Source organism: Barbus barbus, assembly GCF_936440315.1.
Source record: "Barbus barbus genome assembly, chromosome: 35".
NCBI classification, from domain to species: domain Eukaryota; kingdom Metazoa; phylum Chordata; class Actinopteri; order Cypriniformes; family Cyprinidae; genus Barbus; species Barbus barbus.
In genome coordinates, this window is record NC_136763.1 from 28,056,314 (window position 1) to 28,191,313 (window position 135,000).

At 38.0% G+C, this 135,000-nt stretch overlaps 4 protein-coding genes and 1 pseudogene across 6 annotated transcripts; 4 read left to right on the forward strand and 1 right to left on the reverse strand.

Moving 5' to 3' along the window:
• Positions 1-2,308: 2,308 nt before the first annotated feature.
• LOC306855386 (CCHC-type zinc finger nucleic acid binding protein-like) lies at positions 2,309-6,109 on the forward strand. Its single transcript, XM_079394061.1, has 5 exons — positions 2,309-2,427; positions 3,652-3,763; positions 3,841-3,906; positions 4,796-4,994; positions 5,064-6,109. Exons 2-5 carry the CDS (start codon positions 3,661-3,663, stop codon positions 5,179-5,181), a joined length of 486 nt encoding a protein of 161 aa, XP_079250187.1. The 5' UTR covers positions 2,309-2,427; positions 3,652-3,660; the 3' UTR covers positions 5,182-6,109.
• A 3,155-nt stretch (positions 6,110-9,264) lies between these two features.
• LOC306855384 (uncharacterized protein) lies at positions 9,265-12,903 on the forward strand. 2 transcript variants are annotated; one of them, XM_079394059.1, is made up of 3 exons: positions 9,265-10,996; positions 11,051-11,844; positions 12,711-12,901. In XM_079394059.1, the coding sequence occupies exons 1-3, from the start codon at positions 10,903-10,905 to the stop codon at positions 12,792-12,794; spliced, it is 972 nt and encodes a 323-aa protein (XP_079250185.1). In that variant the 5' UTR covers positions 9,265-10,902; the 3' UTR covers positions 12,795-12,901. The 2 variants fall into 2 exon arrangements, with proteins under 2 accessions (XP_079250185.1, XP_079250184.1); XM_079394058.1 differs by having other exon boundaries at positions 10,757-11,844; positions 12,711-12,903.
• Positions 12,904-14,041: 1,138 nt separating this feature from the next.
• On the forward strand, positions 14,042-21,527 carry LOC306855387 (pre-mRNA-splicing factor ISY1 homolog). The gene is made up of 11 exons (XM_079394062.1): positions 14,042-14,124; positions 14,862-14,884; positions 14,966-15,017; positions 15,084-15,149; positions 15,230-15,272; positions 15,343-15,455; positions 17,667-17,784; positions 17,938-18,060; positions 19,687-19,805; positions 19,896-19,982; positions 21,128-21,527. The coding sequence occupies exons 1-11, from the start codon at positions 14,122-14,124 to the stop codon at positions 21,233-21,235; spliced, it is 855 nt and encodes a 284-aa protein (XP_079250188.1). The 5' UTR covers positions 14,042-14,121; the 3' UTR covers positions 21,236-21,527.
• Positions 21,528-23,617: 2,090 nt separating this feature from the next.
• On the forward strand, positions 23,618-70,925 carry LOC306855295 (kinetochore protein Nuf2-like). Its single transcript, XM_079393873.1, has 18 exons — positions 23,618-23,683; positions 29,380-29,583; positions 30,384-30,496; positions 30,836-30,929; positions 31,545-31,578; positions 48,776-48,903; positions 49,006-49,080; positions 49,165-49,241; positions 49,332-49,393; positions 49,661-49,758; positions 49,982-50,055; positions 50,142-50,235; positions 50,438-50,500; positions 51,753-51,890; positions 54,427-54,567; positions 54,703-54,878; positions 70,350-70,485; positions 70,691-70,925. The coding sequence occupies exons 1-18, from the start codon at positions 23,633-23,635 to the stop codon at positions 70,796-70,798; spliced, it is 1,866 nt and encodes a 621-aa protein (XP_079249999.1). The 5' UTR covers positions 23,618-23,632; the 3' UTR covers positions 70,799-70,925.
• On the reverse strand, positions 41,433-47,379 carry LOC306854744 (ras-related protein Rab-43-like; annotated as a pseudogene). The gene is made up of 3 exons: positions 47,210-47,379; positions 41,929-42,112; positions 41,433-41,575 (listed from the first exon to the last, which is right to left on the reverse strand). The product of its transcript is annotated as a ras-related protein Rab-43-like (transcript).
• Positions 70,926-135,000: the final 64,075 nt, after the last annotated feature.

Genomic DNA, 135,000 nt, shown 5'->3' on the forward strand with positions numbered 1-135,000 from the left:
ACCCACTCATTGGACCTATTATAAAGGCTTGGAATGCAGGCAGTGTTTTACGTTCTTCAGAGTTGACTGGTAGGGCTCGAGCTGTAAAAGGAGCTGGCTAGGCAGTGGGATCGATTGCGTGAAAAGGATGGGTGTCTTTATCGTTTATCGTATACACCTGATGGTCATCGAGAGGTCGATCACTTACTGTTACCTCAAGAACTTCAAGGGGAGGTGTTTCACAGTTTGCATGACAGTCATGGACATCAAGGTAAAGATCGAATGGCAGAATTAGTGAAGCGTCGCTGTTATTGGCCAGGGATGATGAGAGATGTGGAACGGTGGTGTAGGGAATGTCAGTGTTGTATTCTCGCTAAAGCAGTCCAACCGAAGGTGAGGTCTTTTATGGGGATGTTACAAGCATGAGATTTTGGCCATTGATTTTACCTTGTTAGAGCCGGCAAGTGATGGGAGGGAGAATGTTTTGGTGCTTACTGATGTCTTTTCGGGATCAGCGAGCAAGTACTGTGGCGGAGGTTTTGGTTCGGCATTGGTTCCATTTGTTTGGGATTCCATGTCGTCTGCATTCAGACCAAGGGCGAAATTTTTAAAGTAACCTTATTGGTCAGTTATGTAAGGTTTATGGTGTACAGAAGAGTCGCACTACTCCATACCATCCACAGGGTAATGGGCAGTACGAACGTTTTAATCGGACTCTACATGATCTGTTGCGGACTTTGCCCCCAGAGAAAAAGAAGCGGTGGCCTCAACATCTGCCACAGCTTGTTTACGCTTATAATACCACCGTGCATTGTTCTACTGTATGAGCCCATATTATTTACTGTTTGGATGTGAACTCAAATTGCCGGTTGACTTTTTGTTAAACAATCAGTTGGAAGAGACTGTAGAGACCCCTGAACAGTGGATTGTTGAACATCAAGGTAGGCTTCAGGTAGCATATGGTGAGGTACAGGAGAGGTTGAGAGAAAAGGTTGTTCCTCGTAATAGAAGCTACCAGTGTAGAATAAATGATCAGGGTTTTAGGAAGGGTGAGTTGGTCTACCTCAAAAACCATCATCGTGGACGAAATAAAATTCAGGATGTGTATGATTCTTGCTTGTATAAGGTGGTGCGTGAACCAGGAGAACAGGGTGCTGTGTATTCCGTCGCTCCTGTGTCTCAGGCAGGGTCTGTGAAGCAGGTCCATCGGATGGAAATGCGTAAGGTATTGATTGACCCTGTCTTAAGTGAGGTGGATCCTACTGTGTCTGGTGAAGCAGTTAGTTCCAGTAGTGGGTCTACTACTGATTCAGATAGTGATTCGGCCTCATGGGTATTATTGCCAGGGGATTGTGATGTGTCATCCCCTACGATAGCTGAGGATCGTGCGTTGGAGAGTTCCGCTGTGTTAGTGGCTCAACCCTTAGGGCTGAGGCGTTCTAGGAGAACTACAGCGGGTCCATAGCACAAATCCATATAGACTGCCCAGGCCGGTAGTTGCACCAGTAGAGAAGTTGTAGACCTGCAGATAGATTTGATGTGCTGTTCTTGGGTGATTTAATTTGTGTGTGTATGTTTGTGCATCGGCGGGTCGCTGATTAATCTCTGGGGGGAAGAATGTAGCCAGGGAGGTGAGTAGTAAGGGGCGTGGCCAATCAGGTAGTTTGAGCTTTTAAGCAGGCACCTGAAAGGATGCCTGAAGATGGGGTCTGATCTTTTTGTGTGGGAGCGCCTGTCAGGTAGCACTTCCCTGTTCGTTGGTGCATGGACATGGTCTGGGTGAGCAGACAAACATTGTGCTGTCCTTTTGTACGTGTAGAGTACTTCTGTGTTTGATTGTGCACATGGTCCAGGCGAGCAGGTGTAAGCATCGTGGATTTGTTTGTTGATGGTCACGCTCCTTATTCTTTGATCTGGAAAACCTTTTGGAAAGAGGGTGTTTATGTAATTTCTTTATTTTTTTGGATTATTTTTGGGTGGAGAAGTGTGGATTGTGTTGGGGTTTATGGAGGGTTGGCTGGCTATTAATATCCTTTTTTGAGGGGAAATGAATGTCTGTTACAAGATGTATTTTGTTTGTATTTATTTTGTTATATTGGTTTATTTGTATTAATAAACTTATTTTTGTGATAAGTCTATGACTATTAGCTTTTTTTGTGGTCGCCCCTGCTTGAAGGGAGAGTTATCTATCTATCTATCTATCTATCTATCTATCTATCTATCTATCTATCTATCTATCTATCTATCTATCTATCTATCTATCTATCTATCTATCAGGAGCGTCATCACGCAGCTGTCGGTGGTGAGCACGCTCTGTTGTCACGTGTTTGCGGATGAGGGTCGTGTGCAGAGCGCGGTGGGCGGGGCGGAGGAGTCGCGTGTCGTGTGCAGAGCGCGTGTGGCGCAGCGCAGAGGAGGAATATAAACAGCTACAGTCACGTCGCCGAGGTGAGTTCCCTTAACGGACGAAAAAACGACATTTGCTCGACGCACACGGTGTGTTGTTGTCGTCACGGTCTCTTTGAGCGTCTCCGCTGTCTCGGGATGCCAGAGCTGTGTTTGTAAGGCGAGGTTTTCTGACGGCGCACTCTGGCCTACTGCGACACGATCATAACTCGCGACAGAGACAGCGCTTATAAGCGCTCATAGCTGTAGGATAGATGTAATGTCGTCGCGGGACGGGCTTCAGCTCCTCATGTGTCTGGTCTGTGTTTACACCGACTGTCCTCGGTAACGTTAGGCGCGTTCTGATTCGGATTCGTATTGTTTTGGCATCGTTGGCGCGTTCCCGAGCTCTCCAGTCGAATCCGGGTTTAATCGTTCACAGCAACGATACACACAAATGCTGTCCGGTTCTGTGGGTTTTCTCATGTGTAATTAGTTCACAGCACGTGTTTTAACGGGAGTTGTGTTAATTGACAGTCCAATTCGCGAACGATTCGTTTGAGTCGAATCTTTCCAATGAATCGGTTGAATCGGCTCATCCAGGAGAGAACCGACTCTCTCAAAAGTTACTAGCCGCAATGTTAACAAATAAAACTAGTTTAAGACTTATATCAACATAGCTGTACCATGACACGAGTCATCTTGGAAATGACATTTTATTGAAAACCGCAAAAACTTTATCAATGCAAATTAATTTCAGTGCCATTTAAAGCAAATGCAAATTATATTCACTTAAACTGGTTTACCAAGTTGTTTTACAGTGTCTTTTAGCTCATACAAGACATACACATGGATATTTATTAATAAAACTAAAATGACTATGAAGCATATTTTATTAGATTGTACTGTTTTTAATGTAAATACAGCAGTTTTATTCAGAGATGTGTTTAAAAATGTATCGTATTTTATAATGTGTGTCTAGTGTAGATCTTTTTGTTAACTGTGTACCTTGTGTACTTTATTCTGAGATCGCATGAATATAGCCTTGATGTTAAAAAGCGAATAAATAAATAACTGGTTTATAACTGTTGAGTAAAACGTGCTCGGCTAGTTGTGCACGGTTTTCTTTAATGACTTTACTTGCTAGTTGTTTTTATATTTTTGAGCAGCACCTGCTGGGCTTGTGTTCAGTGAATATCTGACGTAACTCAGGACTGACTGCAGCTTGATTCAGATCATGCACCTGTGTATTAGCATGACGTGTAATACCTGGCCCTTCTCTCTCAGTCAGAGGCTATGAGCAGCAACGAGTGCTTCGGTTGCGGCCGCACGGGCCACTGGATCAAGAACTGTCCGAACGCCGGCCGCGGCCGTGGAAAGGGTCGTGGCCGAGGGAAAGGTAGGAGCCCGCTGTGCTGTTGAAGCAGCTGTTAGCTGAGCCGATGGATGAATAATGTGCTTCTCTGCTCACGCTAGATCTCTTCTGCTATCGCTGTGGAGAGCCGGGCCACGTGGCGAGGGACTGTGAGAGGACCGAGGATGGTGAGGACATGAAATCTGTGCTGTGATTGTAAACATTTCTCATATCAGAGAGTCTGTCCGTCACTGAGGACGCTCAGAAAAATTGGTATTAAAACAGCTTTCAGTCAACTTCACAATTACAGTTCACACATTGATTTAAACGAACACTATTTGGCTCATTTTAAATGGTTCAACGGTGTGAAAAAAATTACTTTGTCAGCAATTCATAGTAAATTTCACAAAGCACAAAGATATGGCAAGTAACACATTGAATTAAACATTCAGTAGAAATACTGAAATGGTATTTTCTCATGAAATGTGCTCCAATGTTCAGTTTTATTTAAAGTTTGAACGCTGACAAAAGAGTAAAATTCATTTTGTGATATGTAAGGTACAGTATTCACATCCATTTAGTAAAAAACATTATTATGCTGTAAAAAGATGTTTCAAAGTAAAGTAGATTAGTGTGGTGTAATCCTAGAAAATACCATTTTAGTCTCTTTTACTTCAAAATTTCGTTTTGAATTCAATATGCTACTCGTTGATTGTAATTTGTGCGGTTTTTATGAACAATTTCTAACAAAAAATTAGTGTATACACTATTTTTTCCCACATGAAAAAGTTTGCACTGTTAAACTACTTCAGAACTTCCCATTTAATTCAAGATTACTAGCCATTTCTCGTGAACTCTTAGAGAAATTTCTGAAGCAAAACTTTCCACCATTTTTATTATTTTTTAAATTATGGGTAAAAACAGGAAAGAATACTTTTTTCTGAAAAACCGTATTCCCTGAATTATCATCATTGATGTTATCACAATAAATACCAGAGATATATTTGTGCTATATGTTTAAGCCCACATCACTCATCCCTAGTGTGTGTGTGTGTGTGTGTGTGTGTGGTTTTGCAGCGTGCTACAACTGTGGCAGAGGCGGCCACATCTCCAGGGACTGCAAGGAGCCCAAGAAGGAGCGTGAGCAGGTCTGCTATAACTGTGGCAAAGCTGGCCACATGGCCCGCGACTGTGACCACGCTAACGAGCAGAAGTGCTACTCCTGCGGCGGCTTCGGACACATCCAGAAGGGCTGCGAGAAGGTCAAGTGCTACAGGTGAGGCCCGATCCTCAACGCTTCAGGTGCTGATGAGCTGCGGCTGACCTGTGCTTCTGCTCCTCTCAGGTGCGGAGAGATCGGCCATGTCGCCGTTCAGTGCAGCAAGGCCAGCGAGGTCAACTGCTACAACTGCGGCAAGTCCGGCCACGTGGCCAAAGAGTGCACCATCGAGGCCACCGCTTAGTCCCGGCTCTCCATCGCCCCTCCTTTTTCTGATTGATGGTTGTATTATTTTCTCTGAATCCTCTTCACTGGCCAACGGTTGGCTGATAGAGGCTATTCCCAGGCCAGTGAGCTCTTGACATGTAAAAGGAGGAAAGGGGTGGAAAAAAACTTTCCACTTTCTGCATTTAATACAAAAAATGTTTGTTTAGTTTGGTAGAGGTGTTATGTATAATGCTTTGTTAAAGAACCCCCTTTCCATGCCACTGGTGAACAGGGATGTGTGAGATAGGCCTCTGGAGGCTCGTGGACCACGGCCTCGGAGAGATCAGGAAAAAAACATGGTAAAAACAAACCATACCGAGATCAGGGAAGCGCTCGCTTCTGAACGATTAGCATTTTTTGTTTTATGGATGAGACTGAGGTAGCCTACGAGCGATTGACCTGGAAAAGCAGCACAGGACACATACGGTCGGGTCTATCCGGGCCAAACCAGCAGTACGCAGCTATGTGGAGAAAACAACGACAAAATACAAATAAAAATCAGACGTAACGTGTAATATAAAGCAAGCAACTTTCTAGCTTATTCTGGAACGCTTGTGTAATAACGGTTTCAGAACATGAAATCCTTTGTAAACATGGGCAGTTTGGTCAGCCGTGATCCCAGGCGATACCGCACGGATGGAGTTCAGGTCGCTCTATCCACGGTGAAAACTTCAATAAAAGAAGGAAAAACAGATTTGGAGTTACAGAAGAAAGGTGAATGTTTTCACACAAATCAAAATGTTATTTTTGTACAATATCACTTAGACTACTCTAATGATAATTAAAAAAAAAGAAGAAAACTTTAATTTGCTTGTACTCAGTTTTAAAGTCGGAAGGTGAATGCAACTGAAGTTCTAGGACATAGAAATGTAATTTTAAACTATCAATAAATCTGGAGGAAGGGGTGTGAAGACGAGTTTCTTTTCTGAGTGGTCTCTTCATTACAGGAATATGCACATTTTTCATTGTTTTGGTTTAGAGATTGCATGTTTGATTTTTCACCATCTGTTGCCTCTTGTAAGAGAAGTGTCTGCACATTTTGGCCATATATTGTCTTTTTGACAATGAAAATATAGTCAATTCATGAATAGGATTTATGAGTAGCAGAAAAGAAAGTGAAAGACTTAGCAGAAGGGTTTAATAAACGGCAACGAGGATGAGGTTACACATTGCTGAAGTTTGTCAGAACACAAAGCTTGAGAGTGATTCCTTTGGTCCAGATCTATCTAGGATATACGACATTACAGAATTCATATCTGCACCCAATACTATTTCAAAATCTCAAAACTTCAAGAGATAGGTTGACAAAACAGAAAAAAGGAGTACAAGGGCATAAACTGAGAGAAATACAATATTCCTATTCTCCACTATTGTTTTTATGTGTTATTCTACCATTTGTATCACAACCTTTCTCTAAAATAGTAATATTTAAAGTCTTCCGCACCAATATTAGGACACCCTTGGTTTTAGTATCCGAAGATGAGTGAGATACCACTTCATAAAACTTATTATTACACCTGCGTATATCCTCCTCTTTCAAGATTCTTGAAAGATTCTTAAACTAACACTATATCAATCTTTCTTCTTCGCAAAAAATCCAGAAAACCTGTACATTTGTGAGGGCCATTTAGCCCATTAATATTACAACTCAGAATATTAAGGTCAGTCATAGGTATCAAACAGAAGTACTGCATAATAAGACAAAATACAAGTTTGAGAATAAAACCAGTTGAGTCTATCATTAAACCACCCTCCCCATCACTATTCAAAAAAACATAAACACATTCTCCTGAACTATAGCAGATCAAACCAAGAACAAACCTTGATCTGCCAGCACCCCTTAATATGGTCCGTGGCGTCAACAAAACCCTGCACATTACTGTAGCACCAACATTGACCCATAGTCACATACTGACTAGGTAGTATGTCTATTTAAAAAATAAAAAACGAGAAGAGAGATAAAGAATACAACTAAAACAAATAAAATATAATCAGTAAGCGATACTGTATGCACAATGAACTATGAATTAAGAAATGAATATTAAAGTGAACAGTGAAAGACATTTAGAGCATCTCTTCTCTGATTAGACAGCAAATGTCCAGCTGGAGTTCACTGAGAGTTGGTGGATGAATGGGATCTGAGAAAAACTCTTGCTTCTTCTGGGGAGTGTAGCATTTTAGGTTCACCTTGATTGAGAATGGCCTTCAGCGTTGCAGGATAAAGGAGAAAATTCTGGATGCCAGTGTCTCTCATCTCCTTCCTAATTGGCACAAATGCACTTCTTTTTGCGGTGACCGGAGAAAAAGACAGCATTGCTCCGTCGGATGTTTTCACTGGGGCATGAAGTCTGGCGGCTCGCAGAATGAGCTCCCTGTCCGTGTACCGCAGCAGTTTAAAGATGAAAACCCGTGGTTTAGCGCGATCTGAGGAGAGCCTTGTGTACACGCGATGCGCTCGCTCCACTTCAATCTCTTTGCCCGCCAGAGACGGGAGCCACGTCGGTAGCGATCTTTTAAAAAAGCCTATAGGGTCATCCTTTTCAGAACCTTCAGTCAATCCGACCAGACGCAGTAATATTGTGCCTATTGTGATCCTGTCAGTCCACAATCTGTTGCTCGAGTGCGGCAATGCATCTATCGTGATCTGCGACGACTTTCTTTTGTTCTCTCATCTCCCCTGTAAGAAGATCCAGTTTAGAGCATAGCGACTGAACAACTGACATGTGAGAAGCGAACTCGTTCCGCATCGCCGTCACCTCGGTTATTAGACTGTCCTCAAAGTGTGGAACAGTGCCATCTTGTCCATCATATCGCTTGAGTTCGGTGACTTGGATTTCTTTGTAATCTGATAAGCCGACGGAGACAACTCCTGCTGTTTACGACTGCATGCCATAAGGGAAAGCACCACCAATGAATAAAACTTAAAACAAAACGAAAAAATCAGCAAAAAGAGGCCAAATGTACGGCGCTCTACTCGACTGCCTCTCCACTCTTCCTCCAGACTCTGGGACCTTGATTTCCAAATGAAATGCAAAATTTACTTTCATCTGAAAAGAGGACTTTGGAGCATTGAGCAACAGTCCAGTTCTTTTTCTCCACAGCCCAGGTAAGACGCTTCTGACGTTGTCTCTGGTTCAGAAGTGGCTTGGTAGCTCTTTTCCTGAAGACGTCTGAGCGTGGAGACTCTTGATGCACTGACTCCAGCTTCAGTCCACTCCTTGTGAAGCTCTCACAAGTGTTTGAATCAGCTTTGCTTGACAGTATTCTCAAGCTTGCGGTCATCCCTGTTGCTTGTGCCCCTTTTCCTACCCAAATTCTTCCTTGCAGTCAACTTTGCATTTAATATGCTTTGATACAGCACTCTGTGAACAGCCACAGCTTTCAGTAATGACCCTCTGTGACTTACCCTCTTTGTGGAGGGCGTCAATGTTCATCTTCTGGATCATTGCCAAGTCAGCAGTCTTCTCCATTATTGTGTTTCAAAGAACAAGAGATACTCTGAATTTATACTGTAGAGATGGTCATTAATTGAAACTCAAATGTAAATATTCTAATATTTTGAGATACTGATTTTTTACTTTCATGAGCTGTAAGCTCTAATCATCAAAATTAAAACAAAAAAACTTTTGAAATGTTTTACTTTACATGTAATGAATCAAAAATTGAATCAAAAATCTCTTCTTTGTTTTCCAGCCCAAATGTTTGATGGTTGGTGTGAGCATCTCTGTTTTTCTGTCGACACTGTTCTGCTCTGTTAGTTTACTGCCTGCTGTTCAGAGCCGAAGCGTGAGGAGAGTAAGTTATAGCTCACGCAGCAGCTTAAGGAATGAAAGGAGGGTCTGAATGAATCCCATCGGTAAATTATTCATCAACACACTGTAAACAGCAGAGTTTACTATATGGCCTGAACATAAACACTAATGGATGCAGTTACAGAAAGAAATGCAATGAAAGCGAAGCAGGACTGAAGTGTGCCGCTGATGTCATGAGACTAGTACAGTTTATAGAGGCTTTATTTTTAGGTGTGTTGAAGCCCAATGAGATGTCCGGGGTGTGAGGAGCTCTCGGGTTACTGTGGATCAATAAGAGCTGAGTATAGCTGCAGTGCAACTGGAGACCGAGAGAGCTAAGCGTCTCGGGATGATTCAGGCCTGAAGGATGCATCAGGCACAGCATCACACTCCTGCTGGCAGATCTCTCTTACATGTTCATGAGGACAGTTGAAAGGATTCCAGCAGAAGCATACTGAAGGGTTAGGGATAGAGGGGGCTACTGTACTCCCTCCATTCATCGATTGATTGACTGATTGACTGAAGACTGGACCTCACTCCTCACCGCCTCAAGCTCTTCTGCAGAAGAATTAGGGGTGTGTGATATGACGATTTTTGATCGTGGATGATAAAAATGTCTCCACGATCTGCTTTTGAGTAAATATGGTAGTATCGTGCTGCAGCACACATTATATCAAATACAGTTCTGGTCTCCTTCTCTATATACTGTACAACACCACATACAGCAGTAGAGTTACTCAGACAGGACACTGCACTTATTCGCGATCGCAAAAGTACATTATTTGCACACAAGCCTTGCTGGTTAAATGTTTAATTCGCGCGCTGGTCTGACGTGCGCTTGTTCTGAGCGCATACACCTGAAGCACGCGCACTAAAAAGCCTGTCTAACAGCGCCTGATTACTCAACTAACTTATCTTTTGCGCTAATACTGTCAAAACACACAAGGTTTACATACAGACTGAGTTGGTTATCTCTAAACTGAAAGTAAATAGTTAAGAGAGAAACAGATGCGTGCCTGTATATTAGATGTGTGCAGCTCTTAAAGGGACAGGACACTAAACATGCTGTCGACTGCCATTAAAGGGATAGTTCACCCTAAAATAACATTTCTGTCATTATTTACTCACTCACATGTTGTCCCAACCCTCTATTCATTTCTTGTGCTGAACCCAAAAGAAGATATTTTGAAGAATGAGGGTAACCAACATTGACTTTGATAGCAGGAAAGAAAAATCCTGTGGAAGTCACTGAGGACCAGCAACTGATTGGTTTTCCTCCTTCTTCAAAATAGCATTTATGTTCAGCAGAAGAAAGAAACTCAGTCAGGTTTAAAACAACTTTTGAGTAAATGATGGTATAAAAATAAAACATTATGACAGAATTGACAGACAGATGACAGAATATTAATTTGTGGGGGAACTATTCATTTAACGTTAACAAAACAACAAACGCAAAGAGAAAAATCACTCACTATTCTTGACTGAAAAACTTTAATACAGGTGCTTTAGGAATCAGTCTATCTAGTGTTTTATTTTTATATTTGTTCATTCAATTTCATTGAATGCTCTGCTAAATACTCCTATTGTACCTGAAAATAAAGCACTGTTTGTTTTATTTGTATATTATGTGTATTTGTAATGTGTATCTTTGTTCTTATTTTTTAATAAGAAAGATAGAATGATGACACAGATTTTCATCTTCGCCCACTTTGGCCTAAATATCTGCCATGTCTTTTTTGTTTGTTTGTGTTACCTTGAAAGGCTTTGTGTTTCTAGTTTGGCTGTAATGCTCAGACAACTTCAAACCAACATGACAAAGAATCGTGATAAAACCGTGAATCGTGATATTCCTAAAAAACATCATGATATGATATTTGTCCCATACCGCCCACCCCTAAGAAGAAGTGATGAAGAGTTCCGGTCCAGAAGAAGCGATGAAGAGTTCCGGTCCAGAAGAAGTGATGAAGGGTTCCGGTCCAGAAGAAGTGATGAAGGGTTCCGGTCCAGAAGAAGTGATGAAGGGTTCCGGTCCAGAAGAAGTGATGAAGAGTTCAGGTCCAGAAGAAGTGATGAAGAGTTCCGGTCCAGAAGAAGTGATGAAGGGTTCCGGTCCAGAAGAAGCGATGAAGGGTTCCGGTCCAGAAGAAGCGATGAAGAGTTCCGGTCCAGAAGAAGTGATGAAGAGTTCCGGTCCAGAAGAAGCGATGAAGGGTTCCGGTCCAGAAGAAGGGATGAAGAGTTCCGGTCCAGAAGAAGTGATGAAGGGTTCCGGTCCAGAAGAAGTGATGAAGAGTTCCGGTCCAGAAGAAGTGATGAAGAGTTCCGGTCCAGAAGAAGTGATGAAGAGTTCCGGTCCAGAAGAAGTGATGAAGAGTTCCGGTCCAGAAGAAGTGATGAAGGGTTCCGGTCCAGAAGAAGGGATGAAGAGTTCCGGTCCAGAAGAAGTGATGAAGGGTTCCGGTCCAGAAGAAGTGATGAAGGGTTCCGGTCCAGAAGAAGTGATGAAGGGTTCCGGTCCAGAAGAAGTGATGAAGAGTTCCGGTCCAGAAGAAGTGATGAAGAGTTCCGGTCCAGAAGAAGTGATGAAGAGTTCCGGTCCAGAAGAAGTGATGAAGAGTTCCGGTCCAGAAGAAGTGATGAAGAGTTCCGGTCCAGAAGAAGTGATGAAGGGTTCCGGTCCAGAAGAAGGGATGAAGAGTTCCGGTCCAGAAGAAGTGATGAAGGGTTCCGGTCCAGAAGAAGCGATGAAGGGTTCCGGTCCAGAAGAAGTGATGAAGGGTTCCGGTCCAGAAGAAGCGATGAAGGGTTCCGGTCCAGAAGAAGCGATGAAGGGTTCCGGTCCAGAAGAAGTGATGAAGGGTTCCAGTCCAGAAGAAGTGATGAAGGGTAAGAAGCGATGAAGAGTTCCGGTCCAGAAGAAGTGATGAAGAGTTCAGGTCCAGAAGAAGCGATGAAGAGTTCCGGTCCAGAAGAAGTGATGAAGAGTTCCGGTCCAGAAGAAGCGATGAAGGGTTCCGGTCCAGAAGAAGGGATGAAGAGTTCCGGTCCAGAAGAAGTGATGAAGGGTTCCGGTCCAGAAGAAGTGATGAAGGGTTCCGGTCCAGAAGAAGTGATGAAGGGTTCCGGTCCAGAAGAAGCGATGAAGGGTTCCGGTCCAGAAGAAGCGATGAAGGGTTCCGGTCCAGAAGAAGTGATGAAGGGTTCCGGTCCAGAAGAAGTGATGAAGAGTTCAGGTCCAGAAGAAGCGATGAAGAGTTCCGGTCCAGAAGAAGCGATGAAGGGTTCCGGTCCAGAAGAAGGGATGAAGAGTTCCGGTCCAGAAGAAGCGATGAAGGGTTCCGGTCCAGAAGAAGCGATGAAGGGTTCCGGTCCAGAAGAAGTGATGAAGGGTAAGAAGCGATGAAGAGTTCCGGTCCAGAAGAAGTGATGAAGAGTTCAGGTCCAGAAGAAGCGATGAAGAGTTCCGGTCCAGAAGAAGTGATGAAGAGTTCCGGTCCAGAAGAAGTGATGAAGGGTTCCGGTCCAGAAGAAGTGATGAAGGGTTCCGGTCCAGAAGAAGCGATGAAGAGTTCCGGTCCAGAAGAAGCGATGAAGAGTTCAGGTCCTTAAGAAGTGATGAAGAGTTCCGGTCCAGAAGAAGTGATGAAGAGTTCAGGTCCTTAAGAAGTGATGAAGAGTTCCGGTCCAGAAGAAGTGATGAAGAGTTCCGGTCCAGAAGAAGAGTAAATCAGTGTTTGACAGCTGTACTGGGATACAAGAGCAAGATATTCTGACATCGGGTTGTTTCTTGTTCTCTTAAATGATTCAGGTTTTCACTCATAAAGTGTTTTATTTACTCATAAGATACTCGAGCAGCAGCTGGATCGCATTTTACACCCAAAAGACAAATTCTGACCTCAATATTACATAAAAGAAAAATGAAAAATGAACACTAGAGCACATACTAGTTCACTGAAACAAATCAAAGACATGTTTTATAGATAACGGTGTGTGGGCTCGATGATCTCGTTTACTCTAGATCTCTCGATCCTTCAGTATATTACCAGCGGCCTGTACCATGATGATGGATGAACAAACTCAGGGTTACAGGATTAGTTTTGAGTTGACAAAACCAAACCAGTTCAATCCGGCTTTGTTGGTACCATGAAGCTGATCATCAACTTTCTCTGTCAACTCAGGCTTGATCCTGAGTTAATGGAGCTCGTGCACATGAAAGTGTGACATCAGTAATGAGCAGCCAATCACATGCCTTGAAACTGGGATTCACTTCTCGTGAGAGAGTCAGTGCGATTCACTACCAAAGATTAAATGATTGAACAATATGAAGAATTTAAACACATTTACACAGCAAAATTAAACAATCGATCCATTAAAGAGGAAAACTTATCTTACCATATAAGTGCAAGTAAAATTTGTAAAGTTTATAATATTTATAGATATAACAACACTTAAAAATTGAAACTCATATGTAGTCATGTTTACAGCTATTGATTCTAAAACGTATTTATATTGCATATTATCTATGTTTATATTAATTTAAAATAAAATCTTAATAATTACTATTAAATTAAGCTGTCTTGTGTAATGGATTAAGGGTATACTAATTATATAAATAATAAAAAAATAATCATGTCTAAAAATCAGATGATTTTATCTTTAAAAATGTTTTATTATGTAGCGTCCTTTAATTTGGAGTAAGAGAAACTGGAGGAGTGGCTTTATTGCGTCAGAGATGTGTCACTTTGCTTGAAGCTGATTGGTCAAATTTCAGATTGAGATCTCTAATCCAGAACATAACCTGCCCCGGAGCAGGTTAGCCGTGCAGCGTAAGATACCATGGCAACGAACACCGATTAAAGCCGAGCTACTTTCATAGTACCTAAAACCCAGGGTTGGCGGAAACTAAGCTGAAACATAGCTGGCTAGCCACCTAATCCGGCTTCATGGTACAGGCCCCAGTTAGTACCACGAGTATAAATAAATAAACAAACAAACCCAGGCCCAGCGCTTGTTTGGCGTGTCATCGCCTGGCGCCGGAAGTGGTCCGGTTTAGCGACACGTCATCTTCATGCGTCGTGCGCGCGCAGCGTAGAGTTCACGCAGGATTAAACATCTGAGCCACAAACATGGTAAAAATTAATATTCTTCTTAAGATAATGCTTTTCAAATGATCGTACATGTGTTATTATAGATTTATAAAAGTAGTTGGATGACTTTTTGTCTGAAATGAATAGATCTCGCTCAGAAGCGAAGCCATTTCTCTCAGAAGTTTATCAAATAATCATATTTAATAATCAGACTCCAGAGATCAGACGATTCTAGAGTTATCAAGGACAGTGTGTTATATCTGTCTCAGATGTGTGTATATGATAGTATTTGTGTCCCTGGAGCAATAAACCAGAGATTTCTGCATCATCTGAATAATTAATCTTTCCATTGATGTATGGTTTGTTAGGATAGGACAATATTTGTCTGAGATACAACTATTAGAAAATCTGGAATCTGAGGGAGCAAAAAAATCTAAATATTGAGAAAATCTCCTTTAAAGTTGTTCAAATGAAGTTCTTAGCAATGCATATTACTAATCAAAAATTAAGTTTTGATATATTTACGGTAGGAAATTTACTAAATATCTTCATGGAACATGATCTTAATATCCTAATGATTTTTGGCATAAAAGAGAAATGTATAATTTTGATCCATACAATGTATTGTAGGCTATTGCTACAAATATACCTGTGTTACTCATGACTGCTTTTGTGCTGCAGGGACACAAATATATATATATATAATTACGTGTTAAACAGAAACTATGAGCAATTAAACACATCCTGCTTTAATGAACTACTGCTGTTTTCATTTGTAGGCCCGAAACGCAGAAAAGGCCATGTAAGAGTCTTCTCTCGTCTTCATGAATGTTAAGCGTTTGAGAGCAGAGTGTTGTATTAAAGCTGTGCTTGTGCTCCGCAGGACGGCCCTGGCCAGGTTTCGTCAAGCCCAGCTCGAGGAGGGAAGGGTTAAGGTGAGATTATGATCTGAATACTGAGGCATCTATATCATATCTGATGTGATCACATGACATCCACAGGAGAGAAGACCTTTTCTAGCGTCGGAGTGTAATGAGTTACCCAAAGCAGAGAAGTGGAGGAGACAGGTCAGAAATCACATCTCTCAAAGCCATGCTGATATAGCCCACGGATATGTGCTTTAACCACTGCGTTCTTCCACTTCTAGATTATCAGTGAGATTTCCAAGAAAGTGGCCCAGATTCAGAACGGTGAGAAAAAAGAGACGATGAAAGTGTACCTGTGTCATTCACGGTCTGAACTCTTGCCTGTGCTCCTCAGCTGGTCTGGGTGAGTTTAAGATTCGGGATTTAAACGATGAAATCAACAAACTGCTCCGAGAGAAAGGACACTGGGAAGTCCGGATCAAGGAGCTGGGAGGACCGGACTATAGGGTGAGAGTTGTACCGTTTTATATAACTGTATTTCTAACTTACTTTTCTTAGCATGAGCTCTGACAATCTGACACCACCAACACTTCAGTTTAGCGTTGATATATTTGATTAGCATAATAAACTGATCTGAGAACATTTCACTGTTAAAGCAGCAGACATGAACAGAAGTAAACTAAGCTGTGAGCGTTGTTCAACTCAAGCGCTGGCGTCTCTGCTGCATGTGAGAAACATCCCAGCTTCTCCCGGCTTGAGCTGCGTTTCTAACACACTTATCCCAGCTCAGAGCCGCTTTACTCGGAGCCAGAGCTGTTACGGCACAGCGCTTCAGCATTGCTGCGAGAGAAGTCTGATAGAAACAGATCAAACGCTGCTGACGCACAAAACCAGAAGCAGGAACGCTGGCTAATAACTATAACCATGGTGTCGGATGTTATTACTTTATTCAGAGAAATTCAAGCACTATTCAAGCTTTCACAAGTATTTCCAGCACTTTAAACCTCTAAAATGATCCAATTTTAATGCTATTTTTAATGGGATCACCAAAATACGCTTTGTGATAAACAAACACTTATGTAACAATAAACAATATCTCAAATAACTAGGGATGCATGATGTTCGGTTTCTGCCAATATGCTGATATTTTTCATCTGATTTTGGCCGATACTGATATAGATGTATATTTCCTTTTGTTTGGAAACAACACCCAGTCTGTCCTGTGCGGAAATGATAAACAAATGATTTTTCGTTTTGGTTAGTTTGGAATAAACACTTATTTGTTAGCAGTAATACATTATTAACAACTGCTGTTTATTTTCTCTGTCAGACAGATGCAGCTGAATCTTAACATTTTATTTGTGGATTTAACATTAATAGATGAATCTTTTAGAGCACCTGGTATTTAAGTTTTCATAATCCATTTAAAACACATATTACTGAATAAATGATTTAGTGCGCAAGTGTCGTCATGTTTGTGATGAAGACGTATATTAAACGCAGTGAGAGGAATCATCATTGGTCCAGGGAGGCACACTTCATCTTATCCACAGGACATATCAGCATCATGCTCACATCCCATGATGCTCTGATTATATCATGCATCTCTACTAATCACCCAATACCAGAGGACCAATTATTGGCTTATTAGTTATTCATTTCTACTTTTTTATTATATTTTGATTGTTAAGAGCTGATAAAATGTAAACTTGATTGCAATGTAAGTCGCTTGGGATAAAATCGTCTGCTAAAGGCATATATGTAAATGTAAATCACTATTATAAAATGTCAAATCATCAAGAAATCAGATTTTTTCAGAGTTTTGCACTTTTTTGTGTATGAAGTGAGAAAAGTCACAAAGTGCCTTAAACGTACTTTTATTAACAACAGTAACGTGCTAAATCTATTTATCTTTATATTTATATATATATATATATATATATATATATATATATATATATATATATATAAGATAAATAGATTTAGCACATGTTACTGTTGCTAATAAAAGTAAGTTTTAAGTCGTCAGCTTTATCTATATAGCTCTTTTAACAATACAGATTGTGTCAAAGCTCTTAACAGTATCAAACTGGAGGATAGAGTGTCAGTAATGTATAATAATAAGATTAAACACTCAATTTTCAGTTAAAGGCATTTCATTATTGAGTTCAGTGATGTCATTGTCTAGATCAGTTTAGTTTAAATAGTATCTGTGAAATCAAATTGATGATAATCACTAGAAATGAAGTGTCCCCAACTGAGCAAGCGTCAGCGGCAAGCAACCAGAACCCCCTCTGAGACAGAATGGAGAAAACCCTTGGGAGAAACCAGACTCAGTCGGGGCAGGTCTCAGTTTTAGTGTTATTGTATTGAAGTCGAGGCTTTGTCTGCTTCCCAACTCAAGCTTGGAGCTTTACTGTCAAATCTGTACAAACAAGAAGTGAACATGAAATATTATTAGTAACTGCACTCATTAATGCAAAACAGTCGTAATTTTATGATTATATTTTTAATTCCCGATCTGCTCCATCTGCAGAACATAGTGGCGCTCGTGCAGTGTCTCAAAATAGTTCATGAATGCCTTAAAATATGAATTATATCTGAAATATCTCTTTCTTTATTTGAAGTTTGGTTTATTTCCTTATTTAAATCCCAGTTTCTGAATGTGGTGTCAGTGTTTTAAACTGCGCTGTATTATGTGTCTGTTTGTGTTTCTAGAGAGTGGGGCCGAAGATGTTGGACCACGAGGGCAAAGAGGTTCCAGGAAACAGAGGATACAAGTATTTTGGTGCAGCGAAAGACTTACCAGGAGTCCGAGAGCTGTTCGAGAGAGAGCGTAATTCATCTAATAACTGCTGGTTTCCGTTAATATTAGAACTGTTGCAGGGGTTAATGAGATTTCTGCTTTAATAAAGATGCTGTGATTTATTGGGGATTATTGCAGTCAGTATGTTTGGATGACCTGTTTTCTTTGTGTTCTCCATTGCAGCTGTACCAGCTCCCAGGAAAACACGAGCTGAGCTGATGAAGGACATCGATGCTGACTACTACGGGTACAGAGATGAAGATGATGGCGTTCTGGTTCCGTTGGAGCAGGAATATGAGAAACAAGGTGGGCAAATTCTACCAGACATCAGCGGCACTACGGTTCTGTTTTGGGTTTAACGCTGGTAATGTTCTCTCGTTTAAACAAGTCCTTCAGCCTAACGATGAGAACTCATCGTATACTCAGTATATATTTCTTCATTCAGCAGACTATCTTATCCAAAGAAATTTAGCAGGAAAAGCCAACAATACGTAACGTTTCAAGGGTCAGGTAGATTAGTTATGCACTTCACTTAAAGTAATGACATGCAGGATATGCAATTTGGAGTTATTTTTAAGTATTAAGTCAAATGAAAATGCTAAAGAACAAAATGTGAAAAACAGGGTGGCAGAATATGCAATAAACACATTACCTGTGAAAAGTTTTGAATAAGTGTTTATTTGTTTTGAAAGAAGTCTCTTCTGCTGAATAAGACTGCATATATTTGATCAAAAATACTGTAAAAACAGTGAAATATTATTCTACTGTAAATCAGCTGTTTTCTGTGTGAATATGTGTTATACTGTAATTTATTTCTGTGATCTGCAGCTGTATTTTCAGCATCATTACTCCAGTCTTCAGTGTCACATGATCTTCAGAAATCATAATAATATACTGATTTACTGCTCAACAAACATTTAGAAAAAAGAGAATTCTTCTTAATTGTATTCCAAGCGAATGACTGGTTTGTGTCTCAGTGCTGTCAAAGTTAACATGTTAACACGTGCAGTTATGTGATTCAATAGACTATAATCATTGTGACAGAACCGATTCATTCTGTTTTCTGATTTTTATTAGATTTGTTAGCAAGCTGTAGTGTTTCTCTCACATACAGAAATCACCACAGATCAGGAAATGGAAAAGGTTGATTATGAGATGCTGATGTAGAAATCAAACACAAATGATGCATGTAACCACAGTAAGATCATTTCATTTAGCGATCCATAGAAATATTAATGTGAACGCCAGAGGACTGCATCTTTACTAATGTAAACATGTCAATAAATTGAGAGTGAAGTTGTTTTATTATTAATATAATTTGTGTTGATTGTGCAGTTTATTATAAATAATTGCACATCTGTTGGAGTCAGGAGTAAATCAACCGCATCGATCGCTTGCTGTACTTGAGTTAGTTACTGAAGACTCTTAAACTAGACTCACGCGCTGGCATCAGTGTGTGTGTGTGTGCGCGTGTGTGTGTGTGTGTGTGTGTGTGTGTGTGTGTGTGTGTGTGGTTGCGTGCGTGTGTGTGTGTGTGTGTGTGTGTGTGTGTGGTTGCGTGCGTGTGTGTGTGTGTGTGCACATGTGTGTGTGTGTGTGTGTGTGTGTGTGTGTGTGCACGTGTGTGTGTGTGTGCGCGCGCGCGCATGTGTGTGTGCTACAGTTGTGCCATTGTGTGCTGATAGCATCTGCTGACATGTTTCTCATTTGTTTGTTAAAGCCAGTGTGAGAATGAGAAGCATCACTGTGCAGCTGACCGTCCACATGATGACCGCTGCCCTCCACATGTCATTCACTGAACCCTTTAAACTCGTTCTACGCTCTAGATTTACTGTGTATCAGGAGTGTTGTGTGTGGGGCATATTGTAGATTTAAGTCGTATAAGGCTTTCCTCCGAGCTGCATGTAATGAATGCTGATGTGTTTCTGACAGTCATCGCAGAGGCTGTGGAGAAGTGGAAGACAGACCGAGAGGCTCGATTAGCCGTCGGTGGAGGCGTGAAAGACACCGAAGAGGAGGAGGAATATATTTACGCTGTCAGAGACGAAGAGGTAAACATTTCAATGCGTGCCGCTCTGTTTATTTGATTTCTAGCCTGATATTCCTGTCATCTGTCTGATCTGGTGATGTGTTCTGAGCAGTCTGATGATGAAGCAGGAGAACAGATGGAGGGAGAAGAGGGTTCACAGTCCTTCATCTCTCATGTTCCTGTTCCCTCGCAGAAGGAGGTTTGTGCAGATCACGTTAAACACACACACACTCACACACACACACTCACACACACACAGACACACACACAGACACACACACACTCACACACACACTCACATACTCACTCACTCACACACACACACTCACACATTCACACACACACACACACACACTCACACACACACACACACACACACATGTTGGTTTTGCTATATTTGAGAGGACTCTCCATAGGCGTAATGGTTTTTATACTGAACAAACTGTATGTGCTATTGCCCTACACCTACCCTACACCTAAACTTAGCCCTCACAGGAGACTTTTTGCATTTTTACATTTTAAGATAAACTTCATTTAGTATTTTTAATAATTTATTTCCCTTGTGAGGACCGGCCAAATGTCCTCACAAAGTCAAAAATCTCAGGCTTTACTATCCTTGTGGGGACATCTGGTCCTCACAAGTATAGCTAAACACGTACACTCACACACTCACACTCACACACTCACACACACATACTCACACACACACACACACACACACACACACACACACACACTCACACTCACACACACACTCACACTCACACACACTCACACATAAATAAATAATAATAATAACAATCACTTTTTGGTTAAGGGAGCCTAAAGAGAAAAAATCATCATCCAGAGATTAGGGGTGTGCACAAATAGTCAAATAATGAATTTTACTACACGTTGCTTGAGACATAGGCTTGCTGTAAGTTTAAGAACACTTTAGGATATAACAGAACATTATTGTGTATATATATAATGCCTCATCTGAAGCTTGAAATGACAAACTTGATTATTAAAAAATAACATCTTTCTTGTTAAACGTCATTTAAATAAATTAATATTTGTTCTGAGCCAAATGTTATAAAACAATATGAGATGAAAGTAGCGTTATTTACCCTCATGTCCTTCCGAAGCTGTATGATTTCTGTGAATAACTGAAGACTCCATCTTTACAACAGCACAGTGTATAACAGCATCATGAAAATAGTCCATATGATTTCTGCACATTTCTAAAAGAATAATTGATGATATAACTTGAGTAACCTTTTGACTGCAGCTGTGTGAGTAAGAGCTGCTTGAACACTTCACAAATCTCCTGCTGTGTTGAAACTAGATGTTGTTGTGTGTCAGATCGAGGAGGCGCTGGTGAGACGGAAGAAGATGGAGCTGCTGCAGAAGTACGCCAGTGAGAGTCTGATGGCCCAGAGCGAGGAGGCCAAGGCTCTGCTGGGGTTATAGTGCACTAACAGCCAGCAATCTTCATGAACCTCCAGGCCAGAGCTGCTGAGCATTATTTGATCACATGGCTGGATAAGAAACAGATTGGATGTGGTTGAAGATGCAGATATATGCACACAAAAGCTGAACATATGTGTCCAGCTTAACTTGATGCTTATTATCTGTACGGTTAACATTTCATTGTTAAGCTGTCTTTTTTGGAAATTGGTTTCTGAAAATGGGAAATGTGACTCTGTAAATATTTAGTATACTATGTTCCCTTCTTGGACAAATAAAGTGTTTTTTTATGAAAGTCTTGTATATTAATATGCTGTTGTTGTCAGTGAGGTCTGATCATGTGATCATCTGAATCTAATATCCTCCTCAGCGGCGTAACTTTGCTTTGAAAAGTGGTGGGGACACCGCACAACTCGTTTTGCTATTTGTTTATTTAATAACCGAATTTACTTGGGGACTGAGTTCAGAGTTGGAAATGCACTTCATTTTCACTTTGATGTACACATGCATCACATTCACAAATATGTCTATAAACATCCGAATAAGCAAAACGAATGTTACGTTTTGCTTATCACAACACATCCAGGGTAGCTAATATCAATCAAAATACGCAAGATAAATATGGTGAACTTGCCATTTCATGGTCAGCTCAGCTGCAGCGTATTCATTAATTGCACAATTATGTGCGTGTATTACGATTCATTCTACTTTGAATTACTTGCATATTTTCTAATAAACATTACGTCAAGAGTCAAGACAAGCCCACAAAATTTTCCTCATCCAATCAAATAATTTAACCAATCCTGAACTACGCAAAACCTTGTTTAAAACATGAGTGAGAGTTTATTTGTGTTTAAAATGGTTAAACTACCTTTATTAATTAAATAATTAAATAAATGAAATTGTTTTAACGAATCTTTTTTTTTTAATTTTTTTATTACGTTTTTATAAAAGCTCTATTTTTTCCTCCCCCACCCCGCATGTAAAGGCTAGTTAACGGTAAATGTTGCTACCTATAGCATAAATGTTAAAACATCAACAAAATGTCCAAAAGAAAGTGTGGAAGTGATATAAGAAGCTTTTTAGTGAAGCAGCCACGCACAGTAAGTTACTTTGCTTAACACGAAAACATATTATATTTAATTTACGTGAATACTGTCGCTAATCATGTTTTCTGGCGGCCACTGGAGCGCGCTGTGATTTAATACAAAACTGAATTAAAGGACTATGAACTAAAGACTTGTATACTTTGTTTTAATTGTGAAAATCCCAGTCATAACATAGAATTGTCCTGTTGTCTAAAAGTGCTTTAACTATTATTCAGCCTTCAATGATGGACAAATGCCAATATATTGCTTATGATTGCAAATGTAAACATTTAGATCCCAAAATGAATTATTTACTTCTTACATAACTTAATTTTTCCTATAACACTTAATCATGACTTGTAATAATAACCGTGACTTGTGAGTTTTTAACAATGCCTCAAGTGAACTCACCTCGCTGCGTGGTTGAAGAAGAACCGTGGTCCACCTTCTAGTCATCACTTGATGACTACAGTGAGTGATGATTTGACTTGTGGACCAGAGATATTGTCCAATTAATCTTCTCAAAAATCTCAAATAAAATATTTCAACCTTGAAACAGTATCCAAACAATACGAACATCGTAAAAAGAAAGGTACAGGATCTGTAGACTAATTATAGGGAAAGGAAACTACATATCCCATGACGCATATCGCGTATCTCGCGATAGTTTCACAACGAGACTTAATATTCATCTTTGAGGACGTTGAAAAGCGTCTGACCGGCGGAAAAATGTGTTAAATGAATGAATTAATTATGAAGAGTGACGATTTGTAGATGGTGCTTTTCCTTTAATATATACCTTACGCAATCTATTTTTCAGTTACTTTTTAAAAGTGGTGGGGACAATATCGAGCCTGGTAAAAAGTGGTGGGGACATGTCCCACCCGTCCCACCCGTAAATTACGCCTATGATCCTCCTCCACCCTTGCTCTGCAATACAGTCAGATCATATCAACTGCTACATATTGATCCATTTATTAATGCACTGCTTTTTGCTTGGATTTAAAGGCTCTTCTGTGTTTAGGACTTCATATGGCACCTGTAGTCTATATAAAGTTATAAGTCAGTAGTAGAGGTGCTGGTAGTTTGTGTAAATTAGCAAATAAATACAGAATGCACATTTAAAGCAAAAGCAAGACTATACTTATTTATTTTCTGTTGAGATGGCCTTCTTTATTCTGGAAGCAGTAGTCTTCCTCTTCCTCGTGTTTCCGGTGTGCGGTGACGTCACATTCCCTCAGATGTGTGCTTCCGGATCTCTGACGTCACATCGCGCCGCTGATGGAGATCTGGGACGCGGGCGAGAGCGGAGATGTTCAGAGACGCGCTGCTGAGGACGACGCGACGCGGGCTGTGTGGTCAGGTAACGCTACACAGATGTTTACTCCACCGCTGGATCCTCTGTCTGCTCGGAAGCACTCGTTCATATATTTACTGTGTTTGTGTTATAATGAATGACAGATTACTAAAATACTAATCATATTCATGATCTAAATGGTAGTAATAATAGCCTAATCGTTAATAGGTTATGTCATGATATTTGATCAAGCTGTTTTGTGACTCTCATGTGAATGAATGGCTGCTATAATCAGAATATAATCAGAATAATTAGTCAAACAACATGAAATGAGTTTTCTTGTGAATATGATGTTGTGTTCTTCTCTAGAGAGCCAGCAGCAACATTTAACTGCAAACAATGCTTTTCTTGCGTAGATCTGGCCTGTTTCCAGCCAAAATATAGAACAATTCTTAAATCAGGAAGGATTTTCTAGACAACTAAAAACTGAGTGAGTTTTTGCTTGAAACGAGCAAAAATAATCTTGTTTTCTGTTTGAAATACAATAATTGTTCTTACCCCACTGGCAGATCATTTTCAGTCAATATTTGTATCTATATTTGCAGTGCATGATAGTTTAGGGTTATGTTATGTTTATGTTTATTTCATTCATGGATATTTTTTTCCCACAAAACTTACTTCATCATCCTCATACATATAATTTATAAAACCATGATGAAAAGGAGGCAGGATGAAGAATATCTTATATTTCCTGCCCCCTAGGGTAACGTTTAACATTGCTTGAAGTATACAGTACAGATGTTGGTATTGCGGAGTGAAGTCAGGCTTTCAGTCTGAAGCAGTCTGTGTCTCAGCGGTTAGTTTATATCTGAGCACACACACAGTGAAACTGGAGATGAGGAAACACGTCTGGAACCGCATCAGCTAATACATATCTCGCAGGTTCTGTGGTCTTGCTTTTAGAGATCTAGTCTTCTGTCAAACACAAGAGCTGAGAGAACATCACAGGAGCTCTCTGCAGCTGTTTTATTTACATTTAGTCATTTGGCAGATGCTTTTATCCAAAGCGACTTACAATTGGGGAATAACAGTCTTTGTAATGTGCTCTTTGAAGGTCAGCTGGTCATCAAAGATTACACCAAGATTTCTGACCGAAGTTGATGGGGTAATCATTGATGAGGCTAACTGAATCGTGAAGTCATGCCATAGAGTCGGAGTGGCAGGGAAGACCAGAAGCTCTGTCTTTGCCAGGTTGAGCTGTAGGTGATGTTCTTTCATCCATGCCGAGATGTCCTCCAGGCAGCCTGAGATCCGTGCAGCTACCGTTGGGTCATCTGGGTGAAAAGAGAGATAGAGCTGTGTGTCATCGGCGTAGCAGTGATAGGAGAAGCCATGTGCATGTATGATGGGACCCAGCGATGTAGTGTATGTGGAGAAGAGGAGGGGTCCAAGAACCGATCCCTGAGGAATTCCAGTGACCAGTTGATGTGGTTTGGATACCTCCCCTCCCCAGGTCACCCTGAAGGATCTACCGGTGAGATAGGATTCAAACCAGCGAAGTGGAATTCCAGTGATGCCCAGTGATGAGAGTGTAGACAGGAGAATCTGATGATTGACAGTGTCAAAAGCAGCAGAGAGATCCAGCAGAATGAGGACTGATGATTTGGAATCAGCCTTTGCAGTTCGCAGGGCTTCAGTGACTGAGAGTAGCGCAGTCTCTGTTGAATGGCCACTCCTGAAACCTGACTGTTTAGCATCCAGTTTGTTGTACTGTGAAAGAAACCGTGAGAGCTGGTTGAAGACAGCTCGTTCGAGTGTTTTCCCTATGAATGGAAGGAGAGAGACAGGTCTGTAGTTATCTAAAAGAGAAGCATTTCATGTAGGTTTTTTGATCAGTGGGGTTACCCGAGCCTGCTTGAATGCTGTGGGGAAGATGCCTGTGAGGAGAGATGTGTTGATAATGTGTGTGAGTGCCGGTAAGAGTGTGGGAGAGATTGTTTGGAGAAGGTGTGAGAGGACATGTTGTAGGATGGCTGAAGAGGAGAAGTTTGGATACTTCTGCCTCGGTGAGGGGACAGAAGGAGAAGATGGGAGCTGGAGCGGTGGATGTGGTTGATCGGAGGTCCTGTGGAGTTGAGAACTGGTTGCTGATTGTTCTAGTTTTGTCTGTGAAAAAAGAGGCAAAGTCATCAGCGGTTATCAAAGTGGTGGGAGGTGGAGGAGGGGGACAGAGGAGAGAATTAAATGTTCTGAAGAGATTACGCATGTCTGGAGCGCTGGTGATCTTGTTGTGGAAATGTGAGGATTTGGCAGTGTGGACTTCAGTAGAGAAAGATGAAAGCAAAGACTGATACCTACTCAGGTCCGACGGATCGTTTGATTTGCGCCATTTTCTCTCTGCCACTCTGAGTTTGGTCCGATTCTCACGAAGAACAACGGATAACCAGGGGTTAGAAGGGGCAGCCCGTGCTGGCCTGTAGGAGAGAGGACAGATCTCGTCTAGACAAGAGGTTAAGGTAGAGCATAAAGTGTCAGTGGCTGTATTTACATCCAGAGAAGAGAAATGGGTAGGCGAGGGAAGAGAGGAGGATACTACGGAGGAAAGAAGGGAGGGGGAAAGGGAGCGTAGGTTGCGTCTGAAAGTAACCGGTAAGGGAGATGGTGGCACCTGGGTAGCAAAATGTAACGTAAATGTAATGAAGAAATGGTCAGAGATATGTAGTGGTTGTACCAGAATGTTATCTGTAGTACAATTGCGTGTGTAAATTAAGTCAAGTTGGTTACCTGATTTGTGCGTGCTAGTAGTGGTGAGGCGTTTGAGATCAAATGAAGCTAGGAGTGACTGGAAGTCTGTAGCATAAGGCCTGTCTAGGTGAATGTTGAAATCGCCGAAGACTAAGAGTGGAGTGCCATCCTCCATGAAAGACGACAGCAGTCCGTCCAGCTCGTCTAGGAAGGTTGGTGGTATTTGGCCCGGCGGACGATAGATTACCACAATCTGGAGTCTTATAGGAGCTGTTACATTAACGGCATGAGATTCAAATGAGTTGAGATTGCCTAGGGGAGAGTGGGTAGAGTATTTCCAATTGTTAGAAATGAGCAAGCCAGTGCCCCCACCCCGGCCAACTTGCCTAGGGGTGTGAGAGAAAGAGAAATTGTGAGAGAGAGCAGCTGGGGTTGCCGTGTCTTCTGGACGAATCCAGGTCTCAGTCAAGCCCAGGATGCTGAGTGTGGAATGCAAGGAAAAAGCAGAAATGAAGTCGGCTTTGTTGACAGCTGACTGGCAATTCCAAAGACCTACAGAGAAAGAGAGAGGTGCAGTGGAAGATGTAGAGATAGTGCGCAGGTTAGCAGGGTTACGTAGCCTTCTGCGTGTGTTTTTAGAGCGAGGTTGAGAGAGAACCGGAATGGTTTGGAAACACATGATAGAGGTGGAAGGATAGAGGATAGGAAAGTGTGAGGGAAGATAAAAACGATACTTAAGTGTGTGCTCGGTGTCGTTGCTCTTCACACGAGGAGGCTGAGCACGACGGCTGAACACTTCCTCGTCAGCGGAATTTTTGGCATTGTGGCATTTCGGTGGGGTTGAGTGTTTGTCCTGTAATTATTCCGCATATTTGAGCAGATTGACCTGAAGAGGCCGAAATCCTCGACAGAAAACATCTTACCACAAAACCAGGGACTGATGTCCAGCAGGGGTCAAGTGTGACGCAGCATGGTCTTCTCTGTGTGTAATCGTGTCCATCTAATCTGCCTCGGGAAGGAAAAACCTTGGAAAGAGGTTATGCAGTGTGTGGTTGACTTGGTACTTTATACAATTGTATTATATCTTTATCTTTATGCATAATTCTATGCTGTAAGTACATGTTGGTAATTAATTATATGTAAAAATATTATGTTATAATATTGATTTTTACTTATTTGTGTAATAACACTGTATCAAGGACATCTTAAATTAAACTGACCAGACATTGTTAACTTACCTTCACAGATGTACCCAAACCTGTCGTGAAATCTTTCATTCTCAAAGAAATCCCTGATCGTGTGCATTCCTGATGAAATCAGTGGAGTTTTTAAGTGTGACCTTGTGACACCTGTCAAGATTAGCACCCCAAAGTCAAAGAAGTATTCATTAAAAAATAAAAAATTATAATTTACCTGGTTTAGGGTCATGAAGATTTTTGGCATTGTGACATTTCGGTGGGGTTGAGTGTTTGTCCTGTAATTATTACAGTAATATATAAATATATATATATATGGGCCATTCTACAGAATTGGTCCAAAGTCAGAGTTGGAAACATCTTTTCTAAAAAATTAGTATGTATGCAAATGATATAATATCCAATAATTGTGCAGTTAATTGTCATATTGTATTTTATTTGTCCTCTCCCCACATTTGTCTCCACCGAAACACAGTAGGAATAATTTAATTAGAAGGGTTATATTGACCTATTGAGATTCTACATCTAGATTGTAAATATATTTTTTTGCTATTACAATTGTTCAGAGGTAAATCACACTTTTTAACAAGATTTCAACTGCAATTTATGAGATTTGTTGTATTTTGAATCCAAGTTTTCTTTGTTAAAGGCAAAGAGTTAATCATACTGGTTTCAAAGTGAAGGATCCATTAAACCAAAAACCATCATATCATCTCAGTTGATAATTCAGTATACTTCTTTCAGACAAAACATCCCATGTTTCGGTAATGACACAAATGCTTTGGTAGCGACCACATCACATTACTTTAACTCACATACTAAAACAATACTAACCCTAGTAAAAAAGTTATATATTTAAAATACATGTATTTCATACGAAGTATAGTTCAAATCTAGTAACAGATTTACTGACAGATAACTTACTGATATAGAAATGATAATTCAACTTTATTTGGAGTACTGCTTGAGCACAATGCACCTTTCTTATTAATCTTGAAATGTGTTTTAATGTCACTACTGATGAGGATTGTATGATCTCTGTAATATTGTTTATTAAATGTGAGTTGTTTAAAGTGTACCTGAAGTATACTTGCAATATTTCCACTTTAGCACAATCAAATATACTAAGTATATCTTTAGTTGGACTTCAGCACTACTTCCACACAATTAAAGTGCATTAAGCACAAAATGAGTTGTTCCAGTTCAGCATACTTTAAGTATACCAGTTGCAGGGCATTTTAAGTACATAAATATGAAAATGTATTTGTAGTATACTTAGCATCAAATAAATGTATTTCAAATACATTTAAGTATATTTATTTTTCACTAGGGAAAACATACTAAAATACAAATATTTTTCATCACTTTGAATTCAAAATGTAATTATTATGGGTTTATTGTGTTTACGCTTCTTCCATGCAGGTTTATTATTATTAACAGAAACTAAAAACATAGCTAAAACTGAAATAAAATAATCAAAACTACGTAAACATATTTGAAAAACCTTTAAAATTCAAATAAAAAATAAAAACTGTAATATTAACTGTTTCTGTGTTTTCCACACATTTCATAAAAACAATCACCGAGCTCAGAGATACGAGTTTCCCCGGTGCACTTGAGGGCAGCATGATGTATTTTATATAAATATGTATATATGATGTGTTGTATGTTTAAACTGGGCTGTAGCGTTGCACCAAAGCGGCCTCGGTGTTCAGCTGGTGTTGAGCAGAGCGTCTGTGTTCAGGTGTCTGTAGTATACTCTGAGTAACTACAGTCCTGTGTGCTTGATCTCTTGTGCTTCATGCTGTATGTGTTGATCAGGCCGAGCCGAGCTTTGGGCTGCTGTTTGACATCGATGGCGTTCTGGTGCGAGGAAGGACTCCCATCCCAGCAGCCAAGAGAGCTTTCCAGAAGCTGCTGGACGCTCAGGGACAGTTCCTGGTCCCGGTGGTCTTTGTCACAAACGCTGGCAACTGCTTACGACAGAAGAAGGCAGATCAGCTGTCTCACATACTGGCTGTTCCTGTGAGTCCTGACTTCTCTTCACTGAAAGCACATTAAAGCGGTCAAATCATGACAGAGCAACCTTGAGTGTGTTTGCCCCGGTCCAAAAGATGACGTAGCTGTCCACACTCCAGGGTTCAGAAACCTGGTCTGAATATCACTCGTCCACACCAGCAGAAGTTTGTCGAAGCTTGTGTTGTTTCTGGCTGTGTGTAGCAGCTGTCACACAACCTAAAAAACCAGCAGCTAAAATATCCTTTCCATCTCAGTTGAACATGTTTCAGCGCTGATTGTTTTATCAGTCTGTAACAGTGTGATGCAGCTTTCTAGAGAGAATGCTATTGAAGGATTGAAAGAAACATAACCGTAATATTGTGAAATATGGTTTCCTATATTTGAATATACTGTGATGCAAAGCTGCATTTCAGCGTTTTGTTGTAAACTGTTGTGCTGCTTCATATTTCTTTGGAACCTGTCAAACTATTTTCAGGATTCTTTGATAAATAAAAAGTTAAAAAGAACAGCATTTATTCAAATAGAAATCTTTTAGAAAATAGAAATCTGTCACTTTTTGATCTATTTCACACCATCCTTGCTGAATAGAAATATAATAAAAATAAAATACTGACCCCAGATTTCTGAACAGTAGTGTACCTTGTTAGAAAAGATTTCTATTTTAAGAAACTTGTTATTCATCAGTGAAAAATGAAAATGCAGTTATATTATGAGCATAAGAAACTTCTTTAAAAAACATGAAAAATGAATGGAAACTCTGGGTAATGTTATTTTAAAAGTGATAATAATCTCTGCTTGATTTGTAGATATCGCCAGACCAAGTCATGATGTCTCACAGCCCTCTGCGAATGTTCAAGAAGCATCATGACAAGCACGTGCTGGTGTCTGGACAAGGCCCCGTGCTCGACATCGCCAAAAAGTATCCTTCATGTCTTCAGGTTCTTCTCTGTAGATCAGACGGCCTGTAGTTTGTAAAAAGGATCACAGTGAGATTACTTTGAACAGAGCCACATGATCGAGGACGGTTCATGGCAGCTCGTACATACTAAAACTGGGATGCTTTTTACAGAAATCATCAAAGATTGTCTCTCTCTGGCTTCCTCTGATCATGAGATGTGACCGCATTATAATGTGACAGTATTTACAGGCTTACCACGAGGAATAGGATTGTCGTAATCCCCCAAATCTCTTGTGTTTGTTTGTGATTTTAATCAATGCTAATCCATGAGTCAGATGGATTCTTGACTCTCTGAATCAGTGTGGGCTTCACAAACGTGGTCAGCATCGACATGCTGCGTGAGTCCTTCCCTCTGCTGGACATGGTGGATCACAACAGACGGCCCAAGCTGCCGGTAAACACAACAAACATCTGCTTTCTTTTCATTATTATTTACTACTGAATTCTGTTAAAGTTTGATTTAACTACTTGGTGCAAGTAACAGTACAAAACAGATGCACACTACAGGTTAAAGACCAGGGTACATTCCTAAAGAAATTAATACTTTTATTCATCAGGGATGTGCAAAATTGATCAAAAGCGACATTTTCCATGTTAGAAAAGATTTCTATTTCAGATTAATGCTGTTCTTTTGAATTGTAAATGCACTGATAATATTTCACAATATGTTTTTACTGTATTTTTGATCAATTAAATGCAGCCTTAGTGAGCAAAAGATTCTTAAAATGTTAAAAAATCATACCAACCCCCAATTTGTGATCGGCGGTCTATCATCGCAAACACTGGATTGCATTAAACTAACCCTTTTTGTAAACTGGAAAAAGATAGCAGATTACATCCTGTTTTTCATGCATGTGAATACAAGTTTTAATAATTTAAAATGGTTTGTATATAGTCTGGTAGTTCTTCTAAATCCTCAAACCTGTGGTTCTGTGAGGAATCAGTTGCTGGACAGATGTCATATAATAGCAGATATGAGAGAAACCAGATACTTTCCCTGTTGTTTCAGTCTGCTCCTGTGGTGAAGCTCCCCAGAGTTGAAGGTAAGGTATTTCTGAAGATATTTGTGGGATTTGCTGCTTCACATGGCTGTACTGTAACCATATATTCATCTTCACCATCACATCTAATCATGCAATATTGCTGTGTTTTTTGATGAATTATCAATCCGTGCACATTGCACTGTATTTTACAGTATGTGTACTTACATGTGCTTGCAGGGTACCTACCTAAGAAAGTTTGGTTAAACTACATGGGTTAGGTTAGGCTTAGTTAGGGGTAAGTTCAAGGTTAGTACCTAGTTATTGTCATTACTATAGTATGTACATGAGGAACAGGACTGTCAAATAAAGTGCTACCAAAATTGACACATTTTTTAAACAAGCGCATTAATATCTCTGGCAGTGACACTAACATGAGATCACAGCAATGATTGAATCAGTCCAGTCAAAGACCATGTTTTCTTCATTCAAGAAGCTCTTTCTCTCAAGATGTACATGACAATAGTGAAGAAGAGATGATTGCATTTCCTAAACAATGCTTCATCTTTAAGTCATTCTTCACTCTGTGCAGATGGGAATTTATGAGTGCAGGAATGTTCATCAACAATATTTTCTGTGAATATTTTTCTTGAAACTGGTCTGAATGATTCACTAAACTTACATGCTTTTAATTCTCTTCTGTTCTCCTGTGCCTCCAGCTGTAGTTCTGTTTGGGGAGCCCATTCGATGGGAAACGAACTTACAGCTCATCACTGATGTTCTTCTCACCAACGGCAATCTGAGCAATGCCTACGAATCCACGCACTCCGCTCATCTGCCGCTCTTGGCCTGCAACATGGATCTCATGTGGATGGCAGAGGCACATTCACCAAGGTGAAGGACTATTAGACGAGACCAGGGCTAGTTGTCACTCTTCACATCAGTGAATATTTCTAAGCACAGGGTTAAGTGAGGTTCCTCTATAAATACAAACGTCTCTGCAACAAAAAAAACCTGTCTAACACAGATCCTCTCAGATTGAAGTTTTGTGACAGTATTGTGCTTGCTTGCTACATCATATCCATAAAGGACACACAATCTTTTGTACGTTCTTAAAAAATAAGTGTTCTTTATTGGCATTGATGGTTGCACGAAGAACCTTTAACATCCATGGAACCTTTTACATTACATTTAGTCATTGAGCAGATGCTTTTATCCAAAGCGACTTACAAATGAGGACAACAGAAGCAATCAAAACCAACAAAAGAGCAATGATACACACATGCTATAACAAGTCTCAGTTAGCTTAATGCAGAACATGTAGCAAGGTTTTTTAAAATTATATAACATAGAAAAAGAAAACAGATAGAATAGAAAAAGAATAGAGCAAGCTAGGGTTAGAGGCTTTTTTTGCTTTTGTTAATTGTATTATAAATAAAGAGAAAACAAATAGAATACAAAAAAGATTAGAGAAGTTAGTTTTTTTTTTTTAAGAAAACAAGCAGTTTGTAAATGAATAGAGAATTAGAATAGAGAGTGCTAGAGTTAGAGGGTCAAATAAAGATGGAAGAGATGTGTTTTCAGCCGATTCTTGAAGATGGATAAGGACTCAGCTGCTGGGATTGAGTCATGTAGGAGGGAACAGTTCATGTAAAAGTCTGTGAAAGTGATTTTGTGTCTCTTTGGGATGAACAATAAAGCGACGTTCACTTGCAGAACACAAGCTTCCAGAGGCACACCAGTCTGAAGAACTGAATTTAGGTAAAGGGGTCAGAGCCAGAGGTGGTTCTGTAGGCAAACAGTGCAGACATACATAAAATTAAGGTAATAAAACACTAATATTAGAGAGAAAAGACAATAAATTATAAATAACAATAGTATTAAAAAATACACAGGAAAAGGAAAATGTCCATAGACAGAACTGTGAATGTGCATGTGTCCTATGTACGGATGAGGGTTTGATGAGTTATTTACAGATGTACAGTACCGGGGTGTGTTATGTGTTGTTCAGGTGGGATACGGCCTGGGGGAAAAAACTGTTCTGGCTGTTCTGGTGCTCAGTGATCTGTAGCGCCGGCCAGAGGGCAACAGTACAAAGAGAGAGTGAGCTGGGTGTGAGGGGTCCAGAGTGACTTTCTTAGCCCTTTTCCTCACTCTGGAGATATAAAGGTCTTGGAGATGGGTAGAGGGGCACGATAATCCTCTCAGCAGTCCTAACTGCAGGGGGTGAAGGTGAATGTGTGCAGTGCAGATCAGAGCGGGTGCTGGGTGTCAGTCTGGCCTTTTCAAATCTGCAGTAAAACACATTCAGATCGTCAGCCAGTTGTTGATTCTCCACAGACGGTGGGGGTGGTGTCTTGTACATGGTGATGTTCTTCAGATCAGTCCATACTTACGCCGGGTCGTTTGCTGAAAGCTCTTTTCTCAACTTCTCAGCGTAGTCCTTTTTAACCACTCTAATCTCCTTTGTTAGTCTGTTCCTGGCCTGGTTATACAAGATTTTATCCCCACTTCTGTAAGCATCCTCTTTGGCCTGACGAAGCTGTTTGAGTTTCCCTGTAAACCATGGTTTATCGTTATTGAATGATAAGAATGTCCTGCACATATCCTCACAGAAACTAATTCATAAAGTCATGGCATTAAATGTTGCATACATTGCAAAAAATTAATATCTTCCTCAGTATTTTTGTTTTCCAATTCAAATATCTAAACATCAAAACATTACATCAATAAACAATTACTGCAAAGGTAAACTGAACAAAATAAAATGATCCCATGCTGAAATCAAGAACAAACATCTGTCAATGGGTTGGAAAACTTGTTTTCCCTTGGAATTAAGTTGATTTTCTAAGCCCATTGTCAGATATTTGTTCCTGTTTTAATCATGAACTCAGTTAATTTTGAGCAATTTAACTTCTGAATTAAATGTATCATGATTTACGAATCTTCAGACATTTGCACTAGAAAAGACAAATGCTGCAGAGTGATCAGATGGCATATTAAAAGTTATTTTCATATTCTAGTGGTTGGAACTCATTGTCTGCTCCCTAGACATTTACATTTAGAGAACATATTGACATCATTTGTGTTCCCTTCAGTTTATTATTTCAATTTTCTTTGCTTGATCTTAAAAAGTCATATTTCCCTTCATCAAACCAGTTAAAACCCTTGTTTTAGAATCTGAAATGTCTGATTCAGATTTGCTTGTTTTGGGATTAGTTGATAACCAGGGACTGTTTCACCAAACAAGCCGGGTCTATTTCAGCTAGTCTTTTAGTGGAAAAAAGGTTCTTTAGATTATTAAAATGTTCTTTACACTAAGAAAGTAATGGCTCTTTTTAAGAACCGTTCACTGAAAGATTCTTTGAGGAACCAAAAAGGGTTCTTCTATTGCATCACTGTGAAACCCCACTATTGGAGCTTTTATTATTAAAAGGGTATAAGAGATATTAAGTCCTTTATGAGTATGATGGACCACAAAACATCCGTACATATGTACTTCAGACAGTGTCAGTATGATGAAATGTTGTAGTACATTGAGCAAAGCCACCTCCAAAGATCTGAGACTGGCCAATTGATGAATAATAAATGTCCCATCCACAGGTTCGGTCACGGCACTTTTATGGTGTGTTTGGAGAGCATCTATAAGAAGATCACTGGAAAAGAGCTGAAGTACGAGGCGCTCATGGGGAAGCCCAGTGAACTGACCTACCATTTCGCTGAGTTCCTCATCAGAGAACAAGCTGCTGCAAGAGGCTGGAGGGCACCGATCAGATCCCTGTATGCTATCGGGTGAGACACGGTTCCTCGTGGATGTGAGAGCACTTCAGACAAACACTAAATTATCATATCCAGTTTCCACAGCATAATATATACAGTAGTACAGATGTAGATGAGTGTGTTTCTTCATCAGGTTTGTAGAAATGTGTCTCTGCATCAGTGTCTCAGCAATGGATGCTCTGCAGTGAATGGGTGCCGTCAGAATGAGAGTCCAAACAGCTGATAAAAACATCACAATAATCCACACCACTCCAGTCCATCAGTTAACATCTGGAGAAGACCAAAGCTGTGTTTATGAAAAACAAATCCGTCATTAAATAATTTTAACATCTACATTTATTCATTTAGCAGACATTTTATCCAAAGCGACTTACAGTTGAGGAATACAATAAGAGATTCATCATAAAGAGGTAAATAAACACAGGAAGTGCTTGCAATACAAAGTTTCAGGCATTGAGAGGTTAAGGAAAGAGAATGCAAAGTTTTTTTTTCTTAAGATGAAATCAAATGGTGACGAAAGAGATGAGTTTTCAGTTGCTGCTTGAAGATTGCCAGGGATCCAGCGTTCCGGATAGGGGTGGGAAGATTATTCCAGCAGCCAGGAATGGTGAACGAGAATGCTCTGGAGAGTGATTTTGAGCCTCTCTATGATGGTACCACAAGGCGTCGCTCACTAGCAGATCTCAGACTTCTGGAGGGGATGTAGATTCGTAATAGTGAGTGGAAGTAGGAGGGTGCTGAGCCTGTGGTAGATCTGTACGCAAGCATCAGTGTCTTGAACTGGATGCGAGCTGCCACTGGTAGCCAGTGCAAGGAGATGAAGAGAGGTGTAACTGTAACATGCGCTCTTTTGGGCTCGTTGAAGATCAGTCGTGCCGCTGAATCATTTATAGAGGTTTGATTGTGTTTTTCATTTCCAGCGATATCATCGACCTGATTGCACAGACACTATTTAAACTGAACTGAGCTGGATGATGACATCACTGAATTTAGTAATGAAATGCCTTTAACTGAAAATCTTTTTTTTAATCTTTTAATTTTACATTATTGGCACACTATTTTCCTTTTTTGATATTGTGCAGTTGCTTTGACACAATTTACATTGTTAAAAGCGCTATATAAATAAAGGTGACTTGACTTGATGGAAGTCCAGCCAGAAGAGCATTGCAGTAGTCCAGCTTAGAAATGACAAGGGCCTGGACAAGAAGTTGCGCAGCATGCTCCATTAGGAAGGGCCTGATCTTTCTGATGTTGTGCAATGCAAACCTGCAGGATCGAGCAGTCTTTGTAATGTGGTCTTTGAAGATCAGCTGGTCATCAAAGATTACACCAAAATTTCTGACCGAAGTTGATGGGGTAATCATTGATGAGCCGAACTGAATCGTGAAGTCATGCCGTAGAGTCGGAGTGGCAGGGAAGACCAGAAGTTCCGTCTTTGCCAGGTTGAGCTGTAGGTGATGTTCTTTCATCCATGCCGAGATGTCCGCCAGGCAGCCTGAGATCCGTGCAGCTACCGTTGGGTCATCTGGTTGAAAAGAGAGATAGAGCTGCGTGTCATCGGCGTAGCAGTGATAGGAGAAGCCATGTGCATGTATGATGGGACCCAGCGATGTAGTGTACGTGGAGAAGAGGAGGGGTCCAAGAACCGATCCCTGAGGAACTCCAGTGACCAGTTGATGTGGTTTGGATACCTCCCCTCCCCAGGCCACCCTGAAGGATCTACCGGTGAGATAGGATTCAAACCAGCGAAGTGGAATTCCAGTGATGCCCAGTGATGAGAGTGTAGACAGGAGAATCTGATGATTGACAGTGTCAAAAGCAGCAGAAAGATCCAGCAGAATGAGGACTGATGATTTGGAATCAGCCTTTGCAGTTCGCAGGGCTTCAGTGACTGAGAGTAGCGCAGTCTCTGTTGAATGGCCACTCCTGAAACCTGACTGGTTAGTTTTGTGAGAGAAATAATGTTAATTGGTTGAAAACAACTCATTTGAGAGTTTTCGCTATGAATGAAAGGAGAGAGACAGGTCTAGCTATCTGTAAGTGAAGTGTTTAATGTGGGTTTTTGGAGCAGTGGGGTTACCCGAGCCTGCTTGTACGGAGGGATGTGTTGATGATGTGTGTGAGTGCTGGTAAGATTGTAGGAGAGATTGCTTGGAGAAGGTGTGAGGGGATTGGGTTTAATTTTAAAAAAATTGCTTCTGGCCAAATATGTGTCCATAATCCATAATAACGCTTCCTCCAGTGAAAAGTGCATCTCCTGTTGTCTCTCACATCAAAATCCTGCCACATATTTGTTCAGAGCTGTTTTGTCTTGTAAACACTGCTTGATCTGTGCAGATTTCTCTCCTGATTCAGACCAGAACACTTTTTTACTGGAGGAAGCGTTATTATCAATTATGTACTTGTATTTTCGCCAGAAGCTAAAAATGTCTTAATGGTAAATTTATGACAAACACACAGCTTTTGTCTTCTCCAGATGTTAACTGATGAACTGGAGTGGTGTGGATTACTTGTCAAGTCAAGTCACCTTTATTTATAGAGCGCTTTTAACAATACAAATTGTGTCAAAGCAACTGCACAATATCAAAATAAGAAATTAGTGTGTCAATAATGTAAAATGACAAGATTAAACACTCAGTTTTTAGTTAAAGGCATTTCATTATTGTGGATTATTGTGATGTTTTTATCAGCTGTTTGGACTCTCATTCTGACGGCACCCATTCACTGCAGAGCATCCATTGCTGAGACACTGATGCAGAGACACATTTCTACAAACCCGATGAAGAAACAAACTCATCCTGATCTTGGATGACCTGAGGGTGGCGACATTTTCAGCAAATCTTAATTTTTGGGTGAACTATGCCTGTAATGGTTACAATATATTTTGTGGACGGCAATGTTTAGGGCTCAAACACTGAAACAGTGTAGATACCTATTAGTTTTCTTGCTTAAAGTTGATTGGCCACTAGAGTCATATAGCAAAAAGAGTGTCTTATGTTCTGGCTTATAACTTTTGAACTGAATGGCCTGCTCCTACTTTCACCTTTTTTCACCGGTGTAAAACTCATCATGACATCAAAACTATATAACCACTGCAAACATGACAAGTGAAGTAATTCATAAAGCACCAGTATGTCAGAAACAGCTATGCTGTGCCCATCGCTTTTCCAGTGTCACGCGTCATTTAACTCTCAAACATTAATGAAATCTGTTGTTAAATCTTCTTAATGTAATTAGGGACAACCTGATGACTGATATTTATGGTGCCAACCTCTACAACCGTTACCTCGAGGATCGGGTGGCCAGGAAGACCACCAAAGCGGTGGCAAACATGGTGACCGGAGCAGGGACGCCTGCCAGCGTCCCTCAGGAGGTGGACATGGACAGCGGCTGGGAAAGTGAGCTCGCATCGCCCTCAGCCACCTCCTGCAAGTCCATCCTGGTGTGCACCGGCGTCTACAACCCACACATGGAGCTACCTAAAGATGCCAGCCAGTGCATCAAAGAGACCGTCTTCCACGGCCACCGCGACTTCCGCTTCGACCCTGCCCTGGTGGAGCCGGAGAAGATCGTGGAGGACGTGGACGCTGCTGTTGAGCTCATCTTTGAGATGGAGAAGTTCGGGACAGCCGTTTAGAGGTTACTGATTCAGTATGATTCCACCTTCCCATTTTAGTATGTATTTTATGGAGAAAACCTCTACAAATAAGCACAATGCACAAGTGAGAACACATCGTTAAAGATCTCGTGGCATTTTAGCTTTACTGGATAGCATGATTTCATTTTAACTGTAAAGTGTTCGTGGTCAGTATTTATTTTCATAAGCTCTGACTGAACAGATTTGCATAGAGAGGGCGTTCAGGCCACTGAGTCATGAAAACACAGTGTTCCTGCTGTAGACTGATGTGCCATGAAGAAAACAAGGGCAAAGCTGTGGCAGAAGCACAATAAGGATTGAATCTGTGACCTTCTGGAAGCAGTTTTCAGCCCCGACAGCTACTCTTCTGCATCCCTGGATTGTAAGGGCTATCATTCTGCCTGAACATCTTTTTTTTAATAGACTGTCATAGACCATTAGTATTTCTATTATTTTTCACAGATAGCTCAACAATGTTAAAATACAAATAAACTTGAATTGAATTAAAATCTTAATACAGTAACTTACTGTTTTGACATTTTATCAGTACAGGTCCCATAAATATGTTCCACCATTTTTATAGAGTTATATGTGTAATATTTCATATTAATTCAACATGTTCTGTATTGTTACCTTCGTTGTGCCAGATTTACATAGGTATTGTTATGCCTACATTCTTTTTTTAAAGGTTATTTATGTTCGATTCAGTTACTGTTACACTGTAACATTATGGTGAGATTTGCACGGAGACAAAACAACCTTGTAGACAATAAAAGCCATTGACTTGGACTTTTGTTTTTGTCTTTTACCAGTAAATGATCTGCTCCACGCTTTGCACCTCCAGTATATAGTTCTGGTAGTTGCCAGTTTTTTCACTCGTAACTATAGAGTAAATAAACTTTAACCTCCTCTAATGTATACTCTGTACATATACCTGGTTTTGAGTATTCTACACGTGACCAATTAGTACATTCATATTTGTTGAATGAATTAGGCATTTCAAAAGGGCAGGTTATGCTGTGATGGTTTTATTGATAAAATAATGTATCACCAAATACAGATTGATCATGTTTCTCAACTTTTAACTGATTGACCAAAAAAACAACAAAATGCATAGTAATAACACAGTGACATTAAAAACAAACTACAAGTTTTCTGAAGAATCCTCTTGCAATATGATTTACCTTCAAGTACATCTGACTTTTCACATACTGTCGTCTTTCACTCATGTACTTCAATTCTGTATAACCAAAGAAATTAATTTTCCAAACTACACATTTGTGAAACTAAACACTTGACATTCTTAAAGGCTGCCATCGTACCATATACTACATTTGATCTTGATTTGAAAGACCAACATGTTTTTCTTGATTTAAAAGTCTTGTGTGTCAATCAGCGATATATAAAAAAGTACCAAACTGACCTTAAGAAGATATTGCAGACAAATACGCTGTTGCATGTAAAACGGCTCTGGTTATTCATGTTTACTTGAGATGAAACAGCAGTTGATGTTACTTCCTCCTAATTCATCAGTGCAATGTTGTCACAAATTAAGCACGGCACAAAATGTTCAGAAAAATGCTTTTTTGCAAGTTTAAAATGCTCTTATTGTAATTAAACGAGGCTTTGTGGTATATATAAATGAATGCAAAGTATGAAATATCAGTGCCCATGTGACATCTACAATAACATTTCAGTTCAAAAGGGTTCCAAGAACAGTCTTCATTTTTTAAAATGGTCCAGTTTATAAAAAAAAAACACATACATTTAGACAAAATAGTACACAATTAGAGTGTAAAGTAACCCATCTTGGCAGCCGTTAGGAGAGTACAGTAAACACAGCATTCAAACCAGTTTACCCAGTTTACTGCAGATGGCCACTCATTTACAAGTAATGTTGCTACCTCGATTTGAAAATGCATTCTGAAAAATGTTGCATTTTTTTAATTATTTCTTTAAATCTTAAAAAACATTGGCAAAATGTCTTGGGATCATGGCTGCTGATACCATGCTGGGAATTCAGGTCAGTAAAATCAGTGGAGAATGAGAGATTTCTGGTCAAAACGGATGAAAGGGAAAGTCACAAACCCTATAACCTCGACAGAAATTCCCTTCCGTGGAATAGAAGAGATTTGTCTATCTGTGTTCCGGTACAAATGTCCATTTCAACCTTTTCACTCCATCACTGCGACCTCTGCTCTTAAAATCATGAGTAGCTATAAAAAAAGTAGAAATATTGATGACAATGACTTCAGCATTGAGCCACTGTTACATAACTATCAGGAAGATTAAACCAGAACCTCAGTCTGGCTACACAACACATTTACCACAACTGGAATGAGAAATAACTGGGTGTCGATCACACAGATGATAAAATAGGTCTATCCCTCACAGCCTCGTTTTCATTTGCATCCATTAAATATGGTATCTATGCTGGACAAGATCTACAGGCATCTAAAGCATACAGTACGAAACCTCTGCTGACATATACAAGTGAACCCTAGCAGCCGGTCTGACAAGCGGCAGGAGATCTGGAGTCCTTGGCTGAAGTCTCGATGGCGCTAACACAATCCAGCTGGAGAGCCATGCTCTGTGCATCCTCAAACAGCACTTCACGCAAGTCCGTCAGGTCTGATTTATTACCTGGGATGCAAAGTGAAGCATTCAACAGTGCTTTAATCAGGAGATGTTCCTGAAACACTTTATTTAAAATAATGGTTTATACAAAAATGGCATTTTGCTGAAAATCTTCTCACGCTCAGGCCATCGGAGTTTGTTTCTTCATCAGATTTGGAGAAATGCAGCATTGCATCGCTGTCTCTGCAGTGAATGGGTGAGGAAGAAACAAACTCATCCACATTTTGGATGGACTGAGGGTGAGAACATTTTCAGCAAATTTCAATTTTTAGGGTGATCTATTTCGTTAAAGCAATTATAATTCATAACGGAAAAAAACAACAATGTCAGAGACACTGATTCTTCAGCTTTGCACTCACCAATTAAAAGCGGGACGATGTTGGATCCGCCGTACTTCTTCATGTCCTCCATCCACTTGGGCACAGACATGAAGGAGGCTCTGTTTGAGATGTTGTAAGTGATGACGGCTCCGTTGGCGCTGCGGTAATACCTCTGTGTGATCGTACGAAACCGCTCCTGTCCAGCTGTGTCCCAAATCTGTAACTACACCACAACATACTTTAGATTTATTGCAGTTTTTATTGTATTGCACTACTATCACACTTATATACAGTGGTGTGAAAAAGTGTTGGCCCCCTTCTTTATTTTTGATTTTTGTTGCATGTTTGTCACACTTTAATGTTTCAGATCATCAAACAAATTTAAATATTAATCAAAGATAACACAAGTAAACACAACATGCGGTTTTTGAATTAAGTTTTTTATTATGAAGGGAAAACAAAATCCAAAGCCACATGGCCCTGTGTGAAAAAGTGCTTGCCCCCTAAACCTAATAGCTGGTTGGGCCACCCTTAGCAGCAACAACTGCAATCAAGCGTTTGAGATAACTTGCAATGAGTCTGTTACAGCGCTGTGGAGGAATGGTCCACTCATCTTGGCAGAATTGTTGTAATTCAGACACATTGGAGGGTTTTCGAGCATGAACCGCCTTTTGGAGGTCATGCCACAGCATCTCAATAGGATTCAGGTCAGGACTTTGACTAGGCCACTCCAAAGTCTTCATTTTGTTCTTCTTCAGCCATTCAGAGGTGGATTTGCTGGTGTGTTTTGGATCATTGTCCTGCTGCAGAACCCAAGTTCTCTTCAGCTTGAGGACACCAACAGATGGCCGGACATTGTCCTTCAGGATTGTTTGGTAGACAGCTGAATTCATGGTTCATTTATCACAGCAAGTCTTCCAGGTCCTGAAGCAGCAAAACAGCCCCAGACCATCACACTACCACCACCATATTTTACTGTTGCTATGATGTTCTTTTTCTGAAATGCTGTGTTACTTTTACGCCAGATGTAATGGGACACACAACTTCCAAAAAGTTCAACTTTTGTCTCGTCAGTCCACAGAGTATTTTCCCAAAAGTCTTGGGGATCATCAAGATGTTTTCTGGCTAAACTGAGACGTGTCTTTATGTTCTTTTTGCTCAGCAGCGGTTTTCGTCTTGGAGCTCTGCCATGCAGGCCATTTTTGCCCCGAGTCTTTCTTATGGTGGAGTCATGAACATTGATCTTAACTGAGGCAAGTGAGGCCTGCAGTTCTTTAGATGTTGTTGTGGGGTCTTTTGTGACCTCTTGGATGAGTCGTCGCTGCACTCTTGGGGTAATTTTGGTCGGCTGGCCACTCCTGGGAAGGTTCACCACTGTTCCATGTTTTCTCCATTTGTGGATAATGGCTCTCACTGTGGTTCGCTGGAGTCCCAAAGCTTTAGAAATGGCTTTATAACCTTTTCCAGACTGATAGATCGCAATTACTTTCTCATTTGTTCCTGAATTTCTTTGGATCTCAACATGATGTGTAGCTTTTGAGGATCTTTTGGTCTACTTCACTTTGTCAGGCAGGTCCTATTTAAGTGATTTCTTGATTGTGAACAGATGTGGCAGTAATCAGGCCTGGGTGTGGCTAGAGAAACTGAACTCAGGTGTGATAAACCACAGTTATGTTTTAACGGGGGGCAAACACTTTTTCACACAGGGCCATGTGGGTTTGGATTTTGTTTTCCCTTCATAAAAAAACCCTTCATTTAAAAATTGCATGTTGTGTTTACTTGTGTTATCTTTGATTTAATATTTCAATTAGTTTGATGATCTGAAACATTAAAGTGTGACAAACATGCAATAAAATAAAAAATCAGGAAGGAAGGGGGCCAACACTTTTTCACAGCACTGTATATATATTGCACCCACTCTATATTAGGTGTCTTTAACGATGATGTACTTGTGTTGAAGTTTGATATAATGCACTTATCCTGTACATACATGACGTCACGTTTACTGTCTAAACCCCACTGATTGACTAATTAAATCTCAGTCAGCACAACACAGAATTAGTCATGTCCAACAGAGAATATACTTGCTGTTGTTTATTGTAAATGGAAAGCAAATTTATATGACTTTAAGTTGTTTATGTGCTAATCTTTAAAAGCATGAGTTGTCTCTGCTTAGAAAGTCTATTTAGCTGCTGTTTTAGCTTGTTTCCACGCTTGAATTGTCCCTGACCTAAATTAATATTAAAAAAATTACATGTTTGTATATAGTTCATATAATTTATACATACTTTCAAATGTCTTGTATTCTACAGAAGGAAGGTTTGGAACAACATGAGGATGAACTTTAATTTTCATTTTTGGGTGAACTTTAAGGCATTTTCACACTAAATGTGAAAGGAAATGTTAAATAAACATTTCTGAATGAAAAGTAAATTCACATTCACCAGGTCTTTTTTTTCAGAAATGGAGAAGGATGAGTAACAATATCAATACAATAAACAAAGCAAAATTGCTTCTATTGAAAATCTTGTTTGCACCAGTATCATAGTCATATTTAGGATCAACAGAACAACTTATCTTACTTGATTAATGACCTAGAAATACTGCAGAATCTTAAATAGTTATTCCTCCTTTTGCATTTTTCTTTTTTTACCCCAAGTGAAAACTGTATTTCTAGGTTTAAGTAGGGCTACACTGACTGCGGTCTCAGAGATTTGAGACACTGGTCATGGTTCTCCTGCTCTCTGCCACTGTCACACACTAGCTGTTTCTCTGGTTATAGTATTCATGTGTCCATCACAGTCTTTAAACAGCTTCATATGTGCATTACACAAAGAGCCCTGCAGAAACTAGGCAAATCATCTAGTCATGGTAAAACACAACAGTGAACACAATCTCAACACGGACAATACAAAGTGCTGTTGTGGTACAAACACCACCACAACAACAAACAACACCAGAAAATACTGATGAGTTCTGAGTAAAGCACAAACAAAAGCCCAGGCTCCAGTCCAGCAGAACCTAGGATCTGTTTCAGTTTATTCTTCTGAATATAAATAAAGCCTTTGTTTACAGCTGAACAATCACCTTTATACCTATATACCGCCCAACTTTAAGCCTTAAAACCAACAACAAACTTCACTTTTCACTTTTATTAGTGCATGTCATGACCTCCTAAAACCATCAAAGTCAAGACAGCTTTTATTATTATCTGTATAACCGCGTGATGTGTTAATAATAATAAGAAGATTAGCAGGACAGCCTGTGTAAATGTGCGTCCAGTAATGAGTGAGTGCTGACCTTCAGTCTCTTGCCGTGTCTCTGAAGGATCTTCAGTCTCTTGCCGTGTCTCTGCAGGATCTTCAGTCTTGTATCTGCAGAGTCTTCAGTCTTGTATCTGCAGGGTCTTCAGTCTCTTGCCGTGTATCTGCAGGGTCTTCAGTCTCTTGCCGTGTCTCTGCAGGGTCTTCAGTCTCTTGCCGTGTATCTGCAGGATCTTCTGTCTCTTGCCGTGTATCTGCAGGATCTTCTGTCTCTTGCCGTGTATCTGCAGGATCTTCAGTCTCTTGCCGTGTATCTGCAGGGTCTTCAGTCTCTTGCCGTGTCTCTGCAGGATCTTCAGTCTCTTGCCGTGTCTCTGCAGGGTCTTCAGTCTCTTGCCGTGTCTCTGCTGGGTCTTCAGTCTCTTGCCGTGTATCTGCAGGATCTTCTGTCTCTTGCCGTGTATCTGCAGGGTCTTCAGTCTTGTATCTGCAGGGTCTTCAGTCTTGTATCTGCAGGGTCTTCAGTCTCTTGCCGTGTATCTGCTGGGTCTTCAGTCTCTTGCCGTGTCTCTGCAGGGTCTTCAGTCTCTTGCCGTGTATCTGCAGGATCTTCAGTCTCTTGCCGTGTATCTGCAGGGTCTTCAGTCTCTTGCCGTGTATCTGCAGGATCTTCAGTCTCTTGCCGTGTATCTGCAGGGTCTTCAGTCTTGTATCTGCAGGGTCTTCAGTCTCTTGCCGTGTATCTGCAGGGTCTTCAGTCTCTTGCCGTGTATCTGCAGGGTCTTCAGTCTCTTGCCGTGTATCTGCAGGGTCTTCAGTCTCTTGCCGTGTCTCTGCAGGGTCTTCAGTCTCTTGCCGTGTATCTGCAGGGTCTTCAGTCTTGTATCTGCAGGGTCTTCAGTCTTGTATCTGCAGGGTCTTCAGTCTCTTGCCGTGTATCTGCTGGGTCTTCAGTCTCTTGCCGTGTCTCTGCAGGATCTTCAGTCTCTTGCCGTGTATCTGCAGGGTCTTCAGTCTCTTGCCGTGTATCTGCAGGGTCTTCAGTCTCTTGCCGTGTATCTGCAGGGTCTTCAGTCTTGTATCTGCAGGGTCTTCAGTCTCTTGCCGTGTATCTGCAGGGTCTTCAGTCTCTTGCCGTGTATCTGCAGGGTCTTCAGTCTCTTGCCGTGTATCTGCAGGGTCTTCAGTCTTGTATCTGCAGGGTCTTCAGTCTCTTGCCGTGTATCTGCTGGGTCTTCAGTCTCTTGCCGTGTCTCTGCAGGGTCTTCAGTCTCTTGCCGTGTATCTGCAGGGTCTTCAGTCTTGTATCTGCAGGGTCTTCAGTCTTGTATCTGCAGGGTCTTCAGTCTCTTGCCGTGTATCTGCAGGGTCTTCAGTCTCTTGCCGTGTCTCTGCAGGGTCTTCAGTCTTGTATCTGCAGGGTCTTCAGTCTCTTGCCGTGTATCTGCAGGGTCTTCAGTCTCTTGCCGTGCATCTGCTGGGTCTTCAGTCTCTTGCCGTGTATCTGCAGGGTCTTCAGTCTTGTATCTGCAGGGTCTTCAGTCTCTTGCCGTGTATCTGCAGGGTCTTCAGTCTTGTATCTGCAGGGTCTTCAGTCTCTTGCCGTGTATCTGCAGGGTCTTCAGTCTCTTGCCGTGTATCTGCAGGGTCTTCAGTCTTGTATCTGCAGGGTCTTCAGTCTCTTGCCGTGTATCTGCAGGGTCTTCAGTCTCTTGCCGTGTATCTGCAGGGTCTTCAGTCTTGTATCTGCAGGGTCTTCAGTCTCTTGCCATGTATCTGCAGGATCTTCAGTCTCTTGCCGTGTATCTGCTGGGTCTTCAGTCTCTTGCCGTGTATCTGCAGGGTCTTCAGTCTTGTATCTGCAGGGTCTTCAGTCTCTTGCCGTGTATCTGCTGGGTCTTCAGTCTCTTGCCGTGTATCTGCAGGGTCTTCAGTCTTGTATCTGCAGGGTCTTCAGTCTTGTATCTGCAGGGTCTTCAGTCTCTTGCCGTGTATCTGCAGGGTCTTCAGTCTCTTGCCGTGTCTCTGCAGGGTCTTCAGTCTTGTATCTGCTGGGTCTTCAGTCTCTTGCCGTGTCTCTGCAGGGTCTTCATGCTGAAATCCACACCGATGGTGTTTGTTTGTTTCTCGGTGAACATCCCGCTCTTGAAGTCTTACCGACACCGACATCTCCGACCAGAACGATCTTAAAGACCAGATCATAGCAGTCCTCGGAGTCCAGCAACATCTCTCTCCTACAGCAAATAATCAAACATTTAAACACCCTCCGACACACTACAACACTCACATGATAACACACGTGACGCTGTGGACGGAATGACGTCAGGGTGCAGTCAACCAATCACAGACAGTGTTTTTGAGCAGGTCACCATGCGACAAACATTTCCAAACTGTCCAAACATCCGGTGATCTCTGAACAAACCTGTACTTACTATACTGTTCTACATGATATATACATATCACATGTACTTACTATTATAATCATAATGGATTATGAACAATTATATGCAAGTAACCCTACAGCATATAATACATACATGTAGCTAATAATATTACCTGCTCGTAACACTTTATTTTAAGTAATTAAGTGCTTAGTTGTACTTACATGAAATATATGTACTGATCATGTAAGTAATGGAGCAGCTGTAATTATAGTTAGTAATTATGTAGATGCAGTAGACAGCTACTGTAACACACACACATATATATATATATATATATATATACACCAGACCGAGTCTGTGACACAGATACTAGTGTGCTTGAATACAGTCTCGATACACTTTAATTTAAGTAGCTTATGTCTGCAATAACTTTTTGATCACTTTGGAATTATTTGTATTTCTGCATTGATTTGGCTGCTCATAAAATGTAATTATTTGTATTTCTGCATTGATTAGGCTGCTCATAAAATTTAATTATTTGTATTTCTGCTCATAAAATGTGTATAAAACAGTCAGTGAATATTAAATTATCTCCATATACACTTGACTCGATTTTATTCCAAGTATTTAACATTGCATTTTAAACCCCAAACAGCTCGGTGGTGACGCGAACATCGTATTTAATTTCATAATTATATTAATATTTCTGTTATTGTCTCTTTAGAGGAGAACAAACCCTCATCTTTCAATAATCTTATAGGCTACTAACCATATGTGCATCTTTTAATGACACTTTAATTCATTATATTTACTAAGGATGACTATATAATTTATCCCAGTAATAATTATAATGTTTAATTAATAATTTAATGAATCTGTCCAGTAGAGGGAGCCACACGCGTTGCTTTTCCGACGATTCGTGACGTAGGGAACGTAGGGCGGAAGTGACGACAGAGGCGCGTAAAGTTTGAATTTGCTTCAGTTGACGGCGAGGGTCTCTGGCGTGATCTTGGTTAGTAAGTTATAATAGTTTGGTTTTATTTCAGTAATGTCGGAGAAACAGTGTGAAAAACATGGTAATATAATTCTGAATGCGCTGGAGCTTTATAATGTTGTTCGTTATGAGTAATGTGTGTGAGGATAGAGTTATTAATAGAGTTTATTCTGCAGCAGATATGAGTTATTAATAGAGTTTATTCTGCAGCAGATATAGAGTTATTAATAGAGTTTATTCTGCAGCAGATATGTCTGAAAACACGTTCCCGGTGTATAAAGTGGATGCTATCGTGCAGTTCTACAGAACAGAGGTGTTGACTGGACAAGAGGCGAAACACTTCACCAAGAATGATATTACTCCGAGCCCGAAGGTGACTATACTCCTGGAGTAACGATACTCAGCCGAGGAAACAAGCATTATCCGCTGAGTTAGTAACAGTGCCAGAGATTAAAATAACGCATTTCATTTGCAGCCAGAATCCATTCAAAGAGTCTACATGAGGGTTCTGCAGCTTCTGTTTCGTTTCAGACCCGAGTGTCATTACACGGTGAGTGTGGCTTGTTTTCATCAGATCAGATCAGATCAGAGATGAAGAATGAATCATAACTCTATTCACCCATATTTCCCACAGGTGCCGCTATCTGAGAACATCCAGCACCCCTCACTGTTTGAGTGGGTCACGCCGATCATGAGTCTGCGCATGCGCATGTACAGAACACATCCTCTGATCTAATATACTGTTACTGGAGTATGATTAGTATTCAGTGCTGACTTTCTCCACATTTACATCTGTTTTAGGGGCGAGTTCTTGCCGCTTTGTCATGTATTTGATTTTAGCCTGAACGACTTGCTCAACCCCAGTAAGTATATAACCCCTTTATATATATATATATCCCACCATATATATATTTATTACCTATTTTTTTTTGTTTAACACAAATTACAAAACATAATGTGTCTTATTACGCACTCTAGTTCACCCAAAAATATTCACGTCGATCACATTCAAGCCAACATAAAACAGTGATTGTAATCATTTAGTTTACATTATTTCAGTTTATTAAATTTGTTCAAGTTAATGTTTGTTAAAGTGATGCAGAGCTGAATTATTGAGACCTTTCTGACAGAGAGCAAGCGAACAATCGTTATCCTGAGTGCGATCCAAAATTTCCTGCACTTCAGAAAGCAGAGGATGGAAATTACTACTGACCACCAGCAAAGCTTTGTAAGTTAATATTTCAGTTTTTAGTATTCATCTGATGCGCATGATTTAGTCCGCTCAAAACATCTGATATGCAGATTTCATCTTTCCTTTGTGAACCTGTTCTTTCTTGGCTGTAGGTTATTGAACCTGTAAGTTTTTACATTGCAAATATGGTGCGGTGACAATTTACATTAATTCAAGGCCATAACTTTGTTTATTTTTGCTGACTTGTTTTGTTAAACAGCGGTCTGATATGGACAGACTCCAGGCGTATACGAGAGAAATAAAGGAAGCTGAGAAAAAGATTGAGAAATTGGCGTGAGCATTTTCTCTTCTTCTTTAAATATGTCTGTTTTATTAAAGCTGATGCTTAATTATGAGCGAGACAAACCTTTCCTTGACAGTACCATACCTCCAGAGCAGCAAGCAGAGGCTAAAGAGCTGGCAGGCGTTCTGGCAGAGCTGAATACTAACATGCAGCATGAGTATCAGGATTTGGTGAGTGGTCCGTGATTAAGTGCTCCAGTATACACATACTGTTTGGTTGCTTAAATGACCTCTGGATCTTAGCGTTTTCACCAGGTTCACTACTGACATGATGCATTAAAGCCGTCACATGGCCCAGTGCTTCTCACGGCTTGTCTTGCATGCTTACCCTCCTTGTCATCTTCGTGTTTGACTCTGCATCTTCTCTCTTTAGAATGCAATGAATGAAAAGGCAGCACAGTGCAAGACTGAACTTGCTGAGATGTCTCAGAAACTGGTATGTATCAGACCATAAATTTAGATTGATCAGATTTTATTCACAGCTTTTGCATGAGGATTAATGAGGTGATGTAGTGGATCGTTTCTTCTGTCGTGAGGCACATCTGAGTGAGACCGCTTACAGAGAGAGAAAAGCATGCTACATAGACTTTTTCAGATCAACCTAAATTGTTTTATGTGGTAAATCTAAATTAACTTGTTTCATGCAAATAAGTACAGTTAATTAATTTGACTAAATAATAAATTACATAAACTGAAGTGTTTTTCATGGGTTAGATTAAGTAGAAGTTTCTTGATTTAACGGTAATTAGTTTTTTATTGTGCCACCCTTGGAGTTTAACTGTACCCTTCTGGTCACCCCATAAAAAGAGCTGGAGGCGTCACTGCTCTGAATTCATTTTCAGTGCATTTAAAAAAAAAAAGACACGTTTGTTTTTTCCAGTTTTTCATTGTAGCTTCAAAATTCATGGGGTTTAATAACCATGACCATTTTAAACCATGGGAAATGTAATCGTGACATCCCTATTGTCTACAAGCACTGTTTTCCCTCACAGATCAATCCATCTGTTCCTGTTCATAAGTTCTTGTGAACTTCTGTTCATTTGGCACAATTCTAAAACACTGAACCTGATCATATCAATATTATGCATTTAGCTTGAAATCATGCAGACTTCCTTTACAGCCCTCAAATACTGTGCATAATGGCAAATATTGCTGAAAAAATTGTATTTAACACAGAAATATTAAAGATGTTGTAAGCTGAGACGTTGATGGGTGTAACTTGCCTTTCCAGACCAGAGTGCAGATTTTGACACACTCATCTTTAAAGGGATGAAAACTCTCATTTAATCACCTTTGTTTTTCCAATCATGAAACTTTCATTCATCAAATAAGACATTTTTAATGTTTTTGTCCGTCCTTTGAAACTCCATGCCACCAGACCTTTAATCAAAAAGTAGGAAGACACCGTAAATCTGATATAATCCAGTGTTCTCCGACGCTGTTCATGTGGAGCTGCTGTCCTGCAGATTTCAGCTCTAACCCGAATCAAGCACACCTGAACCGCACCTTGTTGAGGGTTTATTAATAATTACAGGCAGGGATGAAACTGAAGCGTGCAGGATGAGCTTCTGGATGAACATTTTTAGAGTATTTTGTTGAATGCACATCCAAAAACTATCATATTATTTGTTGTTTATTGATTTTCCTTGTTTGTGTTTGAAACAGTGATTTTTTTAATTCCCCTACAGACTCAAAGGAAAGTGGATGTGGCCACGCTGAAGGATGAGATAGTCAAGCTCAAGTCTCAAATTGTGGAGTCACCTGAAGAACTAAAAAATGAGATGGAAAGGATGAAAGAGAATGTGAAGAACTTTAGGATGTCAAAAGTATGTATAATTATGCTCTTTAGGTAATGTGAAACTTGTTTACAAGCGAGAGTTTTTTTATTTGTCAACAAATCTTTGTCAGCGGTTTCATACGGTCAAGCAAAACCTGTAAAAGTCATGTAGTTTTAAAACCAAAGTTTCTGGACCTGGACAAGTTTTGAAGTCATAGAAATTTTTCATAAATCTCTGTATAATAGAATTGTTTTAATCAGGTCCTGAATACGGGTGTGCGATATTGACAACAAATAATCTCTCTATTTTCTGGGATTGTATTGATGACCGTAATTAGGTGATATTTTGCTGATGTGTTATTGTGCCGGTATCTCAAGGACTGCCGTGGACAGCTGACTCCTAAAGTTTCTGATATTCTTTATATTCTGTGTGCTGGTCGGTTCACACTGATAGAAATTCATCTTTTACAATAAGTTTAAACTGATTTTTACATTTTATGGCCACTTTCTCTTTTTTTACCTTCATAAAGCAGTTTTTTCTAAAAGTGCCCATTATCTTTTGAATCAAATTCTTACATTTAGTCAGTGAATTAGAATAATAAGACATTTGGGCTGTTACCAAGCAAATTAAATCCGTATCAATAAAATGAATCTTTGCAATGCAGAGGAAACACAGAAGCTGCATCTGAAGAGGTGTTTAATGCAGAACATGAATGCATTCAACCTGCAGTTACACATGCAGAAATACTGTTTTGATATATTAAACATAAAACGTTGAATAATGATATTTGAAATTATTTAAATAATAAAAGATCCTTTAAATGTGAAAGTAAATCCGCCAGTAGGTGGCAGCAAGTCACTGTTAATAAAGGAGTCATTACGATTGAACCGAATCATTTAAACGGTTGATTCATTCAGGAACTAAACCCCATGTGGCTCAGAGACACAAACAGTGCTGCGGCTGTGTTTGGAATTGTTTGTTTTCGAAATAGAGCAAAAATAGTCAATATGATGTCTAAAACACAAGGCTCTTAGTTGACTTGTTTATTGAACTGTTGTAAAAAAATCAATATTTGTAATCATGGTAATCTTTTGGGGAAAAACGGCACTCTATATAATTTATAAATATATAATGTTTTCTGTCCCCATATCTGGAATTCTGTGATCATTCTAAATGTATTTGATTACACTGAATCACGGAGTGAAAGAACACACTAATATACATGCACTAGTGTAGACTTCACGTAATGGATGAGTGCACTCTGTAGGTGTGTTTTAAATGGTTTTTGCAAAATACACTGTCAAATCGTTAAAACAATTACGTTATTATCGCAGACGATATATATCACACACCCCTAGTCCTGAATTTCAGTGTGTGATTGCATATATCGCGTAGTTTGCATAGTTTACTCATTCTTGCAACTATCGAGTTAAAATTAGGGAAAATCCTGCATACATTTATTCAGTAGCTATAGCATTGTAGGTTAGATGAGTAAATAAATCCACACTGACTGTGAGATTAAATGAGTATTTGAAAACTGCGTGAGTGTTTCGGCTGTAGAGCATCTTCTCTTCCACTCTCTAGTGTCTTCACATCAGTGCATCTCGTCTGCCCTACAAGAGCCGCTGCGATACAAGACTTCACTCGCGTTTCTGGACAGTTGACAGAACTGTCTCTTGCCTAACGGGGTCATTGTTGCATCATTACAAAAATGTATAATTTGCACATCTTTTAAAATCTTTTTAAGCTCCAGAGGCGGTTTTCTGTGCGCTCAGTCACATCCAGAGCATGCATGTACACTGAACATGGTACTGCTTGTAGGTAAGTGGTTGCAAACCATTTATTTTAGCTACATTTAAATAAAAGTTGAAAGTTAGTCAGCTAAATGTGTTTACTTAAATGTAGCTGAAATAAATGGATTGCAAGCACTTACCTTGAAAGAAAGATTAGTAAATTCAAAGAATAATGTTTTCAGTGTCTAAAGCTGCTTTGCGGGTATCAGTTATTTTCCGCAGCTTGTTGCGCTTAAGCGTCCAGATACACACAAAATGCCATCCTAGTGAGTATCCTTGTGAACATGGTTGGTTTTGTTAAGTGAATGTAAACAGTTGAGAAAGAGAGCACATGAATATCAGTATTGGATCCGTGCATTCGGTCTTGTGACAGCAGCCTAATAAAGCTGTGCTATCTGTCGTTAATGTTAATCAGACAACAAAAGACAGAAAATCACTCACTGCTCTTGAATAATTTTGTGACTTGAATCTGTTTTTAATTTACAGTTGTGTCTGAATACTACTGTTAGACTGAAACAGTTTCCAAAACAAAATTCAGTTCCTGAGTTTAACTGATATTATTGGTTAAATGACAATATCCAGTGATGTGGTGATAGGTTATTTGCATTAGTAGTCATTTATTTTAGTTTAGAATATGCTATGATAAATTTGAACAGGTTTTTATTGTTATTGTAAAATAATGGAGTATTAGGTCATGAATACTGTCTCAAACGTCACGGAAATGTATTGGTAAAAATGTGTACAAGCCCTGTTCTCTCACTGGCTATTGATGATGTTTGTCTGTCTGACAGGAGCTGACTGATGAAAGGTTGGTGGAGCTACAGATGTTGGTGCAGCGTGCGAGTCAGGTGGAGGCAGAAATCCAGGTCTCGCTCAAGCAGCTGCAGGACTTACAGAGCAGCATGTGCAAGGCCAACCAGAAAAAAGAGGAGGTGAAGCTCAGATACACATCATAGGCCACGGATACAGCAGCATAATGCACTTCTCAGTCCTGTGTAAAAGTGTTAAAAGCTTAATCTTTTTCACTTATTCTTTTCCGTCAACCTTTATAAATGTTTATTGTTCAGATCCAGAGCTTAGCAGCCATGTATGAAGCCTTGCAGAAAGCAATGAAGAACCTGAGCAATGAAGAAGCCCAGCTGAAGAGGGCGCTTGCCTTGAGACTTGACAAGGAGTCTAAACATCAGATCCGTCGACAGAAGAAAAGAGAGGTGAAAGATCAGCAAATCAAAAATATTTATGGGTAAGTGTTTTTTTTTTTTCTTATGATGCCTTGAATTCATTTGATACTCGTTGTAAATGGCATAAATATAATCATAAGTAGCATAAATAAAATGATTAAGTTTAGCTGGCAAATTAAAAAAAAAAAATTCTTAAACCTGTCATTTTGTTTTAGAAGACTTTTTTTTTTTCGTTCACTGTAGTCATACACAGAGGTGGGTAGTAACGAGTTACATTTACTTCGTTACATTTATTTGAGTGTATTTTTTGGGTAACTAATACTTTTAGAGTATATTTTAAAATGGGTACTTTTACTCATACTCAAGTGTATTTTTAGAGAAAAAAACGGTACTTTTACTTCGTTACTGTGGGCGACTCTCCTCTCGTTACTGTATCTTAATGCAATACAAGTTAAAAATGCTTTGGTTTATTCCAAACGCGCCGTCTACTTTCCTCTGGGCAATGAACGATGCCCTTTCGCGATTGATTCATCTTTTGAGTCGATTCTGTTTATAGGCTTTATCAAACCAGTTGGCAAACCAGTGAATCGGTTCGCGAATCAGTTTGAATGATTCGTTCAGTTCCCTGCCGCACGTGCTGAGTCTCTGAAGAGGTTCTCACTCAGATAACAGATACCCCTTTTCCACCAAGGCAGTTCCAGTGCTGGTTCGGAGCCAGAGCCTAGTTTCAAACCGGTTCTTTGTTTTTCGACATCCAAAGCACCAGCTCCGAACCAGGAAAAGCGGTTCGTAAGTAGCACCACAACATTGCTGGGCTAGAAGGAAGAACCGCTTGCGTCAGGAGCTGGGGGCGGGGTTACCGTGACCAACAAGACGAACAGAAACTTGGACCGCCATATTTGAAATAGCATCTAAACGCTACCACATTTGATTCGCCGTGTTTGGATGCCGATGTAGGTTCGCAAAGCCATGAACATCAATAGCAACACAACGTCCGCCATTGCTGATAGTTTGTTTAGGCTTGTCCGGGATAGATCAGCGCTGCGCGGACCGGTCGGTGCGAGGCATATCGGGGTGCTGCGGGAGCGACTGGAAAGCAGACGGCTCTTTATGCTTTTGGATCGCTCTCGCGGTGCTTTAGTGTGTTGTGTGCCGATCGATCGATCTGCGTGGTGCTGATGCTTTGTACAGATGCCTGTTGTGCCGCGCTAGTGATCCGAAACATGAAACGTATTCAGTGACGTAACACCTGGCTCTGTATTGGCTCTCTAGCCTGTGGAAAAGCAACCGGTTCTTAAAGCGCTCACCAGTCGAACCAACTAAGAACCGGCTATAGCACTGGCTCTGAACTAGCACCTGAACCTGCTTTGGTGGAAAAGGGGTAAGAGAGTTTAAGAACATCAAGAGCGTTGAAGACGTGGCTTTGGATCTACAGTCAGTTGAAAGCACATCTGCAAAGGCTTGTTTGCTAGAGCTATATGAAGATCTTTTATTAGATGAACACCGCGTGTGCTGTCTACTGTTCCACAGGTATAGGCCACGATACCAGTATGACATTACTAGTTTGTTGTACATGTACCTTACATTAAATACAATGTATAATTTATACATTAAATAAGCTGTCCCAGAGTATGAAATGAACACCCGCGGCGCAGCGGCCTGTTCCAGACACAATTAATATTCATATTTTTACTATATTTACGCTTGCAAAAATATAGGCTACATTTATTTACATTTTGCAGAACAGAAGATCCGTCAATATGCATTTGTTTCGTTATGTTCAGAGCAGTCATGTGAGGCATTTTCAGAGGTTATAGGATAATACATAATTAATTTACTTTAAAATATAATTTAATTCAGTGATGCAAATCAGAATTTTCATCAGCTGTTACTCCAGTTTTCAGAGTCATATGATCCTTCAGAAATCATTATAATATATTGATTTATTACCAGTGTTGGAAACAGTTTTGCTGCTTATTATTTTTTGGAACCTGTGACATTTTGTTCAGGATTCTTTGATGAATAGAAAGCTAAAAAGAGCAGCACTGATAATAAATCAACATGATTTCTGAAGGATTATATGACTCTGAAGACTGCGGTAAAGGCTGATCAAAATTCTGATTTGCATCACTGAAATAAATTACATTAAAATATATATATATAATATTTTGAACGGCAGTGTGTGTGTGTATGTGTACACTGAAGATGCATATGAAGCAGCTAGCGATGCGATTCACCCCTGTTACGATTCAACACAATGCGATTCGATGCAATGGAAAAAAATGATTGCTTTTATTTCTTTGGTTCAGACAGACAGCAAATCATAAATGAACTTGTGTCTTCTGACTTCTAACGCCTAGAGGCCTGTTTCATAAAACAAGTTTACCACATAGGCCAGGCTTATTTCAGTTAGTCAACCTCAGTCACGGTGGCTACTTCTGCTGGAAAGCTAACCTGGTTCAGGGCAGGCTAACTGTCAGGCTAAGCTGAGCTCACTGACCAATAGGAACACAATGATATTACCACCGACTCTCTCACATACTATCATAGCCATCTGGTTTTATAACAGCTCTACCTTTTATAGTTGGAACAGATAGCATTAGAGCATTACAACCTAAAATTGCTCTTTAAAGCATTGAAATCACTAAAATTAAACTACATTTTAACTGCTATAAGAAACACACATTAACTCATCTGAGCTTAGTAATTAGGACTGTATTAGCTTACATTTTATTTACCCATTACAATAGTCCCTTTACAGTTACTGCTGTCATAAAATGCATATTTGACTATATTTGGTAATTATTGCGCTCCTATTTTAGCGTGCATGTGTGCAGCAGTGTAAGCCCACTCCTGACAGCAAAATGGATATATTTGCATGACTTTCTAACATTTACGAATAAAAAATATACCTGTGACATGTCAGTTATGCACGGAGGAAAACAAATGCATTAAACAGATATATTCGCTGTTTGCCATGCTGGATCGGTTTGATCCATCAGCGACATTAAGGTCTGCTGAAGAGTAAGCATGCACAAATGAGTGAGATTGTGTGAATTTACATTGTGGTTTATAACCGCTTTAGCCCCGATTGAAGTTATTTCAAGTCAGGTTTATTCTCACTTTAATCCTCTCTTTTCCTCGGGTCTCCATAGTGTTGTTGTGATTCGTCATATTCACGCGCAGCGGTGATGAGAGAACGTGCTTGAGAAACGGTTTCGAGAGGAGAAATCAATCTACATAGAAGATATTGGTCACTTTCTAAACAAAAGTGTAGCTCATCCACTAGTAATTATATATAAACAAATCGGGTTTTGCCGACACAAATGTTAGAAACGATGCATCATGTAATAATAAATGGCAACTTGCATCCGATGCACACTTTTTAAACTGATGCACCGAGCAAATCGAGGGATCTTCCCATCCCTAGTTTCCATAAACATTCCCTCTTATCTATCTCTATTCATACAGACAAAACAGTTCATGAAACCCCACAAGCATGAGATTGAACACCAGTGAAAATGCAGAAGCAAGGGAAAATGAATAAGAAATATGAAATATAGAAACATAATGAATGAATAAACATAATAAATAATGAAAATACTTAATGTAGTAATAAATGAAAAAAATAATCATATAACAAAAATAATCATATAAATCATTTGAATGACTGACTATATAATGATTATATTATTCCATGGCTGGCAGGTGTTGATTAAATTCGTTTAACTGCACAGGTAGTTCCAGGTCAATTTAATCACCGTTCCATATTAATGCGCTGCTTTAATTAATGCACACTAACCAACACGCATCACTCGCGCACACATACGGAGAGAGAGAGGTCGGAGATCGCAGATTGTTATATATAATTATTATAAATTAATTAAAAAGAAACATGAAAAAAAATTGAAATGCAACAATTTGCACATGAGGATCTAAGGATCCTTTAATATTCATATCAGATTCTTGATGACACGAGTCCAAACCAGTGAAATATGATTTTCAAACTCATGCTGATGAAAACAAAACAATCGCGCTGACTAACATTTTCAAAGCGTGTGTATAAGACGCGCCTCCCAAGAGCGCACCATCTCCCTATAAAGTACATTACTGCGAAACATGTCTTGGATTCACACAAGCATCATTTATGTCTTGCATGAATGTTTAGTTAATGGTTGAAAGAAATAAAATAACTATCAATTTTCATAAAAATATGTGTGGAAAATGGAATCTTTGCTAAATAAAACAAATTATTTCCATGTTTTCCCCACAAAATTACAGTGCCTGTGAGCAGGAGTATAAGCTGGCATTTGTTCTCCTACTGGAAAGTCTACAGTATTTTAAGCATTTTTAAAACAGTAGATTACAATACAAGGCTTTTTATTTAAAACAAATGGACACTTTCACATTTTTTTTAAACAAGTAACTATTTGCAATTGTGCCAGTTTTAGATTTTATTATATTTAGATTTTTGTATTTGTGCGGCGTCCATCAAAAGTAGACTTTAGCGAAGCGGCGTAGGGAGCAGCTTCTGGGACACTTCAGCATTGACGAGAGTGGCCACGATCAGCTCCGGTGGCCATGTCGGAGCGGCACGAGTCGTGCAACGGAGTAAATCAGGGGTTATATACCGCACTACAGGCTACAGATTTTATTGACATTGCATCAAAATAGCAACTTTGGACCAACTGCTTCATGGGCTGGATGAAAACTCCCGGCGGGCCTTAGTTTGCCCACCTCTGTTCTAGAAGGTTTTTTAATGGAGAAAGTAAAAAGTAAAACTCCTTTTTAAAAAATTCCAACTCATTTTGCCAGCACAGGTCATCTTTAATTTCACAAAACTTGCAGACATAATCAAATCCTGCTGTGAGATCTTGTAAAGTGTGCATTTGTATCCTGCATGATTGGGTGTTCTCCGCGTGACGGTCGGTTCGTGCAAATTACCACGACTGGCTTGACTGTATGTTAAATGGTAGTCTAGTTAAAGATTATTGCTACATGCATGGAATGAACATTTTGCTCATATATATATATATATATATATATATATATATATATATATATATATATATATATATATATATATATATATATATATATATATATTAGGGATGGGTCATGGTTTTTGAATATTTGATTAGTTGATTTAATAGTAGAATATCAAATAGGCTGTGCATTTTCTTTTTTTGACTTTTTTTATGTTTTCGGTGCTGATGTGGTGGTGACGCGTTCATGAAACCAGAGGGTGGCGCTGCCTATAACGCACCTAAAGTCTGTCATAGACAACAGAAGAACACCGCATTGTCTCACTGCACACTGTAGGTTTGAGTCAGGATTTAACTAGCACAACTTTTTCTCAGGCGGCTGATTTTCTTAATATCGTGCTAGCAGTCAAAACGAGCTTGGGCCAAAGGTAGATACACAGAGCTACTCCGAGTGCAGACCTGCCGCAGGTGCAACAGCTTTGAGCCGAGATCGGCCCATAGAGAAAAGCAGTCTCAGAAGTGTTTTGTAGAGTCGGCGTGGCTCTGGCCCATTATCTTCTCACCGATGCTGAGACTGAGCCGACAGTGCCGCATTTCAGCCGGAATCAGCTTGCCATGCGGGGGAGAGGTGCAATTTTCAAATAATATAATATACACTAGGGGTGTAACGGTACACACATGACTGTTCGGTACGTGCCTCGGGTTTAACGTCACGGTTTGGTATGATTTCAGTACAGCAGGGAGAAAAAACTTTTTTTTTTTTTTTTTTTTAAGGAAACAAGTTGCTCTTTCTATATAAAAGGTAAAGGTAGCCTATATAATAGTTTAAATTTTCTTTAAATATTTCTTTCTGATAAAAATCTACCTCAGCTTATGCTTATAAGGTTACAATTAGGCCTAACAACTTAACCCACACTTAAATTTAATTACTGTTTATTTTTAAATTTGACAACACTCAACTAAAAAAACATTGTATGCAAACATGTAAATTGCACAATGAAGTTTTTAAATGAACTTATAATATAATTTCTAGGCTATTTGTTAAAATATATTCAATTACACATTGGCTGTCATAGCATGTTTCATAACAGTTTAAACGTACAGTTGGGCAAAAAAGTATTTATTCAGCCACCAATTGTGCAAGTTCTCCCACTTACAAAGATGAGAGAGGCCTGTAATTTTCATCATAGGTTCACTTCAACTATGAGAGACAGAATGGGGGGAAGAATCCAGGAAATCACATTGGAGGATTTTTAATGAATTAATTTGCAAATTATGGTGGAAAATAAGTATTTGGTCAATAACAAAAGTTGATCTCAATACTTTGTTATATACCCTTTGTTGGCAATGACAGAGGTCAAGCGTTTTCTGTAAGTCTTCAGAAGGTTTTCACACACTGTTGCTGGTATTTTGGCCCATTCCTCCATGCAGATCTCCTCTAGAGCAGTGATGTTTTGGGGCTGTCGCTGGGCAACACGGACTTTCAACTCCCTCCAAAGATGTTCTATGGGGTTGAGATCTGGAGACTGGCTAGGCCACTCCAGGACCTTGAAATGCTTCTTACGAAGCCACTCCTTCGTCGCCCGGACGGTGTGTTTGGGATCATTGTCATGCTGAAAGACCCAGCCACGTTTCATCTTCAATGCCCTTGCTGATGGAAGGAGGTTTTCACTCAAAATCTCACGATACATGGCTCCATTCATTCTTTCCTTTACACGGATCAGTCGTCCTGGTCCCTTTGCAGAAAAACAGCCCCGAAGCATGATGTTTCCACCCCCGTGCTTCACAGTAGGTATGGTGTTCTTTGGATGCAACTCAGCATTCTTTCTCCTCCAAACACGACGAGTTGAGTTTTTACCAAAAGTTCTATTTTGGTTTCATCTGACCATATGACATTCTCCCAATCCTCTTCTGGATCATCCAAACGCTCTCTAGCAAACTTCAGACGGGCCGGACATGTACTGGCTTAAGCAGGGGGACACGTCTGGCACTGCAGGATTTGAGTCCGTGGCGGCGTAGTGTGTTACTGATGGTAGTCTTTGTTACTTTGGTCCCAGCTCTCTGCAGGTCATTCACTAGGTCCCCCGTGTGGTTCTGGGATTCTTGCTCACCGTTCTTGTGATCATTTTGACCCCACGGGGTGAGATCTTTTGTGGAGCCCCAGATCGAGGGAGATTATCAGTGGTCTTGTATGTCTTCCATTTTCTAATAATTGCTCCCACAGTTGATTTCTTCACACCAAGCTGCTTGCCTATTGCAGATTCAGTCTTCCCAGCCTGGTGCAGGTCTACAATTTTGTTTCTGGTGTCCTTCGACAGCTCTGTGGTCTTGGCCATAGTGGAGTTTGGAGTGTGACTGTTTGAGGTTGTGGACAGGTGTCTTTTATACTGATAACGTGTTCAAACAGGTGCCATTAATACAGGTAACGAGTGGAGGACAGAGGAGCCTCTTAAGCCGGGCTCACACTGTGCGATTTTTAATAGTCTTTTGCGATTGCTGCTTGTCACACTGTACGAACGTGATCCCCATGTCAGACTGTAGGATCTCAGTTGTCTTAATGTCAGACTGTACGACAGTCAAGACGCGATAAAAACGGACGTATTTTTTTATTTTAATTTTATTTTTTTTACAAAAACGGACGTACTCAAGAAGACTTGTCCGGAGTTTTACGTCATCAATACGTGACCCGCGTTCTCTCGCTATAATGGTAGCTAGCAAACAACAGCAACGTGTAGCGTTAGTTTTATTAATTACATGCCTTGATGTTAAAAAAAAAAAAAAACGAAAAAGACGACGTGTGTGGAGCAAGTCATGGCTGGGCAAAAGAGGACTTTATGGACTTCCAGTTCTACAGAGCGAACTTAAGGTAATTTTGTTATTCGAGTTTAAACATCCTGCCCCTTAATAAGTAAACTTTACTTTGCACATATATTGTTTTTACAAATAAACGAAGTTGAAGTTTGAAGTTGTCGCGCTAATTGCGTCATCAACTTCAGTGCTCCTATTGGTTCTTGGTTTGACGGTCGTCGTAGGAGATGTCCCACTGCAGGAAAGTGACTGAAATCTTCTGACACTGCCAGAATTTAATCGGAGGAAAAAATTGATCGCAACGGCCATTAATCGGCTGTCGGTGAACATGTCAAACCAGCGATCTAGACAACCGATTTTAGCCTAGGATTATAGGAATCTTTTAGGATTTTCAAAATTTGTCTCAGACGACCAAATCGTGGCCAAAATCGCATAGTGTGAGCCTGGCTTTAAAGAAGTTGTTACAGGTCTGTGAGAGCCCGAAATCTTGCTTGTTTGTAGGTGACCAAAGTTTACAGAGGAATTTACCAATAAATTCTTTAAAAATCCTACAATGTGATTTCCTGGATTCTTTCCCCCCATTCTGTCTCTCATAGTTGAAGTGTACCTATGATGAAAATTACAGGCCTCTCTCATCTTTTTAAGTGGGAGAACTTGCACAATTGGTGGCTGACTAAATACTTTTTTGACCCACTGTATATTAAATAAGACTAACAGGTTTAGTAAAATATGAGTATATGATGTAATATTTGGGCGAAATGCTCCTCTAGACTTAATTTCTGTAGTGAACTAACGAGCTGTGGACACTGATGACTTGCCTGAGGTAAATGAAATGCTTTGTGAATTTTTTATTTCCACGCAGCTTTGTTGATGTTTTTCCGCGGTTGAAACACTGAGTAATTTCATGAGGCATGAGATGTTCAGTCATGTTTATTTGCGTTAAAAATAGTAGTACAGAGGAATAGGGATGTAACGTATGAAAATAATACGTGATAATAACTCATCACGATTATAGTGACAAATTATCACGGTTATCAGTATTATGACGGTATTTTTAAAATGTGCTGGAGATGTTCAAAAAGTACCGATACATAAATCACTTCAAGTTTTATACTTAAATCAACAAACAGCAAATAAAATGACTTTTTGTTTGCATAATCACTAAAACAATAACATTACCAATGAGGTCTGGATTTTAAATGACAACTTGACTGACACCAGTTTAATAGCATGTTCTAATAAATAATGTAAATGTTCAAATAAAGCTTTGAAATAGTTTCATATAAAGGTAAACCTCACATTTCAGCCTTTAAAGAAAAGAGTTAAGTCAAAATGATAATTGATTAATATGGAGAAGGGGAGAGGGGAAGTGGTGTGTGGCCAAGTATGGTGACCCATACTCAGAATTAGTGCTCTGCATTTAACCCATCCAAGTGTACACGCAGTAGTGAACACACACCCGGAGCAGTGGGCAGCCAATGAAACAGTTGAGGGTCCGGTGCCTTGCTCAAGGGTCTCACCTCAGTCGTGGTATTGAGGGAGAGAGTGTTGGTTATTCACTCCTCCACCTACAATCCCTGCCGGACCTGAGACTCGAACCTACGACCTTCAGGTTACAAGTCCAACTCTCTATCCACTTATCTGCTCCATAAATAATTCTATATAGCTTATCTGAATTGTTTAAATGTGTAGAATCCACATAAGCTTGTTTTTCATCAACCGGTTAATATTTACAGCAGGTCATGCAAATATGGTCCGTTTTTTGGCCAGACAGAAACTGCACACAGACTGAATGTAAATAAGTGTCTGTAAATCCAGTCTCTGACAGCAGGTGGCGCTTTATACGGAAAAGCTGAATTACAGCTGATTCCCGTGAACTCCTCGAACAAAGCAGTATTGTGTTTAAGAACACTTCCTTTAGGTATTACATGGAGCTGAGATGAAAACAAAATGCCATCGAATCGTTTCTGAAGACAGTCAGATCCTTCAGAGGTACATTCGTATAATTAATTCACTGATATATTCATTTGTATAATTCCCTCAGCACTCTTTTAAAAGCTCCCAGCTCTTCCGGCCTGTTTTCACTCAGAATGAAACTCTGCTGCCGTGCGCTCGTGACACTGTTACACTCTGCTTTATGCCGGACAGTATTTATTTATCGTGAGATGTTCAGATCACGGTAATCGAATACGGTTTTAATGATCATTAAAATATGAAACGGTAATACTAACCGTGGGGAATTTTATCATGATTTATCGTCAAACCGGTAATCGTTACATCCCTACAGAGGAAGGAATGATGGCAATCATTCCCGCTCTGCACAAGTGTGTGGCGCATCACGTTTCTGAAGCGTCCCATTAGCGTCTCTCCATGCTACATCCCTGAAGATAGGCACCTAGTCTGTTTTTGAAGGATAATAATAGTAATAATAATCGTCTTGCTCTCATCTCAGGCATCAGCAACAGGCGATATCTGACTATCATCGATACACGATTCCATCGTCTATCGGCATAACCCTAAATTGAAGGTTGTGATGACGCTTTGTTTCCTTGCCATAATGTACTCTCTTAAATTCTTTGTCGAATGTGTGTTGAATTTAAACTCCTCTTAGGAATTTCTCCATTCAATATGAATTTATCTGAGGATATTCTTAGGGAAATCTATCCATGCCTATGTTGTCATTTACAATCCTGTTTATGGCACAGCAAAAAGTGTCAGGGCAACTTTTTGAGCAATGTTGCCATCAACGGGCAACCAGGTGAGACACATGGCCCACGACTTATCTTAAGTATCCAGATAGAAATTTGTTACCTATTCTCAGTGGGGGAAGTGCCCAAACAACGTTGTTTGAAAAAAAACTAAAAAAAAACAAAGTTGCCCGGAACATCTGCTCAAAGTTACCCAGTGTATCATCAGCCTAAGACACTTGTTTATGACACTTATTGTGGCTGAAATTGTTAGAACACTTGTCATATTTTAAGAGGTTTCAGTTGTTTTTGTTGAATTGGAAACAAATACAAGATAGCTGATTTAAAAGCATTAAAAAAAGTATGCACACACACACACACACACACACACACACACACACATATATATATATATATATATATATATATATATATATATATATATATATATATATATATATATATATATACATATGAATAACACAGATTCACAGAAAAGGCATCGTAATCAAGAACCCGTAAGTTATCCATACAACAATTTTAGAGCACAGGGAATAAAGGAGAGTTCATGACGTTTAGTTTTACTCCTGGGTTGTCCTCTCTCCTGGCACTAATTACCATGTCCACAGTCTTCGCTCCATTCATTGCCAATGTAAATTCCTGTCCCCATTCCACTACAGAATCCAAGGCCTTCTGAGTGAGTCCAGGTAAAGATCCCATTAGAAACTCTGTGATTGTTAGATCATCAGCATATTTCACAGGTATTACCGAAGGAGGCAGATACGAATCCAGGCTATTTATGCATATGACAAAAAGCAGAGGGGATAAAAGTCCCCCTTGAGGAACACCAGCTGGAACTTGAAAGGAGTTAGACACACAGGAGCCCCACTTCACCCTCTGCACTCTGGTACTCATAACTCATTACAATAAGCCAAAGGGGTCGTCTGACATGCAAATCAGCTAAGGAACGTAGCAGTCGACTATGTTCAATTGTCAAAAGTCAACAAAAACAGCATGTATATCCATTTTGGGAGAACTGTTAAGTGATTCATGCCAGTGCTGCAGAATTTGAATCAGGGCAGTGTCAGTTGATCTGTTCCTCATAAAGCCGTGTTGTGATGGTTCGATCTTAATAACTATCCTCCAGAATGGCATCTCTGAGGATTCCTTCAAACACTTTTCCAACACAGCTGAGTAGTGCGATCTGGCGATAATCTGCTGGAAGACTAGGCTTTGCTTTTTTAGGAACGGCTTTGCATATAGCCTCCTTCCATTTGTTTTGGAAAGATGTTATGCTGGATACGTGTATTGAGGATGTCACGTGCCAACTTTTCATAAAGTCTTTAGCACCCAGGGAGGAACGCAGTCAGGACCAGCAGCCTTGGCTGCATTCGCTTTACGGAGGCTAGTCTTAACTTGTCCAATACTCAGAGGAGGTACACTACAATTTGACAATTTGCAGGTACTTCTTCCTCAGACAAAGAAATGTGGCTCGCATAATTCCACACAGAAGCAAAGTGCCTAGCCAGAGTGTCACACTCACGTTGCATGATGTTTTGATCCTGAGACACCATGTCACTCTTATCATCTTCCATCCGCGTTAAATTCTTCACTGACTTAAACCATTGTTTTGGCTTGGAGCATCGCAGTTCCTCCACCTCATGTTGGTAATATTGTTTCTTTGCGTTCTTATTTTTTTTGGCAATGATTGATTTTATTTTCCTATAAGAGTTTTTTCCGCCAGAACAAAAAGCACGCTGTTTATCTTTTATCAGATCTTTAATTTGAACAGTCATCCGAGGCTTATCTGTTTGTGATAGAGACTTTCTTTAATGGAACTGTTTTATCCTAGACAGATATGATAGTGGAAGTAAAGGCACCAACCTTAGCTTCAGGATCCATAGCTTTGTGAATGTGAGAAAAATCAGTAGTGTTCATAAGGAGGCCCAGTTCCCTGGTTGTCTCAGGGGTACGTTTTCTGCAAAAAAAATTTTAATAGGCTTGGTGGGCCAGTTTCCTGCATTTAGTAAAATAGTCTGGTCAGTAGAGCCAACAGGAGGCAAATGCTCTGGTGTCTGATACATGGAGGAAATATTGCTAAATATAGGGTCTAGTTGACTAGACTTTCTTGTTGCTCCAGCCACAATTTATTTCAGACCATGTCTGCTGCAGATGGTTTCAGACATGTACTTATTTGTGTCACCAAGTATGACAATTGCAGCCTGCTGGTAGTTACATTCAATATATCTGAGACAACTATCCAAATACTGTGAGATTAGTAAATCAGGTTGAACTGTTGCAGAAGAGCATGGTGGAAAATATAGAACCGCAGCAATAATACAACTTAACCCTTGAGGAAGACGACTGGGACGTAACCAGACCCACAAAGCTTCATGTTCTTCCTCTTCTAGATGAGTCAGTCGAACTTGTTTGATGGTGTTACAAACATACAAGGCAACTCCTCATCCCCCGCATCCTCTGCGATCCCGCTGATGTATTGTATATCCAGGAAAAGTTACAATTGAATCTGGGATACCATCATTTAGCCAAGTCTCTGAAACAGCGACAACTGCTGAGTTATTCAGTGCTACACTGTGCAGCTCATCACATTTGTGGCGTAAAGAACGCACATTAGAAAGGAGAAAACCAGGCATAGATGGTATTAACTTGTGTTGGTTTATCTTGATATGAATTAAGTTCTTCGATTTGGTAGCAACAGTCAGATAAAAATATTCTTTTAATATCCACAGCAGTTCCACAAGAAGTAGGGCGATTTCCAACAATTGTATGTATTGAACGACTATAATTTATCCCAGCTTTCTTACCCCTTGGGCGAGATCTGAGTCGAAGAATCCCATTTAACTGCGGTATGTTCTTAACTTCAGGAGCCAAAGGAGATGCACATCAGACTTCTTAAGAAATGGAAATCACTTAAAGGTCCAGGTTGTGCCATTGTAAGGAGAAGAGAGAAACAATTACTTGAAGATGGTTTCCGCAATAGTTTCCTATCATCCACCAAGCTGTAGAAGAGTAGGCCACATACCAGAATCCATCCAAAATCTCCCAGAAATAAATCCATCCGCATGTCCAAACTCCATATATAGCAATATAATCATAAAAATAAATGATCTATCCATGCATTTCCAAACTATATTAAGTTAAAATTGTTTAAAAAGCCAACTGCCAAACACCTCATAGACCAGCCATTAACGATCTGTCCATCACGGACTGCATAACTTCCCCACTTCCTTTTTTTTTCTTCTGTGACTAACAAAATTGTGGGCGACCAAGCCTCTTCTCGTCGATTATTAGGGGACAGCCCTACAAATATCAAATTTAAAAGTGGATTAAAACATTACAACTCCCTTCATCTGGTATCTGTTGTGTTCAGAGCAACCATCTGGATGTTTGTTTCATGAACATTATGAAATTAAATCATGTTTTGGAGGCAAAAAAGTCAATTTTTTCAGATCTTTCAGGTGTTCTAACAATTTTGACCACCACTGTAACTTTTAGGTGCAGCTTTGAGCCAAGAATTTTTTTACTCTTAAGTCAATTCTTAGCAGTGTTCTTGTGAGTAATTCTCAGAGGCGTGATAAATATGGGCCCAGATTCCGGAAAATCACTGGTAGTGTGAATGAACCAAAATCAAACGATTCCAGGACAAATCATGGTATACGTTATCTGTGTATTTTCTGGAATCATTGTGAAAGAGTGTTAAGGGGCAGTCGTGGCTTAATGGATAGAGAGTTGGACTTGTAACCTGAAGGTTGTGGGTTTGAGTCTCAGGTCCGGCAGGGATTGTAGGTGGGGGGAGTGAATAATCAACACTCTCTCCACCCTCAATACCACGACTGAGGTGAGACCCTTGAGCAAGGCACCGAGCCCTCAACTGTTTCATTGGCTGCCCACTGCTCCCGGTGTATGTTCACTACTGAGTGTACACTTGGATGGGTTAAATGCAGAGCACTAATTCTGAGTATGGGTCACCAAACTTGGCCACACAACACTTCCCTTTCCTTTCCTTAAGACAATATCGATCGCGAGTCGCTAGCATCTGACATTTCAGCAAGAACGAAAAAATGTCTTAGTTTTTTTTATGTAAAAGTATGGTTTCAGAGACTGATGATTGATTGAGTTATTTTTTTGGTAACAGGTTCTTAAATGGGTAATATGATGAGACAAAAACTATAAAACCCATTATAAACGAGGCATTTGTTGCATTCAGTGAGGACATACTTACTGATTAGAATGCCTCATACAATCTTCTACGCGTTGCACCACGTAAACATTACCATGTCTGCATTGGTGATCGGAGAAATGACAAACAAGCACTACTCTACACTGCACAAAACTCGCATTTGAATAGTCAGTAGTAAATTCTTTAAATTTTAAAACTTACTTACAGGCTGTGAGTCAGAAGCACCGGATTCTCCTTGCGTCGTTGGAATTGCCCCACTTTATAGTGTTCACAGCCATTCTCTCCCAGGTTCAGGAAATAGTCCTCCGTAACATGTGCTGCACACACTCTGATATTTGAACTGTTCTGGAACAGTGTTGTAAATATAACTTAACTTAACTGATTTCTAGTTGTGTACTCATTTGGAAGGCTAAACAAAGTACTTTTGCTTTCACAACAAAACACAGTGTCTCCACGACATGGTGGTTGCAGCAACAACAATACTACAGCAAGAATAAAAATTACGCCGCCTTTCATTGCGTGTACGTTTGGGCGCTGTTATGAAAATGTTTGAATGAGCTGTTTTATTAAGGCATGGCAGAGTCTTAACTTTTATAAGAATATCTCTTTGGGTTTGAGACTTTAATCTTTGCAACTTTACAGATCTTATATATGCACATAGCTTGTAACACTCCACAGACAAAGGAAAACATTAAATCACATCATATGACCCCTTTAAAGAAGTAAGGATGCTTCACTTTGATTCTGGAGAATCGCCCTGTGCTCTACTTGAATGTTCTGATTTGATTAAGGTAGTACTTCGCCAGAGACATTTGGAAACCACTGTTCTAACTTTATTTATTTATTTTGCAGGGAATATGACAAAATCCATCAGAAACGAGAGGACTCTGTGAAAATGATAGAAGAAAGCAACCGTGAAACTAAAAAGTTAAGGGAAAAGATGCAGAAGCTTGGAGAAAAGTGCAACCAGCAAACTCAAAGAGCCCAGGTGCACTTTCTTTTCAGCAATTCTTAACTAAATGTAGTGCTTGCTTATATTGTATTATTAACATTGCAACAGTTGTTTTTAATACAATGTTACAACCTTTGACAGTCTTCTTTTTGTTCTGTAGCATGTTGATGTAAATGGGCTAGTTTAATGTTAAAGCTGTTCAGTGTTTTGTGTAGTGATGTCTATTACGTTTCTTCCACAGGAATTCTATGAATATCTTCTCACAACTTTGGAGCAGTACAACAAGCGGATTGAGAGCATTGTGGTGGAGACCAATGCAGACGCTTTAAAAATGAAATCCCATTTCTAGAATTAGTTTTATACTCTTCACTGTTATTTCAAATTCCTGCATTTGTTCAGTGTCTATCGTTTTGTCATTTTTAAATGTATTTCTTAACTATTAATTAAAAGAAATAAAATTATATTGGCCATCGCCCACTCTGCTTTCCATGATATCAGCATCGGCTGTCAAAAAAAAAAAACAATATCGGTCGACCACTAGTTTTGACCATGCATTTACACAACATCAGCATTTTTGGGGGCCTTAAAGGGATTGCTCACCTAAAAATGAAAATTCTGTCATTTACTCACCCTCAAGTGTTTCCAAACCTGTGTGATTTTCTTTCTTCTGCTGAACAAAAAAGAGCATATCGAGGGGTGAGAACCGTAGTGACATTTCACCAACTTTACAGGAGAGCCAAAACAAAAATGTGGAAGGCAGACGTGAAATTGAGGAGTTTATCGCTAAATGAGGAGCACCTTTTAAAATCTGCAACCGGTTTGGTCAGGGCTGTACAGAACAGAATTGTTCTGGTTTTAGAGTTCTCAAATTCCCCTTTCCAAAATGGTACGATGAAAGAACTTGTGTATTTTACATTTTTAAATGACCTGCAGTGATGTGCCTTTTGACTAATTGACTAATGCTGCCTTTATTCTCACGTAGCAATTGTTAAATTAATTTAGAGCTTTTAGAATTTAACCGATTATATTTTCCTCATCCATTTGAGACAAAATCATATCACTTAACAATTGTAATTATCATTGATATGATAGATTTAATGCACCTTTGAAAAACTGCTTTGACGAGCCAGCACTACAAATGTGAAATGCTGCATGTAGGCTAATTCTGTCATGTGACCGCACATTTGTGTTAAAGCCCCTTTTCTCAAAAAAAAAAAAAAAGTTTCCAAACTACTTTTTACAACGTTTTATGAATCAACATACAATTTCACATTTTGAAGTGCAAAACCTTTCGCAAAAAAATCCTTGGATGGACCTCACTTTAGCTTTGAAGGTAGTGCCATTAAATCCAAACTTCTATTTGAAGTACAAACACTATTTCGAGGCTCGTTTGACCTTTGGTTGTAAAAGCAAACCAAACATTTTTAACGCTATCTGAAACTGTCATTTCTAATAATTACGGAATCCCATACCCAATCCACCTACTCTGTGACTTCCTTACCTTGTTTCCTAGGGATTCCTCACCAGCGGCACACCACTTTTGCTTTGAAGCCTTGCAGCCCAAAGATAAATTTAACAGAATCATCTATGTAATTGACAACCTCATCTGAATTTCATCATGTGAACCATGCCCAGGGGACACCATTTTATCCATGCACTTATCTTCAGACATTCGTTTGTTCACTGGTGCAGGCTCCTCTGTCAGTTTCAGTGTGTATTTCCAGGGTCGGTGGTTTGCATCCACCTGGCCTCCAACTTGCAAACCTGAAACCTTCAGTCTCCTCCTCTGAAGCTATGTACAATTGTCATGGCAGCCCACTGCGTTAATCAAAGGCCTATCAAATTCTGCCAAGTTAATGCTAGACATCTGCTTGCAAACAATTCATTATTAAAACAGAAAATAGATCAGGGTTTAAAAACCAAATTGTGCACGGTGGTGCTTGTTCACTTAAGTCTGTGAAGTTTGCGAAGAGTTGCTTGCATAAGGATCATCCATGCCTGACAAGAAAATATAAATATTTTAATGACTTTCTAACATTTACAGATAAAGAATATACCTGTAAAATGTAAGTTATGCACTGAAGAAAATGTCTCAAATGCTTTAAATAGCACAAATGAAAGAATTCTTTTGTTTCAGTCCCTTGAATTGTGTGGTGGTGTCAGAAACGATTCAATTCAAGTTTATTTGTATAGCGCTTTTCACAATACAAATCATTGTAAAGCAGCTTTACAGGAAACTAGGTTTCTACAATAAATTTAGCTTATCAGTGGTGACTGTCAAGTTGATGTACATATGGCAGAAATGTACGGCAAAAATCAGTAAATGACGTAATCAAAAAGACGATGGACACTATTAACGGCAATGATTATATGTTGCAATCAACCTTCTAGCAAAATGTGGTTGTTCTATGTGTTGTTTCAGGGTTCAGCAGGTACCATCTTGAGCCACGGCACAACATTCAGGTAAAATGGGCCAATATCAAAAGAGAACAACACACGTAATTTCAGCTTATATCATTTTATTTTTAACACGATTTTCTTTAGTGTGCCATAGCAACACCATAAATGTATTTCATTAAATAGAAAGTTGAATGAATATTTAATTAAACAATGAAATTAAAAATGAACTGATAATGTTGTATAGATGTGTTATTCTGTGCACTGATGTCTTTTGTGTGCATGTATGTGTGTGTGTGCTTTTTTTTGTTTGTTTTTTTAAAGACTTAAGATATTGTATGGATACATATCCAGGCCTATAAACCTATTTTCACCCTCAATATCTTTCTAAAAGTGTGTATGCAGCCCATATTAGCTGAAAATAGTGGCCCATTTTATCTTAACCAGCCATTTCTACCTAAAATACCCTTTCACAAAAATCTAAGTTCCTTTTATAAATTAAGCTTTTTTTATTTGAAAGTGCATGTCAAAACATTGTTAATAAACCCTTGCTTTGTTGGTAAGCTTACTTATAATTGCTTTAGTACCCTTATTAGTGATTAATGACATTTTCTATGTCAGGCTCAATTACCTTACAGTTTCTCTGACAAGCTTCATGTAACACTCTGCCCTGCCCGCGTGTGCACGGATTATGAATTTGTGGATGGTTTTTAGTGTATGGTTTACACTAAAATTTGAAATTTGAAATTTGTGGGTACGGTTTGTTAAACTGAGGGGAACGGATTGTTTTCTTTTTTTCTCCTACAGGTGACGTGACGGTCTCTGTAGGACCCAGATTTGAACCAGGAACCTTTTGATTTGTAGTCAAATGCTATACCCCCATAAAACCTTTTATCCCAAAACCACTGAAAAAGGAGTTCCTTGAGTTTGAGAATATCAAACAACAACAACTGCCTCACTTCAAAGGCAAACTGAAAAAAGTGAAAGCAACATGTGGCCAAGTGTGGTGACCCATACTCAGAATTTGTGTTCTGCATTTAACCCATCCAAGTGTACACTCAGTAGTGAACATACACCCGGAGCAGTGGGGTGCTGCGGCGTCCGGGGAGCAGTTGGGGGTTCGGTGCCTTGCTCAAGGGTCTCACCTCAGTCGTGGTATTGAGGGTGGAGAGTGTTGGTTATTCACTCCCCCACCTACAATCCCTGCCGGACCTGAGACTCGAACCCACAACCTTCGGGTTACAAGTCCAACTCTCTATCCATTACGGGGCAGTTCCAAACAAACAATGCTTGGGTTGTTCCAAATCTGCCAAGTCCAAAGGGGGCACCCGGATTTGAATCGGAGACTTCTTGATCTTGATTTGTTTCGAAATCATACTGAAGTCAATGTTCTCTCAGTGATCAATGAAACTGTCAGTCAAGCAAATAGACAGGCATAATAGTTCATAATAATTGTTTATTCAACAACTGTTCCAAACCAATTTGTCAACAAAAATCAGTATCATGTACAGAGCCAGATTTACCTTATATTGTGACACAGGCAAAATAAATGTTTGCTGTCGGCCGGAAACCTATTAGTTGGTATTGTGGCTTTATTGTATACAGCCTACATTTATACAAAGATAACACTTAACAATAAGGTTCATTAGTTAACTAGTGTAGTTAACAATAAATAAGAATGAACAATACTTCTGCAGCATTTATTAATCTTAATTTCAACATTTACAACTTCAAAAGTTGTGTTTGTTAACATTAATGCACTGTGAACTACCAATGATCAGCTGTATTTTCATTAACTAACATTAACAAAGATTAATAAATACTGTAATAAATGTATTGTTCATTGCTCACTCAGGTTAGTTAATACATTAATGAAATCTTGCATCGCGTGTACGTTTTCATGAACTTGCAGGTTACAGTTTTCTGTCTCTATGTGGGAGCTCAGTTTTTTTTTCTGTTATTTGGACAAAATATCATATTATGAAAGATTCAGCGCTTCGCACAAGCTACTGTATTTGGCTGTGACTTGACAACAAATGACACTCTTCTCTACTCCTTAAAAAAAAAAACATGAGCCTTTATAAATATAATGTTTTTACGGTGACCGGAAGGGGCCGTCTTCGGTTCACAGTTTTGTCGTGGCCACGAGATACTAATTCATGGGAATGTCATATTATGTTGTGGCCTCGAGATGTTATGTTGAGGGAACAACATCCATTTCTCGTGGCCTCGAGTTTAATGTGTAAACAAACCTACGCGACCATAGCAACCCCGGATTATCAGGGATTCATTAATATTCTATTTTGAATTAAGAAATGATTAATGAATTATTATAGAAATGATTACATAATTAAATTATTATATTGACCATAGGCTACCGGACCGTAGGCAGTTGCACGTGATGTAAACCAGCATTCGAATTAAGTTTATCACAAATAGGCTAAATGTTACAAAAAGTACATCAAATAAAATACCTACAAGAAAAAAAATATATCCATCCCACAGTCTTGCTAGCTGTATGTGTCCATTAACTGAATGCCTTTTTCCATAATATTTGTATATTATTATTAGCTATTATAATTATCATAATTATTATTATTATTATTAGCCTATTATTATATTTTTATGAATTTCGATCTCTTTACATAATGTTCAGACCAGTTTTGTAAATAAGCCCAGTAGCCCACTGTAAATGCTCGACATAAAGCTTTGTTTATGTTGACTGGAATTTATAGTCTATTGGAAATGCAGTCTAAAGATTGAATTTAACATATATTTCTTTATTTTCTGCAAATTTGTAAATGAAAACACAAAACGCTCATTTATCATCACACACTGGCATAAATAGCCTACAATCATAAAGTATTGGCATAATTGTCAGGCATTTAAAGTATTTGCAAAATATATAGTAGCAAATAGCATAATTATATGCTATTTGCATATAATAATTATAAAATTTGCATATTATATATAAAAATAATTATATAGAACGTTATTAGGTAAAGCAATACACAAATTGAAAGGGGAAATAATAAAACGCATTTACATTAAATAAATATAAAAATATAGCCCTAACAAGTTAATATATCCTAATAATAATGATAATAATATATAAATATTAAATGAAATGTTTAATGTTTAATGTTAATAAAAATGTGTTATCCATCTCTGATAATCCCGGGTCACTATGGTCACATAGATTTGATAAGACATTAAACTCGTGGCCACGAGAAAAATATGTCGTTCCCTCAACATAACATCTTGAGGCCTCGACGTAAGGATGTCGTTACCTCGACAAAACAATCTCGTGGCCACGACATATTATCACGAGCCCACGAGTTATGATATCGTGAAGATGCCAAAGAGGTGGCATTCGTCAGCGTCTCCGGCGTCAAAGGAACAGACCGCCCTTGCCAGGGATAAATCTAAGCAACACCCCCACCCGTAAAACGTAAAACGGTTGTTTTTTTCCCCCTACAAGTCAAGACAGTTGTTAAAACAATTTTAGGTAAAACGTAGAAACTAAAACAAAAAAAAGTATTGACATGTTAAACAATACGCTAGTTTTCTATCATTAGAATTTAAAACTAGTTAGTTTGGCAAAGTTAAAAAGGAGATGTGAGCACGTTCGTTTATCTAAAACAATAAGATATATTTATCAAAATCTATGTTGTGGTTTTTAAAAAAGTTTTGAGTTTATAACAGATACGAAGTTAAATAAAATTGAATTGTTTTATCTTACCGTGATGTGAAATAAAAAATATCAGACCGTTAAACAATAGTATAAGATACCTGTAAAAATCTTGTGACATTACAATTTAAAAGGTAGCTTTGTCCCAACTTAGAAAATTAAAAGAGTAGAGTATTTAGGCAGATTCCGTCAGATAACCTCTGGCTTCTGTGTCAGACTCAGAGTTTACGAGCGCTGTCAGGCCACACCTACATCACCGCCCCTAACGCTGTAAGGAGAGACCGACACAGACATTTTTACGTTATTTTTTAATGAATCTTTAGTGTTTCTTAATTAATGAAACCATTCAGTATTCATCTTAAAGCTTTTCACTTTAAAGGTTACACAAGTTTTCTTCTAAACAAACGCCCGCAGGAAAAATGTTGTTTGTTTTGTCTTATTTTATTTAAGTGCCATAAGTCCTTTATTTATCCTTTGATTTTTGTCAAGCTTAAGACTTCTGCCGTACTATATAACCCAGACTTTTTTCATTCAAAAAATTAGGTTACACAAGTTTTCTTTTAAACATTCAACTCTAACCCGCAGGAAAATGTTGTTTTATTTTAGTTTAGTTATTCACGCTTAATACCTTTTATTTACTCATTGATTTTGTCAATCTTAAAACTTCTAGTGTGCTATGTCAGTTAAAATACACGTGCGAGAACAAACTGAAATGAAAGCAAATGTTTTGGATTTTCAGTCGTAATTAGACGGGACGCAGAGGGACCAAATGAGAAAGTGTGCTGTGCGTCTGGCCGTATGACCACTGAAACATTCTTATCTGATCAACAGACTCATCGTAAAATATCTAAAGTTTCTGGGGTTCGACTCATTTGCAATCTAATGAGTTTTTGAGGGGATCTGGCATCGTAAACTTTGTTAGAACGTGGTTCATCGATCAAAACAGATCGTCTTTCTAAGATGTTCATTAACCAAGATGGCGCCGCTGTGTTCGGACGCCGTCCGGGTCGCTCCACTGAGATTTTGCTTAAACTTACTTTTTTTACCTACTTTTACTTTCTCTTTTTACACATTTCACGTCGGCACTGATCACCTACAACATAGAAACACTTTTGGACATTGGAAACCGCTACACCAACCTGCTTCAGGACACTTTATCCACGAATCCTGCGTGGCCTCTGGAGATTCTTCGGAACGCGGAGACGAACAATAACCCCCCGAGGCGACGGACCAAGAAACACCGCGGGAAGCGCGCTGGAATTCGAGTCAGACTCAGGAAAAGGGCTCACAGTCCTCCTCTCCCAAGCATTCTCCTTGCTAATGTCCAATCCTTGGAGAATAAGATGGACGATCTTAGAGGCAGGATTAGTTTCCAACGGGACATTAGGGACTGTAACATCCTTTGTTTGTCAGAAACGTGGCTTTCGTCCTCGGTCCCGGACACTGCTGTAATGCCGAGTGATAACTTCTCTGTCTTTCGGACGGACAGAACAGCAGAGGCCGGTAAATCCAGGGGTGGAGGAGTATGTTTCATGATCAACAAGAAATGGTGTGATCCCAGGAATATCTCCATTCTGTCGCGTTCCTGCTCGCCTCATCTGGAACATCTTTCCATTATTTGCCGCCCATTTTATCTGCCCCGGGAGTTTTCATCGATCATTGTTACTGCCGTGTACATTCCACCACAGGCGGACACCGGCTTGGCTTTGTCTAAGCTTCACGATGTGCTCAGCGGCCACATTAACAAACATCCTGACGCTGCCTTCATCATCGCGGGGGACTTTAACAAAGCCAACCTCAAGCAGGTCATGCCGAACTTTTATCAACATGTATCCTGTCCAACTAGAGGACCAAACACACTGGATCATTGCTACACTCAGTTCAAGGATGCCTACAAAGCCCGCTCACTACCGGCTTTTGGCAAATCGGACCATGCCACAATTTTTCTAACACCGGAATACAAACAAAGGCTCGTTCAGGAACCTCCGGCGCAGAGAGTAGTGATGCGCTGGTCCTCCCACTCAGAGACTATGCTGCAGGCGGCGCTTGATGACGTCGACTGGGACATGTTCCGGGCGAGTTCTTCTGACGTCAGCGAGTTCACGGATGTAGCATTAAGTTTTGTAAACACGCTAACCGAGCAAGCTACAGAAACAATAACGATAAGGACATTCTCCAATCAGAAACCGTGGGTGGACAGAACAATCCGTGCCGCGGTTAACACACGCACTGCCGCTTACAATGAGGCTCTTCTGTCTGGGAATACGAGCGAGTACAAAGCATCGTGCTATGCTCTCCGACGCGCAGTAAGAGCCGCTAAACACAGATACAGAGAGAGAATTGAGTCTCATTTCCAGCTCAACGACTCTCGACGGATGTGGCAGGGACTGAGGACCATCTGTGACTTCGGAAACAAATCCTCCGTGGAGGTGAGAGCAGATCCGTTGCTGGCCGACGAGTTAAACATCTTCTACAGCCGCTTCGATGGCAACGGCGGCGGCGCGTCAGGAAGCAGCAGGCAGAGCAGCGATGATCCTGTAATCACCGTATCGGAGGATGAGGTTCGGAGGGCGTTAAAGAGAGTGAACGTCAGGAAAGCAGCCGGACCTGATGGGATAACCGGCCGTGTTCTGAGGTCCTGCGCCGATCAGCTCGCTTGTTTGTTCACTTCCATTTTTAATGAGTCCCTTGCTACCTCCGTGGTTCCCACCTCATTCAAAAAATCCATCATTATCCCTGTGCCAAAGAACAATAAACCCTCTTGCCTGAATGACTATCGCCCAGTTGCCCTCACATCTATAGTCATGAAGGTTTTTGAGAGACTTGTAAAGAGCCACATCTGCTCATCCATCCCTGATACTTTGGACCCTCTTCAGTTTGCCTATCGCCCAAATAGATCCACGGACGATGCCATTTCTCACGTTCTCCACTCTTCCCTCACACACTTGGACAGCAACAATGGGAATTATGTAAGGCTGCTATTCATTGACTATAGCTCAGCTTTCAACACTATAGTCCCCATCAAGCTGGCATCTAAACTCACAGACCTCGGCCTAAACTCCTCACTCTGTGACTGGATTCAAGATTTCCTCACCGGCAGACCTCAAGTGGTGAAAGTTGGCCAGTTCACCTCAAACTCCATCACTCTGAACATAGGAGCCCCACAGGGCTGTGTCCTGAGTCCCCTGCTCTACTCTCTCTACACGCATGACTGCATGTCCTCTCACAGCTCCACATCTATTATCAAATTCGCTGATGATACTGTGGTTCTGGGCCTCATCTCCAACAACGATGAGACCGCATACTTGGATGAGGTAGAGAGACTCTCATCATGGTGCCAGGACAACTGTCTCTCTCTGAATGTGGGGAAAACTAAAGAGCTGATCATGGACTTTAGGAAGAGACAGCAGCAGCCCTACTCTCCTCTCAGGATCAGTGGGACCCCTGTGGAGAGGGTGAGTAGCTTCAAGTACCTCGGTGTAAACATCTCCGAGAACCTGACTTGGACTACACACATCCAAACACAGGTTAAGAAAGCCAGGCAAAGACTGTACCATCTGCGACAGCTGAGGAAATTCAGGATCTCACCAGCAATCCTGAAAACTTTCTATTCAGGGACCATAGAAAGTGTATTGACTCAGTGCATCTCAGTGTGGTATGGAAACAGCTCCAATCAGGACTGCAAAGCACTACAGAGAGTTGTGCGCTTAGCTGAGCGCATCTCAGGGTCTGCTCTCCCCTCTCTGCAGGACATCTACCTCAAACGCTGCAAAAATAGAGCTGTTAAAATCTTCAAGGACTCTAATCACCCTGGTAACCATCTATTCACTTTGCTTCCATCTGGTAAGCGCTTCCGTAGCCTGATGGCAAAAACTGAGAGACTTAGGAGGAGCTTCTTCCCCCAGGCCATCAGGCTCCTAAACTCTAACTCGGTGTCATAATATCACTTGACTCCATGTAATATCACCATATCAATAAGTTATTCATAATTTTTCTCCATGTAAATATCATATATCAATAAGCTATTCATAATTTTTCTCTACCTCATATTGCTGCTATTCAAATACAAATGTGTACAACTTTTTGCACATTCTTTTTTGCACATTCCTCTCATTACTATTTGTCAACAACATACTGACCTGCACATTTATATTTATATTTTTTTATCTTATCTTATTTTATCTTATCTTTTATTTTATTTTATGTTTGTACTTCTTCTTAATATTTGTATTCTTTATAATTGCACTGTCCTTGGAGCGGACCTGACCTGCATTTCACTGCTGGTTATACTCTGTATAATTGTGTATGTGACAAATAAAAATCTTGAATCTTGAATGTTCAGCGATCAAAGCATCTCTATGGCATCTATTTTATGACGTGCACCTGCACGTGTGAACTCTGTCGAAGGTCTAGGCAAACATTCGCTGACCGGTCAAAGGATGTGTGCCCTATTGAACCTTTTTATGACACATCTGGTGAAGTTAGGTGTAGTTGAGAATTGAGTATTTATAATGAATTTATAATTATTTGAATACGGTTTCAAACAAATGTTCAGGATGAGATGAGATGGATAAAGAAGCCGATAACCACAAACTTAAATAAATAGAGGTCCCCAAAGATGATGGTTTTAATAAGACGGTCTTTGCTGTAGGAAAACGTTGTTTAATTTACGTCATTTTACTTTATTTCTTTATCTGATCTTTGATTCTTACATCACTTAAAAACATATTTCTTCCCAACTTAAGAATTAAATCAGACCTACTTCAAACTTACATTTGAACGGATGGTTTACATCAAACGAGATCAATAAACAGATATTCTGAGATTTGATTTTGGTGGTTAAAACCTCCCGTTGAGTTCAAACACGCCTAGATAATGGGAAAACGGCATCTACACGCAAGAGGGTCTACGATAACATCGCACCAATGAACTTGTAAAAGAAAAAAGAAAGATCTAAAATCCGTTTCATCCCATCTCCAGCAGCGTTAAGTAAACTGATGAAGATGAATTTGCGGAAGGTTTTGATGAGATTTATAACAAAAGTCAGAATCTAAATAAACATACGACGGACGCGAACGATAAATGTACTATAAATAAAATGTATTCAGAGTTTTTGTTTTAACAAATGCGATGTAAATCTATATAGTACCCTCAGGTAAACTATGTAAACAGGTGCGAAGCTGATATTTAAATGTAAAATAATAAAAGTGTAAATTTTTATCTAATCATGAACGAATTATTTATAGAACATATTTCATATGTTTAAACACGGATTTCGTAATATTTGATTGTACTATTTCACAAATTAACGTTACACATTATTAAAGATTTGTGGTATTAGATCTAAACTTTGCTTCTCGTACGACAACGAAAACATTGGAACAATGGCTGACAATTACGACGGTAAGCGTGTTTTGTTCACAGAAGATATTTAAATATTTTATACGTATTTGTTTAACAATATGCTGTTATTATCTCCAGACACTTTTGAGAATATCGAATTTGACGAGGGATTAGAGCAGATACTCGAAGAGATATGTAAGTCTTTACACTCTTTCCTATTGAACAGTTTAACATCTAATAACAACGATAATAATAACAATCCTTATCATTTATACAGTTGATGAAGCACAACTAATCGTTGGCGGTGACGACGTAGGACTTAATGGTGAGTTATACAGACATTAGATTTTTTTTCTTAACACGTTAAAAAGTTCCAGGATCTCAAACAGTATCTGCTAAATTTGACAGGCGAGTGTAATGATGACAACGACGGTGTGATAATATCACATGCAGAGAACGTGCAGCAGGAGGTCGTGGTGAGAACGGACTTACGTCATGAACCAGACAACGTCACACAGACCCCTCCCACGGCACGTGTTCAGCGGAAAGAGTTCACACGTCTACGGCCTGTGAGAGCACGCACACTATAGAGACCCGTTCTCCCACGCGGCAAATGTACGGCTGCGGACAGGCTGTAAAACGTGTGAGATTACCCAAACAGGAGACGGGCCTGAGCACTAGTCGTTTAAGGACTTCAGAAAATAACGGTACGTATTAAAACAGAAAATCAGATTATCCTGTTTACGTTCGACTTTAATCTAATAAATTAATAAAAGTATTATTGTTATTCTTTTTACAGAACAAGTTCATGACGAGCGAGGTCTAACAGCGTGGACTGATTCCATGATTAACGCTTGGGATCAGGTGTCCTTCACCGATTCGTAGGCTGAGGAAGAGGAGGAATTACAACATGAAATACCTCAGGAACTGTTCCGTGAACGTGATTTAAATAGGAGACTTGATCGCGACGTGCTGAAACGTCTCTCTCTACTTTGAGAGAGTCTTTGACCTGGCCGGACAGCCGTTATCTTACCGAGAAGCAGAAGAGATTGCGGCTAACGGGCAAGGTGATGTCATTTTAATTTACTATCCACCGTGGATAAATCTATACTTTTTGTACATAAATCATCTTGAATTCATGCTGAAGGAGTGCATGCCGATCTACCATACCCTTCACAATAATATTATTTCATTATTTCTTGTGTTTATTAATCAAGTTATTGATCAGTATTTAACTTCCTAGATTATTTGATGATTGACTTGGTTCCATACTGAAGTCTATTCTGTTCATAGGGTCACAGTGCCATGATTAGGTCAGGGTAACCTCCCATCTACATGAGCAAGATTGGGACAACTGTGACATTTATGTGTTCTGCTGTTTTATGATATTGTTTAATTGCTTACTGAGCAATTTAACTGGTATTTGCATAATAGACATTAAATAATCCTGCGTTATTCTGTATTTTTACACTCTAAAAAGAGACAAGCATAGTGTGTGTGTGTGTGTGTGTGTGTGTAATGAACCATGCTGCATGCTGATAAGACTCTTGCCAGAGCTAGGCCACCTTGAACAGAAGATATGTGTTGTCTGTTTATGTGTGTGTCGGCATCTTTTCCTGAGTAAGTGGATTAGTTCGTCATCGAATGCTTTTTATTCGCATCGCGTCATGAACCGGGGACCTCTTGATCAGTTTGATAGTGATCAAATCGCAACGGCGTTGATTTGAAGTCAAGAACTTGATAATTACAAATTTTCCAATTCTAGAGGTATACCCCCATTCAATCAACAACTCAAAACAAAAGAAAAAAAATATATATCCTTAATTTTGACAACAAGAAAAAACAACAGCTTCACTTTTAAGTCAGGACTTTGAATATTCCGAAATTTCACCAAATACAAAGAGGGCACCCAGATTGGAACCGGGGGCCTCTTCATCTGTTATCAAACACTCTACTACTGAGCTATACAGAATCTGTCATAGCCAAAGGGGTCACCCAGATTTATATCTATCAGTTTGATAGTGATCAAATCGCAACGGCGTTGATTTGAAGTCAAGAACTTGATAATTACAAATTTTCCAATTCTAAAGGTATACCCCCATTCAATCAACAACTCAACTCAAAACAAAAGAAAAAAAATATATATCCTTAATTTTGACAACAAGAAAAAACAACAGCTTCACTTTTAAGTCAGGACTTTGAATATTCCGAAATTTCACCAAATACAAAGAAGGCAACCAGATTTGAACCGGGGTGCCTCTTCATCTGTTATCAAACACTCTACTACTGAGCTATACAGAATCTGTCTTAGCCAAAGGGGTCACCCGGATTTATATCTACCAGTTTGATAGTGATCAAATCGCAACGGCGTTGATTTGAAGTCAAGAACTTGATAATTACAAATTTTCCAATTCTAAAGGGGGCACCCGTATTTGAACCGGGGACCTCTTGATCTGCAGTCAAATGCTCGACCACTGAGCTATACCCCCATTCAATCTACAACTCAAAACAAAAGAAAAAAATATATATCCTTAATTTTGACAACAAGAAAAAACAACAGCTTCACTTTTAAGTCAGGACTTTGAATATTCCGAAATTTCACCAAATACAAAGAGGGCACCCAGATTTGAACCGGGGACCTCTTGATCTGCAGTCAAATGCTCTACCACTGAGCTATACCCCCATTTAATCAACAACTCAAAACAAAATAAAAAAATATATATATCCTTAAATTTGACAACAAGAAAAAACAACAGCTTGATTTGAATTCAAGAACTTGATAATTACTAATTTTCCAATTCTAAAGGGGGCACCCGGATTTGAACCAGGGACCTCTTGATCTGCAGTCAAATGCTCTACTACTGAGCTATACAGAATCTGTCATAGCCAAAGGGGTCACCCAGATTTATATCTATCAGTTTGATAGTGATCAAACCGCAACGGCGTTGATTTGAAGTCAAGAACTTGATAATTACAAATTTTCCAATTCTAAAGGGGGCACCCGGATTTGAACCAGGGACCTCTTGATCTGCAGTCAAATGCTCTACCACTGAGCTATACCCCCATTCAATCAACAACTCAAAACAAAAGAAAAAAATATATATATCCTTAAATTTGACAACAAGAAAAAACAACAGCTTGATTTGAATTCAAGAACTTGATAATTACTAATTTTCCAATTCTAAAGGGGGCACCCGGATTCGAACTGCCGGATTCGAACCGGGGACCTCTTGATCAGTTTGATAGTGATCAAATCGCAACGGCGTTGATTTGAATTCAAGAACTTGATAATTACAAATTTTCCAATTCTAAAGGTATACCCCCATTCAATCAACAACTCAAAACAAAAGAAAAAATATATATATATCCTTAATTTTGACAAGAAAAAACAACAGCTTCACTTTTAAGTCAGGACTTTGATAATTACAAATTTTCCAATTATAAAGGGGGCACCCAGATTTGAACCGGGGACCACTTGATCTGCAGTCAAATGCTCGACCACTGAGCTATACCCCCATTCAATCAACAACTCAAAACAAAAGAAAAAAATATATATCCTTAATTTTGACAACAAGAAAAAACAACAGCTTCACTTTTAAGTCAGGACTTTGAATATTCCGAAATTTCACCAAATACAAAGAGGGCACCCAGATTTGAACCGGAGGCCTCTTCATCTGTTATCAAACACTCTACTACTGAGCTATACAGAATCTACCATAGCCAAAGGGGTCACCCAGATTTATATCTACCAGTTTGATAGTGATCAAATCGCAACGGCGTTGATTTGAATTCAAGAACTTGATAATTACAAATTTTCCAATTCTAAAGGTATACCCCCATTCAATCAACAACTCAAAACAAAAGAAAAAATTTATATATCCTTAATTTTGACAACAAGAAAAAACAACAGCTTCACTTTTAAGTCAGGACTTTGAATATTCCGAAATTTCACCAAATACAAAGGGGGCACCCAGATTTGAACCGGGGGCCTCTTCATCTGTTATCAAACACTCTACTACTGAGCTTTACAGAATCTGTCATAGCCAAAGGGGTCACCCAGATTTATATCTATCAGTTTGATAGTGATCAAATCGCAACGGCGTTGATTTGAAGTCAAGAACTTGATAATTACTAATTTTCCAATTCTAAAGGTATACCCCCATTCAATCAACAACTCAAAACAAAAGAAAATATATATATATCCTTAAATTTGACAACAAGAAAAAACAACACTTTTAAGTCAGGACTTTGAATATTCCGAAATTTCACCAAATACAAAGGGGGCACCCGGATTTGAACCGGGGGCCTCTTCATCTGTTATCAAACACTCTACTACTGAGCTATACAGAATCTATCATAGCCAAAGGGGTCACCCAGATTTATATCTATCAGTTTGATAGTGATCAAATCGCAACGGCGTTGATTTGAATTCAAGAACTTGATAATTACAAATTTTCCAATTCTAAAGGTATACCCCCATTCAATCAACAACTCAAAACAAAAGAAAAAATATATATATATCCTTAATTTTGACAAGAAAAAACAACAGCTTCACTTTTAAGTCAGGACTTTGATAATTACAAATTTTCCAATTATAAAGGGGGCACCCAGATTTGAACCGGGGACCTCTTGATCTGCAGTCAAATGCTCGACCACTGAGCTATACCCCCATTCAATCAACAACTCAAAACAAAAGAAAAAAATATATATCCTTAATTTTGACAACAAGAAAAAACAACAGCTTCACTTTTAAGTCAGGACTTTGAATATTCCGAAATTTCACCAAATACAAAGAGGGCACCCAGATTTGAACCGGGGGCCTCTTCATCTGTTATCAAACACTCTACTACTGAGCTATACAGAATCTACCATAGCCAAAGGGGTCACCCAGATTTATATCTACCAGTTTGATAGTGATCAAATCGCAACGGCGTTGATTTGAATTCAAGAACTTGATAATTACAAATTTTCCAATTCTAAAGGTATACCCCCATTCAATCAACAACTCAAAACAAAAGAAAAAATTTATATATCCTTAATTTTGACAACAAGAAAAAACAACAGCTTCACTTTTAAGTCAGGACTTTGAATATTCCGAAATTTCACCAAATACAAAGGGGGCACCCAGATTTGAACCGGGGGCCTCTTCATCTGTTATCAAACACTCTACTACTGAGCTTTACAGAATCTGTCATAGCCAAAGGGGTCACCCAGATTTATATCTATCAGTTTGATAGTGATCAAATCGCAACGGCGTTGATTTGAAGTCAAGAACTTGATAATTACTAATTTTCCAATTCTAAAGGTATACCCCCATTCAATCAACAACTCAAAACAAAAGAAAATATATATATATCCTTAAATTTGACAACAAGAAAAAACAACACTTTTAAGTCAGGACTTTGAATATTCCGAAATTTCACCAAATACAAAGGGGGCACCCGGATTTGAACCGGGGGCCTCTTCATCTGTTATCAAACACTCTACTACTGAGCTATACAGAATCTATCATAGCCGAAGGGGTCACCCAGATTTATATCTATCAGTTTGATAGTGATCAAATCGCAACGGCGTTGATTTGAAGTCAAGAACTTGATAATTACAAATTTTCCAATTCTAAAGGTATACCCCCATTCAATGAACAACTCAAAACAAAAGAAAAAATTTATATATCCTTAATTTTGACAACAAGAAAAAACAACAGCTTCACTTTTAAGTCAGGACTTTGAATATTCCGAAATTTCACCAAATACAAAGGGGGCACCCAGATTTGAACCGGGGGCCTCTTCATCTGTTATCAAACACTCTACTACTGAGCTATACAGAATCTGTCATAGCCAAAGGGGTCACTAAGATTTATATCTATCAGTTTGATAGTGATCAAATCGCAACGGCGTTGATTTGAAGTCAAGAACTTGATAATTACAAATTTTCCAATTCTAAAGGTATACCCCCATTCAATCAACAACTCAAAACAAAAGAAAAAATGTATATATCCTTAATTTTGACAACAAGAAAAAACAACAGCTTCACTTTTAAGTCAGGACTTTGAATATTCCGAAATTTCACCAAATACAAAGGGGGCACCCAGATTTGAACCGGGGGCCTCTTCATCTGTTATCAAATACTCTACTACTGAGCTATACAGAATCTGTCTTAGCCAAAGGGGTCACCCAGATTTATATCTATCAGTTTGATAGTGATCAAATCGCAACGGCGTTGATTTGAATTCAAGAACTTGATAATTACAAATTTTCCAATTATAAAGGGGGCACCCGGATTTGAACCGGGGACCTCTTGATCTGCAGTCAAATGCTCTACCACTGAGCTATACCCCCATTCAATCAACAACTCAAAACAAAAGAAAAAAAATATATATCCTTAATTTTGACAACAAGAAAAAACAACAGCTTCACTTTTAAGTCAGGACTTTGAATATTCCGAAATTTCACCAAATACAAAGAGGGCACCCAGATTTGAACCAGGGGCCTCTTCATCTGTTATCAAACACTTTACTACTGAGCTATACAGAATCTGTCATAGCCGAAGGGGTCACCCTAATTTATATCTATCAGTTTGATAGTGATCAAATCGCAACAGCGTTGATTTGAAGTCAAGAACTTGATAATTACAAATTTTCCAATTCTAAAGGTATACCCCCATTCAATAAACAACTCAAAACAAAAGAAAAAATATATATATCCTTAATTTTGACAACAAGAAAAAACAACAGCTTCACTTTTAAGTCAGGACTTTGAATATTCCGAAATTTCACCAAATACAAAGGGGGCACCCAGATTTGAACCGGGGGTCTCTTCATCTGTTATCTATCAGTTTGATAGTGATCAAATCGCAACGGCGTTGATTTGAATTCAAGAACTTGATAATTACAAATTTTCCAATTCTAAAGGTATACCCCCATTCAATCAACAACTCAAAACAAAAGAAAAAAAATATATCCTTAATTTTGACAACAAGAAAAAACAACAGCTTGATTTGAATTCAAGAACTTGATAATTACAAATTTTCCAATTATAAAGGGGGCACCCGGATTTGAACCGGGGACCTCTTGATCTGCAATCAAATGCTCTACCACTGAGCTATACCCCCATTCAATCAACAACTCAAAACAAAAGAAAAAAAATATACATCCTTAATTTTGACAACAAGAAAAAACAACAGCTTCACTTTTAAGTCAGGACTTTGAATATTCCGAAATTTCACCAAATACAAAGAGGACACCCAGATTTGAACCGGGGGCCTCTTCATCTGTTATCAAACACTCTACTACTGAGCTATACAGAATCTGTCTTAGCCAAAGGGGTCACCCAGATTTATATCTATCAGTTTGATAGTGATCAAATCGCAACAGCGTTGATTTGAATTCAAGAACTTGATAATTACAAATTTTCCAATTCTAAAGGTATACCCCCATTCAATCAACAACTCAAAACAAAAGAAAAATATATATATATCCTTAAATTTGACAACAAGAAAAAACAACAGCTTGATTTGAATTCAAGAGCTTGATAATTACAAATTTTCCAATTCTAAAGGGGGCATCCGGATTTGAACCGGGGACCTCTTGATCTGCAATCAAATGCTCTACCACTGAGCTATACCCCCATTCAATGAACAACTCAAAACAAAAGAAAAAAAATATATATCCTTAATTTTGACAACAAGAAAAAACAACAGCTTCACTTTTAAGTCAGGACTTTGAATATTCCGAAATTTCACCAAATACAAAGGGGGCACACAGATTTGAACCGGGGGCCTTTTCATCTGTTATCAAACACTCTACTACTGAGCTATACAGAATCTGTCATAGCCAAAGGGGTCACCCAGATTTATATCTATCAGTTTGATAGTGATCAAACCGCAACGGCGTTGATTTGAAGTCAAGAACTTGATAATTACAAATTTTCCAATTCTAAAGGTATACCCCCATTCAATCAACAACTCAAAACAAAAGAAAAAATATATATATCCTTAATTTTGACAACAAGAAAAAACAACAGCTTCACTTTTAAGTCAGGACTCTGAATATTCCGAAATTTCACCAAATACAAAGAGGGCACCCAGATTTGAACCGGGGGCCTCTTCATCTGCAATCAAATGCTCTACCACTGAGCTATACCCCCATTCAATCTGCAACTCAAAACAAAAGAAAAAAAATATATATCCTTAATTTTGACAACAAGAAAAAACAACAGCTTCACTTTTAAGTCAGGACTTTGAATATTCCGAAATTTCACCAAATACAAAGGGGGCACCCAGATTTGAACCGGGGGCCTCTTCATCTGTTATCAAACACTCTACTACTGAGCTATACAGAATCTGTCATAGCCAAAGGGGTCACTAAGATTTATATCTATCAGTTTGATAGTGATCAAATCGCAACGGCGTTGATTTGAAGTCAAGAACTTGATAATTACAAATTTTCCAATTCTAAAGGTATACCCCCATTCAATGAACAACTCAAAACAAAAGAAAAAATTTATATATCCTTAATTTTGACAACAAGAAAAAACAACAGCTTGATTTGAATTCAAGAACTTGATAATTACAAATTTTCCAATTCTAAAGGGGGCACCCGGATTTGAACCGGGGACCTCTTGATCTGCAGTCAAATGCTCTACCACTGAGCTATACCCCCATTCAATCAACAACTCAAAACAAAAGAAAAAAATATATATTCTTAATTTTGACAACAAGAAAAAAACAACAGCTTCACTTTTAAGTCAGGACTTTGAATATTCCGAAATTTCACCAAATACAAAGGGGGCACCCAGATTTGAACCGGGGGCCTCTTCATCTGTTATCTATCAGTTTGATAGTGATCAAATCGCAACGGCGTTGATTTGAATTCAAGAACTTGATAATTACAAATTTTCCAATTCTAAAGGTATACCCCCATTCAATCAACAAGTCAAAACAAAAGAAAAAAAATATATATCCTTAATTTTGACAACAAGAAAAAACAACAGCTTCACTTTTAAGTCAGGACTTTGAATATTCCGAAATTTCACCAAATACAAAGAGGGCACCCAGATTTGAACCGGGGGCCTCTTCATCTGTTATCAAACACTCTACTACTGAGCTATACAGAATCTGTCGTAGTCAAAGGGGTCACCCAGATTTATATCTATCAGTTTGATAGTGATCAAATCGCAACGGCGTTGATTTGAAGTCAAGAACTTGATAATTACAAATTTTCCAATTCTAAAGGTATACCCCCATTCAATCAACAACTCAAAACAAAAGAAAAAAAATATTTATCCTTAATTTTGACAACAAGAAAAAACAACAGCTTGATTTGAATTCAAGAACTTGATAATTACAAATTTTCCAATTCTAAAGGGGGCACCCGGATTTGAACCGGGGACCTCTTGATCTGCAGTCAAATGCTCTACCACTGGGCTGTACCCCCATTCAATCAACAACTCAAAACAAAAGAGAAAAAAATATATCCTTAATTTTGACAACAAGAAAAAACAACAGCTTCACTTTTAAGTCAGGACTTTGAATATTCCGAAATTTCACCAAATACAAAGGGGGCACCCAGATTTGAACCGGGGGCCCTCTTCATCTGTTATCAAACACTCTACTACTGAGCTATACAGAATCTGTCATAGCCGAAGGGGTCACTAAGATTTATATCTATCAGTTTGATAGTGATCAAATCGCAACGGCGTTGATTTGAAGTCAAGAACTTGATAATTACAAATTTTCCAATTCTAAAGGTATACCCCCATTCAATCAACAACTCAAAACAAAAGAAAAAAAATATATATCCTTAATTTTGACAAAAGGAAAAAAACAACACCTTGATTTGAATTCAAGAACTTGATAATTACAAATTTTCCAATTCAAAATGGGGGCACCCAGATTTGAACCGGGGACCTCTTGATCTGCATTCAAATGCTCTACCACTGAGCTATACCCCCATTCAATCAACAACTCAAAACAAAAGAGAAAAAAATATATCCTTAATTTTGACAAGAAGAAAAAACAACAGCTTCACTTTTAAGTCAGGACTTTGAATATTCCGAAATTTCACCAAATACAAAGAGGGCACCCAGATTGGAACCGGGGACCTCTTCATCTGTTATCAAACACTCTACTACTGAGCTATACAGAATCTATCATAGCCAAAGGGGTCACCCAGATTTATATCTATCAGTTTGATAGTGATCAAATCGCAACGGCGTTGATTTGAAGTCAAGAACTTGATAATTACAAATTTTCCAATTCTAAAGGTATACCCCCATTCAATCAACAACTCAAAACAAAAGAAAAAAAATATATATCCTTAATTTTGACAACAAGAAAAAACAACAGCTTCACTTTTAAGTCAGGACTTTGAATATTCCGAAATTTCACCAAATACAAAGAGGACACCCAGATTTGAACCGGGGGCCTCTTCATCTGTTATCAAACTCTCTACTACTGAGCTATACAGAATCTGTCTTTGCCAAAGGGGTCACCCAGATTTATATCTATCAGTTTGATAGTGATCAAATCGCAACGGCGTCGATTTGAATTCAAGAACTTGATAATTACAAATTTTCCAATTCTAAAGGTATACCCCCATTCGATCAACAACTCAAAACAAAAGAAAAAAAATATATATCCTTAATTTTGACAACAAGAAAAAACAACAGCTTCACTTTTAAGTCAGGACTTTGAATATTCCGAAATTTCACCAAATACAAAGAGGACACCCAGATTTGAACCGGGGGCCTCTTCATCTGTTATCAAACACTCTACTACTGAGCTATACAGAATCTGTCTTAGCCAAAGGGGTCACCCAGATTTATATCTATCAGTTTGATAGTGATCAAATTGCAACGGCGTCGATTTGAATTCAAGAACTTGATAATTACAAATTTTCCAATTCTAAAGGGGGCACCCGGATTTGAACCGGGGACCTCTTGATCTGCAGTCAAATGCTCTACCACTGAGCTATACCCCCATTCAATCAACAACTCAAAACAAAAGAAAAAAAAATATATTCTTAATTTTGACAACAAGAAAAAACAACAGCTTCACTTTTAAGTCAGGACTTTGAATATTCCGAAATTTCACCAAATACAAAGGGGGCACCCAGATTTGATCCGGGGGCCTCTTCATCTGTTATCTATCAGTTTGATAGTGATCAAATCGCAACGGTGTTGATTTGAAGTCAAGAACTTGATAATTACAAATTTTCCAATTCTAAAGGTATACCCCCATTCAATCAACAACTCAAAACAAAAGAAAAAAAATATATATCCTTAATTTTGACAACAAGAAAAAACAACAGCTTGATTTGAATTCAAGAACTTGATAATTACAAATTTTCCAATTCTAAAGGGGGCACCCGGATTTGAACCGGGGACCTCTTGATCTGCAGTCAAATGCTCTACCACTGAGCTATACCCCCATTTAATCAACAACTCAAAACAAACGAAAAAAAAATATATCCTTAATTTTGACAACAAGAAAAAACAACAGCTTCACTTTTAAGTCAGGACTTTGAATATTCCGAAATTTCACCAAATACAAAGGGGGCACCCAGATTTGAACCGGGGGCCTCTTCATCTGTTATCAAACACTCTACTACTGAGCTATACAGAATCTACCATAGCCAAAGGGGTCACCCAGATTTATATCTATCAGTTTGATAGTGATCAAATCGCAACGGCGTTGATTTGAAGTCAAGAACTTGATAATTACAAATTTTCCAATTCTAAAGGTATACCCCCATTCAATCAACAACTCAAAACAAAAGAAAAAAATATATATCCTTAATTTTGACAAAAGGAAAAAACAACAGCTTGATTTGAATTCAAGAACTTGATAATTACAAATTTTCCAATTCTAAAGGGGGCACCCAGATTTGAACCGGGGACCTCTTGATCTGCATTCAAATGCTCTACCACTGAGCTATACCCCCATTCAATCAACAACTCAAAACAAAAGAGAAAAAAATATATCCTTAATTTTGACAAGAAGAAAAAACAACAGCTTCACTTTTAAGTCAGGACTTTGAATATTCCGAAATTTCACCAAATACAAAGAGGGCACCCAGATTGGAACCGGGGACCTCTTCATCTGTTATCAAACACTCTACTACTGAGCTATACAGAATCTATCATAGCCAAAGGGGTCACCCAGATTTATATCTATCAGTTTGATAGTGATCAAATCTCAACTGCGTTGATTTGAAGTCAAGAACTTGATAATTACAAATTTTCCAATTCTAAAGGTATACCCCCATTCAATCAACAACTCAAAACAAAAGAAAAAAAAATATATATCCTTAATTTTGACAACAAGAAAAAACAACAGCTTGATTTGAATTCAAGAACTTAATAATTACAAATTTTCCAATACTAAAGGGGGCACCCAGATTTGAACCGGGGACCTCTTGATCTGCATTCAAATGCTCTACCACTGAGCTATACCCCCATTCAATCAACAACTCAAAACAAAAGAAAAAAAATATATATCCTTAATTTTGACAACAAGAAAAAACAACAGCTTCACTTTTAAGTCAGGACTTTGAATATTCCGAAATTTCACCAAATACAAAGAGGACACCCAGATTTGAACCGGGGGCCTCTTCATCTGTTATCAAACACTCTACTACTGAGCTATACAGAATCTACCATAGCCAAAGGGGTCACCCAGATTTATATCTACCAGTTTGATAGTGATCAAATCGCAACGGCGTTGATTTGAATTCAAGAACTTGATAATTACAAATTTTCCAATTCTAAAGGTATACCCCCATTCAATCAACAACTCAAAACAAAAGAAAAAATTTATATATCCTTAATTTTGACAACAAGAAAAAACAACAGCTTCACTTTTAAATCAGGACTTTGAATATTCCGAAATTTCACCAAATACAAAGAGGGCACCCAGATTTGAACCGGGGGCCTCTTCATCTGTTATCAAACACTCTACTACTGAGCTATACAGAACCTGTCATAGCCAAAGGGGTCACCCAGATTTATATCTATCAGTTTGATAGTGATCAAATCGCAACGGCGTTGATTTGAAGTCAAGAACTTGATAATTACAAATTTTCCAATTCTAAAGGTATACCCCCATTCAATCAACAACTCAAAACAAAAGAAAAAATATATATATCCTTAATTTTGACAACAAGAAAAAACAACAGCTTCACTTTTAAGTCAGGACTCTGAATATTCCGAAATTTCACCAAATACAAAGAGGGCACCCAGATTTGAACCGGGGGCCTCTTCATCTGCAATCAAATGCTCTACCACTGAGCTATACCCCCATTCAATCTGCAACTCAAAACAAAAGAAAAAAAATATATATCCTTAATTTTGACAACAAGAAAAAACAACAGCTTCACTTTTAAGTCAGGACTTTGAATATTCCGAAATTTCACCAAATACAAAGGGGGCACCCAGATTTGAACCGGGGGCCTCTTCATCTGTTATCAAACACTCTACTACTGAGCTATACAGAATCTGTCATAGCCAAAGGGGTCACTAAGATTTATATCTATCAGTTTGATAGTGATCAAATCGCAACGGCGTTGATTTGAAGTCAAGAACTTGATAATTACAAATTTTCCAATTCTAAAGGTATACCCCCATTCAATGAACAACTCAAAACAAAAGAAAAAATTTATATATCCTTAATTTTGACAACAAGAAAAAACAACAGCTTGATTTGAATTCAAGAACTTGATAATTACAAATTTTCCAATTCTAAAGGGGGCACCCGGATTTGAACCGGGGACCTCTTGATCTGCAGTCAAATGCTCTACCACTGAGCTATACCCCCATTCAATCAACAACTCAAAACAAAAGAAAAAAATATATATTCTTAATTTTGACAACAAGAAAAAAACAACAGCTTCACTTTTAAGTCAGGACTTTGAATATTCCGAAATTTCACCAAATACAAAGGGGGCACCCAGATTTGAACCGGGGGCCTCTTCATCTGTTATCTATCAGTTTGATAGTGATCAAATCGCAACGGCGTTGATTTGAATTCAAGAACTTGATAATTACAAATTTTCCAATTCTAAAGGTATACCCCCATTCAATCAACAAGTCAAAACAAAAGAAAAAATATATATATCCTTAATTTTGACAACAAGAAAAAACAACAGCTTCACTTTTAAGTCAGGACTTTGAATATTCCGAAATTTCACCAAATACAAAGAGGGCACCCAGATTTGAACCGGGGGCCTCTTCATCTGTTATCAAACACTCTACTACTGAGCTATACAGAATCTGTCGTAGTCAAAGGGGTCACCCAGATTTATATCTATCAGTTTGATAGTGATCAAATCGCAACGGCGTTGATTTGAAGTCAAGAACTTGATAATTACAAATTTTCCAATTCTAAAGGTATACCCCCATTCAATCAACAACTCAAAACAAAAGAAAAAAAATATTTATCCTTAATTTTGACAACAAGAAAAAACAACAGCTTGATTTGAATTCAAGAACTTGATAATTACAAATTTTCCAATTCTAAAGGGGGCACCCGGATTTGAACCGGGGACCTCTTGATCTGCAGTCAAATGCTCTACCACTGGGCTATACCCCCATTCAATCAGCAACTCAAAACAAAAGAGAAAAAAATATATTCTTAATTTTGACAACAAGAAAAAACAACAGCTTCACTTTTAAGTCAGGACTTTGAATATTCCGAAATTTCACCAAATACAAAGGGGGCACCCAGATTTGAACCGGGGGCCTCTTCATCTGTTATCAAACACTCTACTACTGAGCTATACAGAATCTGTCATAGCCGAAGGGGTCACTAAGATTTATATCTATCAGTTTGATAGTGATCAAATCGCAACGGCGTTGATTTGAAGTCAAGAACTTGATAATTACAAATTTTCCAATTCTAAAGGTATACCCCCATTCAATCAACAACTCAAAACAAAAGAAAAAAAATATATATCCTTAATTTTGACAAAAGGAAAAAAACAACACCTTGATTTGAATTCAAGAACTTGATAATTACAAATTTTCCAATTCAAAATGGGGGCACCCAGATTTGAACCGGGGACCTCTTGATCTGCAGTCAAATGCTCTACCACTGAGCTATACCCCCATTCAATCAACAACTCAAAACAAAAGAGAAAAAAATATATCCTTAATTTTGACAAGAAGAAAAAACAACAGCTTCACTTTTAAGTCAGGACTTTGAATATTCCGAAATTTCACCAAATACAAAGAGGGCACCCAGATTGGAACCGGGGACCTCTTCATCTGTTATCAAACACTCTACTACTGAGCTATACAGAATCTATCATAGCCAAAGGGGTCACCCAGATTTATATCTATCAGTTTGATAGTGATCAAATCGCAACGGCGTTGATTTGAAGTCAAGAACTTGATAATTACAAATTTTCCAATTCTAAAGGTATACCCCCATTCAATCAACAACTCAAAACAAAAGAAAAAAAATATATATCCTTAATTTTGACAACAAGAAAAAACAACAGCTTCACTTTTAAGTCAGGACTTTGAATATTCCGAAATTTCACCAAATACAAAGAGGACACCCAGATTTGAACCGGGGGCCTCTTCATCTGTTATCAAACACTCTACTACTGAGCTATACAGAATCTGTCTTAGCCAAAGGGGTCACCCAGATTTATATCTATCAGTTTGATAGTGATCAAATCGCAACGGCGTCGATTTGAATTCAAGAACTTGATAATTACAAATTTTCCAATTCTAAAGGGGGCACCCGGATTTGAACCGGGGACCTCTTGATCTGCAGTCAAATGCTCTACCACTGAGCTATACCCCCATTCAATCAACAACTCAAAACAAAAGAAAAAAAAATATATTCTTAATTTTGACAACAAGAAAAAACAACAGCTTCACTTTTAAGTCAGGACTTTGAATATTCCGAAATTTCACCAAATACAAAGGGGGCACCCAGATTTGATCCGGGGGCCTCTTCATCTGTTATCTATCAGTTTGATAGTGATCAAATCGCAACGGTGTTGATTTGAAGTCAAGAACTTGATAATTACAAATTTTCCAATTCTAAAGGTATACCCCCATTCAATCAACAACTCAAAACAAAAGAAAAAAAATATATATCCTTAATTTTGACAACAAGAAAAAACAACAGCTTGATTTGAATTCAAGAACTTGATAATTACAAATTTTCCAATTCTAAAGGGGGCACCCGGATTTGAACCGGGGACCTCTTGATCTGCAGTCAAATGCTCTACCACTGAGCTATACCCCCATTTAATCAACAACTCAAAACAAACGAAAAAAAAATATATCCTTAATTTTGACAACAAGAAAAAACAACAGCTTCACTTTTAAGTCAGGACTTTGAATATTCCGAAATTTCACCAAATACAAAGGGGGCACCCAGATTTGAACCGGGGGCCTCTTCATCTGTTATCAAACACTCTACTACTGAGCTATACAGAATCTACCATAGCCAAAGGGGTCACCCAGATTTATATCTATCAGTTTGATAGTGATCAAATCGCAACGGCGTTGATTTGAAGTCAAGAACTTGATAATTACAAATTTTCCAATTCTAAAGGTATACCCCCATTCAATCAACAACTCAAAACAAAAGAAAAAAATATATATCCTTAATTTTGACAAAAGGAAAAAACAACAGCTTGATTTGAATTCAAGAACTTGATAATTACAAATTTTCCAATTCTAAAGGGGGCACCCAGATTTGAACCGGGGACCTCTTGATCTGCATTCAAATGCTCTACCACTGAGCTATACCCCCATTCAATCAACAACTCAAAACAAAAGAGAAAAAAATATATCCTTAATTTTGACAAGAAGAAAAAACAACAGCTTCACTTTTAAGTCAGGACTTTGAATATTCCGAAATTTCACCAAATACAAAGAGGGCACCCAGATTGGAACCGGGGACCTCTTCATCTGTTATCAAACACTCTACTACTGAGCTATACAGAATCTATCATAGCCAAAGGGGTCACCCAGATTTATATCTATCAGTTTGATAGTGATCAAATCTCAACTGCGTTGATTTGAAGTCAAGAACTTGATAATTACAAATTTTCCAATTCTAAAGGTATACCCCCATTCAATCAACAACTCAAAACAAAAGAAAAAAAAATATATATCCTTAATTTTGACAACAAGAAAAAACAACAGCTTGATTTGAATTCAAGAACTTAATAATTACAAATTTTCCAATACTAAAGGGGGCACCCAGATTTGAACCGGGGACCTCTTGATCTGCATTCAAATGCTCTACCACTGAGCTATACCCCCATTCAATCAACAACTCAAAACAAAAGAGAAAAAAATATATCCTTAATTTTGACAAGAAGAAAAAACAACAGCTTCACTTTTAAGTCAGGACTTTGAATATTCCGAAATTTCACCAAATACAAAGAGGGCACCCAGATTGGAACCGGGGACCTCTTCATCTGTTATCAAACACTCTACTACTGAGCTATACAGAATCTATCATAGCCAAAGGGGTCACCCAGATTTATATCTATCAGTTTGATAGTGATCAAATCGCAACGGCGTTGATTTGAAGTCAAGAACTTGATAATTACAAATTTTCCAATTCTAAAGGTATACCCCCATTCAATCAACAACTCAAAACAAAAGAAAAAAAATATATATCCTTAATTTTGACAACAAGAAAAAACAACAGCTTCACTTTTAAGTCAGGACTTTGAATATTCCGAAATTTCACCAAATACAAAGAGGACACCCAGATTTGAACCGGGGGCCTCTTCATCTGTTATCAAACACTCTACTACTGAGCTATACAGAATCTGTCTTAGCCAAAGGGGTCACCCAGATTTATATCTATCAGTTTGATAGTGATCAAATCGCAACGGCGTCGATTTGAATTCAAGAACTTGATAATTACAAATTTTCCAATTCTAAAGGGGGCACCCGGATTTGAACCGGGGACCTCTTGATCTGCAGTCAAATGCTCTACCACTGAGCTATACCCCCATTCAATCAACAACTCAAAACAAAAGAAAAAAAAATATATTCTTAATTTTGACAACAAGAAAAAACAACAGCTTCACTTTTAAGTCAGGACTTTGAATATTCCGAAATTTCACCAAATACAAAGGGGGCACCCAGATTTGATCCGGGGGCCTCTTCATCTGTTATCTATCAGTTTGATAGTGATCAAATCGCAACGGTGTTGATTTGAAGTCAAGAACTTGATAATTACAAATTTTCCAATTCTAAAGGTATACCCCCATTCAATCAACAACTCAAAACAAAAGAAAAAAAATATATATCCTTAATTTTGACAACAAGAAAAAACAACAGCTTGATTTGAATTCAAGAACTTGATAATTACAAATTTTCCAATTCTAAAGGGGGCACCCGGATTTGAACCGGGGACCTCTTGATCTGCAGTCAAATGCTCTACCACTGAGCTATACCCCCATTTAATCAACAACTCAAAACAAACGAAAAAAAAATATATCCTTAATTTTGACAACAAGAAAAAACAACAGCTTCACTTTTAAGTCAGGACTTTGAATATTCCGAAATTTCACCAAATACAAAGAGGGCACCCAGATTGGAACCGGGGACCTCTTCATCTGTTATCAAACACTCTACTACTGAGCTATACAGAATCTATCATAGCCAAAGGGGTCACCCAGATTTATATCTATCAGTTTGATAGTGATCAAATCTCAACTGCGTTGATTTGAAGTCAAGAACTTGATAATTACAAATTTTCCAATTCTAAAGGTATACCCCCATTCAATCAACAACTCAAAACAAAAGAAAAAAATATATATATCCTTAATTTTGACAACAAGAAAAAACAACAGCTTGATTTGAATTCAAGAACTTAATAATTACAAATTTTCCAATTCTAAAGGGGGCACAGGGATTTGAACCGGGGACCTCTTGATCTGCAGTCAAATGCTCTACCACTGAGCTATACCCCCATTCAATCAACAACTCAAAACAAAAGAGAAAAAAATATATTCTTAATTTTGACAACAAGAAAAAACAACAGCTTCACTTTTAAGTCAGGACTTTGAATATTCCGAAATTTCACCAAATACAAAGGGGGCACCCAGATTTGAACCGGGGGCCTCTTCATCTGTTATCTATCAGTTTGATAGTGATCAAATCGCAACGGCGTTGATTTGAAGTCAAGAACTTGATAATTACAAATTTTCCAATTCTAAAGGTATACCCCCATTCAATCAACAACTCAAAACAAAAGAAAAAAAATATATATCCTTAATTTTGACAACAAGAAAAAACAACAGCTTGATTTGAATTCAAGAACTTGATAACTACAAATTTTCCTATTCTAAAGGGGGCACCCGGATTTGAACCGGGGACCTCTTGATCTGCAGTCAAATGCTCTACCACTGAGCTATACCCCCATTCAATCAACAACTCAAAACAAACGAAAAAAAAATATATCCTTAATTTTGACAACAAGAAAAAACAACAGCTTCACTTTTAAGTCAGGACTTTGAATATTCCGAAATTTCACCAAATACAAAGAGGGCACCCAGATTGGAACCGGGGACCTCTTCATCTGTTATCAAACACTCTACTACTGAGCTATACAGAATCTGTCATAGCCAAAGGGGTCACCCAGATTTATATCTATCAGTTTGATAGTGATCAAATCGCAACGGCGTTGATTTGAAGAACTTGATAATTACAAATTTTCCAATTCTAAAGGTATACCCCCATTCAATCAACAACTCAAAACAAAAGAAAAAAAATATATATCCTTAATTTTGACAACAAGAAAAAACAACAGCTTGATTTGAATTCAAGAACTTGATAATTACAAATTTTCCAATTCTAAAGGTATACCCCCATTCAATCAACAACTCAAAACAAAAGAAAAAAAATATATATCCTTAATTTTGACAACAAGAAAAAACAACAGCTTCACTTTTAAGTCAGGACTTTGAATATTCCGAAATTTCACCAAATACAAAGAGGGCACCCAGATTTGAACCGGGGGCCTCTTCATCTGTTATCAAACACTCTACTACTGAGCTATACAGAATCTGTCTTAGCCAAAGGGGTCACCCAGATTTATATCTATCAGTTTGATAGTGATCAAATCACAACGGCGTCGATTTGAATTCAAGAACTTGATAATTACAAATTTTCCAATTCTAAAGGGGGCACCCGGATTTGAACCGGGGACCTCTTGATCTGCAGTCAAATGCTCTACCACTGAGCTATACCCCCATTCAATCAACAACTCAAAACAAAAGAAAAAAAAATATATTCTTAATTTTGACAACAAGAAAAAACAACAGCTTCACTTTTAAGTCAGGACTTTGAATATTCCGAAATTTCACCAAATACAAAGGGGGCACCCAGATTTGATCCGGGGGCCTCTTCATCTGTTATCTATCAGTTTGATAGTGATCAAATCGCAACGGTGTTGATTTGAAGTCAAGAACTTGATAATTACAAATTTTCCAATTCTAAAGGTATACCCCCATTCAATCAACAACTCAAAACAAAAGAAAAAAAATATATATCCTTAATTTTGACAACAAGAAAAAACAACAGCTTGATTTGAATTCAAGAACTTGATAATTACAAATTTTCCAATTCTAAAGGGGGCACCCGGATTTGAACCGGGGACCTCTTGATCTGCAGTCAAATGCTCTACCACTGAGCTATACCCCCATTTAATCAACAACTCAAAACAAACGAAAAAAAAATATATCCTTAATTTTGACAACAAGAAAAAACAACAGCTTCACTTTTAATTCAGGACTTTGAATATTCCGAAATTTCACCAAATACAAAGGGGGCACCCAGATTTGAACCGGGGGCCTCTTCATCTGTTATCTATCAGTTTGATAGTGATCAAATCGCAACGGCGTTGATTTGAAGTCAAGAACTTGATAATTACAAATTTTCCAATTCTAAAGGTATACCCCCATTCAATCAACAACTCAAAACAAAAGAAAAAAATATATATCCTTAATTTTGACAACAAGAAAAAACAACAGCTTGATTTGAATTCAAGAACTTGATAATTACAAATTTTCCAATTCTAAAGGTATACCCCCATTCAATCAACAACTCAAAACCAAAGAAAAAAAATATATATCCTTAATTTTCACAACAAGAAAAAACAACAGCTTGATTTGAATTCAAGAACTTGATAATTACAAATTTTCCAATTCTAAAGGGGGCACCCGGATTTGAACCGGGGACCTCTTGATCTGCAGTCAAATGCTCTACCACTGAGCTATACCCCCATTTAATCAACAACTCAAAACAAACGAAAAAAAAATATATCCTTAATTTTGACAACAAGAAAAAACAACAGCTTCACTTTTAAGTCAGGACTTTGAATATTCCGAAATTTCACCAAATACAAAGGGGGCACCCAGATTTGAACCGGGGGCCTCTTCATCTGTTATCAAACACTCTACTACTGAGCTATACAGAATCTACCATAGCCAAAGGGGTCACCCAGATTTATATCTATCAGTTTGATAGTGATCAAATCGCAACGGCGTTGATTTGAAGTCAAGAACTTGATAATTACAAATTTTCCAATTCTAAAGGTATACCCCCATTCAATCAACAACTCAAAACAAAAGAAAAAAAAAATATATCCTTAATTTTGACAACAAGAAAAAACAACAGCTTCACTTTTAAGTCAGGACTTTGAATATTCCGAAATTTCACCAAATACAAAGAGGGCACCCAGATTTGAACCGGGGGCCTCTTCATCTGTTATCAAACACTCTACTACTGAGCTATACAGAATCTATCATAGCCAAAGGGGTCACCCAGATTTATATCTATCAGTTTGATAGTGATCAAATCGCAACGGCGTTGATTTGAAGTCAAGAACTTGATAATTACAAATTTTCCAATTCTAAAGGTATACCCCCATTCAATCAACAACTCAAAACAAAAGAAAAAAATATATATCCTTAATTTTGACAAAAGGAAAAAACAACAGCTTGGTTTGAATTCAAGAACTTGATAATTACAAATTTTCCAATTCTAAAGGGGGCACCCAGATTTGAACCGGGGACCTCTTGATCTGCATTCAAATGCTCTACCACTGAGCTATACCCCCATTCAATCAACAACTCAAAACAAAAGAGAAAAAAATATATCCTTAATTTTGACAAGAAGAAAAAACAACAGCTTCACTTTTAAGTCAGGACTTTGAATATTCCGAAATTTCACCAAATACAAAGAGGGCACCCAGATTGGAACCGGGGACCTCTTCATCTGTTATCAAACACTCTACTACTGAGCTATACAGAATCTATCATAGCCAAAGGGGTCACCCAGATTTATATCTATCAGTTTGATAGTGATCAAATCGCAACGGCGTTGATTTGAAGTCAAGAACTTGATAATTACAATTTTTCCAATTCTAAAGGTATACCCCCATTCAATCAACAACTCAAAACAAAAGAAAAAAAATATATATCCTTAATTTTGACAACAAGAAAAAACAACAGCTTGATTTGAATTCAAGAACTCGATAATTACAAATTTTCCAATTCTAAAGGGGGCACCCGGATTTGAACCGGGGACCTCTTGATCTGCAGTCAAATGCTCTACCACTGAGCTATACCCCCATTCAATCAACAACTCAAAACAAAAGAGAAAAAAATATATCCTTAATTTTGACAACAAGAAAAAACAACAGCTTCACTTTTAAGTCAGGACTTTGAATATTCCGAAATTTCACCAAATACAAAGAGGGCACCCAGATTGGAACCGGGGACCTCTTCATCTGTTATCAAACACTCTACTACTGAGCTATACAGAATCTATCATAGCCAAAGGGGTCACCCAGATTTATATCTATCAGTTTGATAGTGATCAAATCGCAACGGCGTTGATTTGAAGTCAAGAACTTGATAATTACAAATTTTCCAATTCTAAAGGTATACCCCCATTCAATCAACAACTCAAAAGAAAAGAAAAAATTTATATATCCTTAATTTTGACAACAAGAAAAAACTACAGCTTCACTTTTAAGTCAGGACTTTGAATATTCCGAAATTTCACCAAATACTAAGGGGGCACCCGGATTTGAATCGGGGACCTCTTGATCTGCAGTCAAATGCTCTACCACTGAGCTATACCCCCATTCGATAAACAACTCAAAACAAAAGAAAAAAAATATATCCTTAATTTTGACAACAAGAAAAAACAACAGCTTCACTTTTAAGTCAGGACTTTGAATATTCCGAAATTTCACCAAATACAAAGAGGGCACCCAGATTTGAACCGGGGGCCTCTTCATCTGTTATCAAAAACTCTGCTACTGAGCTATACAGAATCTATCATAGCCAAAGGGGTCACCCAGATTTATATCTATCAGTTTGATAGTGATCAAATCGCAACGGCGATGATTTGAATTCAAGAACTTGATAATTACAAATTTTCCAATTCTAAAGGGGGCACCCGGATTTGAACCGGGGACCTCTTGATCTGCAGTCAAATGCTCTACCACTGAGCTATACCCCCATTCAATCAACAACTCAAAACAAAAGAAAAAAAATATATCCTTAATTTTGACAACAAGAAAAACAACAGCTTCACTTTTAAGTCAGGACTTTGAATATTCCGAAATTTCACCAAATACAAAGGGGGCACCCAGATTTGAACCTGGGGCCTCTTCATCTGTTATCAAACACTCTACTACTGAGCTATACAGAATCTATCATAGCCAAAGGGGTCACCCAGGTTTATATCTATCAGTTTGATAGTGATCAAATCTCAACGGCGATGATTTGAATTCAAGAACTTGATAATTACAAATTTTCCAATTCTAAAGGTATACCCCCATTCAATCAACAACTCAAAACAAAAGAAAAAATATATATATCCTTAATTTTGACAACAAGAAAAAACAACAGCTTGATTTGAATTCAAGAACTTGATAATTACAAATTTTCCAATTCTAAAGGGGGCACCCGGATTTGAACCGGGGGCCTCTTCATCTGTTATCTATCAGTTTGATAGTGATCAAATCGCAACGGCGTTGATTTGAAGTCAAGAACTTGATAATTACAAATTTTCCAATTCTAAAGGTATACCCCCATTCAATCAACAACTCAAAACAAAAGAAAAAAATATATATCCTTAATTTTGACAACAAGAAAAAACAACAGCTTGATTTGAATTCAAGAACTTGATAATTACAAATTTTCCAATTCTAAAGGTATACCCCCATTCAATCAACAACTCAAAACCAAAGAAAAAAAATATATATCCTTAATTTTCACAACAAGAAAAAACAACAGCTTGATTTGAATTCAAGAACTTGATAATTACAAATTTTCCAATTCTAAAAGGGGCACCCGGATTTGAACCGGGGACCTCTTGATCTGCAGTCAAATGCTCTACCACTGAGCTATACACCCATTCAATCAACAACTCAAAACAAAAGAAAAAAAAATATCCTTAATTTTGACAACAAGAAAAAACAACAGCTTCACTTTTAAGTCAGGACTTTGAATATTCCTAAATTTCACCAAATACAAAGAGGGCACCCAGATTTGAACCGGGGGCCTCTTCATCTGTTATCAAACACTCTACTACTGAGCTATACAGAATGTATCAAAGCCAAAGGGGTCACCCAGATTTATATCTATCAGTTTGATAGTGATCAAATCTCAACGGCGATGATTTGAATTCAAGAACTTGATAATTACAAATTTTCCAATTCTAAAGGGGGCACCCGGATTTGAACCGGGGACCTCTTGATCTGCAATCAAATGCTCTACCACTGAGCTATACCCCCATTCAATCAACAACTCAAAACAAAAGAAAAAAAAATATCCTTAATTTTGACAACAAGAAAAAACAACAGCTTCACTTTTAAGTCAGGACTTTGAATATTCCTAAATTTCACCAAATACAAAGAGGGCACCCAGATTTGAACCGGGGGCCTCTTCATCTGTTATCAAACACTCTACTACTGAGCTATACAGAATCTATCATAGCCAAAGGGGTCACCCAGATTTATATCTATCAGTTTGATAGTGATCAAATCGCAACGGCGTTGATTTGAAGTCAAGAACTTGATAATTACAAATTTTCCAATTCTAAAGGTATACCCCCATTCAATCAACAACTCAAAACAAAAGAAAAAAAATATATATCCTTAATTTTGACAACAAGAAAAAACAACAGCTTGATTTGAATTCAAGAACTTAATAATTACAAATTTTCCAATTCTAAAGGTATACCCCCATTCAATCAACAACTCAAAACAAAAGAAAAAAAATATATATCCTTAATTTTGACAACAAGAAAAAACAACAGCTTGATTTGAATTCAAGAACTTGATAATTACAAATTTTCCAATTCTAAAGGGGGCACCCGGATTTGAACCGGGGACCTCTTGATCTGCAGTCAAATGCTCTACCACTGAGCTATACCCCCATTTAATCAACAACTCAAAACAAACGAAAAAAAAATATATCCTTAATTTTGACAACAAGAAAAAACAACAGCTTCACTTTTAAGTCAGGACTTTGAATATTCCGAAATTTCACCAAATACAAAGGGGGCACCCAGATTTGAACCGGGGGCCTCTTCATCTGTTATCAAACACTCTACTACTGAGCTATACAGAATCTACCATAGCCAAAGGGGTCACCCAGATTTATATCTATCAGTTTGATAGTGATCAAATCGCAACGGCGTTGATTTGAAGTCAAGAACTTGATAATTACAAATTTTCCAATTCTAAAGGTATACCCCCATTCAATCAACAACTCAAAACAAAAGAAAAAAAATATATATCCTTAATTTTGACAACAAGAAAAAACAACAGCTTCACTTTTAAGTCAGGACTTTGAATATTCCGAAATTTCACCAAATACAAAGAGGGCACCCAGATTTGAACCGGGGGCCTCTTCATCTGTTATCAAACACTCTACTACTGAGCTATACAGAATCTGTCTTAGCCAAAGGGGTCACCCAGATTTATATCTATCAGTTTGATAGTGATCAAATCACAACGGCGTCGATTTGAATTCAAGAACTTGATAATTACAAATTTTCCAATTCTAAAGGGGGCACCCGGATTTGAACCGGGGACCTCTTGATCTGCAGTCAAATGCTCTACCACTGAGCTATACCCCCATTTAATCAACAACTCAAAACAAACGAAAAAAAAATATATCCTTAATTTTGACAACAAGAAAAAACAACAGCTTCACTTTTAAGTCAGGACTTTGAATATTCCGAAATTTCACCAAATACAAAGGGGGCACCCAGATTTGAACCGGGGGCCTCTTCATCTGTTATCTATCAGTTTGATAGTGATCAAATCGCAACGGCGTTGATTTGAAGTCAAGAACTTGATAATTACAAATTTTCCAATTCTAAAGGTATACCCCCATTCAATCAACAACTCAAAACAAAAGAAAAAAATATATATCCTTAATTTTGACAACAAGAAAAAACAACAGCTTGATTTGAATTCAAGAACTTGATAATTACAAATTTTCCAATTCTAAAGGTATACCCCCATTCAATCAACAACTCAAAACCAAAGAAAAAAAATATATATCCTTAATTTTCACAACAAGAAAAAACAACAGCTTGATTTGAATTCAAGAACTTGATAATTACAAATTTTCCAATTCTAAAGGGGGCACCCGGATTTGAACCGGGGACCTCTTGATCTGCAGTCAAATGCTCTACCACTGAGCTATACCCCCATTTAATCAACAACTCAAAACAAACGAAAAAAAAATATATCCTTAATTTTGACAACAAGAAAAAACAACAGCTTCACTTTTAAGTCAGGACTTTGAATATTCCGAAATTTCACCAAATACAAAGGGGGCACCCAGATTTGAACCGGGGGCCTCTTCATCTGTTATCTATCAGTTTGATAGTGATCAAATCGCAACGGCGTTGATTTGAAGTCAAGAACTTGATAATTACAAATTTTCCAATTCTAAAGGTATACCCCCATTCAATCAACAACTCAAAACAAAAGAAAAAAATATATATCCTTAATTTTGACAACAAGAAAAAACAACAGCTTGATTTGAATTCAAGAACTTGATAATTACAAATTTTCCAATTCTAAAGGTATACCCCCATTCAATCAACAACTCAAAACCAAAGAAAAAAAAATATATATCCTTAATTTTCACAACAAGAAAAAACAACAGCTTGATTTGAATTCAAGAACTTGATAATTACAAATTTTCCAATTCTAAAGGGGGCACCCGGATTTGAACCGGGGACCTCTTGATCTGCAGTCAAATGCTCTACCACTGAGCTATACCCCCATTTAATCAACAACTCAAAACAAACGAAAAAAAAATATATCCTTAATTTTGACAACAAGAAAAAACAACAGCTTCACTTTTAAGTCAGGACTTTGAATATTCCGAAATTTCACCAAATACAAAGGGGGCACCCAGATTTGAACCGGGGGCCTCTTCATCTGTTATCAAACACTCTACTACTGAGCTATACAGAATCTACCATAGCCAAAGGGGTCACCCAGATTTATATCTATCAGTTTGATAGTGATCAAATCGCAACGGCGTTGATTTGAAGTCAAGAACTTGATAATTACAAATTTTCCAATTCTAAAGGTATACCCCCATTCAATCAACAACTCAAAACAAAAGAAAAAAAAAATATATCCTTAATTTTGACAACAAGAAAAAACAACAGCTTCACTTTTAAGTCAGGACTTTGAATATTCCGAAATTTCACCAAATACAAAGAGGGCACCCAGATTTGAACCGGGGGCCTCTTCATCTGTTATCAAACACTCTACTACTGAGCTATACAGAATCTATCATAGCCAAAGGGGTCACCCAGATTTATATCTATCAGTTTGATAGTGATCAAATCGCAACGGCGTTGATTTGAAGTCAAGAACTTGATAATTACAAATTTTCCAATTCTAAAGGTATACCCCCATTCAATCAACAACTCAAAACAAAAGAAAAAAATATATATCCTTAATTTTGACAAAAGGAAAAAACAACAGCTTGGTTTGAATTCAAGAACTTGATAATTACAAATTTTCCAATTCTAAAGGGGGCACCCAGATTTGAACCGGGGACCTCTTGATCTGCATTCAAATGCTCTACCACTGAGCTATACCCCCATTCAATCAACAACTCAAAACAAAAGAGAAAAAAATATATCCTTAATTTTGACAAGAAGAAAAAACAACAGCTTCACTTTTAAGTCAGGACTTTGAATATTCCGAAATTTCACCAAATACAAAGAGGGCACCCAGATTGGAACCGGGGACCTCTTCATCTGTTATCAAACACTCTACTACTGAGCTATACAGAATCTATCATAGCCAAAGGGGTCACCCAGATTTATATCTATCAGTTTGATAGTGATCAAATCGCAACGGCGTTGATTTGAAGTCAAGAACTTGATAATTACAATTTTTCCAATTCTAAAGGTATACCCCCATTCAATCAACAACTCAAAACAAAAGAAAAAAAATATATATCCTTAATTTTGACAACAAGAAAAAACAACAGCTTGATTTGAATTCAAGAACTCGATAATTACAAATTTTCCAATTCTAAAGGGGGCACCCGGATTTGAACCGGGGACCTCTTGATCTGCAGTCAAATGCTCTACCACTGAGCTATACCCCCATTCAATCAACAACTCAAAACAAAAGAGAAAAAAATATATCCTTAATTTTGACAACAAGAAAAAACAACAGCTTCACTTTTAAGTCAGGACTTTGAATATTCCGAAATTTCACCAAATACAAAGAGGGCACCCAGATTGGAACCGGGGACCTCTTCATCTGTTATCAAACACTCTACTACTGAGCTATACAGAATCTATCATAGCCAAAGGGGTCACCCAGATTTATATCTATCAGTTTGATAGTGATCAAATCGCAACGGCGTTGATTTGAAGTCAAGAACTTGATAATTACAAATTTTCCAATTCTAAAGGTATACCCCCATTCAATCAACAACTCAAAAGAAAAGAAAAAATTTATATATCCTTAATTTTGACAACAAGAAAAAACTACAGCTTCACTTTTAAGTCAGGACTTTGAATATTCCGAAATTTCACCAAATACTAAGGGGGCACCCGGATTTGAATCGGGGACCTCTTGATCTGCAGTCAAATGCTCTACCACTGAGCTATACCCCCATTCGATAAACAACTCAAAACAAAAGAAAAAAAATATATCCTTAATTTTGACAACAAGAAAAAACAACAGCTTCACTTTTAAGTCAGGACTTTGAATATTCCGAAATTTCACCAAATACAAAGAGGGCACCCAGATTTGAACCGGGGGCCTCTTCATCTGTTATCAAAAACTCTGCTACTGAGCTATACAGAATCTATCATAGCCAAAGGGGTCACCCAGATTTATATCTATCAGTTTGATAGTGATCAAATCGCAACGGCGTTGATTTGAAGTCAAGAACTTGATAATTACAAATTTTCCAATTCTAAAGGGGGCACCCGGATTTGAACCGGGGACCTCTTGATCTGCAATCAAATGCTCTACCACTGAGCTATACCCCCATTCAATCAACAACTCAAAACAAAAGAAAAAAAAATATCCTTAATTTTGACAACAAGAAAAAACAACAGCTTCACTTTTAAGTCAGGACTTTGAATATTCCTAAATTTCACCAAATACAAAGAGGGCACCCAGATTTGAACCGGGGGCCTCTTCATCTGTTATCAAACACTCTACTACTGAGCTATACAGAATCTATCATAGCCAAAGGGGTCACCCAGATTTATATCTATCAGTTTGATAGTGATCAAATCGCAACGGCGTTGATTTGAAGTCAAGAACTTGATAATTACAAATTTTCCAATTCTAAAGGTATACCCCCATTCAATCAACAACTCAAAACAAAAGAAAAAAAATATATATCCTTAATTTTGACAACAAGAAAAAACAACAGCTTGATTTGAATTCAAGAACTTAATAATTACAAATTTTCCAATTCTAAAGGTATACCCCCATTCAATCAACAACTCAAAACAAAAGAAAAAAAATATATATCCTTAATTTTGACAACAAGAAAAAACAACAGCTTGATTTGAATTCAAGAACTTGATAATTACAAATTTTCCAATTCTAAAGGGGGCACCCGGATTTGAACCGGGGACCTCTTGATCTGCAGTCAAATGCTCTACCACTGAGCTATACCCCCATTTAATCAACAACTCAAAACAAACGAAAAAAAAATATATCCTTAATTTTGACAACAAGAAAAAACAACAGCTTCACTTTTAAGTCAGGACTTTGAATATTCCGAAATTTCACCAAATACAAAGGGGGCACCCAGATTTGAACCGGGGGCCTCTTCATCTGTTATCAAACACTCTACTACTGAGCTATACAGAATCTACCATAGCCAAAGGGGTCACCCAGATTTATATCTATCAGTTTGATAGTGATCAAATCGCAACGGCGTTGATTTGAAGTCAAGAACTTGATAATTACAAATTTTCCAATTCTAAAGGTATACCCCCATTCAATCAACAACTCAAAACAAAAGAAAAAAAATATATATCCTTAATTTTGACAACAAGAAAAAACAACAGCTTCACTTTTAAGTCAGGACTTTGAATATTCCGAAATTTCACCAAATACAAAGAGGGCACCCAGATTTGAACCGGGGGCCTCTTCATCTGTTATCAAACACTCTACTACTGAGCTATACAGAATCTGTCTTAGCCAAAGGGGTCACCCAGATTTATATCTATCAGTTTGATAGTGATCAAATCACAACGGCGTCGATTTGAATTCAAGAACTTGATAATTACAAATTTTCCAATTCTAAAGGGGGCACCCGGATTTGAACCGGGGACCTCTTGATCTGCAGTCAAATGCTCTACCACTGAGCTATACCCCCATTCAATCAACAACTCAAAACAAAAGAAAAAAAAATATATTCTTAATTTTGACAACAAGAAAAAACAACAGCTTCACTTTTAAGTCAGGACTTTGAATATTCCGAAATTTCACCAAATACAAAGGGGGCACCCAGATTTGATCCGGGGGCCTCTTCATCTGTTATCTATCAGTTTGATAGTGATCAAATCGCAACGGTGTTGATTTGAAGTCAAGAACTTGATAATTACAAATTTTCCAATTCTAAAGGTATACCCCCATTCAATCAACAACTCAAAACAAAAGAAAAAAAATATATATCCTTAATTTTGACAACAAGAAAAAACAACAGCTTGATTTGAATTCAAGAACTTGATAATTACAAATTTTCCAATTCTAAAGGGGGCACCCGGATTTGAACCGGGGACCTCTTGATCTGCAGTCAAATGCTCTACCACTGAGCTATACCCCCATTTAATCAACAACTCAAAACAAACGAAAAAAAAATATATCCTTAATTTTGACATCAAGAAAAAACAACAGCTTCACTTTTAAGTCAGGACTTTGAATATTCCGAAATTTCACCAAATACAAAGGGGGCACCCAGATTTGAACCGGGGGCCTCTTCATCTGTTATCTATCAGTTTGATAGTGATCAAATCGCAACGGCGTTGATTTGAAGTCAAGAACTTGATAATTACAAATTTTCCAATTCTAAAGGTATACCCCCATTCAATCAACAACTCAAAACAAAAGAAAAAAATATATATCCTTAATTTTGACAACAAGAAAAAACAACAGCTTGATTTGAATTCAAGAACTTGATAATTACAAATTTTCCAATTCTAAAGGTATACCCCCATTCAATCAACAACTCAAAACCAAAGAAAAAAAATATATATCCTTAATTTTCACAACAAGAAAAAACAACAGCTTGATTTGAATTCAAGAACTTGATAATTACAAATTTTCCAATTCTAAAGGGGGCACCCGGATTTGAACCGGGGACCTCTTGATCTGCAGTCAAATGCTCTACCACTGAGCTATACCCCCATTTAATCAACAACTCAAAACAAACGAAAAAAAAATATATCCTTAATTTTGACAACAAGAAAAAACAACAGCTTCACTTTTAAGTCAGGACTTTGAATATTCCGAAATTTCACCAAATACAAAGGGGGCACCCAGATTTGAACCGGGGGCCTCTTCATCTGTTATCTATCAGTTTGATAGTGATCAAATCGCAACGGCGTTGATTTGAAGTCAAGAACTTGATAATTACAAATTTTCCAATTCTAAAGGTATACCCCCATTCAATCAACAACTCAAAACAAAAGAAAAAAATATATATCCTTAATTTTGACAACAAGAAAAAACAACAGCTTGATTTGAATTCAAGAACTTGATAATTACAAATTTTCCAATTCTAAAGGTATACCCCCATTCAATCAACAACTCAAAACCAAAGAAAAAAAAAAATATATCCTTAATTTTCACAACAAGAAAAAACAACAGCTTGATTTGAATTCAAGAACTTGATAATTACAAATTTTCCAATTCTAAAGGGGGCACCCGGATTTGAACCGGGGACCTCTTGATCTGCAGTCAAATGCTCTACCACTGAGCTATACCCCCATTTAATCAACAACTCAAAACAAACGAAAAAAAAATATATCCTTAATTTTGACAACAAGAAAAAACAACAGCTTCACTTTTAAGTCAGGACTTTGAATATTCCGAAATTTCACCAAATACAAAGGGGGCACCCAGATTTGAACCGGGGGCCTCTTCATCTGTTATCAAACACTCTACTACTGAGCTATACAGAATCTACCATAGCCAAAGGGGTCACCCAGATTTATATCTATCAGTTTGATAGTGATCAAATCGCAACGGCGTTGATTTGAAGTCAAGAACTTGATAATTACAAATTTTCCAATTCTAAAGGTATACCCCCATTCAATCAACAACTCAAAACAAAAGAAAAAAAAAATATATCCTTAATTTTGACAACAAGAAAAAACAACAGCTTCACTTTTAAGTCAGGACTTTGAATATTCCGAAATTTCACCAAATACAAAGAGGGCACCCAGATTTGAACCGGGGGCCTCTTCATCTGTTATCAAACACTCTACTACTGAGCTATACAGAATCTATCATAGCCAAAGGGGTCACCCAGATTTATATCTATCAGTTTGATAGTGATCAAATCGCAACGGCGTTGATTTGAAGTCAAGAACTTGATAATTACAAATTTTCCAATTCTAAAGGTATACCCCCATTCAATCAACAACTCAAAACAAAAGAAAAAAATATATATCCTTAATTTTGACAAAAGGAAAAAACAACAGCTTGGTTTGAATTCAAGAACTTGATAATTACAAATTTTCCAATTCTAAAGGGGGCACCCAGATTTGAACCGGGGACCTCTTGATCTGCATTCAAATGCTCTACCACTGAGCTATACCCCCATTCAATCAACAACTCAAAACAAAAGAGAAAAAAATATATCCTTAATTTTGACAAGAAGAAAAAACAACAGCTTCACTTTTAAGTCAGGACTTTGAATATTCCGAAATTTCACCAAATACAAAGAGGGCACCCAGATTGGAACCGGGGACCTCTTCATCTGTTATCAAACACTCTACTACTGAGCTATACAGAATCTATCATAGCCAAAGGGGTCACCCAGATTTATATCTATCAGTTTGATAGTGATCAAATCGCAACGGCGTTGATTTGAAGTCAAGAACTTGATAATTACAATTTTTCCAATTCTAAAGGTATACCCCCATTCAATCAACAACTCAAAACAAAAGAAAAAAAATATATATCCTTAATTTTGACAACAAGAAAAAACAACAGCTTGATTTGAATTCAAGAACTCGATAATTACAAATTTTCCAATTCTAAAGGGGGCACCCGGATTTGAACCGGGGACCTCTTGATCTGCAGTCAAATGCTCTACCACTGAGCTATACCCCCATTCAATCAACAACTCAAAACAAAAGAGAAAAAAATATATCCTTAATTTTGACAACAAGAAAAAACAACAGCTTCACTTTTAAGTCAGGACTTTGAATATTCCGAAATTTCACCAAATACAAAGAGGGCACCCAGATTGGAACCGGGGACCTCTTCATCTGTTATCAAACACTCTACTACTGAGCTATACAGAATCTATCATAGCCAAAGGGGTCACCCAGATTTATATCTATCAGTTTGATAGTGATCAAATCGCAACGGCGTTGATTTGAAGTCAAGAACTTGATAATTACAAATTTTCCAATTCTAAAGGTATACCCCCATTCAATCAACAACTCAAAAGAAAAGAAAAAATTTATATATCCTTAATTTTGACAACAAGAAAAAACTACAGCTTCACTTTTAAGTCAGGACTTTGAATATTCCGAAATTTCACCAAATACTAAGGGGGCACCCGGATTTGAATCGGGGACCTCTTGATCTGCAGTCAAATGCTCTACCACTGAGCTATACCCCCATTCGATAAACAACTCAAAACAAAAGAAAAAAAATATATCCTTAATTTTGACAACAAGAAAAAACAACAGCTTCACTTTTAAGTCAGGACTTTGAATATTCCGAAATTTCACCAAATACAAAGAGGGAACCCAGATTTGAACCGGGGGCCTCTTCATCTGTTATCAAAAACTCTGCTACTGAGCTATACAGAATCTATCATAGCCAAAGGGGTCACCCAGATTTATATCTATCAGTTTGATAGTGATCAAATCGCAACGGCGATGATTTGAATTCAAGAACTTGATAATTACAAATTTTCCAATTCTAAAGGGGGCACCCGGATTTGAACCGGGGACCTCTTGATCTGCAATCAAATGCTCTACCACTGAGCTATACCCCCATTCAATCAACAACTCAAAACAAAAGAAAAAAATATATATTCTTAATTTTGACAAAAAGAAAAAACAACAGCTTCACTTTTAAGTCAGGACTTTGAATATTCCGAAATTTCACCAAATACAAAGGGGGCACCCAGATTTGAACCGGGGGCCTCTTCATCTGTTATCTATCAGTTTGATAGTGATCAAATCGCAACGGCGTTGATTTGAAGTCAAGAACTTGATAATTACAAATTTTCCAATTCTAAAGGTATACCCCCATTCAATCAACAACTCAAAACAAAAGAAAAAAATATATATCCTTAATTTTGACAACAAGAAAAAACAACAGCTTGATTTGAATTCAAGAACTTGATAATTACAAATTTTCCAATTCTAAAGGTATACCCCCATTCAATCAACAACTCAAAACCAAAGAAAAAAAATATATATCCTTAATTTTCACAACAAGAAAAAACAACAGCTTGATTTGAATTCAAGAACTTGATAATTACAAATTTTCCAATTCTAAAAGGGGCACCCGGATTTGAACCGGGGACCTCTTGATCTGCAGTCAAATGCTCTACCACTGAGCTATACCCCCATTCAATCAACAACTCAAAACAAAAGAAAAAAAAATATCCTTAATTTTGACAACAAGAAAAAACAACAGCTTCACTTTTAAGTCAGGACTTTGAATATTCCTAAATTTCACCAAATACAAAGAGGGAACCCAGATTTGAACCGGGGGCCTCTTCATCTGTTATCAAACACTCTACTACTGAGCTATACAGAATCTATCAAAGCCAAAGGGGTCACCCAGATTTATATCTATCAGTTTGATAGTGATCAAATCTCAACGGCGATGATTTGAATTCAAGAACTTGATAATTACAAATTTTCCAATTCTAAAGGGGGCACCCGGATTTGAACAGGGGACCTCTTGATCTGCAATCAAATGCTCTACCACTGAGCTATACCCCCATTCAATCAACAACTCAAAACAAAAGAAAAAAAAATATCCTTAATTTTGACAACAAGAAAAAACAACAGCTTCACTTTTAAGTCAGGACTTTGAATATTCCTAAATTTCACCAAATACAAAGAGGGCACCCAGATTTGAACCTGGGGCCTCTTCATCTGTTATCAAACACTCTACTACTGAGCTATACAGAATCTATCATAGCCAAAGGGGTCACCCAGATTTATATCTATCAGTTTGATAGTGATCAAATCGCAACGGCGTTGATTTGAAGTCAAGAACTTGATAATTACAAATTTTCCAATTCTAAAGGTATACCCCCATTCAATCAACAACTCAAAACAAAAGAAAAAAAATATATATCCTTAATTTTGACAACAAGAAAAAACAACAGCTTGATTTGAATTCAAGAACTTAATAATTACAAATTTTCCAATTCTAAAGGGGGCACCCAGATTTGAACCTGGGACCTCTTGATCTGCAGTCAAATGCTCTACCACTGAGCTATACCCCCATTCAATCAACAACTCAAAACAAAAGAAAAAAATATATATTCTTAATTTTGACAACAAGAAAAAACAACAGCTTCACTTTTAAGTCAGGACTTTGAATATTCCGAAATTTCACCAAATACAAAGGGGGCACCCAGATTTGAACCGGGGGCCTCTTCATCTGTTATCAAACACTCTACTACTGAGCTATACAGAATCTATCATAGCCAAAGGGGTCACCCAGATTTATATCTATCAGTTTGATAGTGATCAAATCGCAACAGCGTTGATTTGAAGTCAAGAACTTGATAATTACAAATTTTCCTATTCTAAAGGTATACCCCCATTCAATGAACAACTCAAAACAAAAGAAAAAATTTATATATCCTTAATTTTGACAACAAGAAAAAACAACAGCTTCACTTTTAAGTCAGGACTTTGAATATTCCGAAATTTCACCAAATACAAAGGGGGCACCCAGATTTGAACCGGGGGCCTCTTCATCTGTTATCAAACACTCTACTACTGAGCTATACAGAATCTGTCATAGCTAAAGGGGTCACCCAGATTTATATCTATCAGTTTGATAGTGATCAAATCGCAACGGCGTTGATTTGAAGTCAAGAACTTGATAATTACAAATTTTCCAATTCTAAAGGTATACCCCCATTCGATAAACAACTCAAAACAAAAGAAAAAAAATATATCCTTAATTTTGACAACAAGAAAAAACAACAGCTTCACTTTTAAGTCAGGACTTTGAATATTCCGAAATTTCACCAAATACAAAGGGGGCACCCAGATTTGAACCGGGGGCCTCTTCATCTGTTATCAAACACTCTACTACTGAGCTATACAGAATCTGTCATAGCTAAAGGGGTCACCCAGATTTATATCTATCAGTTTGATAGTGATCAAATCGCAACGGCGTTGATTTGAAGTCAAGAACTTGATAATTACAAATTTTCCAATTCTAAAGGTATACCCCCATTCGATAAACAACTCAAAACAAAAGAAAAAAATATATATCCTTAATTTTGACAACAAGAAAAAACAACAGCTTGATTTGAATTCAAGAACTTGATAATTACAAATTTTCCAATTCTAAAAGGGGCACCCGGATTTGAATCGGGGACCTCTTGATCTGCAGTCAAATGCTCTACCACTGAGCTATACCCCCATTCAATAAACAACTCAAAACAAAAGAAAAAAAATATATCCTTAATTTTGACAACAAGAAAAAACAACAGCTTCACTTTTAAGTCAGGACTTTGAATATTCCGAAATTTCACCAAATACAAAGAGGGCACCCAGATTTGAACCGGGGGCCTCTTCATCTGTTATCAAAAACTCTGCTACTGAGCTATACAGAATCTATCATAGCCAAAGGGGTCACCCAGATTTATATCTATCAGTTTGATAGTGATCAAATCGCAACGGCGATGATTTGAATTCAAGAACTTGATAATTACAAATTTTCCAATTCTAAAGGGGGCACCCGGATTTGAACCGGGGACCTCTTGATCTGCAGTCAAATGCTCTACCACTGAGCTATACCCCCATTCAATGAACAACTCAAAACAAAAGAAAAAATTTATATATCCTTAATTTTGACAACAAGAAAAAACAACAGCTTCACTTTTAAGTCAGGACTTTGAATATTCCGAAATTTCACCAAATACAAAGGGGGCACCCAGATTTGAACCTGGGGCCTCTTCATCTGTTATCAAACACTCTACTACTGAGCTATACAGAATCTATCATAGCCAAAGGGGTCACCCAGATTTATATCTATCAGTTTGATAGTGATCAAATCGCAACGGCGATGATTTGAATTCAAGAACTTGATAATTACAAATTTTCCAATTCTAAAGGGGGCACCCGGATTTGAACCGGGGACCTCTTGATCTGCAGTCAAATGCTCTACCACTGAGCTATACCCCCATTCAATCAACAACTCAAAACAAAAGAAAAAAATATATATCCTTAATTTTGACAACAAGAAAAAACAACAGCTTCACTTTTAAGTCAGGACTTTGAATATTCCGAAATTTCACCAAATACAAAGGGGGCACCCAGATTTGAACCGGGGGCCTCTTCATCTGTTATCTATCAGTTTGATAGTGATCAAATCGCAACGGCGTTGATTTGAAGTCAAGAACTTGATAATTACAAATTTTCCAATTCTAAAGGGGGCACCAGGATTTGAACCGGGGACCTCTTGATCTGCAGTCAAACACTCTACTACTGAGCTATACAGAATCTGTCATAGCCAAAGGGGTCACCCAGATTTATATCTATCAGTTTGATAGTGATCAAATCGCAACGGCGTTGATTTGAAGTCAAGAACTTGATAATTACAAATTTTCCAATTCTAAAGGTATACCCCCATTCAATGAACAACTCAAAACAAAAGAAAAAATTTATATATCCTTAATTTTGACAACAAGAAAAAACAACTGCTTCACTTTTAAGTCAGGACTTTGAATATTCCGAAATTTCACCAAATACAAAGGGGGCACCCAGATTTGAACCGGGGGCCTCTTCATCTGTTATCAAACACTCTACTACTGAGCTATACAGAATCTATCATAGCCAAAGGGGTCACCCAGATTTATATCTATCAGTTTGATAGTGATCAAATCGCAACAGCGTTGATTTGAAGTCAAGAACTTGATAATTACAAATTTTCCAATTCTAAAGGTATACCCCCATTCGATAAACAACTCAAAACAAAAGAAAAAAACTATATCCTTAATTTTGACAACAAGAAAAAACAACAGCTTCACTTTTAAGTCAGGACTTTGAATATTCCGAAATTTCACCAAATACAAAGGGGGCACCCAGATTTGAACCGGGGGCCTCTTCATCTGTTATCTATCAGTTTGATAGTGATCAAATCGCAACGGCATTGATTTGAAGTCAAGAACTTGATAATTACAAATTTTCCAATTCTAAAGGGGGCACCCGGATTTGAACCGGGGACCTCTTGATCTGCAGTCAAATGCTCTACCACTGAGCTATACCCCCATTCAATCAACAACTCAAAACAAAAGAAAAAAAAATATATTCTTAATTTTGACAACAAGAAAAAACAACAGCTTCACTTTTAAGTCAGGACTTTGAATATTCCGAAATTTCACCAAATACAAAGGGGGCACCCAGATTTGAACCGGGGGCCTCTTCATCTGTTATCAAACACTCTACTACTGAGCTATACAGAATCTGTCATAGCCAAAGGGGTCACCCAGATTTATATCTATCAGTTTGATAGTGATCAAATCGCAACAGCGTTGATTTGAAGTCAAGAACTTGATAATTAAAATTTTTCCAATTCTAAAGGTATACCCCCATTCAATCAACAACTCAAAACAAAAGAAAAAAATATATATCCTTAATTTTGACAACAAGAAAAAACAACAGCTTGATTTGAATTCAAGAACTTGATAATTACAAATTTTCCAATTCTAAAGGTATACCCCCATTCAATCAACAACTCAAAACAAAAGAAAAAAAAAAATATATCCTTAATTTTGACAACAAGAAAAAACAACAGCTTGATTTGAATTCAAGAACTTGATAATTACAAATTTTCCAATTCTAAAGGGGGCACCCGGATTTGAACCGGGGACCTCTTGATCTGCAGTCAAATGCTCTACCACTGAGCTATACCCCCATTCAATCAGCAACTCAAAACAAAAGAAAAAAAAATATCCTTAATTTTGACAACAAGAAAAAACAACAGCTTCACTTTTAAGTCAGGACTTTGAATATTCCGAAATTTCACCAAATACAAAGAGGGCACCCAGATTTGAACCGGGGGCCTCTTCATCTGTTATCAAACACTCTACTACTGAGCTATACAGAATCTGTCATAGCTAAAGGGGTCACCCAGATTTATATCTATCAGTTTGATAGTGATCAAATCGCAACGGCGTTGATTTGAAGTCAAGAACTTGATAATTACAAATTTTCCAATTCTAAAGGTATACCCCCATTCGATAAACAACTCAAAACAAAAGAAAAAAAATATATCCTTAATTTTGACAACAAGAAAAAACAACAGCTTCACTTTTAAGTCAGGACTTTGAATATTCCGAAATTTCACCAAATACAAAGGGGGCACCCAGATTTGAACCGGGGGCCTCTTCATCTGTTATCAAACACTCTACTACTGAGCTATACAGAATCTGTCATAGCTAAAGGGGTCACCCAGATTTATATCTATCAGTTTGATAGTGATCAAATCGCAACGGCGTTGATTTGAAGTCAAGAACTTGATAATTACAAATTTTCCAATTCTAAAGGTATACCCCCATTCGATAAACAACTCAAAACAAAAGAAAAAAATATATATCCTTAATTTTGACAACAAGAAAAAACAACAGCTTGATTTGAATTCAAGAACTTGATAATTACAAATTTTCCAATTCTAAAAGGGGCACCCGGATTTGAATCGGGGACCTCTTGATCTGCAATCAAATGCTCTACCACTGAGCTATACCCCCATTCAATAAACAACTCAAAACAAAAGAAAAAAAATATATCCTTAATTTTGACAACAAGAAAAAACAACAGCTTCACTTTTAAGTCAGGACTTTGAATATTCCGAAATTTCACCAAATACAAAGAGGGCACCCAGATTTGAACCGGGGGCCTCTTCATCTGTTATCAAAAACTCTGCTACTGAGCTATACAGAATCTATCATAGCCAAAGGGGTCACCCAGATTTATATCTATCAGTTTGATAGTGATCAAATCGCAACGGCGATGATTTGAATTCAAGAACTTGATAATTACAAATTTTCCAATTCTAAAGGGGGCACCCGGATTTGAACCGGGGACCTCTTGATCTGCAGTCAAATGCTCTACCACTGAGCTATACCCCCATTCAATCAACAACTCAAAACAAAAGAAAAAAAATATATCCTTAATTTTGACAACAAGAAAAAACAACAGCTTCACTTTTAAGTCAGGACTTTGAATATTCCGAAATTTCACCAAATACAAAGGGGGCACCCAGATTTGAACCTGGGGCCTCTTCATCTGTTATCAAACACTCTACTACTGAGCTATACAGAATCTATCATAGCCAAAGGGGTCACCCAGATTTATATCTATCAGTTTGATAGTGATCAAATCTCAACGGCGATGATTTGAATTCAAGAACTTGATAATTACAAATTTTCCAATTCTAAAGGTATACCCCCATTCAATCAACAACTCAAAACAAAAGAAAAAAATATATATCCTTAATTTTGACAACAAGAAAAAACAACAGCTTGATTTGAATTCAAGAACTTGATAATTACAAATTTTCCAATTCTAAAGGGGGCACCCGGATTTGAACCGGGGACCTCTTGACCTGCAGTCAAATGCTCTACCACTGAGCTATACCCCCATTCAATCAACAACTCAAAACAAAAGAGAAAAAAATATATCCTTAATTTTGACAACAAGAAAAAACAACAGCTTCACTTTTAAGTCAGGACTTTGAATATTCCTAAATTTCACCAAATACAAAGAGGCCTCTTCATCTGTTATCAAACACTCTACTACTGAGCTATACAGAATCTATCATAGCCAAAGGGGTCACCCAGATTTATATCTATCAGTTTGATAGTGATCAAATCGCAACGGCGTTGATTTGAAGTCAAGAACTTGATAATTACAAATTTTCCAATTCTAAAGGTATACCCCCATTCAATCAACAACTCAAAACAAAAGAAAAAAAATATATATCCTTAATTTTGACAACAAGAAAAAACAACAGCTTGATTTGAATTCAAGAACTTGATAACTACAAATTTTCCAATTCTAAAGGGGGCACCCGGATTTGAACCGGGGACCTCTTGATCTGCAGTCAAATGCTCTACCACTGAGCTATACCCCCATTCAATCAACAACTCAAAACAAACGAAAAAAAAATATATCCTTAATTTTGACAACAAGAAAAAACAACAGCTTCACTTTTAAGTCAGGACTTTGAATATTCCGAAATTTCACCAAATACAAAGAGGGCACCCAGATTTGAACCGGGGGCCTCTTCATCTGTTATCAAACACTCTACTACTGAGCTATACAGAATCTGTCATAGCCAAAGGGGTCACCCAGATTTATATCTGTCAGTTTGATAGTGATCAAATCGCAACAGCGTTGATTTGAAGTCAAGAACTTGATAATTACAAATTTTCCTATTCTAAAGGTATACCCCCATTCAATGAACAACTCAAAACAAAAGAAAAAATTTATATATCCTTAATTTTGACAACAAGAAAAAACAACAGCTTCACTTTTAAGTCAGGACTTTGAATATTCCGAAATTTCACCAAATACAAAGGGGGCACCCAGATTTGAACCGGGGGCCTCTTCATCTGTTATCAAACACTCTACTACTGAGCTATACAGAATCTGTCATAGCTAAAGGGGTCACCCAGATTTATATCTATCAGTTTGATAGTGATCAAATCGCAACGGCGTTGATTTGAAGTCAAGAACTTGATAATTACAAATTTTCCAATTCTAAAGGTATACCCCCATTCGATAAACAACTCAAAACAAAAGAAAAAAAATATATCCTTAATTTTGACAACAAGAAAAAACAACAGCTTCACTTTTAAGTCAGGACTTTGAATATTCCGAAATTTCACCAAATACAAAGGGGGCACCCAGATTTGAACCGGGGACCTCTTCATCTGTTATCTATCAGTTTGATAGTGATCAAATCGCAACGGCGTTGATTTGCAGTCAAGAACTTGATAATTACAAATTTTCCAATTCTAAAGGGGGCACCCGGATTTGAACCGGGGACCTCTTGATCTGCAGTCAAATGCTCTACCACTGAGCTATACCCCCATTCAATCAACAACTCAAAACAAAAGAAAAAAAAATATATTCTTAATTTTGACAACAAGAAAATACAACAGCTTCACTTTTAAGTCAGGACTTTGAATATTCCGAAATTTCACCAAATACAAAGGGGGCACCCAGATTTGAACCGGGGGCCTCTTCATCTGTTATCTATCAGTTTGATAGTGATCAAATCGCAACGGCGTTGATTTGAAGTCAAGAACCTGATAATTACAATTTTTCCAATTCTAAAGGTATACCCCCATTCAATCAACAACTCAAAACAAAAGAAAAAAATATATATCCTTAATTTTGACAACAAGAAAAAACAACAGCTTGATTTGAATTCAAGAACTTGATAATTACAAATTTTCCAATTCTAAAGGTATACCCCCATTCAATCAACAACTCAAAACAAAAGAAAAAAAATATATATCCTTAATTTTGACAACAAGAAAAAACAACAGCTTGATTTGAATTCAAGAACTTGATAATTACAAATTTTCCAATTCTAAAGGGGGCACCCGGATTTGAACCGGGGACCTCTTGATCTGTAGTCAAATGCTCTACCACTGAGCTATACCCCCATTCAATCAGCAACTCAAAACAAAAGAAAAAAAAATATCCTTAATTTTGACAAGAAAAAACAACAGCTTCACTTTTAAGTCAGGACTTTGAATATTCCGAAATTTCACCAAATACAAAGAGGGCACCCAGATTTGAACCGGTGGCCTCTTCATCTGTTATCAAACACTCTACTGCTGAGCTATACAGAATCTATCATAGCCAAAGGGGTCACCCAGATTTATATCTATCAGTTTGATAGTGATCAAATCGCAACGGCGATGATTTGAATTCAAGAACTTGATAATTACAAATTTTCCAATTCTAAAGGTATACCCCCATTCAATGAACAACTCAAAACAAAAGAAAAAATTTATATATCCTTAATTTTGACAACAAGAAAAAACAACAGCTTCACTTTTAAGTCAGGACTTTGAATATTCCGAAATTTCACCAAATACTAAGGGGGCACCCGGATTTGAATCGGGGACCTCTTGATCTGCAGTCAAATGCTCTACCACTGAGCTATACCCCCATTCGATAAACAACTCAAAACAAAAGAAAAAAAATATATCCTTAATTTTGACAACAAGAAAAAACAACAGCTTCACTTTTAAGTCAGGACTTTGAATATTCCGAAATTTCACCAAATACAAAGAGGGCACCCAGATTTGAACCGGGGGCCTCTTCATCTGTTATCAAAAACTCTACTACTGAGCTATACAGAATCTGTCATAGCCAAAGGGGTCACCCAGATTTATATCGATCAGTTTGATAGTGATCAAATCGCAACGGCGTTGATTTGAAGTCAAGAACTTGATAATTACAAATTTTCCAATTCTAAAGGTATACCCCCATTCAATCAACAACTCAAAACAAAAGAAAAAATTTATATATCCTTAATTTTGACAACAAGAAAAAACAAATCAAAAACCCAGATTTGAACCGGGGACCTCTTGATCTGCAGTCAAATGCTCTACCACTGAGCTATACCCCCATTCAATCAACAACTCAAAACAAAAGAGAAAAAAATATATCCTTAATTTTGACAACAAGAAAAAACAACAGCTTCACTTTTAAGTCAGGACTTTGAATATTCCGAAATTTCACCAAATACAAAGAGGCCTCTTCATCTGTTATCAAACACTCTACTACTGAGCTATACAGAATCTATCATAGCCAAAGGGGTCACCCAGATTTATATCTATCAGTTTGATAGTGATCAAATCGCAACGGCGTTGATTTGAAGTCAAGAACTTGATAATTACAAATTTTCCAATTCTAAAGGTATACCCCCATTCAATCAACAACTCAAAACAAAAGAAAAAAAATATATATCCTTAATTTTGACAACAAGAAAAAACAACAGCTTGATTTGAATTCAAGAACTTAATAATTACAAATTTTCCAATTCTAAAGGGGGCACCCGGATTTGAACCGGGGACCTCTTGATCTGCAGTCAAATGCTCTACCACTGAGCTATACCCCCATTCAAACAACAACTCAAAACAAAAGAAAAAAAATATATATCCTTAATTTTGACAACAAGAAAAAACAACAGCTTGATTTGAATTCAAGAACTTAATAATTACAAATTTTCCAATTCTAAAGGGAGCACCCAGATTTGAACCGGGGACCTCTTGATCTGCAGTCAAATGCTCTACCACTGAGCTATACCCCCATTCAATCAACAACTCAAAACAAAAGAAAAAAATATATATTCTTAATTTTGACAACAAGAAAAAACAACAGCTTCACTTTTAAGTCAGGACTTTGAATATTCCGAAATTTCACCAAATACAAAGGGGGCACCCAGATTTGAACCGGGGGCCTCTTCATCTGTTATCTATCAGTTTGATAGTGATCAAATCGCAACGGCGTTGATTTGAAGTCAAGAACTTGATAATTACAAATTTTCCAATTCTAAAGGGGGCACCAGGATTTGAACCGGGGACCTCTTGATCTGCAGTCAAACACTCTACTACTGAGCTATACAGAATCTGTCATAGCCAAAGGGGTCACCCAGATTTATATCTATCAGTTTGATAGTGATCAAATCGCAACGGCGTTGATTTGAAGTCAAGAACTTGATAATTACAAATTTTCCAATTCTAAAGGTATACCCCCATTCAATGAACAACTCAAAACAAAAGAAAAAATTTATATATCCTTAATTTTGACAACAAGAAAAAACAACAGCTTGATTTGAATTCAAGAACTTGATAATTACAAATTTTCCAATTCTAAAGGTATACCCCCATTCAATCAACAACTCAAAACAAAAGAAAAAATATATATATCCTTAATTTTGACAACAAGAAAAAACAACAGCTTGATTTGAATTCAAGAACTTGATAATTACAAATTTTCCAATTCTAAAGGGGGCACCCGGATTTGAACCGGGGACCTCTTGATCTGCAGTCAAATGCTCTACCACTGAGCTATACCCCCATTCAATCAGCAACTCAAAACAAAAGAAAAAAAATATCCTTAATTTTGACAACAAGAAAAAACAACAGCTTCACTTTTAAGTCAGGACTTTGAATATTCCGAAATTTCACCAAATACAAAGGGGGCACCCAGATTTGAACCTGGGGCCTCTTCATCTGTTATCAAACACTCTACTACTGAGCTATACAGAATCTGTCATAGCCAAAGGGGTCACCCAGATTTATATCTATCAGTTTGATAGTGATCAAATCGCAACGGCGTTGATTTGAAGTCAAGAACTTGATAATTACAAATTTTCCAATTCTAAAGGTATACCCCCATTCAATCAACAACTCAAAACAAAAGAAAAAATTTATATATCCTTAATTTTGACAACAAGAAAAAACAACAGCTTCACTTTTAAGTCAGGACTTTGAATATTCCGAAATTTCACCAAATACTAAGGGGGCACCCGGATTTGAACCGGGGGCCTCTTCATCTGTTATCTATCAGTTTGATAGTGATCAAATCGCAACGGCGTTGATTTGAAGTCAAGAACTTGATAATTACAAATTTTCCAATTCTAAAGGTATACCCCCATTCAATCAACAACTCAAAACAAAAGAAAAAAAATATATATCCTTCATTTTGACAACAAGAAAAAACAACAGCTTGTTTTGAATTCAAGAACTTGATAATTACAAATTTTCCAATTCTAAAGGGGGCACCCGGATTTGAATCGGGGACCTCTTGAGCTGCAGTCAAATGCTCTACCACTGAGCTATACCCCCATTCAACCAGCAACTCAAAACAAAAGAAAAAAAAATATCCTTAATTTTGACAACAAGAAAAAACAACAGCTTCACTTTTAAGTCAGGACTTTGAATATTCCTAAATTTCACCAAATACAAAGAGGCCTCTTCATCTGTTATCAAACACTCTACTACTGAGCTATACAGAATCTATCATAGCCAAAGGGGTCACCCAGATTTATATCTATCAGTTTGATAGTGATCAAATCGCAACGGCGTTGATTTGAAGTCAAGAACTTGATAATTACAAATTTTCCAATTCTAAAGGTATACCCCCATTCAATCAACAACTCAAAACAAAAGAAAAAAAATATATATCCTTAATTTTGACAACAAGAAAAAACAACAGCTTGATTTGAATTCAAGAACTTGATAACTACAAATTTTCCAATTCTAAAGGGGGCACCCGGATTTGAACCGGGGACCTCTTGATCTGCAGTCAAATGCTCTACCACTGAGCTATACCCCCATTCAATCAACAACTCAAAACAAACGAAAAAAAAATATATCCTTAATTTTGACAACAAGAAAAAACAACAGCTTCACTTTTAAGTCAGGACTTTGAATATTCCGACATTTCACCAAATACAAAGGGGGCACCCAGATTTGAACCGGGGGCCTCTTCATCTGTTATCTATCAGTTTGATAGTGATCAAATCGCAACGGCATTGATTTGAAGTCAAGAACTTGATAATTACAAATTTTCCAATTCTAAAGGGGGCACCCGGATTTGAACCGGGGACCTCTTGATCTGTTATCAAACACTCTACTACTGAGCTATACAGAATCTGTCATAGCCAAAGGGGTCACCCAGATTTATATCTATCAGTTTGATAGTGATCAAATCGCAACAGCGTTGATTTGAAGTCAAGAACTTGATAATTACAAATTTTCCAATTCTAAAGGTATACCCCCATTCAATGAACAACTCAAAACAAAAGAAAAAATTTATATATCCTTAATTTTGACAACAAGAAAAAACAACTGCTTCACTTTTAAGTCAGGACTTTGAATATTCCGAAATTTCACCAAATACAAAGGGGGCACCCAGATTTGAACCGGGGGGGGCCTCTTCATCTGTTATCAAACACTCTACTACTGAGCTATACAGAATCTGTCATAGCCAAAGGGGTCACCCAGATTTATATCTATCAGTTTGATAGTGATCAAATCGCAACAGCGTTGATTTGAAGTCAAGAACTTGATAATTACAAATTTTCCAATTCTAAAGGTATACCCCCATTCGATAAACAACTCAAAACAAAAGAAAAAAACTATATCCTTAATTTTGACAACAAGAAAAAACAACAGCTTCACTTTTAAGTCAGGACTTTGAATATTCCGAAATTTCACCAAATACAAAGGGGGCACCCAGATTTGAACCGGGGGCCTCTTCATCTGTTATCTATCAGTTTGATAGTGATCAAATCGCAACGGCATTGATTTGAAGTCAAGAACTTGATAATTACAAATTTTCCAATTCTAAAGGGGGCACCCGGATTTGAACCGGGGACCTCTTGATCTGCAGTCAAATGCTCTACCACTGAGCTATACCCCCATTCAATCAACAACTCAAAACAAAAGAAAAAAATATATATTCTTAATTTTGACAACAAGAAAAAACAACAGCTTCACTTTTAAGTCAGGACTTTGAATATTCCGAAATTTCACCAAATACAAAGGGGGCACCCAGATTTGAACCGGGGGCCTCTTCATCTGTTATCTATCAGTTTGATAGTGATCAAATCGCAACGGCGTTGATTTGAAGTCAAGAACTTGATAATTACAATTTTTCCAATTCTAAAGGTATACCCCCATTCAATCAACAACTCAAAACAAAAGAAAAAAATATATATCCTTAATTTTGACAACAAGAAAAAACAACAGCTTGATTTGAATTCAAGAACTTGATAATTACAAATTTTCCAATTCTAAAGGTATACCCCCATTCAATCAACAACTCAAAACAAAAGAAAAAAAATATATATCCTTAATTTTGACAACAAGAAAAACAACAGCTTGATTTGAATTCAAGAACTTGATAATTACAAATTTTCCAATTCTAAAGGGGGCACCCGGATTTGAACCGGGGACCTCTTGATCTGCAGTCAAATGCTCTACCACTGAGCTATACCCCCATTCAATCAGCAACTCAAAACAAAAGAAAAAAAAAAATCCTTAATTTTGACAACAAGAAAAAACAACAGCTTCACTTTTAAGTCAGGACTTTGAATATTCCGAAATTTCACCAAATACAAAGAGGGCACCCAGATTTGAACCGGAGGCCTCTTCATCTGTTATCAAACACTCTACTACTGAGCTATACAGAATCTATCATAGCCAAAAGGGTCACCCAGATTTATATCTATCAGTTTGATAGTGATCAAATCGCAACGGCGATGATTTGAATTCAAGAACTTGATAATTACAAATTTTCCAATTCTAAAGGTATACCCCCATTCAATGAACAACTCAAAACAAAAGAAAAAATTTATATATCCTTAATTTTGACAACAAGAAAAAACAACAGCTTCACTTTTAAGTCAGGACTTTGAATATTCCGAAATTTCACCAAATACAAAGGGGGCACCCAGATTTGAACCGGGGGCCTTTTCATCTGTTATCAAACACTCTACTACTGAGCTATACAGAATCTGTCATAGCCAAAGGGGTCACCCAGATTTATATCTATCAGTTTGATAGTGATCAAATCGCAACGGCGTTGATTTGAAGTCAAGAACTTGATAATTACAAATTTTCCAATTCTAAAGGTATACCCCCATTCGATAAACAACTCAAAACAAAAGAAAAAAACTATATCCTTAATTTTGACAACAAGAAAAAACAACAGCTTCACTTTTAAGTCAGGACTTTGAATATTCCGAAATTTCACCAAATACAAGGGGGGCACCCAGATTTGAACCGGGGACCTCTTCATCTGTTATCTATCAGTTTGATAGTGATCAAATCGCAACGGCGTTGATTTGAAGTCAAGAACTTGATAATTACAAATTTTCCAATTCTAAAGGGGGCACCCGGATTTGAACCGGGGACCTCTTGATCTGCAGTCAAATGCTCTACCACTGAGCTATACCCCCATTCAATCAACAACTCAAAACAAAAGAAAAAAAAATATATTCTTAATTTTGACAACAAGAAAAAACAACAGCTTCACTTTTATGTCAGGACTTTGAATATTCCGAAATTTCACCAAATACAAAGGGGGCACCCAGATTTGAACCGGGGGCCTCTTCATCTGTTATCTATCAGTTTGATAGTGATCAAATCGCAACGGCGTTGATTTGAAGTCAAGAACTTGATAATTACAATTTTTCCAATTCTAAAGGTATACCCCCATTCAATCAACAACTCAAAACAAAAGAAAAAAATATATATCCTTAATTTTGACAACAAGAAAAAACAACAGCTTGATTTGAATTCAAGAACTTGATAATTACAAATTTTCCAATTCTAAAGGTATACCCCCCTTCAATCAACAACTCAAAACAAAAGAAAAAAATATATATCCTTAATTTTGACAACAAGAAAAAACAACAGCTTGATTTGAATTCAAGAACTTGATAATTACAAATTTTCCAATTCTAAAGGGGGCACCCGGATTTGAACCGGGGACCTCTTGATCTGCAGTCAAATGCTCTACCACTGAGCTATACCCCCATTCAATCAGCAACTCAAAACAAAAGAAAAAAAAATATCCTTAATTTTGACAACAAGAAAAAACAACAGCTTCACTTTTAAGTCAGGACTTTGAATATTCCGAAATTTCACCAAATACAAAGAGGGCACCCAGATTTGAACCGGTGGCCTCTTCATCTGTTATCAAACACTCTACTGCTGAGCTATACAGAATCTATCATAGCCAAAGGGGTCACCCAGATTTATATCTATCAGTTTGATAGTGATCAAATCGCAACGGCGATGATTTGAATTCAAGAACTTGATAATTACAAATTTTCCAATTCTAAAGGTATACCCCCATTCAATGAACAACTCAAAACAAAAGAAAAAATTTATATATCCTTAATTTTGACAACAAGAAAAAACAACAGCTTCACTTTTAAGTCAGGACTTTGAATATTCCGAAATTTCACCAAATACAAAGGGGGCACCCAGATTTGAACCGGGGGCCTTTTCATCTGTTATCAAACACTCTACTACTGAGCTATACAGAATCTGTCATAGCCAAAGGGGTCACCCAGATTTATATCTATCAGTTTGATAGTGATCAAATCGCAACGGCGATGATTTGAATTCAAGAACTTGATAATTACAAATTTTCCAATTCTAAAGGTATACCCCCATTCGATAAACAACTCAAAACAAAAGAAAAAAACTATATCCTTAATTTTGACAACAAGAAAAAACAACAGCTTCACTTTTAAGTCAGGACTTTGAATATTCCGAAATTTCACCAAATACAAAGGGGGCACCCAGATTTGAACCGGGGACCTCTTCATCTGTTATCTATCAGTTTGATAGTGATCAAATCGCAACGGCGTTGATTTGAAGTCAAGAACTTGATAATTACAATTTTTCCAATTCTAAAGGTATACCCCCATTCAATCAACAACTCAAAACAAAAGAAAAAAATATATATCCTTAATTTTGACAACAAGAAAAAACAACAGCTTGATTTGAATTCAAGAACTTGATAATTACAAATTTTCCAATTCTAAAGGTATACCCCCATTCAATCAACAACTCAAAACAAAAGAAAAAAAATATATATCCTTAATTTTGACAACAAGAAAAAACAACAGCTTGATTTGAATTCAAGAACTTGATAATTACAAATTTTCCAATTCTAAAGGGGGCACCCGGATTTGAACCGGGGACCTCTTGATCTGTAGTCAAATGCTCTACCACTGAGCTATACCCCCATTCAATCAGCAACTCAAAACAAAAGAAAAAAAAATATCCTTAATTTTGACAACAAGAAAAAACAACAGCTTCACTTTTAAGTCAGGACTTTGAATATTCCGAAATTTCACCAAATACAAAGAGGGCACCCAGATTTGAACCGGTGGCCTCTTCATCTGTTATCAAACACTCTACTGCTGAGCTATACAGAATCTATCATAGCCAAAGGGGTCACCCAGATTTATATCTATCAGTTTGATAGTGATCAAATCGCAACGGCGATGATTTGAATTCAAGAACTTGATAATTACAAATTTTCCAATTCTAAAGGTATACCCCCATTCAATGAACAACTCAAAACAAAAGAAAAAATTTATATATCCTTAATTTTGACAACAAGAAAAAACAACAGCTTGATTTGAATTCAAGAACTTGATAATTACAAATTTTCCAATTCTAAAGGTATACCCCCATTCAATCAACAACTCAAAACAAAAGAAAAAAAATATATATCCTTAATTTTGACAACAAGAAAAAACAACAGCTTGATTTGAATTCAAGAACTTGATAATTACAAATTTTCCAATTCTAAAGGTATACCCCCATTCAATGAACAACTCAAAACAAAAGAAAAAATTTATATATCCTTAAATCTGACAGATCCAAATCTGTTTGATAATTACAAATTTTCCAATTCTAAAGGTATATCCCCATTCAATGAACAACTCAAAACAAAAGAAAAAATTTATATATCCTTAATTTTGACAACAAGAAAAAACAACAGCTTGATTTGAATTCAAGAACTTGATAATTACAAATTTTCCAATTCTAAAGGTATACCCCCATTCAATCAACAACTCAAAACAAAAGAAAAAAAATATATATCCTTAATTTTGACAACAAGAAAAAACAACAGCTTGATTTGAATTCAAGAACTTGATAATTACAAATTTTCCAATTCTAAAGGGGGCACCCGGATTTGAACCGGGGACCTCTTGATCTGCAGTCAAATGCTCTACCACTGAGCTATACCCCCATTCAATCAGCAACTCAAAACAAAAGAAAAAAAAATATATTCTTAATTTTGACAACAAGAAAAAACAACAGCTTCACTTTTAAGTCAGGACTTTGAATATTCCGAAATTTCACCAAATACAAAGGGGGCACCCAGATTTGAACCGGGGGCCTCTTCATCTGTTATCAAACACTCTACTACTGAGCTATACAGAATCTATCATAGCCAAAGGGGTCACCCAGATTTATATCTATCAGTTTGATAGTGATCAAATCGCAACGGCGTTGATTTGAAGTCAAGAACTTGATAATTACAAATTTTCCAATTCTAAAGGTATACCCCCATTCAATCAAC

What these genes read in the sequence shown, in the direction of transcription:
- LOC306855386 (XM_079394061.1), top strand. Translation starts at nt 3,661, where the DNA reads ATGAGCAGCAACGAGTGCTTCGGTTGCGGCCGCACGGGCCACTGGATC. An exon ending in GGGTCGTGGCCGAGGGAAAG is followed by an intron (nt 3,764 to 3,840) that starts GTAGGAGCCCGC and finishes TGCTCACGCTAG; the next exon opens with ATCTCTTCTGCTATCGCTGT. An exon ending in CTGTGAGAGGACCGAGGATG is followed by an intron (nt 3,907 to 4,795) that starts GTGAGGACATGA and finishes GTGGTTTTGCAG; the next exon opens with CGTGCTACAACTGTGGCAGA.
- LOC306855384 (XM_079394058.1), top strand. Translation starts at nt 10,903, where the DNA reads ATGAAGAGTTCCGGTCCAGAAGAAGCGATGAAGAGTTCCGGTCCAGAA. An exon ending in AGGGTTCCGGTCCAGAAGAA is followed by an intron (nt 11,845 to 12,710) that starts GTGATGAAGGGT and finishes GTTCCGGTCCAG; the next exon opens with AAGAAGAGTAAATCAGTGTT.
- LOC306855387 (XM_079394062.1), top strand. An exon ending in TCGAGGAGGGAAGGGTTAAG is followed by an intron (nt 15,018 to 15,083) that starts GTGAGATTATGA and finishes TGACATCCACAG; the next exon opens with GAGAGAAGACCTTTTCTAGC. An exon ending in TGGGAGGACCGGACTATAGG is followed by an intron (nt 15,456 to 17,666) that starts GTGAGAGTTGTA and finishes TTGTGTTTCTAG; the next exon opens with AGAGTGGGGCCGAAGATGTT.
- LOC306855295 (XM_079393873.1), top strand. Translation starts at nt 23,633, where the DNA reads ATGTTCAGAGACGCGCTGCTGAGGACGACGCGACGCGGGCTGTGTGGT. An exon ending in GTGCTCGACATCGCCAAAAA is followed by an intron (nt 30,497 to 30,835) that starts GTATCCTTCATG and finishes TCTCTGAATCAG; the next exon opens with TGTGGGCTTCACAAACGTGG. An exon ending in GAACGACTTGCTCAACCCCA is followed by an intron (nt 49,394 to 49,660) that starts GTAAGTATATAA and finishes CCTTTCTGACAG; the next exon opens with AGAGCAAGCGAACAATCGTT.